The sequence below is a fragment of the Rhamphochromis longiceps genome, linkage group LG6 (assembly GCF_057381845.1).
Source record: "Rhamphochromis longiceps isolate RC_006_pf linkage group LG6, R_longiceps_female_GT1.1, whole genome shotgun sequence".
In the NCBI taxonomy this organism is placed as follows: Eukaryota; Metazoa; Chordata; class Actinopteri; order Cichliformes; family Cichlidae; genus Rhamphochromis; species Rhamphochromis longiceps.
Window position 1 is genome coordinate 10,994,949 of NC_140562.1, and position 106,290 is coordinate 11,101,238.

The 106,290-nt window shown below is 39.7% G+C and overlaps 3 protein-coding genes across 5 annotated transcripts; 1 reads left to right on the plus strand and 2 right to left on the minus strand.

The window, feature by feature from the left end:
• Positions 1 to 14,534: 14,534 nt before the first annotated feature.
• LOC146667531 (E3 ubiquitin/ISG15 ligase TRIM25-like) lies at positions 14,535 to 35,204 on the minus strand. Of its 3 annotated transcripts, none has more exons than XM_085409221.1 (9): positions 34,498 to 35,204; positions 33,205 to 33,300; positions 29,538 to 29,618; positions 29,255 to 29,407; positions 27,263 to 27,422; positions 26,164 to 26,202; positions 22,306 to 22,380; positions 20,229 to 20,303; positions 14,535 to 19,086 (listed from the first exon to the last, which is right to left on the minus strand). In XM_085409221.1, exons 1-9 carry the CDS (start codon positions 35,095 to 35,097, stop codon positions 18,548 to 18,550), a joined length of 1,818 nt encoding a protein of 605 aa, XP_085265347.1. In that variant the 5' UTR covers positions 35,098 to 35,204; the 3' UTR covers positions 14,535 to 18,547. The 3 variants fall into 3 exon arrangements, with proteins under 3 accessions (XP_085265347.1, XP_085265346.1, XP_085265348.1); XM_085409220.1 differs by having other exon boundaries at positions 20,229 to 20,306; XM_085409222.1 differs by lacking the exon at positions 22,306 to 22,380.
• A 10,079-nt stretch (positions 35,205 to 45,283) lies between these two features.
• On the plus strand, positions 45,284 to 71,872 carry mfng (MFNG O-fucosylpeptide 3-beta-N-acetylglucosaminyltransferase). The gene is made up of 8 exons (XM_085409223.1): positions 45,284 to 46,024; positions 51,415 to 51,460; positions 52,743 to 52,845; positions 58,910 to 59,063; positions 66,075 to 66,160; positions 67,944 to 68,109; positions 68,188 to 68,273; positions 71,705 to 71,872. The coding sequence occupies exons 1-8, from the start codon at positions 45,641 to 45,643 to the stop codon at positions 71,754 to 71,756; spliced, it is 1,077 nt and encodes a 358-aa protein (XP_085265349.1). The 5' UTR covers positions 45,284 to 45,640; the 3' UTR covers positions 71,757 to 71,872.
• A 3,073-nt stretch (positions 71,873 to 74,945) lies between these two features.
• On the minus strand, positions 74,946 to 78,857 carry LOC146667533 (uncharacterized). Its single transcript, XM_085408402.1, has 2 exons — positions 75,985 to 78,857; positions 74,946 to 75,449 (listed from the first exon to the last, which is right to left on the minus strand). The coding sequence occupies exon 1, from the start codon at positions 78,855 to 78,857 to the stop codon at positions 76,491 to 76,493; it is 2,367 nt and encodes a 788-aa protein (XP_085264528.1). The 3' UTR covers positions 74,946 to 75,449; positions 75,985 to 76,490.
• Positions 78,858 to 106,290: the final 27,433 nt, after the last annotated feature.

A 106,290-nucleotide genomic window follows, 5' to 3' on the forward strand; every position in this document is an offset into this window, starting at 1 on the left:
TGCAAATATCTTTGACTTGTTTTTATGTCTTATAATGTTTATGTGTGTATTTATGTCTTATATTGCTGGTAAGTAACTTTCTTGCACTGAGGTCTGTTTTTTGCAAATATCTTTGATCTGTTTTTTTGTCTTGTAGTGTTTATGTGTGTATTTATGTCTTATAATGTTTATATGTGCATGTATGTCTTCTGTTGCTGGTAAGTAACTTTCTTGCACTGAGGTCTGTTTATTGCAAATATCTTTGACTTGTTTTTATGTCTTATAATGTTTATGTGTGTATTTATGTCTTATAATGTTTATATGTGCATGTATGTCTTGTATTGCTGGTAAGTAACTTTCTTGCACTGAGGTCTGTTTATTGCAAATATCTTTGACCTGTTTTTTTGTCTTGTAATGTTTATGTGTGTATTTATGTCTTGTAATGTTTATGTGTGTATTTATGTCTTGTATTGCTGGTAAGTAACTTTTTTGCACTGAGGTCTGATTATTGCAAATATCTTTGACTTGTTTTTATGTCTTATAATGTTTATGTGTGTATTTATGTCTTGTATTGCTGATAAGTAACTTTCTTGCACTGAGGTCTTATTATTGCAAATATCTTTGACTTGTTTTTATTTCTTATAGTGTTTATGTGTGTATTCATGTCTTGTATTTCTGGTAAGTAACTTTCTTGCACTGAGGTCTGGTTGTTGCAAATATCTTTGACTTGTTTTTATGTCTTATAATGTTTATGTGTGTATGTATGTCTTGTAATGTTTATGTGTGTATTTATGTCTTGTATTGCTGGTAAGTAACTTTTTTGCACTGAGGTCTGATTATTGCAAATATCTTTGACTTGTTTTTATGTCTTATAATGTTTATGTGTGTATTTATGTCTTGTATTGCTGATAAGTAACTTTCTTGCACTGAGGTCTTATTATTGCAAATATCTTTGACTTGTTTTTATTTCTTATAGTGTTTATGTGTGTATTCATGTCTTGTATTTCTGGTAAGTAACTTTCTTGCACTGAGGTCTGGTTGTTGCAAATATCTTTGACTTGTTTTTATGTCTTATAATGTTTATGTGTGTATGTATGTCTTATAATGTTTATGTGTGTATTTATGTCTTGTATTGCTGGTAAGTAACTTTCTTGCACTGAGGTCTGATTATTGCAAATATCTTTGACTTGTTTTTATGTCTTATAATGTTTATGTGTGTATTTATGTCTTGTATTGCTGGTAAGTAACTTTCTTGAACTGAGGTCTGTTTATTGCAAATATCTTTGACTTTTTTTTATGTCTTATAATGTTTATGTGTGTATTTATGTCTTGTATTGCTGGTAAGTAACTTTCTTGAACTGAGGTCTGTTTATTGCAAATATCTTTGACTTTTTTTTATGTCTTATAATGTTTATGTGTGTATTTATGTCTTGTATTGCTGGTAAGTAACTTTCTTGCACTGAGGTCTGATTATTGCAAATATCTTTGACTTGTTTTTATGTCTTATAATGTTTATGTGTGTATTTATGTCTTGTATTGCTGGTAAGTAACTTTCTTGAACTGAGGTCTGTTTATTGCAAATATCTTTGACTTTTTTTTATGTCTTATAATGTTTATGTGTGTATTTATGTCTTGTATTGCTGGTAAGTAACTTTCTTGCACTGAGGTCTGATTATTGCAAATATCTTTGACTTGTTTTTATGTCTTATAAAGTTTATGTGTGTATTTATGTCTTGTATTTCTGGCAAGTAACTTTCTTGCACTGAGCCTGTTTGTTGCAAACATCTTTGACTTGTTTTTATGTCTTATAATGTTTATGTGTGTATTTATGTCTTGCATTGCTGTTAAGTAACTTTCTTTCACTGAGGTCTTTTTTTTGCAAATATCTTTGATCTGTTTTTTTGTCTTGTAGTGTTTATGTGTGTATTTATGTCTTATAATGTTTATATGTGCATGTATGTCTTGTATTGCTGGTAAGTAACTTTCTTGCACTGAGGTCTGTTTATTGCAAATATCTTTCACCTGTTTTTTTGTCTTGTAATGTTTATGTGTGTATTTATGTCTTGCAATGTTTATATGTGTGTTTATGTCTTGCATTGCTGGTAAGTAACTTTCTTGCACTGAGGTCTGTATATTGCAAATATCTTTGACTTTTTTTTATGTCTTATAATGTTAATGTGTGTATTTATGTCTTGTAATGTTTATGTGTGTATTTATGTCTTGTATTGCTGTTAAGTAACTTTCTTGCACTGAGGTCTGTTTATTGCAAATATCTTTGATCTGTTTTTTTGTCTTGTAATGTTTATGTGTGTATTTATGTCTTGTATTGCTGTTAAGTAACTTTCTTGCACTGAGGTCTGTTTATTGCAAGTATCTTTGATCTGTTTTTTTGTCTTGTAATGTTTATGTGTGTATTTATGTCTTGTATTGCTGGTAAGTAACTTTCTTGCACTGCGGTCTGATTATTGCAAATATCTTTGACTTGTTTTTATGTCTTATAATGTTTATGTGTGCATGTATGTCTTGTATTGCTGGTAAGTAACTTTCTTTCACTGAGGTCTGTTTTTTGCAAATATCTTTGATCTGTTTTTTTTGTCTTATAATGTTTATGTGTGTATTTATGTCTTGTAATGTTTATGTGTGTATTTATGTCTTGTATTGCTGGTAAGTAACTTTCTTGCACTGAGGTCTGATTATTGCAAATATCTTTGACTTGTTTTTATGTCTTATAATGTTTATGTGTGTATTTATGTCTTGTATTTCTGGTAAGTAACTTTCTTGCACTGAGGTCTGATTATTGCAAATATCTTTGACTTGTTTTTATGTCTTATAGTGTTTATGTGTGTATTTATGTCTTGTATTGCTGGTAAGTAACTTTCTTGCACTGAGGTCTGGTTGTTGCAAATATCTTTGACTTGTTTTTATGTCTTATAATGTTTATGTGTGCATGTATGTCTTGTATTGCTGATAAGTAACTTTCTTGCACTGAGGTCTGGTTGTTGCAAACATCTTTGACTTGTTTTTATGTCTTATAATGTTTATGTGTGTATTTATGTCTTATAATGTTTATATGTGCATGTATGTCTTGTATTGCTGGTAAGAAACTTCCTTGCACTGAGGTCTGATTATTGCAAATATCTTTGACTTGTTTTTATGTCTTACAGTGTTTATGTGTGTATTTATGTCTTGTATTGCTGGTAAGTAACTTTCTTGCACTGAGGTCTGATTATTGCAAATATCTTTGACTTGTTTTTATGTCTTATAATGTTTATGTGTGTATTTATGTCTTGCAATGCTGGTAAGTAACTTTCTTGCACTGAGGTCTGTATATTGCAAATATCTTTGACTTTTTTTTATGTCTTATAATGTTAATGTGTGTATTTATGTCTTGTAATGTTTATGTGTGTATTTATGTCTTGTATTGCTGTTAAGTAACTTTCTTGCACTGAGGTCTGTTTATTGCAAATATCTTTGATCTGTTTTTTTGTCTTGTAATGTTTATGTGTGTATTTATGTCTTGTATTGCTGTTAAGTAACTTTCTTGCACTGAGGTCTGTTTATTGCAAGTATCTTTGATCTGTTTTTTTGTCTTGTAATGTTTATGTGTGTATTTATGTCTTGTATTGCTGGTAAGTAACTTTCTTGCACTGCGGTCTGATTATTGCAAATATCTTTGACTTGTTTTTATGTCTTATAATGTTTATGTGTGCATGTATGTCTTGTATTGCTGGTAAGTAACTTTCTTTCACTGAGGTCTGTTTTTTGCAAATATCTTTGATCTGTTTTTTTTGTCTTATAATGTTTATGTGTGTATTTATGTCTTGTAATGTTTATGTGTGTATTTATGTCTTGTATTGCTGGTAAGTAACTTTCTTGCACTGAGGTCTGATTATTGCAAATATCTTTGACTTGTTTTTATGTCTTATAATGTTTATTTGTGTATTTATGTCTTGTATTTCTGGTAAGTAACTTTCTTGCACTGAGGTCTGATTATTGCAAATATCTTTGACTTGTTTTTATGTCTTATAGTGTTTATGTGTGTATTTATGTCTTGTATTGCTGGTAAGTAACTTTCTTGCACTGAGGTCTGGTTGTTGCAAATATCTTTGACTTGTTTTTATGTCTTATAATGTTTATGTGTGCATGTATGTCTTGTATTGCTGATAAGTAACTTTCTTGCACTGAGGTCTGGTTGTTGCAAACATCTTTGACTTGTTTTTATGTCTTATAATGTTTATGTGTGTATTTATGTCTTATAATGTTTATATGTGCATGTATGTCTTGTATTGCTGGTAAGAAACTTCCTTGCACTGAGGTCTGATTATTGCAAATATCTTTGACTTGTTTTTATGTCTTACAGTGTTTATGTGTGTATTTATGTCTTGTATTGCTGGTAAGTAACTTTCTTGCACTGAGGTCTGATTATTGCAAATATCTTTGACTTGTTTTTATGTCTTACAGTGTTTATGTGTGTATTTATGTCTTGTATTGCTGGTAAGTAACTTTCTTGCACTGAGGTCTGATTATTGCAAATATCTTTGACTTGTTTTTATGTCTTATAATGTTTATGTGTGCATGTATGTCTTGTATTGCTGGTAAGTAACTTTCTTTCACTGAGGTCTGTTTTTTGCAAATATCTTTGATCTGTTTTTTTTGTCTTATAATGTTTATGTGTGTATTTATGTCTTGTAATGTTTATGTGTGTATTTATGTCTTGTATTGCTGGTAAGTAACTTTCTTGCACTGAGGTCTGATTATTGCAAATATCTTTGACTTGTTTTTATGTCTTATAATGTTTATGTGTGTATTTATGTCTTGTATTTCTGGTAAGTAACTTTCTTGCACTGAGGTCTGATTATTGCAAATATCTTTGACTTGTTTTTATGTCTTATAGTGTTTATGTGTGTATTTATGTCTTGTATTGCTGGTAAGTAACTTTCTTGCACTGAGGTCTGGTTGTTGCAAATATCTTTGACTTGTTTTTATGTCTTATAATGTTTATGTGTGCATGTATGTCTTGTATTGCTGATAAGTAACTTTCTTGCACTGAGGTCTGGTTGTTGCAAACATCTTTGACTTGTTTTTATGTCTTATAATGTTTATGTGTGTATTTATGTCTTATAATGTTTATATGTGCATGTATGTCTTGTATTGCTGGTAAGAAACTTCCTTGCACTGAGGTCTGTTTGTTGCAAATATCTTTGATCTGTTTTCGTTTCTTATAATGTTTATGTGTGTATTTATGTCTTGTATTGCTGGTAAGTAACTTTCTTGCACTGAGGTCTGATTATTGCAAATATCTTTGACTTGTTTTTATGTCTTATAATGTTTATGTGTGTATTTATGTCTTGTATTGCTGGTAAGTAACTTTCTTGCACCGAGGTCTGTTTGTTGCAAATATCTTTGATCTGCTTTTTTTTGTCTTATAATGTTTATGTGTGTATTTATGTCTTGTATTGCTGTTAAGTAACTTTCTTACACTGAGGTCTGTTTATTGCAAGTATCTTTGATCTGTTTTTTTGTCTTGTAATGTTTATGTGTGTATTTATGTCTTGTATTGCTGGTAAGTAACTTTCTTACACTGAGGTCTGTTTATTGCAAATATCTTTGACCTGTTTTTATGTCTTGTAATGTTTATGTGTGTATTTATGTCTTGTATTGCTGGTAAGAAACTTTCTTGCACTGAGGTCTGTTTATTGCAAATATCTTTGACTTGTTTTTATGCCTTATAATGTTTATATGTGTATTTATGTCTTGTATTGCTGGTGAGTAACTTCCTTACACTAAGGTCTGATTATTGCAAATATCTTTGACTTGTTTTTATGTCTTATAATGTTTGTGTGTGTATTTATATCTTGTATTGCTGGTAAGTAACTTTCTTGCACTGAGGTCTGTTTGTTGCAAATATCTTTGATCTGTTTTCGTTTCTTATAATGTTTATGTGTGTATTTATGTCTTGTGTCGCTGGTAAGTAACTTTCTTGCACTGAGGTCTGGTTATTGCAAATATCTTTGACTTGTTGTTATGTCTTATAATGTTTATATGTGTATTTATGTCTTGTATTGCTGGTGAGTAACTTCCTTACACTAAGGTCTGATTATTGCAAATATCTTTGACTTGTTTTTATGTCTTATAATGTTTGTGTGTGTATTTATATCTTGTATTGCTGGTAAGTAACTTTCTTGCACTGAGGTCTGTTTGTTGCAAATATCTTTGATCTGTTTTCGTTTCTTATAATGTTTATGTGTGTATTTATGTCTTGTGTCGCTGGTAAGTAACTTTCTTGCACTGAGGTCTGATTATTGCAAATATCTTTGACTTGTTGTTATGTCTTATAATGTTTATATGTGTATTTATGTCTTGTATTGCTGGTAAGAAACTTCCTTGCACTGAGGTCTGATTATTGCAAATATCTTTGACTTGTTTTTATGTCTTACAGTGTTTATGTGTGTATTTATGTCTTGTATTGCTGGTAAGTAACTTTCTTGCACTGAGGTCTGTTTATTGCAAATATCTTTGACTTGTTTTTATGTCTTATAATGTTTATGTGTGTATTTATGTCTTGTATTGCCGGTAAGTAACTTTCTTGCACTGAGGTCTGATTATTGCAAATATCTTTGACTTGTTTTTATGTCTTATAATGTTTATGTGTGTATTTATGTCTTGTATTGCTGTTAAGTAACTTTCTTGCACTGGGGTCTGTTTGTTGCAAATATCTTTGATCTGTTTTTTTGTCTTGTAATGTTTATGTGTGTATTTATGTCTTGTATTGCTGGTAAGTAACTTTCTTGCACTGAGGTCTGATTATTGCAAATATCTTTGACTTGTTTTTATGTCTTATAATGTTTATGTGTGTATTTATGTCTTGTATTGCTGTTAAGTAACTTTCTTGCACTGGGGTCTGTTTGTTGCAAATATCTTTGATCTGTTTTTTTGTCTTGTAATGTTTATGTGTGTATTTATGTCTTGTATTGCTGGTAAGTAACTTTCTTGCACTGAGGTCTGATTATTGCAAATATCTTTGACTTGTTTTTATGTCTTACAGTGTTTATGTGTGTATTTATGTCTTGTATTGCTGGTAAGTAACTTTCTTGCACTGAGCCTGTTTGTTGCAAACATCTTTGACTTGTTTTTATGTCTTATAGTGTTTATCTCTGTATTTATGTCTTGTATTGCTGGTAAGTAACTTTCTTGCACTGAGGTCTTGTTGTTGCAAATATCTTTGACTTGTTTTTATGTCTTATAATGTTTATGTGTGTATTTATGTCTTATATTGCTGTTAAATGTGTAATTATGTCTTGTATTGCTGGTAAGTAACTTTCTTGCACTGAGGTCTGTTTATTGCAAATATCTTTCACTTGTTTTTATGTCTTGTAATGTTTATGTGTGCATGTATGTCTTGTATTGCTGGTAAGTAACTTTCTTGCACTGAGGTCTGTTTGTTGCAAATATCTTTGATCTGTTTTTTTTGTCTTATAATGTTTATGTGTGTATTTATGTCTTGTAATGTTTATGTGTGTATTTATGTCTTGTATTGCTGGTAAGTAACTTTCTTGAACTGAGGTCTGTTTATTGCAAATATCTTTGATCTGTTTTTTTGTCTTATAATGTTTATGTGTGTATTTATGTCTTGCATTGCTGGTAAGTAACTTCCTTGCACTAAAGTCTGGTTATTGCAAATACCTTTGACTTGTTTTTATGTCTTATAATATTTATGTATGTATTTATGTCTTTTATTGCTGGTAAGTAACTTTGTTGCACTGAGGTCTGTTTATTGCAAATATCTTTGATCTGTTTTTTTGTCTTATAATGTTTATGTGTGTATTTATGTCTTGCATTGCTGGTAAGTAACTTTCTTGAACTGAGGTCTGTTTGTTGCAAATATCTTTGACCTGTTTTTTTGTCTTGTAATGTTTATGTGTGTATTTATGTCTTGTAATGTTTATGTGTGTATTTATGTCTTCTATTGCTGGTAAGTAACTTCCTTGCACTAACGTCTGGTTATTGCAAATACCTTTGACTTGTTTTTATGTCTTATAATATTTATGTATGTATTTATGTCTTTTATTGCTGGTAAGTAACTTTCTTGCACTGAGGTCTGTTTGTTGCAAATATCTTTGATCTGTTTTTTTTTCCTTATAATGTTTATGTGTGTATTTATGTCTTGTATTTCTGGTAAGTAACTCTCTTGCACTGAGGTCTGTTTATTGCAAATGTCTTTGACTTGTTTTTATGTCCTGTAATGTTTATGTGTGTATGTATGTCTTGTAATGTTTATGTGTGTATTTATGTCTTGTATTTCTGGTAAGTAACTCTCTTGCACTGAGGTCTGTTTATTGCAAATATCTTTGATCTGTTTTTATGTCTTATAATGTTTATGTGTGTATGTATGTCTTGTAATGTTTATGTGTGTATTTATGTCTTGTATTGCTGGTAAGTAACTTTCTTGCACCGAGGTCTGTTTGTTGCAAATATCTTTGATCTGCTTTTTTTTGTCTTATAATGTTTATGTGTGTATTTATGCCTTATAATGTTTATGTGTGTATTTATGTCTTGTATTGCTGGTAAGTAACTTTCTTGCACTGAGGTCTGTTTATTGCAAATATCTTTGACCTGTTTTTATGTCTTATAATGTTTATGTGTGTATGTATGTCTTGTAATGTTTATGTGTGTATTTATGTCTTGTATTGCTGGTAAGTAACTTTCTTGCACTGAGGTCTGTTTATTGCAAATATCTTTGACCTGTTTTTATGTCCTGTAATGTTTATGTGTGTATGTATGTCTTGTAATGTTTATGTGTGTATTTATGTCTTGTATTGCTGGTAATTAACTTTGTTGCACTGAGGTCTGTTTATTGCAAATATCTTTGATCTGTTTTTTTTGTCTTATAATGTTTATGTGTGTATTTATGTCTTGTAATGTTTATGTGTGTATTTATGTCTTGTATTTCTGGTAAGTAACTTTCTTGCACTGAGGTCTGATTATTGCAAATATCTTTGACTTGTTTTTATGTCTTGTAATGTTTATGTGTGCACATATGTCTTGTAATGTTTACGTGTGTATTTATGTCTTGTAATGTTTATGTGTGTATTTATGTCTTGTAATGTTTATGTGTGTATTTATGTCTTGTATTGCTGGTAAGTAACTTTCTTGCACTGAGATCTGTTTATTGCAAATATCTTTGACTTCTTTTCATGTCTTTTAATGTTTATTTGTGCAATTATGTCTTGTCATGCTGGTAAGTAACTTTCTTGCACTTTATTTTGTTGTGGAAAATTTAACAATAACCTACAACACACCCAGTGAGCTTGATTTGAAGTGAGTTTAATAAACACATTGCAATGTGGAGAGAGCATCCCAGTGAAACACTAGGACCTTCTCTGAATTGTGGCCACCGCCCTTACATCTTATATACAGACACACAGACAAAGAACATTCCACAAACTCACATGTTGGCCCCTCTCACAGGGGGGCTATACTTTGTCCCTCACAGAGAGAATTATGACCTTGTTTTCTGCTTGGCCGTTATGTAAGGATTTACATCCCTGATAAGCAGAAGGAGTCCCACTATCTGTTTAACATTTCCCATTACAATGGCCTCACTGTGTTAACATTCCACATGCATGTAAACTAGTGACAGGAGTGAGAAAGTGATATTACTATAACTAATGTGATATGATTCAATATGTGATTAATACATGAGAAAAGAAATCTGCCACCACAATTTCAAATATTTGTTCAATCTGCAAAGGTGGTCTCTTGTTTTTACATAAGGTATAGCCTGTGGCTAAGGGATCAGAGGTAAGGTAAAAACACATAACAGATGAAAAGTAAATTGAAGAACTCTGTGATCTGTGAATTCATGCTTTTCTCTTTGTCTTTTTGTCTTCAGGTGCTTTACACTTGTCCTCTCCCAGCATTCAGCACTTCAGACACTCAACGTCCAAGACGGAGCTAACACAGAGAGATACTCCACCCAGAAGACAGCCTTACCCCAACCCGATGAGAAGGATGGATGACCAAATGACAAACTGGAGATTGGTGCTGTGTTCCAGCTATGTAAGTTATCACCTCACATTGGCTACAAACTGTCTTGAAGACTAAATCCTTCCAATAGCTGGTGTAAATCATCGTCCTACAGTACTGTAGGTTTAAGTTTATTTATAGTTATTGTGTGTATATGTTGAGTTTAAAATTGCATTTTAACAACATACTGCAGCTGCCAACAATGAAAATGCTGTATTGTGTTAAAATGACGTCTTTCTCGTGTTATTGCTTTGCAGAGCAGCTGAGAGTGGACAGAGCTGCACAGAGGACCAAAGATCCACTCTGAGCACTTCATACCTGACTGGCCACAGCACCACCCCTCCTCACCCAGGGTGCTGACCCCGTCTGCACAGAGGGAGTTGTGAACATGCACTTCTGTGTCGGTTGGTTTAGGATCTTCCTCACACTCACACTGATGAAGACTGTCACTGGAAGATGTCTCCATTGCATCAGCAGGAAGCATTTGTATTAGAGATGGACCGATCCGATATTACGTATCGGTATCGGTCCGATACTGACCTAAATTACTGGATCGGATATCGGAGAAAAATAAAAAATGTAATCCGACCCATTAAATATCACAAAAGCACCTCACAAAACTTGCAACACGCCGTAACTCACCTCAGAACGTTAGCACGTCGTAGCAGTATGCATCACGTGATAGAGCAGTTGTGGCATGCGGGACCTGTTGGTGGTCTGGATAGCATTTGGAGCTTCGCTAGCAACCTGGCATTTCATCTCTGACAAAGTTATCCCGAGAGAAGTAAAGCAAGTGTGTAAGTCCATCTCTGAATGTAAAGCATTCCTGCGTTAAGCTTAACAAGCGACTGCCTCTTCTTGCTGCTATTTCAATCATGAAACTGCTTAATGATCAGCTGATCGGCTTTTCTGTCGCGAGTCCGTCTCTCTTGTTTGTTTTTGGCCCAGTTTGCACCAGAAAGAGGAAACCAGCGGCTGAAGAACAGCAGCACGTTTAAGCTTGATAAGCTGTTGTTAGAATTTATTTATTATTACTTTCTACACCAGGATCTTTTTCTACGTAGCTGACGCTGGTAACTGTGCAGGGGCGGATCTAGCAAAGTTTAGCCAGGGGGGCCGATAGGGCATGAACAGGGAAAAGGGGGCACAAAGACATACTTTTCTTTCTTATTCTCATTTAAAATGTCTAGCTTTTAATAAATAATTATCTGAATCTTACACCCAAAGTTTTAATTTGATGTAAAAGGAATAGAAGTCAATTACTGTACATAGTGACTATTAAGTCTAATATATATACCCTAGTAAGCTATAGTACTTTTTACTTTGGGAAGGTACCATCTGTGCAGTCTGCAATTTTGTTGAAGAAAGATGTTGAATCTATTTAATATTTCTTGAAAAATAATTTCACACTGCATCAACTTAAGGTTGATTACGTCGATTAAGCATCATGAGGTGGAGCGTGAGGGGTGGTTCCCTATTTTTTATTCATTTATTTTTGTTGTTGCTGGGAGTTGGAACCCTATTAGTTAGGTTGCTTAATATTTACGCTAAGTACTCTTTAAAATACCAGAATAGGGAGGATGGTGTAGGTTTAAGTTGATTAGATTGATCAGTATTGCTCAACTATGAAATATTTTTTTTGCATACAGGTATAACAGAATAGCTTTAGTGTAGTTGTTGTTTTAAACTTGAGTATGAACTTATACAAAATGCAGCAAGATATTTTAAAAAAACAGTTTTGTTGATTAAAAAACACTATATCGGATTCATATCGGTATCGGCAGATATCCAAATTTATGATATCGGTATCGGTATCGGACATAAAAAAGTGGTATCGTGCCATCTCTAATTTGTATAATATTACAGTTTGTGATGTTTTATACATGTTTTTATTGCTTCACTTCAAAGTAGGAGATATAAAATAAACCAGTTTTCATAATATTTTCTGTGTATTTAGTTGTTTTCTTAATAAGTTATTTAATGGGACATTTTTAGCTAATAACCAGACCTTCTGATACGGATGATATGCGAGTGCTGAAATCTGATAGTGTTTGTAATGTTCCTTTGTTCTCAGGAATGTGGCTTGGGTGGACTTGCATACACACTGAAAATGGTTTCAAGTTTTATTGTCATGTACAGATAAACAGTGTAGCCACATTTACCCATAATGAAATTCTTTGGCTCGTGCTCCTCTGCTTTACATGAGCATATAGAAAGTGTTAAATTAAGAAGAAATTAACAGGAAATATCATTAATAATAATGATAAAGAGAAAAAAGAGAGAAAAATAGTATAAAATATTTAGAGTATTTCAGACAAGTTGGTATTTACAGTTTGTGCAGATCTTGTGCAACGAGCATTTAAGTGGCATTAGTTGAAGTGACAGTGTGTAGAGTCCTGTAATTGTAGTGAGTGTGTAATGGTGTGTATAGAATGTCAGCAGTTCAAAAGCCTGATGGCTTGTGGGTAAAAGCTGTCTCTATGTCTGGTAGTGCGGGTCTGAATGCTCCTGAACTTCCTGCCAGACAGCAGGAATGTGAAAAGTCTGTGGCTGGGGTGGCTAGGATCAGAGAGGATCCGCTGTGTCTTCTTCATGCAGCGCAGTCTGTAGAGATCCTGCATGGCTGGCAGTTCAGTCCTGGTGATGCGCTGTGCTGATCTCACCACCCTCTGCAGAGCTTTGCGGTCCAGAGCATTACAGCTGCCGTACCAGGTGGTGATGCAGCCAGTCAGAATACTCTAAGGTGCTATTGAAGGTGAAGGTGGTATTGTACAGAGAGAACAAAGAGCTCACCTGAAAGTGCACAGATTATTGGCAGTAAGAAGGAGTAACTATAAATTACCATAAATTAACTTTGCACTTCATTCGTACAGTTCTATCACATGCACTTAACCAAGGAGCAACCGAGAGTATATAAAGGCTGCAGAATGTTCCATTTGTCTCTTTATACTTGACCTGTTTCTTCTCACTGACTATGAACTTTCTTGAAGATCAAATCCATCCGTTGGTATGAATCATCATCCTGTGCCAGCAGCACTGTAGATTTAAGTTTATTTGTAGTTATGTGAATGTAAATATGTTGGGTTTAAAAGGGCATTTTAACAACATACTACAGCTACCAACAATGGAAATGCTGTTTTTGTATTAAAATGGCGACTTTCTTGTGTTATTGCTTTGCAGGGCAGTGTCTTTAGCAATCCTGGAACAGCTGAGAGTGGACAGAGCTGCACAGAGGACCAAAGATCCACTCTCAGCACTTGATATCTGACCAGCCCCTGCACCACCCTGCTTCAGCTAACTTCTCATCTTTTTAAGATTAGGCTTAAAACTTTCCTTTTTGCTAAAGCATATAGTTAGGGCTTGTTACGGTCGCTGACCTCTAGTGGCTCTCCCTCTGTGGAAGAGTTTTTTTTCTCCTTTTTCTTGTGTTGCAGGTCTGCCTCATGAGCCACAGCTGAGGTGTGTTCCAGCTCGTCAGCCACGGCATATAGTCTGCCATCCTAAACTGCCACACCGCTGCCACTTCCCCCATTTTTGCCAGAGCTGTGAGCTATAGTGTTTTGGGCAGCAGGCCTGAGTGAGTGAGTGAGTGAGTGAGTGAGTGAGTGAGTGAGTGAGTGAGTGAGTGAGTGAGAGCAAGAGAGAGAGAGAGACACCTTAAACTCTGTGAAACTTTGGTTTTCTTTCTTTTATTGTAAGCAAAGGTGTGCCCTTACTGTGTTAATTAGTTCATCGTTGTGGAAGCAGGTAGGGGTTCTCTGCCATTTTTGTTTCAACTGTTTTCTCCTGTTTTGGTTAGACAGGGAGCTCAGCCATTGTATTTTGTTTTGGTTAGAGAGTACTTGGTTTGATTTTTAGCTAAAGGGGGTGTTTTGTTTGTTGTTTTGGCCTTGGAGACCCTGAAGAAGAGAGCTTCCTTGTGTTTATTTTTACTGTAGTAGTTTCGGGCAATAAATCATGTTTAATGACATCTATTCTCCAGTAGTTCATGTTTTCTCTTTCACTTTGTGTTACCCCTCACTCCAGTCAACACTTCGTTTTTAAGTGGGGCGTAACAGGGCTGGACCAGGTGACGCTGAAGCCACCCTTAGTTATGCTGCAATAGACGTAGGCTGCCGGGGATTCCCATGATGCATTGAGTTTTTCCTTTCCAGTCACCAGTTTCTCACTCACTATGTGTTAATAAACCTCTCTGCATTGAATCATATCTGTTATTAATCTCTGTCTCTCTTCCACAGCATGTCTTTATCCTGTCTTCCTTCTCTCACCCCAACCGGTCGCAGCAGATGGCCCCGCCCCTCCCTGAGCCTGGTTCTGCTGGAGTTTTCTTCTTGTTCAAAGGGAGTTTTTCCTTCCCACTGTCGCCAAAGTGCTTGCTCATAGGGGGTCATATGATTGTTGAGTCTTTCTCGGTATCTATTATTGTATGATCTACTGTACAATACAAAGCGCCTTGAGGTGACTGCTGTTGTGATTTGGAGCTATATAAATAAAATTGAATTGAATTCTCAATATGTGAAAATTTGGTTTCAAGTAAAGGTCAAGCCATTTTATTAGGGAAGAAAATCATAAAATATAGAGTTTATTGCACATCAACAAGGGAAAAAAATACAAGAAACATCTGAAATAAATCATTTTAACAAGTACTATCAATCCTTTCACTATTAAGAAAAACTCACTGCATGTTTAGACCCTGATCGATCAGTTTTTTTGTGAGCTGAGTGAAAGGAATAAACTCATTTGGTAAGACAACATATATAATATAAGTAACATAAACAATAACAGTAACAGAAGCACAGCGGGTAGACAAACATACATAAGGATGCTCATTTTACAGACTTCATGATACAGGCCTACAGCTTGTGGAATAGTGCACTCCATGTTAAAAAAAATGTAAATATTTTCTAATAGCTCTGTGAATGATATATATACACATTTATTTATCTGTACATGTGAGGTTGTGTTGCATTCTGAGGTTCTTCCATAGTTTGGTTTGAAGGCCCTACACAGTGTCTGGTCAGGTGATCATAATCCTCTGCAAAAGTGCCTTTTAAAAAGAAAACAACCCTCTAAGTCAGGGGTGGGGAACTCCAGGCCTCAAGGGCCAGTGTCCTGTAGGTTTTAGATCTCACCCTGGGTCCACAAACCTGAATCAAATGATTATCATTAACAGGCCTCTGGAGAACTTCAAGACATGTTGAGGACATAATTTAGCCATTTAAATCAGCTGTTGGATCAAGAACACATCTAAAACCTACAGGACACCACCCATTGAAGCCTGGAGTTCCCCCACCCCTGCCAAGTCAAGAAAGGCAGTGGCTATAGTATGGTGTCCATTCAGATGGAAGACATGATCTTCTTTATGTCACCCCACAGTTTTAAAATCACAAAGTTTTTTTTTCACGGAATGGCTCTCTTCCACAGTTTTTTCTTTTTGTTCCGTCATCCTCCCCTCACCCCGAACCAACTCAAGGGTTTGCATGATGGATATTTCTTCCTGTTAAAAGGGAGTTTTTCCTTCTCACTGTCACCATTTGATTGTTGGGTTTTCTCTGTATTAACGTGGGGTGTTAACTTACAGTACAAAGTACCTTGAGCCGAATGTTGTTGTGATTTGGCGCTACATCAATAAAAATGAATGAGATCGGCATGTATGTGATTTGATAGAATCTGAGTTGCTTAGATAAAAGTTATAATCATAGACTTAGAAGCAATCAAAGTGCTGCAATGATAGCAAGTGTTGTTCTGTGCAAATGTTTGAGGCACTTGGATCTTTTGATTGTTTTCCATCGCACTGTACCACAAGGAAAGGCTCATGATTAGTCCCAGTTTTCCTCTGGAGCACATCACTGACCCTAAATATTTGACAAAAGTCATAAAGAGCTGTCTCCAGCAGCAAGATAAACAGCCAGTATGGTTTCCACAGAGTCTTAATGTCAACATAACAGAATCATTCAAGGATGATAAGACAGAACTCAGGCTAAACAAACAAGAAGTGGGACAACCTGCCCGTTGAGTACCTTAAGAAATTGTACGTCCATATTTATTGTGCTACAACTTTTCCCAACAGAATTCTGTAAGCATTTTTTTAACATATTAAACTATTCCTTCATTTAATTTAAGATTAATGCAAAACAACGTTTAATTTATCTGAAGCTGAGGTCACTTCTGCAGGTTTAAATGAAAAAATGCCCAGAGGTTTCCCATGTCACATTAGTATAACTGATAATGGAAAAAAATAACCTTTGACTCCTATAAATGTACAACCCTATGAAAATAACATCAAACACAAAGGGAGGAGAAACCAATGAATATTTCTCTGTTGCTGATTTAGAATCTGTGGGAAACACTGTCGCACATGTTTCCAGTCAAATGATTTCTACAAACACGCTGAAGTGTATGGTTCTTCTTTTTATACTCCATTGCTCAGTAAATCTGTGAATATGGCTTTTTCCCAGTAAACATCTGTCACAGAGGCAAAAACACAAAAAATGTTCAAAAAGATTACAAAATATGAGCATATTTATAATTGTATGTTAACTCATAGTAACTCATCCATGTCTTACTGGAACACAAATACCACCTGATATTACAACAAGGTCAGCACACTGTAAAAGTTATTTTAACCCCATATTTAAATTAAATTTTAAAAAAGTAAACATTCCTGTTACAACTAATAAATTTTTGTAATTAAAAGTAAAAAGAAAATGTAAAAAAAAATAGTCCTTTTAAATTTGATGCCAGCAACACAAAGTCAAGACTGAGGAATATTTATCACGGTTTTCCAGACCTGTTGCTCTATAATCAAATATTCTCTCATGTTCAACAGTGCTCATGTGGTCTGGCAGTGTCTTATTTAAAGGTAGAGTGTGTAAAATCTCACCACCAGATGTCAGTAAATTGCAGTCAACTGAGCTCTGATTACTTATCATCTCAATTCAAGTGTAATAATTCCAGCTACGGTGCCTGCTGGTGGACAAACACTTTTCACTTAGCAATAAATCGGGAATTAAACAATGAATATGTGTTTTGCAGTTTTGCAGTACTTTTTTTGACACACGAATCACCTCTGACCACAGCCGTTCGACATTTAGCTATCAATATGCTGTTTGCTCTGGTAGATGCTGTAAAATTTAGTGAAAGGACTACGATTCGAGCCGATAAGTCAGTGAAGCGAACCTCAGTGAGCTGCTGATAAGCACCGCTGTTTTTACCGTTGTTAGCTGCTGTTAGCTGGCATTATGTTGGACTTTGACACCTAGCAAGTAAACTCTGATACAATGGGATACTCTGAAACAAAGTGTTTATCACAGGGAAAGTGACAAACACTTTCCTAACATTAGCTGGCCTAATGTTAACTTGTAAATGGCAGTTGTTGTTTAGCTGGCTTGTTGGTAACAATAAGTAATTGTGACAATATCGTAAATTAGCATGATTATGCACATTAGAAGTTCTAATTTAGAACCCTAACTTCAGTTCAGGAGATGAGGTTAAGGTAAGAAGGAACAGGATAAGCTAGAAATGAGTGAGGAGAGGTAAAGAAAAAGACAAAATGATAAAAATGTACATGTTCAAATGTTAAATAGTCAGATATAGTTTGAAGGAACTGTAAAATACAAAGTTGTAAGGTGTATTATGTATTTGGCCGGTCTATAGTCATGTACATGAAACACAATTAGGTGGAACGGTGATGTCCAACTCAGCTACTGTACTGTAGATGGTGGGCAACATGGTGCCTTCCACAAACCCACGCATCCTCCTATGTATTTTTAATGGATTCATTTAAAGTTTATAAGAATGCATCAATTTGTTGGGTGGCATAATTACTGACTGATCTATGTATATTTTTGAGTACACTATTTTTCTAATAAATAACATTAAAAACCCACTTACTGTACCTTTAAATAAGCACAGACCTCCCTGAAAATACTGGCTTTGAAAGCATGTGTTGCCCCCAAACTTGCATGTATCAGCCAACAATAATGGTGCTTTCACAGATGTGGAAATCACCCATGATAATGGCTTATTATGGACCAGAAATAATTTCCCATTTCTGAGAAACTGTTTTCTTGTTTAAATATTTGCTCAAACAGTCTTTCACAATGTGATGAACCCCTGGTCTATGGCCTGTTACCAGTTAGTTAATTAGCTGTGGGAACCAAGTGATTTTCAGCACTACACAACTTTTGCAGTCTTTTAAAGCTAGCATAAAATCCAACTTGAGGGTATATTTTCAATTTGCTGAAAGCATCAGTTTATATATATGTATATGTGTATATTTATTAACCTGTGTGTATCTGGTTTAAATGATGACACATGGGCTTTTATGTAATAAAGTACACTGTAAAAAACATGCATGCTGTTAAAAAAATTATGCAATTCTGCCACTCAACCCGGCAGTTATCAAAGAGAATATTACAGTCAAAGAGAATTACACAGAAAAGTGCCATTTCCTCACCACTCACTCATATCGATTGGCAGAGCGAACAGCCCTTTCCTCCAGAAGATAAATGAGACGTCCTGGAAAAACATGGGGGCATAGTTAGCTTCCCTCATGAGGGCAGATGACAAGAGTTGAGTCCAGATCCAAACGGAAGGCGGGGTATAGCGGCTGAGAGAACGAATAATGGAAAGTGTGCAGGAGCACCATGGAGTCCGAGATGCTGTAAAAGGACAAAGCTCCTTTCTGGCGCTCCAGAAACACGCCGATCCTGGGGGAGGGCGGTGCAGCGACCGTGGTCTTGCGGTTATCGTGCCATGCAGCATATCCAGCATGACTACACCTCAGCCGCCAAGAGTGCTCGTTGCGCCCAAGCAGGCAGGGCTTCCCGCCACCTTTGCGCCCGATCCCACGGTAGGTGACGCCTATGTCAATCCACCCACCTCCTCTCCACTCAACCTCCCAGTAGCTGGCACCACCAAACTGGCCCTCCCTGCACAGGACTTGCGCCACTGAGTCAAAGCGCTGTGGATGAGGCTGGTAGGGCTGTGGCTCCTCGCCACAATGAGCACCCTGGGGCCCCTCCAGGAGAACCAAGGTAGGATGAGCTGTCTCGGGGTCAAAGGTCAGATGGCACGAAACTAGAGCAAGGAAACAGAAAGAAAAAAAAACTAACAGTTAAACACCAAAAAGGCTCTGAATGAAACAGTTGGATTGCAAATGACATTTAGCAATGTCATTTGCAATCCAGGATTTATGACTAAATCCTTAGTCATAAATCACTAAGGATTTATGACTGAAATGTTACAACTCGTCAGGTGGCCATAACACTACAGAACACTTTTCTGTTAAGCAGAGGAGTGGGTGTTTGAGGGTAACTGATGCATAAAACTTTAAATTCTGAAACGTGAAGACAATTTAAACGTTCTATAGAAGTCTGGAAGTAAAGGTGTCTCAGGTCTGACCTTTGTAAACAACTTCCTGATGAGCAATTCATTTCAGTTTCATCTTAAAAATTTTGGGCATTCTGTTTATTAGAAAGGGAGATATTTTCATTAGCTAACAACCTGTGATTGACAAGTCCCTAGCCAATGAGAACAGTTTCACTGTAAGATCCATTGCTTGCTGATCAAATGTGTTTTCAAAACTCCAAGATGGTCATGATGCCATACCAACCAGCTGCATTCTAATTCTCCCCACTCTCCATTTGATTTTCCTCCTCTTATAAAGTCAGAATAAAGTTGGCATCAGGAGAAAACTTGCTATTATCCTCCTAATTTAGCAGAGAACTGAACCAGCTGTTGTCTACTCTGTCAGGTTGTAGAGGTTTTCCCACTGACGTTTAAGCCTTGCAGTATTTCAGTTGACTTTTTGGCACAGTGGACACAAACGACACACAGACACTGACCAAATGAATTATTAAACCCTGACAAGGTGCTGGTAATGCTGTAATTGTGTCAGCAGGCTCAGTCGTGTTGGAACATGGTGCTGATCTTAATGATAGACCAGGAAGTCATAAATACAGTATGATGTCCATCCATCATTAATGAGCATCTAGACTGAGGTTTCAGATTTCCCAGCAGGATTCTTATTATCTGGTCAAGTAGGAGGACGCAGAACAAGCAAAGACTGAGGGAAAAGAGGTGACAAAGCAGAGAAAGATGGGTAATGACAATTAGGGTGCTTGCTCTCAATGGTTGTACCAGGGACTAAAAAAGGCACTAAAAAAGGAAAAAAGCATGCTTCTGAGTCACACTTAAGGGAAAAAAGATGATATACTTACACCTGAGGAAAGCTGCCCTCATCCTCTGATCAGGCGCCTGCAGAGACAGAGACGACAGCGGGAACGACACTGGTGCTGCTTGAACGAGACAAAAAAACAGAAAAGTGCCTGCTGAACAAAACTGTATCAATAAAACATTTTTTATCTTCTTTTGCTTAAGCTGTAGAGGGATGATGAGCAAAATGTTGAATGAATTTTGAATAGCACGTTGGGAACACCACAAAAGTTTTCAAGTTAACAAATGGAAACATTTCTTTGTATTTTAAACCAGCTTAAACAGAAATAGGAAACATGTTTACATGCAGTTTAGTAACTTAGAGGCAGCGTTTTCATGCTGTTGGCCCTTTATCATGATGGCTGACCGTCGCTGTCCAAGGTTCAGCAGTACCAAGAGTGGGTGGCTTGGTTGGAAGGTAGTTATTGAACACATAACTTAACCTTTACTGGCATTTATTAAATTTGTAACGTGTTAATAATGAACACACCATGATTAGGTTGACTCTGGGACTCGCATTTTTGATTTCTGAACAAACAGAATCAGACTGTAACCATGTTAGAGGTTCTGTAAGGCGGTACAATCTAAGAATTTAATGAAAATCGAATTAAGCGTTGCAGGACGGTCTGCACTGCTAAACTCTATACACTACCTTGTACTTATTTAAACTTATGTAATGTTGTGCACTTTAAAAGCCCCTTTAAAAGTACCTTTCTAGTTTTATTGATTCCAAAAGCACAACACATTCACACAGCACTTATTGTACCCTTCAAGCAGGGTTCAAACAGCGCAATCCAACCTATCACCATGCCACCTCGTAGCATGGTGGTGGAATGGTAAGTCATTAAAATCCCCACTGTGATACATTTTCTTTTGTTATGAATCTCATGCAGACCTTCTCTGTAATGCAGTGACACTGGAGATAAGACTTGTAATGTCGCTTTTCTTGAATCATGATCTGGTTACTTGTCGGTAACTTACTGTTGTTGTCATGAGAGTAAGCCTCTTATCACACGTCAGTTCACAGGTACCTGGGCTATAATTGTATTTCTCTGATGCACTGAGTAAAACAAGACAAGTCCCTTGATATTCAAGAGGAGGCAACAGAAATCTCCCAAACTGGGGAGCGCACACCAAAGCAGTGAATTTCAGTTCAGTATTATTCATATAGCACCAATTCACAGCAACAGTCTCCTCCCCACAGTATTACAGAGAGAACCCCCCAATTAAGGCGATCCCCTATGAGGAAACGCTTGGCAACAATGGGAAAGAAAAACTCACTTTTAACAGAAAGAGACGTCCAACAGAACCAGGATCCGGGAGAGGCAGGATCTCATGTCATTTGGATATATCATATTTATTATATTAAATTATAGTCATGTGAAAAGAAACATTTCATATGACACTATGCAGCCTGGTGAAAAACTAAGTGCATGCTTATTGTTTCTATAGGGATGGTGAGTAGCAGCCAGGCGCTGCTAATCAAATCACTTGATTTGCTGATCATCAGCAAATGTGAGCAGATTTTAAAGGCATAGTTAGCATGTTAAAAGTTTATGACAGCACAATTAGAAAAAGTACTGAACAAGACTTTTTATTTGAAAAGGTTTTTGAGAGAAAACCTCTTTTCTCTGAAAAACATGGCAGCACAGTAAAGCTGCATTTGAACAAACTACAAGACTTGTGGATAGATGAGACCACACAGTTTGGCCAAAATGCACAGCACCACATTTGGAGGAAAAAAGTCAGAGCATATGAGTACAAACACCCCACACTAACTGCCAGGCATGGGGGTGGAGGTGTGATGATTTGGGCTCATTTTGCAGCCACTGGACCCGAGCACCTCGCAGTCTCCACTTTATACCAAAGTAAACTGAAGTGATGTTCAGCAGCTTCAAAATAAAAGAATCAGGATGTTTTGATGGCCAAGTCGACCTGACTGAAATGCTGTGTAATGAACTGAAGCAACATTGTAAAGAAGAGTGAGCCAAAATTCCTCCAGAAAAATGTGAGAGACTGTTTTTGTACACGAAGTAAGTATTACTACATTACATTATATTACATTATCTTTTTGCCACTTACCCCGGGTTGCATGTTGCCCTGTAGACAGTTGCACTTGCTGAGGTTTGGAGTTCACCGCACTGTGAATTCGACCACCTCCCCAATACAACAGATATGAATGGTATGAATGATATTTGGTTTGAAATAATGTCACAACAAACAACATGCCACTCAGTCAAATTCACAAATTTGGAGAGTTTCCATTAAAAGAAAGAAAGAAAGAAAGAAAGAAAGAAAGAAAGAAAGAAAGAAAGAAAGAAAGAAAGAAAGAAAGAAAGAAAGAAAGAAAGAAAGAAAGAAAGATCCCCTCTGAGCACATACAGGGAGTGCAGAATTATTAGGCAAGTTGTATTTTTGAGGAATAATTTTATTATTGAACAACAACCATGTTCTCAATGAACCCAAAAAATTCATTAATATCAAAGCTGAATGTTTTTGGAAGTAGTTTTTAGTTTTAGCTATTTTAGGGGGATATCTGTGTGTGCAGGTGACTATTACTGTGCATAATAATTAGGCAACTTAACAAAAAACAAATATATACCCATTTCAATTATTTATTTTTACCAGTGAAACCAATATAACATCTCCACATTCACAAATATACATTTCTGACATTCAAAAACAAAACAAAAACAAATCAGCGACCAATATAGCCACCTTTCTTTGCAAGGACACTCAAAAGCCTGCCATCCATGGATTCTGTCAGTGTTTTGATCTGTTCACCATCAACATTGCGTGCAGCAGCAACCACAGCCTCCCAGACACTGTTCAGAGAGGTGTACTGTTTTCCCTCCTTGTAAATCTCACATTTGATGATGGACCACAGGTTCTCAATGGGGTTCAGATCAGGTGAACAAGGTGGCCATGTCATTAGTTTTTCTTCTTTTATACCCTTTCTTGCCAGCCACGCTGTGGAGTACTTGGACGCGTGTGATGGAGCATTGTCCTGCATGAAAATCATGTTTTTCTTGAAGGATGCAGACTTCTTCCTGCACCACTGCTTGAAGAAGGTGTCTTCCAGAAACTGGCAGTAGGACTGGGAGTTGAGCTTGACTCCATCCTCAACCCGAAAAGGCCCCACAAGCTCATCTTTGATGATACCAGCCCAAGCCAGTACTCCACCTCCACCTTGCTGGCATCTGAGTCGGACTGGAGCTCTCTGCCCTTTACCAATCCAGTCACGGGCCCATCCATCTGACCCATCAAGACTCACTCTCATTTCATCAGTCCATAAAACCTTAGAAAAACCAGTCTTGAGATATTTCTTGGCCCAGTCTTGACGTTTCAGCTTGTGTGTCTTGTTCAGTGGTGGTCGTCTTTCAGCCTTTCTTACCTTGGCCATGTCTCTGAGTATTGCACACCTTGTGCTTTTGGGCACTCCAGTGATGTTGCAGCTCTGAAATATGGCCAAACTGGTGGCAAGTGGCATCTTGGCAGCTGCACGCTTGACTTTTCTCAGTTCATGGGCAGTTATTTTGCGCCTTGGTTTTTCCACACGCTTCTTGCGACCCTGTTGACTATTTTGAATGAAACGCTTGATTGTTCGATGATCACGCTTCAGAAGCTTTGCAATTTTCAGACTGCTGCATCCCTCTGCAAGATATCTCACTATTTTTGACTTTTCTGAGCCTGTCAAGTCCTTCTTTTGACCCATTTTGCCAAAGGAAAGGACAAAGGAGCTTGGAAAGAAAAGCGTCTGGACTTCTTTAAGTTGCTTGAAGACGTTTCACCTCTCATCCGAGAAGCTTCTTCAGTTCTAAGGTCAAATGGTGGAGAGTCCCAGATATAAACCCAGTGGGAGTGACCCCCCACAGAGGGACAAAAGGACCCCCTGATGATCCTCTAATCGCCTGAGCCAAGGTGTGAAACTGGGCGTGGGTCCCAATCAGCCAGAGTTTCGGGTGTGTTCATTGTGAAACCTGGCCCCACCTTATCATGTGAATTCCTGAGGTCAGATGGCCCAGGATGTGAGTGGGCGTTAAGGCGTCTGGGAAGGGATCTCAAAACTGGATTATAGATGGCAGAGAGTTGGTGTCGTAAACCCCCGCCTCTGTTCAAAGATGGTCGCTCACAGTGGACATAGATGGCTTCTTTCACTCCTCTTTCGAACCATCTGTCCTCTCTGTCCAAAATGTGAACATTGGCATCCTCGAAAGAGTGTCCTTTATCCTTAAGATGCAGATGGACTGCTGAGTCTTGTCCTGTGGAGGTGGCTCTTCTGTGTTGTGCCATGCGCTTGTGAAGTGGCTGTTTGGTCTCTCCAATGTAGAGGTCTGAGCATTCCTCGCTGCACTGTACAGCATACACCACATTGTTAAGTCTGTGTTTTGGCGTTTTGTCTTTCGGGTGAACCAGTTTCTGTCTGAGCGTGTTGCTGGGTCTGAAATACACTGGGATGTCATGCTTGGAGAAAACTCTCCTGAGTTTCTCTGATACACCGGCTACATAGGGGATGACAATGTTGTTGCGTCTGTCCTTCTTATCCTCCCTCGCTGTCCTAAGAAGGACAGACGCAACAACATTGTCATCCCCATTGTCAAGCTCCTTTGACTACGATGACCTGGATGACTGAGAACCTTCACAGACAAAGGAAAGGACGTTGCCTAATAATTATGCACACCTGATATAGGGTGTTGATGTCATTAGACCACACCCCTTCTCATTACAGAGATGCACATCACCTAATATGCTTAATTGGTAGTAGGCTTTCGAGCCTATACAGCTTGGAGTAAGACATGCATGAAGAGGATGATTGTTTTTTTTGTACTTTTTATATTTTACATTTATATTTATTATTGAAACTTGCACCAAGGGAGTGGCACTCCAATTTCGTTGTACTCTGTACAATGACAATAAAGGCTATTCTATTCTATTCTATTCTATTCTATGTGGACAAAATACTCATTTGCCAAATAATTCTGCACTCCCTGTAAAACCCCCACAAAAAAACAATTTAACCTCCTAGGACCTGGCGTCCACATATGTTGACTACCCATTTTGGGTTGTCTAGACCAAAATACCAAATTTTGCTGCAGAAGGGCCTGATATCCACTGACAAGGACGTTACACTGCCACTGTTCTATCGAAATTTAATGTGAATGTCCTCATATGTGAATCTCATTTTTCTCAGAAACAAAAAGAAGGTAAAAAAAAAAAAAAAAAAAAAAATCACGTAATTCTTTGTTTTTACATTCATCAGGTCCTAATCAGCCCAAATAGCAAAGATAAATTAAAAATGCTGCCATGGAAGAGTTTGGGTCTTAGGAGGTTAAAAAAGCTCTTAGGAAAAAAATATAAAAAATGAATTAATAACAAATCTGCAGTTATGCCGGCAACTTTTTGAGGCTGCAGTTACAGCAGTGCTTTGAGAAAAATGCTATCAGCAACATGGTAACATGCAGTGTCCACTATCTCAGCGTGCTAACATGCTTATAAAAAAGTGAAAGGATGGGACGATAAAATGTCCGAAGTTTGTCCATAAACAGCTGCAACGTATTTAACACACTGAATTTTAATGTAATGGTTTTGCTGCAAGAAAACTGTTTCACACTTTTTACAGCAATGAAATATTTTCTATAATATGGAGACTACTGCAGAAAGTGCTCACACTGATGGATCCACACTACAATCCCTTAATCACATCATGTCTTAATTAGCTCCACTATCTTTGTGCTAACCCCCTAATATAATGTGGACGGTGCTGCTTCAAATGACACCAAAATGAACAGATTAGAATAGAGAGGAGCTCATCCTGGTCCTCTTCAGCATCAATGATTAACAATTCCACTCGGTGTTAAAGGTCATAGAAAACCTGGTAAAAACGGGTCACCCTGAGCTTTGACTGTGCATGTTTGTGTGTGTCGTGTTTGTTGTGCTTACTTTTTACATGCTCTCCACCAGATTTGTAGTTATCATTAACTGGAAGAGAAATAATAACAAAAATAATAATAATAATACAGTGCACATACAGCTCATATATGTATATGAATCCATAAATGGACTTGTGATATGATCCGAATATAGACCATGGGAAGGGATGGGAATCGAGAACCGGTTCTCTACAAAAACCGGTTCCCAGTAGGCCAGTTCCTTGGAATCTTCCTGCCTATCGATTCCTCTTGCACTCTTGCTACGACCAGCTGATTTCAGTTCGTGTGTCTTTGGCGTGGATATGGACATTACATTACAACTTTGGCTCTTAGCAAGCGCCTGCAAAGACAGAATGCCAACGCTAAGCTAACCAAGAGCCCAGATTGACGTTAAAGCTGAGTAAATGCTGACCAAGTCCAGCACTGTGCTAAAATGAGCCATCATTTGCTGTGAAGTCAGCCGCTGGTGAACTTCAACAGGTAACAAACTGATGAGCAGTCAGGCTGCAGCCCCTGTTTCTACCTGTCCACATTTCTAAAGTAGAACTCCTGTGTCGACCGCTCTAAAGTCTCTTTGTGTTGGTTTTCATCTTTGATTTGTGCTGTCAGCTCTGTGTTGACACCAAAATACTAAGAGTCACGTGTGTGCTCATCAGGACAGGGATCTGTGTTGGTGTGTGGGGCTGTAGGTTTATATTGTTGACAGTGTTTCAGGTCATTTTACAAAGTAACATGAAAGGAACGTAATGAGTAGTATAACAAATGTCTTTCTCCTGGGTGTAATTAAGTAACGTGCGTTGTTACTTTTTAGAAAATTGCTCTGTGTAATATCTGCAATAACTTTTTTTATTTACTTTTTTGAGTAATGACGCCAACACTGATCACAACAAAGAGGAGAAATACCTCCAACATGCACAAACATTTGACCACTCGGCATGCTATTAATTCCCATGAATGTAATGGTAATGTGATATTCTCATTGAGAGCCATTGAGAATTGATAAGTCATATTGATAATGAATTGCTAAATTCTTATCAATTCCCATCCCTAACTGTGAGTCGGTGTTAGCATCTTTGAAGCTCATCCTGAGTCCAGGTGGTGCTACCTACCTGCGGGGGTGATCTTGTCGACCTCCTCCCTGCAGACCTCCTCTATGTGGCTACGGAGGTGGCCCAGTGCTCTCCTGGCACCACTGAAGGCCTCCGTGGGCAGGCTGAGGGTGCCGGAGTGCCGACCAGTGGCGAAAGGCATGCAGAGCAGCTGGGTGGCCTGAGCCAATGAGAAAAGAGTGGAAACTATACTCCAGGCGCTGCAGATTTGGCCCGCCTTCCCCCCCACCCTCCACCCTCAATTCCTCGTACAATTAAATTTGAAAATAACACTTAGGCAGTTGCCGTCTTTTTCCACTAGCCACTGCTGACTCATTCTCTCCTTTCATCCGTTCTTTCTGCTCATAACTCGTTCACACACTGACTGGATCTTTCTAAGTACCCACTCAGGTGAGTTCTTATGTCCTCCAGGATGCATTAACAGTAATGGGTGAGTATCCAATACAAGAGCTGCTAACGATTTGATTTTTCTGAGTGAGAACAATCGAGAGTAAAAGTGGGCGATGTGCAGGCGTCCTTTAAAGCACATCAGCAACCAATTCTGTTGTAATTGATGAGCCAATAACAGATAATCAATCAGCAGCCGTTTGGATAATTGATGATTTTCTGGAAACAATTGAGAACATCTGATAGCCCCAGTGTCTCAAATGTGAGAATGAAGTCTTTTCTTTCTTTTACTCTGAAGTTAGTTCAATATTTTATCAGTTTGTAATTCCATGACGGGTGAGAACAAAGTTCTACAACTTCACCAATAAACCGAACACTTGCACCTGCACGTTCATGATGCACATGGGATTGTGTCCAGTGACCTACAACGTCTGTTTCAGTTTGCTGTGAAGGACAGGTGATAAGCAAGGACTGTATTGGAGTTGCCAAAAACATGCATACAAGCATGTGAGGGCCTAACAAACTACTGAGTACTACTTTGAGTTGCTGCAATTAAATTTTATCAAAATGGACTAACCTACCTCATTATTTGTTCATTTTGATTTTTGATGTGTCTTTTCATTTCCTTTAAATGATGTGGCATCTTCTAATTCCTAACACATTATTGAATCCACATCAGTAAGAATATCCATCATGAGTTGCTTGCTTCACTGAAATCTGATTTTTTTTTTTTTTAAATTTTGGGAGCAGTGTATGCATCTTATATTAGGCCTTGGTGCAGCTACCCAAATTCGTTTCTGTCTTGTCTGTTTAAGCTCCTTTCCCTGTGTGGCCACCTTCTTTTTAAGCTTTCTTCTTTTTGATTGGTTGAGACTCAGAAACAGAAGGTTTGGTAGGTAATGGGAGGGGCTTCTGTGCTCATAACCAGAGCTGTGTGCCTTAGATCAGCAGTCCCCAACCTTTTTTGCGCCACGGACCGGTTTATGCCCGACAATATTTTCACGGACCGGCCTTTAAGGTGTCGCGGATAAATACAACAAAATAAAACTAGTACCAGTACAGAAAAAAAGAAGATTTATTCATAACACACGTGAAAAGACCCAGGAAAACTGAGTTAATGAAAAAACGATAACAAAATAACGCTGAAAACCGATAAAAACCCTGAAAACCAGACATTTCACACCTGAGCCTCAACTCTCGCGGCCCGGTACCAAACGACTCACGGACCGGTACCGGTCCGAGGCCCGGGGGTTGGGGACCGCTGCCTTAGATGACTATGTTTGATCTCAGTGACATCATAGAGGACCACAAGTAAAGGAAAATATTTCGGGAACTGAACGTTTAGAGCAGTCTGAAATCTTTTTGCCTCACAAAGATCACATGTATTTATGTGTCCCTCATGATTGTCAAGTTTAGCCATGTTTAATGTCAGCATATGGCAGAAAATAAGGAAACATATAACAGGTCTCCTTTAAGTAAGTATATAAGTAAGTGATATTAAAGAATGACTTTTAAGCCGACCTAGTGTCTTTCCATGAACAAACTTATATAATAATGTAACAAACTTCCTTCCCTTTGTAACCAGCAAACTGCATTCATCCTCACCTGTAAGAAATGAGCATTATCCTCAGACTGCAGCAGCTGGCTGATCTCCTCGTCTCGCCTCCTCAGCTCCTCCAGGTCCTTCTCCATCAGCTCTATGTCACTTTCAGCTCTCGCCACGATTGCGCGCTCTTTCGCTTCCAGCCTCGCTCGGGCCTACAGCACACAAGCAGAAGATTTAATTCCCTTACAAAACTGTGAACGTTTCACATTATTCTCCTCAGAGCTGCTACTGTTGCAAATACTGGCAATATTAGAACTTATGCTTCTAGCTCCTGCTACTCACCTCCGCCTTGGTTTTCTCCAGGCATAGTGCCATATCAGCAAACAGAGCCTCACCATCCTCCAGAACAGCAGACGCCGACACCTAAAAGACGCACATTAGAGTAGAACAGAGCATGTATTTAAAGATGGCATAAAGCAGAGAATGCAATCTTCTGGAAAACTCTTTGATGGCATCCTCAACAGCCTTATGATATATTAACAGACATATCTTCATGACATACTTCAAAAAGAAACCCATGTCATTTCGAATGGCCTCACTCTCTACATTAGGAGTGAGAAAAATTCTTATTTCACAGTGTTTAAGACATGCTTATTGTAGTTTCATCCAGGCATACAAACTTTCTTACAATGAACACAATTATATGGGTAATTAACAAGCAGAAAACTTTGGTGACGAAAAATTACGCCAAAAAAACAAATGAGGCTTCGTCCAAGAGTGGATCCACTGAGACTCCCATGTTAAAATATCCACCTTTAGCAGTGACACTGACAGGTCTATGGCCTAGTGCAAACACTTTATTTAACATCTATATCAATTTCACCTTTACTATAACTGTACGGTAAGTGAATTTTTGTGTTACTCACTTGTTTGGAATTTTTTAGGGCGTACTAAGGCGAGGTAGCTTTGACTGATGGCACGCCCAGAAGAAGCTAGCAGCCATCAGTTAGGCGTCACCTTTGGTAATTTGAAAATAGACCTCGTCTATTTTAGTGTTGGTGTCTCCCTGAGTGCTTGGGCATGGTGAGTAAAATTAGTGTTTTATTAGTCTGTTATTTGGCATCAATTAGCATTTATTTGTGACTGTGCATGAAATATGCACGATTTACGGATGCAGTGTGCTAGCATTACTTAGTTCACCCATTATAGTAACTTTTATATCTAATGTTGAGGCTTCATAATGTGGAAATCACAAACCAACAGGTTTGTTATGGACATAAGGTTGCCATCATTGCCCAGCTGTGGTTAGGTCCATCTTTTATACACAGTCTGTAGTATGTAGCCACATATTACACTCGCAGAGCATTGTGGCACTGCACATCAACCCATAAACCACCAACAGTGAAGCCTGGTGGTAGGAACATCATGGTGCGGGGCTGTTTTTCAACATAAGACACTGGCAGACTTCATATAACTGAAGGAAGGATAAATGGAGCAATGTACAGAGACAAGAATCTGCTGCCATCAACCAGGATGCTGAAGATGAAATGATGGTGGACGTTTAAGATCAGAAGACAGCTTGTGTGGAAGAATGGACCAAAATCACATCGGAGCAGTGCAGTTTTTCTGTACCGGAGGTATCTTGAAGGTGTCATTAGCAACAAAGACTTTTTTAGCAAGTATAAAATACATTTCAGCTAGCATGTTCAATTCTTATTCCCTGTGTCATATCACTTTATTACACAGTACTCAATTTATGGACTCTTTTTTTCTTTATATATGGTGAAAATGTTATCCCAATATATTCACTGCAAAAAATGTTGACCAATTCAGCACTTTAAAGAGAATATTACACTTTATATTTGTTAAATTACAAAACTACATTGTGGATATGTGGGAAGTTCAGATTTCAACCTTTTGGGACAGAACGGAAAATTTTCCCATTTAGTTCTTTGTAGGTTTTATGAGTAAAAATACACTAAATATAAACATTTAACATCCTGCACGTTTAAGTAGATCCATTACCATTTAAATTATTATTTTTAAAAATTAAAATTAAAATTAAAAATATTTTTTAATTTGCTAATATAACAGGCAAACTAACCAGAATCACACGATTACAATTTCAACCTCCAGAGCAACAAGCCAAGATGGCAGGGTATCTGTCTGAGGTTACTGTGAGCGGATAGAGTGACTTCCCAAGAGTGGATGGAAGGAGACGATGCTCGGGGGAGGGAGGAGAAATAGCTTTCCTGGAAGTCTGAAAGGGTGTTAGAGAAACTAGAATACAAATTGGCACTGTACTTGGAACTAACACGATCCCCAGAGGGCAGGATGTTGGTGTGCAGGGGAAAAATTTGCGTGAGTCTTGCCTACATTGCATAATAACAATAACAACATGATGACCTGAGAGAAAATCAAAAACAATTAAAATAACATTTGACTAATTTAAAAGCGAGCGTATGCATGTATTTTTTTTTTTACAGCTGTAAATAACTTAACGTTAAAACAAAAGAGTTGGTCAGTCACAGTGAACTCAAAATATACAACTGATATATACAGTACATATATATATATATATATATATATATATATATCCTGTTTCTTTAAAAACAGGACACATTAAAAATACTGAATGTCAAACAAGTAGCTGGAATTGAAAAAAAAAGACATTAAATTATTATTAGTAATTTCAAAACCCACATAATTCTCAGTTAAAGCAGACTCAGTGTCATTATAGAACATATGAATCATTAGTTTACAGGATTTTGTAAAAACAAACAAACAAAAATTGTGGATTTTTATACAAAAGTCTGAACAGAAAGAAGTAAAGGAGAGCACCAAGTTATTTCACAGTGTCTGTTTCAGCATCTTTCCAATGGTTTCCTGTCTCCCTTTGAATTGATTGACTCTTAATGGCTTTCCAACTTTCTCTCTCTACACTCATTTCAAGGTCAGTTTCATGAAATATTACAGTGTTAAAAACACAAAGAGGACTGAGCAGGTTTCCATCTCACACTACGCTCTGCAACACGGTGGTGTGAAAAAAATGAGTCGAGCCAATGAAAACTGTAGCATTTTTGGGATGATTCACATCATGGATGTGCAGCCAACAGAGCAGCAGCTTTTCAAAACTATGCCATGGAGAACTAGAGCAGTTCTGAAGGTAAAAGTGGGTCCAGCCTGTTACAGGCAAGGTGTCCTTAATAAAGTGTCCAGTGAGTGTAAGTTGCATAGATTTCAAACAGATGTCAGCATTAATTTTATATTCGACTGGTTGCTCCAGCAAATTCAGCCCAGGAGCTGATGTGCCAGTGGAAGTCACACTTGCTGTGAAGCATGGTGATGGAAATGTCATGCTTTGGAGTTCATTGCCATGTCAACGGATGGAGAGCTAGAAAACTATCGGCATCATATCAAACTGCTTGAAGAAAGCTTGAAGGCATGTCTGAAATTTGAAATTGAGACTATAGTGGAACTTTCAACAATGGTAATGGTCCTAGGCATGTTAGATCATCCAAAGGTGGGAACAGGAGAGCTGAAGCCCACTAAAATGAAGACATTTATCACAGAAGAGTGGTCAAAAGTTTCAGCAAGCCCGTGTTAGAGGCTGATGGATTAGTTTGTTTCTGTTAATTAGTGCGATACACCACAAGTACTAGACATCTATGGACATTAGGTTACATCTGGTCGGCCAGTCATTAACTTTAAAAAGACGTCCTGTTACAATTACATTTACTACTTGAAAAGTCATCTTTTAAGGATATTAATAGCCCAATTACCATGATACATACATTTACCTATACCCAATGAGCAGTTTTCTACTGATCTGTGACACAGGTGTGTCTATGAGTTTGTCCTTTCTGTAAGAGAAGCTGAGGTATTGGGTGACAACAGCTAACATTTTCCAGGTAAGTTCCTGGTGTACCAGTTAATTTCCCAGTACCAAGAACTACCCACAGGCCACAGAATCATCAGGACATACTGGGTGTGTTTGTGTTTTTGTCACCTTGAGAGACTCCAAGTTTTGTTGAAACTCCTGCAGCTCTCTCTCTCCGGTCCGTATCCTCCCCTGGACCATCCTCTGAGACTCCTGGAGCTGGAGCTGACAGACAAACAGAGAAACAGATGGAGGCGGACAGACAAACAATTAGAGAATAAGACATCCATTCAGATATTTGGCATGAGCATTTTTACTGCATTCGGGGGAATTACTGTCCATGTGGTGAAAGCTCGTAAAATATCTCATATATAACACAGCTGTTATACAAGTGCCTTATCTTTTAAAAGACTGATAACTGTTCATAAGCAACATCATTAATAAGTGCTAAACTGAGAGGTAATTACTAACTAATTATTAGTTGGCTTGCAAACCACCATTGAAAATTATCTGGATGGTTACTGTAAATTGCAGCTTTGGAAATTGCTACTAAAATACTCCACAGTACACCCACAAACATCATATGGATGGCTATGATAAAGGTGAAACTGATATTAATAATGGTTGTTTTCAGTGCGGTTGGGTTGGGTTTGGGAACCAACAAACTATACTGTTAGGATTTTCCTAAACCTAACAAATCAAATTATTTGCAGACATAATGAAAGGACATGTATGCTCATTATGCTCAGGTTTAACTTTAAATTATGGATGCATTGATGCAGCTTATTTTAAAATGCAAAAAAAGAAGAAGAAGATTTTATTGTAGTTGCTATCCACAAAGTTGGAAAGCATTAAGAGAAGCTGTGAGCACCGTCTGCAAGCAAAGGTCTAACTTAATGATTAAATCTGAAGCCAGGACAAATAGTGCAGCTATTATTTCTGATGGTGTTTGGCACAGAACAGAGTGTGTTTTATCTTCTCTGTCCAGGTACTGAGACATAATTTTGCATGATTTAACTTCTGTGGCATCACCTCAGCCAACTGCTGCTGTAAGGCGTCCTTACAGTGCAATAGTTATAAATCTAAATCTATTTAGTTAATCGATTTCACTCTTGTTTGGACTCTTCCTACATACTAAAGTCGTACTTAGCAGCTTATTATCTGCAGTAAATTTTGTGGGGATTCTGTAAGTTCAGTTCAACACTACTAAGTTTATTTTTAAGAAAAGAGAAGAAGAAAGTATTTCCTGTTTGTTTGATGAACAATGTTTTTCTTTTTAGAAGTGAACAGAAATTTTATGTGGCTCTTTCCAACTGAGGGTCCCCCCCCACACACACACACTTTTCGGGGTATCCTGACTTAATGTGAGAGTCTTAACTCTGTGCTGTATTATACGATACTCAGAGTTTCTCTCAGCAGTACCTGTCTCCTAGCTCTCTGCGCTTCCACACTGGGCGCTTCCTCCTGGTCGGCCTGGCACAGCAGGCAGTACCCGCTCCACTCCACCGCAGCCCCTGCCTCGGAGCCGCTCCCCTCGGGCTCCAGCCCCAGGCGGTGCTGAGCGCACAGCTTCTCCGCCACACATTCTACCGCTGGCACCAACTTGTGGCGTCGCAAAGTACCGACCTCACGGTGCGGCAGGACGTGAAGCTTGCAGAAAGACGCCAGGCACACCAGGCACGACTTGTCCGCCCTCAGTTTACTCTCCGCCGTGCAGAAGTCGCAGGGAACTTCCCCGACTCCCCCCAGGTAGACCTCCGGCGCTGTGTCAATCTCATTCAGCTTGAGTTTGCCGAGAACCTCGGCGAGCACAGTGTTCCTCCGCAGCACCGGCCGAGGGCTGAACGTGTCCCGGCACTGAGGGCAGCTGAACTGACCCGAGTCCACCCGGTCCCAGTAGCTGTTGATGCATGCCATGCAGTAGGTGTGTCCACAGGGGATAGACACCGGGTCCTTCAAGATGTCCAGGCAGATGGGACACCTGAACTGGCTCTCCGTCACCGAGATATTCGCCTGAGCCATCTCAGCGGTCGGCTCCGTCCACTTCCCCGGATCGGCTCTGAGCTGCCCGATCACTCCGTTCCTGATATTAACACAAGCATTTCCTGACTTCCACGTTATTGTGAAGAGGCGTGGTAAGCAGACAGGAATAGCCTTCCGCAATGTCATACCTCCCATTAGTTTAAGCGCCACCCTCGTGCCCTGATTATTGTCTTACAGGCATGTATGCATTAAGGTGGACAGGAAACTCTACAGCTAACTTACACCAAGGAGCCCTACTCTAAAAAACTATCACAGATTTAACACCGTCTGTGAAGCTGTTTTAAGAAATAAGTGTGTTCAAAGTATATTTAGCACCATCTTGCTCCAGTACAGAACATGACTTCACTGTGCCGGTTGGTTGGTTTCTGCTGAAAGACTTAAATTGGTCTATGTTAACTCAGTGGAAAATACTCAGGATCTACTTTTACTGTTTGTTTCTTTAGCAGTAGGCCTATACTGGCTGCACTGAAATGGGAAAAATGCACCTGTTAGCCGTAATACTTCAGTTTGTCAACATTTTATAAATGAGGACAGTGTGGAGGAGAACCCGTTTGAGTCAGGGGAAGCTATGGTTCAAGAAAGTCCTCTACAAACCCTAACATTAGGGCTAACAGCTGGATTTTCCTATTACTGTGCAGCTATCCAGCTCTTAAAACAACAACAACATAAAACTAAAACAAAATGTACATGCTTAGACTTCCTTTTTGTTTTAGTTTCCTTCTTTTACACTGAGTTATCATTTGTTTCAGTAGTTTGCTAACATAAACTTATACAAGTCTATCAGCAGCAACCATGATGGTCTGTTCTGTGCTGGCACTGCTAACATGCTCTAAAAACCTTAAACACTTATTTTTGAAACCCAACTTCACAGTTAAATCTATGACAGTTTTTTGGAGTAGGGCTGTATGGTGTAAATTAGTATTAATACATGGAGTTTTTTATTGTCACTCAAAATCACACAGATGCAGAATAGCAAACTTTTACTGGGTAAAGTGCCATTTATCAAAGGATGCCAGAAACCTTTGAAATAAAATCAATGTCTTTACGTCACTTCCACAGTAGCAATAGACATTCGCTTTAAATATGGCCCCTATCAATACTGTTCTTGGGCTGTAATTAACCTAAACTGATGATTGTGATTCAGGATGACCTTCTTTTATGTTAAGGATCAGTTTGACCCATTCCAGTTTTTGTGTTGACCAAAGTACTGGTCATCCTTTCTTTTTCGTTTCTTGTTCTTTCAAATTGTACCTACGTCGGCTTTTCCTGGAAGAACTGGGCAAAAGTCTTGTCACTTCCAAGATCCAGAGGCGAGTCAGACTAGCTCGATCCCCAGTAGCTGCAGCTGTCATTGAAAAAGTCAAGTCTGCACCCTCTAACCAATCTGCGATGGATCCTGTGTGGTGGTAAGACTACACACCTTTGCCGCTGGGTTCACAAGTTCGATTCCCACCCGGTCCTGGCTAGACCCCCATGCTTAATACCAACTCCTGGAATGGCGAGGCTATGTCTGCGGCTCGGACACAAGAGTTTTGCTACATGTTGTACTCTGTATAATTGTGTATGTGACAAATAAAGGTTGTTTGTTGTTAGATACAGGTGTGGGCCACTTCTGATCTATGTAAGATTTGCCAGTGGTGTATTAATCAAGCTGTGTAAAGCCCAAAGTATCACAGACTAAGCAAAATGTGTTTGCCAACTTGGTTTGGTTTTTTTAAGCTTACCTTTGTAAACTCTAAAGTTAATAAATGTTACTCATTTCTAATTTTTCTGAAATATTATATATAAACAGTATAAACCTCTAAAATTTTAACATCTGTTAAAATATTTTTTAACTTGTAAAAAAGGTTATTTTTCTGTGAGGCCTTTTAAAAAGAGAAGCTTTAACTAAAATATAGATCAACAGCCATCAGTGAATTTCAGTTGTTCAGTCGTTGAATGTGGTGGCAGTGACATCTACTGGCAACACTCTGCACATCCACGAGGCTTATGCAAAGACAGAATAGTTTTATTAACACTACAGCTTGTGGCGGACATGGAGAAAAAAGGGACAAGCTAACACGTGAGGTTAGGAAGGGGTCTCTATAGACTATCATGTTCACACCGGATACTGCGGTCTACAGTGAAAGTGGGAAGCAGGTGAAAGAAAACCTGGGGATGTGGAGGTATGCTCTGGAGAGAAGAGAAATGAAATTCAATCGAAGCAACAGAGAATAAGTGTGTGAATGAGAGAGAGGGAGGTGTGATAGTGAAGGTATGTGAGGTTAAATACCTGGAGACAACCATCCAAAGCAACAGATAGTGCAGAGGAGAGGTGAGGAAGAGGCTGCAGGCAGGGTGGAGGTGGTGGAGATGAGTGTCAGGGGGGATTTGTGACAGAAGCATAACAGCACAAGGGAAGGTTTACAAACTGATAGTTGGGTCTGATGTGATGTATTGTTTGGAGATAGTGGCACTGACTAAAGGACAGGAAGCTGAGCGGGAGATGGGCAGAACTGGAATGACACCAATGGATTGCCTGCTCCTCTTTGACAACCCTCAGTATGCAGAAGTGCGCACAGCCCTGAAATGGTTATTAGAAGGTTTAGTAGCGCCCTCTGCTGACATAGTGCTATATCACAGACTCACTGCTTATTTTTCACAGAAATTCACTAAATCTTCTCTTTTTAAAAATATTTCTTAATACCTAAATATGGTAATGCAAATTACAAATGGTAATAGATGTGTGGCACTGATCTTACACATCTGTCAGGCACCATGTATTGAAGTCAGTGCCAGATAATAAAATGAACATATTTACTATCTGAGAGCATATTTATATCTGAGTGTGCATTTGAATAGAATAGAATAGAATTCAACTTTATTGTCATTGCACATGCACAGGTACAGGGCAACGAAATGCAGTTTGCAACCATCCAGAAGTGCTTTAGCCATAATTTAGATATATTACAAAATATATATTAGCAATAATATAGGTATATAGGTATATATTACAGAAATGGGTCTATTATGGGTATGTTTCAATGTACACGGTATGAAGGTATGTTATGAATATGCTATAACTATAAGTTATAACATATTTATTTGTTTCCATAAGTTACACAATAGATGGATAATACCTGAGTTATAGTGAAAGTGCACATGACTTTTACATGCTTCGTTATTGTAATGTATCATGATTAAATCCAGAAACAGTGTGGCTTTATTGTGTCATTATAAAAAAAAAAGAAGACGGTGGTAGTTAGTTGAATGTTGTCTGCAATGTGACTGTTTTTTAATTTTGAACTGAATGTCAGCAGCAGTTCAGCAGCAGACTGAAGGTTAAGAGAGAGGGTTTTTCAGGTACTTAAGCTCTGCACACGCACACACACACACACACACACACACACACACACACACACACACACACACACACACACACACACACACACACACACACACACACACACACACACACACACACAGAGGTCAGGTCATTTTACCTGCCTCTAGTGTTAAGTGGTTCCCTTTGCAGGGTTTTGTTTGTCAGTGGGACCTTAGATTAGCACTGTAAGCTAGTTAAAAGCACTGATATGTGGGGAACTTCTGGCTATCCACATTAGGACAGAAATAGCTGCCTTAGTAAAGCTTCCTCTTCAGTGATGTGCTGTCATTTTCCAATTTTTATTTATCCTTCATTTGTTTCAGTAGCTGTTAAACAACCATTAAAATCTTCGTATTTAAAAACCTGAATTTCGAATCTGATGTCCAGATTAATTAAAATGTAAAATTAATGCCTGGCCTCTAAAGACTCTTTCTTAGTTCTTTAAACTTTCTCATCTGCATGTTTGTGATTTTTTTTCTCCAATCTGAATTCTTGAGTTCAGTCCAAGTCAGTGTCTGACTCTGAGCTCAGAGCAGGCAGAGAGACAAAGCCCTGAAAGAGGGTCTGGTCCCTTGACTCCCCTGGCTCTTTGTTCAAAGTGGGGCCGCGATGTACTTACTTAGAAAGAGCACTTTTCAGCTAGGCCGTAAGGCGATCCTGGGTCTTTCCTGGCCAGGGTGTGCCTTGGGCGTCTCTGGTTTACCTGCGGGACCAGGAGGAGTGGGTTGGGGGGGTGGGCTGGTCCTCTCTGCGTCGGGTAGCAGTGGGGAAAAGGAAAACAGGTGGTCAGTAGAAGAGGGGAGCGAGAGAGAGAGGCTGAGAGAAGGGAGGGGGGTTGGAGGGATGGATGTAAGGTGAGAACGCTGAGAAAGGACAAATAAACAAAGGTGGCGATGAGGGTCTGAGGTGAATTAATTGTATCAACCTTTCCCTCTTTGGCGACAGTCTCCAGAGAGAGCAGCCCAGGAAACAGCACACTATCAGCTTAGACCCAGAGATTGATGGTTCCTCTCCAAAAACAAAAGTGAACATCTTGTTTTGTTTTGTTTCGATTCTGCTTCAGAAAAATATAGGACATGGCCCAAAAAAGATCAGGTGAAGAAGATTCACAACAGATAAAAAATTATTTCAAATAAAGCTTTATCCTTCAAATGTATCAAATGTTTGAATTAGATTAGATTAGTTGCAGCAAAAGCTTAGAGATACATGGACAGTAAATGAGATTCTTTGCAAATCTGCTTCTAGTTTCTGAAAATCTGTTTGTTTTTCATGCAGCTAAAACACAACCAAGCCCTAACCCTAAATAATAGTTGGAAATGAGGAATGCTAAGAGCTTTTTTTTGGTGTAATACTATTCCTGCCTTTTGAATCACACAGTTAAGTTAATATACTCTCTGATCTAAGGCAAACAAAATGGTCAAAAATGGCATCTTCATCCCTTTAAAAGGAAATCTACGACACAGTTAACTCTACAACCGGTGAGGAAAACTGATTACATCATGCGTCAGCTGTATACAGAGTGATATGACGAGTAAACATTTATTGTCAGCAGTGAACTGTCTTCACAGTTGGGATTGCCATAAAAACTGCTTCAGAAGTCCATAACACGCTCAGCATCAGCTGGGTTAATTCTTAAACCAGGTAACTTAAATTCATTTTACATCGTGGGGCCACATACAGCCTGTTTAGTGTGCTGGAGTAGTGAAACTGCTCTAGTGTGAAAGGAACTTCAACTACACATTTAGTTGAGATGCTTTAATATGAGAAAAAGATGTGATGGTATAACAGTATTTTGTTTTTTCACACACTAAATAAATGTAGTGATGTAGTAACTGAAAGAAATGTGTCAACATAAGACTTTAGGTGTAAACTGTAAAATATAAATGTGGAAAATTACAGAAAACATAGCTCTGTAGCTCATGGTCATAGTGTGCTTAAAGCAGAAAGTTTGAGTTAATTCACAGAAAATGTCCTTTTTTAAGAATAAAATCTTTTTTTTTAAATTTTGTTTTACCATGGACCAATCGTAAAAAACAAAAGCATTTTGTGGTGGAGATGGGGGATATAGGAGAGGTGGAGGAAGAACTCAGCCTGGATGTTTATTGTTTTGCGTAGTCTGAAGGATGAGTGGATGACGGGGTGGGTGCAGTTTTCTTTGTGGTGGGGTCGGGTGGGCTGTCCCGGGCTCTGTGGGGCCGGGCGGCGCTGCTGAACTGGGCCCCGGATGGGCATGGGCCCCCTTTCCCTGGTGGGTTGCAGAGTATGGGGGTGTCTACTGGGGTCAGCGGGGGAGCTGGCACAGCTTCTCTCCACCCCAGGAAAAAGGGTAACACTACCTGGGTCTGAGTGCATGTTTCCCCCTCCAGGAGCAAGGGTACCTAGACCTGGGGCTTAGAGTACGCTTGGGGAGTGTGATTGTCATGGATCGCTGTGTGGCAGGCAGGATGAGGACCCAAAGTGCAAAACTCACAGACTCAAGGGATGAACTCAGAAATCACAGCTTTAATGCTGGAGAGGCAGATCGCAGGAAATACAAAACCAAACTGGGAACAACAAACTAAGTACTCGCAGAGAGACACAGGGAGATCCACACAGCATGAGGGAGAACGCGACACAGAACTGAGGGAGACGCAGACATAAATACACAGAGGGTTAACGAGGGAAGTGGGAGCACATGGGGAACACAGGTGACACTGATAATCATAACGAGACAGGGCGGAGTGAACATAACATGACGTATACAGGCGCGGGAGTCACAAAGTAAAACAGGAAGTACACGGGGGTTCAGACAGGAGGGGAGAGAGAGAGCACAGGAAGAACATAGCCATAACGGGCAGGGGAAACATGGAATAAACACAAAGAGAGACGAGGGCTCATAAATACACAGAGGGGCACACAGGGGGTAAGAGTCACGAAGGGAAAACACTTAGGGAACAACACAACAGGACAACTTAGGAAACATGGCCTAAATAAGGAACGAAATACAAAAAATACAAGAAACTAAGAATACTGGACCCACATGGCCCAGGACCATGACAGTGATTGTGTGTACAGTGTCTCTTTATGTCTGTCTCCACGTTGGGTGACAGCTGAATAATTGCATATGAGAGCATGAGGGTGGGAATGGATGTTTGTATCTGTGTGTGCCTGTTTGTCTGTGTCTATATGTCAGGTCGGGTATCAGACGGCACCTCTCAGGCCCTCCATGGTATGGAGGCCTATCTCCCCCCACCACTCCCCTGCCAGTGGCAGACACCCTCAGACATGGGTGGTTCTTTGTGTCCGGGAATGGGCGTCCAGGTACGCACCGGCTCACTCCTGGTTGCTGCTTGTCAGGGCCTGGAGCCTGGGGCTCGCTCGGGCCCCTTCGGGGGTGGGGTACCCTCGGCCTGGGGCTTGGTCACTCAGGCACAGCTGGCTGCTGGCAGAGCTCACGGGCGCGTCACTGCAACCCCCCCTGGCTTCTGCTTCGCGGCTGCTGGGTGAACCCTCATCTGGGGCTCTCCTCAGCTCTTTCTGGGACAGTGGCACAGCTGCCCCTCTGTTGGTCTTCCTTGGTCTCTGGTGCTCTGAGGGCCTCTGGATGTCTGGAGTCTTGATCTCCTCCATACCTGCTTCATGCCCTGGAGGACGGGGCTGTGGCTCCCCACACCCTCTAGCAGATCATTACATGAAGGAACCTTTTAAATACAAGCGTGCTCATGCTCACAGGTGTACACACGGGTGCTCACACACACAAACTACACCCTTTTTGGCTCCTACCTCAAAGCACACTGTGCGCTGTCGATCTTACGTGCTGCACAATAATGTTTAACATTTAGTATTTACTGTTATATTCTCATAGATCATCGTGATGTTGTTTATTATGTTGCTCTTTTTTTTCTTTGCTCGTTTTCTCTTTTTTCTTTGTCAACAGGTGATCCAGGTGATTAATATATGTATTTTTTGTCTGTTTGTTTTGTTTGTTGTTTGGTTTTTTTGCCCTTTATCACTTTCTTATTCGCCGCTGTTTTCCTTTCCCTCTTTCTTTCTCCCTTTTCTTTTCCCCAGTCATGTCTGTCCCATATTTAGCAAGTGAAAATAAAATAAAATAAACAATAAAAGGTGAATCAAATAGACCAATACGGCAAGGCTGGGATGGTCCATTTGGTAAAGTAAATCCGTTGGGCATCTTTCTTTGCCTTTAGACAATAATTCTGATGACAAAAGAACCAAACGGGACAGGCGAACCCCCCCCCCCCCCAAAAACCCAAATATTTATAGCCAATTAAAAAGAAGAAAAGGGCACATTTGTTCGTTTTCTCTGTTGCTTCATTTCTTTGGTGTACTATGAATGGATGGAAAAGCTGTAAAAATGATTCTTATATATATATATATATATATATATATATATATATATATATATATATATATCCTATTCATGGAGGGTTTCACCCCAAGTCCAGCACCCTGAGGCTGTACGCTAAGCGGAAGGAAGGGGGCCGGGGACTGGTGAGTGTCAGCACCACAGTCCAGGATGAGACAACGAACATCCAAGAATACATTGGGAAGATGGCCCCAACTGACCGAGTGCTCAGTGAATACCTCAGGCAGCAGAAACCCAAGAAAGAGGAGGGAGACGAGGAACCATCATGGAAGGACAGGCCCCTGCACGGTATGTACCACCGGCAGATAGAGGAGGTGGCTGATATCCAGAAATCCTACCAGTGGCTGGACAAAGCTGGACTGAAAGACAGCACAGAGGCACTAATCATGGCAGCACAAGAACAAGCTCTGAGTACAAGATCCATAGAGGCTGGGGTCTATCACACCAGGCAAGACCCCAGGTGCAGGCTGTGTAAAGATGCCCCAGAGACAATCCAGCACATAACAGCAGGGTGCAAGATGCTAGCAGGCAAGGCATACATGGAACGCCATAACCAAGTGGCCGGCATAGTGTACAGGAACATCTGTGCCGAGTATAACCTGGAAGTCCCGAGGTCAAAATGGGAGATGCCCCCAAGGGTGGTGGAGAATGACCGAGCTAAGATCCTGTGGGACTTCCAGATACAGACGGACAAAATGGTGGTGGCTAACCAACCGGACATAGTGGTGGTAGACAAACAGAAGAAGACGGCCGTAGTGATCGATGTAGCGGTTCCGAATGACAGCAATATCAGGAAGAAGGAACACGAGAAGCTGGAGAAATACCAAGGGCTCAGAGAAGAGCTCGAGAGGATGTGGAGGGTGAAGGTAACGGTGGTCCCCGTGGTAATCGGAGCACTAGGTGCGGTGACTCCCAAGATAGGCGAGTGGCTCCAGCAGATCCCGGGAATAACATCGGAGATCTCTGTCCAGAAGAGCGCAGTCCTGGGAACAGCTAAGATACTGCGCAGGACCCTCAAGCTCCCAGGCCTCTGGTAGAGGACCCGAGCTTGAAGGATAAACCGCCCGCAGGGGCGTGCTGGGTGTTTTTTATATATATATATTTACTTATATATTTACTTATATATTTACTTATTACTTGCAGTTACTGAAATTACAAAAAAGAACAAAAAAACCCTGCTTACTATTTACCATTTAAAATAAAAACAGACAAGTATGAAATAGACAACAGAAATATCTGTCAGCATATGCAGGTCCAGTTTAGAACAGAGCATCTTCAAAGCTGCGCTGTTTTAAAGTGGACCTGTGATTTTAATAAAGCAGGATATTGTATACAGTGGATAAGAGACGGTGAAATAACGGCATTGTTAGCAGAAGAAAGAGTCCCATCTCCTCTGTGTTTGTTGTAATCCAGTCTTCTCTGTTTGGTGTTGTGGTTGCTTCTCAAACTATGTTTCCCTTCCTTTCAAACTGTTGGTCCTTCCTGCTTTTATGAAAATATGGCAGTAAATATGATTGAGTTGTGATTCCTCTGAAGGCTCCTTTTGGCCATGTATTGCCAGTTATTGTAGCGCACATCAGAGCTGTTTACTGCACGTTACAAAGCCATACTGATGTTTTGAGTTAGGAGGACTCAGTTAACACAATGTGGACATAGCTCTTTCAAAGTGGGTCTCCTCAATGTCAGAGGTAGTAGACCGGAATGGCTTGGTTGACCAGGAGTTGTTGTGGTTCAGGACGTTAGGCCATCTGATCAGCAGGTTGGTGGTTTGAGTCCTGGCTGCTTCAGTCTGCATGCTAAAATGATTTGTTGGAGAAGTTCCTTGGACTGGCAACGTTAGTTAGAAAGTACTTAGACAAAACATAACTTTTTCAAATTAGATATATTGTATAAAGTACTTTGAGTCCTCAAGGGGAGTAGAAAAGTGCTCTGTATTTTATTTTGAAAGACTCACCCCTGTTCTTGAAGCACAGCTTCCTGCTGTGTTCTATAATAGATGCAGATCATTGTTCTTTTGTGAATGTCAGTCCTGACAGTCTTGCCTACTGTTTGCTGACAGGAAGCTCATTTTCATACACATATAGAGACTTTCTGAAGAGTCTGAATGTTTGTAAATGACAAAAAGCTATGTTGTCATTTTAAGGAATTAAAAAAAAACCTTTAAACTTTCTTTTCCACTTTGCTGTTATTTGCGTTGCCTCAAAATATAAACTTTTTTTTTTGCATTTTGAAGTACACCTACAAGAGAAACAGGGGTTCAAAAAGCAAAGTAAATGTCAAGTATATATGTCGTGATATCCTGCTGTGTCTTGTACCCCTGATATGACGCATGTTTAAGCTGCTATGCAGATCCTCACCGGATGTGCTTTATTTTGACAGCGGCGGGAGGAAATATTATTACCTGGTTCCTTGTAGCTTGACAGTGGCGACAGCGCAGAGCTGCAAGTGGAAAGTCAAATACATCTTTGCGCTTCTGGCTTTTTGCACAAAATGAGAGGAAATGCGAGTTTTTGCCTATGTGATCACAGCAGACACGAGTTTAGACCCTGATCGTGTGTGTGACTGACACGACTCTGAAACTGAAGCTGCACTTGTGAGAATTATCAGTTAATTGGGCCATTGAGGAACTGTAAAAAAGGAGGAAGACGAAGAAGTGATGGAGGACCCGTTACGAAATTAACCCAGAACTTAAAAAAAATGACGTTGATTTTAAATAAGGCGGCTAAGAGCACGTTTTAAATGACCTACAACATTTAACTGAGATTCTTTTTTTTAATTTATTTTGCTTTACCATGCGTAACAGATGGATACGCCGGAGGTTGCTTGTCTTAATTTTCACCTTCTTCATCATTCTCTACGTGGATTTTCAGCTTCGAACCAGCAGCCTTCCCAAAGTTATAGTGGTTCACCATCCATCACCCGGTGCGATCCACCACCGGACCATCCAGCAGGCTACCTTCCTGGTCAGGGACGCGCAGAACCCGGCGAAAAGTACCAGAAGCAGCGGGGATACAGCATTGGCCGATGGAGGTCGCTCGGTGCCCGAGGACGCACATGTCAGCCAGCCCGAACTGAAGGTGGAGGACGTCTACATAGCTGTGAAAACCACCGGGAGGTTCCACAAGACGCGCCTCGCGCTTCTTTTGGAGACCTGGATCTCCAGAACCAAAGCGCACGTGAGTGTGATGTCTGTTTCCTGAAACATCTTACTCTTCTCATCACACAGCAGCTCCTGATTCAAGCAAACCACCAGATTTTTAAAAAAGATTTAAACTCTCTCCTATATTTAGTAGAACATTCGTTTAAAAATATTTACGCAATCACAGGAAGCTGTTGATTTAACCGAACCCGTGAACAAAACAGATAAAAGAGGAACTCCAATGCATTTATTAATCCTATAATGGTATGACAGAATGAAACTGATATAACACGTAAAGCTCAAGAGTTTAATTTCTTAGAAATATTTCAGGCAAAACAAAGAAGAAAAAAGTAAACATGTGATCTGTCAAACCATGTGCCATGACTCTAAAGATGAAGTGAAAACACTCACTTCCTTTCTGCTCTGGTGCTGCAGGTCTGATGGCTCATTAAAGTTAAATTTAGTTTCTTTTGTTGATCACTTCATGCTAGTCTTGTCCCACTAGCATGAAGAAAAACACCCCAAACAAACAGAGAGTAACATAAAGAAATCAGTTCTGTTTTGGTTTTACAGTCTGCACGTCTCACTTCACGACTATGTAAGGGTCTATTTTTAAATATTGGCATAGAGTGTCAAACCTGTTAGAAAGCCTGATCTGTGAGGTATTGGGTATTCAGCTTAAAAGTCTTTTGCTACAGCTCATCCAACATTTTGAACATACAACAGTGGTGGTACTTGTGGTGCAGAATTTCAAAGGGGTTTGGGACATTTTTTTTCACCCTTTTCCTTCATCTGGGTAATTTCTGTTACTATACTTAGAAAACTAGTTACTGGCATGTATACAATACAATATATTTATTTTTTCAGGAACATATCTATCTTATACTTCAGTGGCATCAGCCTAAAGATGTTTGAGTTGTCTTTACCTGACCTTTAAAATCAGACTTCCTTTAGGTTCTGGAAACAACCCAAGTTACTCTGAGTCGCTTGTATCGGCTTAGAGGTTTTCATTGACCACTGTGCCTGTTTGTGTGTCAGTGCTGTCAAATATGCAAGTCAGTGAGCAGTTTCACTATTTAAAATTTCAGGATTCTTCTATTTAAATACACACATACAGTGTACAGAGTGTACATACAGAGTTCATTTCCTTTTTGACACCAGATGAAAGAGCTGAGGAAGCACATTTCTGTTAGCTTCTTTTCTTTTCACATCTCAGAGCGCTGAAAGACATTTTTAAAGACGCCTTGGTTTATACTCTTCCTCTTTCTCTTTGCAAACACAAAACAAAATGTTGCTTTAGCGTTTGTCGATGGTAGTGCCTGCACACAGTCACACACACACACACACACACACACACACACACACACACACACACACACACACACACACACACACACACACACACACACAGGCCCTATATTTATTTATCTATCTCTCTCTATATATGTATATCTATAGCTACACAATGACACAAAGATGCAACTACACACCCAGTGGTAGATGAAAACATACAGACGCATACACAGGAAGCTGCGCAGGCAGGCTGTCTCAGCCGAGGGGAAGCAGCCGCCGTGTAGTGACTCTGTTAACAATACTAAAACGGAAGCTGGTCATAGAAAAGGAAGTGTAGGGCTGATTGCAGAACAGAATGAACCCCATACCCACATATGCTTACACACACACACACACACACACACACACACACACACACACACACACACACACACACACACACACACACACACACACACACCTGGGGTGAAAAGTCAACCAGCTTGGCAGCAGCTTCCACAAAATATTGAAGCTAATCTGCTTAGACCTGACAGCAGCTGGCAACAGCTTGTTGGAAGCTCTAAAACAGTAAATACATTGTGATAATCCCTAATATGATCTTGGCCTCAGTCTAGCTTCGGATCTTCAAAAAATTCTATCACATCTTTCAGCACCAACAACAGAAATGATCTCAGAGGTGGAAACAGATATAAGTGGATGGAGAAATGGCTAACATCTTTAATGACCAATTTAGACATTTGGAGTAAAGGTTTTATGCTAAAAGTTAGAATTTTGGCCTCACGGTGGCGCAAGAGGACAAGTGAGGAGGATTTCAATCATTAAAATGTTTTGTTCCTGTGTACTCTATGGCTATGTATCCAGTAGAAGCTGAGATATTTCACATTCAGAGTGGAAAGTTTGATCTGGAGTGATGCACAGAGAAGAATTATCTCATTAAAAATTTAAAGCAAACTGTCAAAAAAGTTTTCGAATAGTTGTTACACTGTAAAATGAGCAATCTAGAAAGGTGGAGTTTTTCAGGAGTATAAATGTTGAAGAAAATATATCATCAAAGCACAAGTGTTATGGTACTAAATTTCCAGCTTTTAATATATATCTCAGTATATGAAGGATTATGAAACAAGAATGCCCCTAACTACTGAGCAGCATGCATTGTAGTATAAACCAAAAACAGGAGAGCATCTCATTTTAAAAGCTACAACAAATCATCATCTCAAGTCCCAAACTTGGAGATTGTCAAAAGAAGAAGTGATGCAACACAGTGGTAAACATGCCCCTGTCTCTTTATTTTATAAATGTTTAAATCACATTTTAAACCATTTTAATCCAACAGAAATGAGGATTTTTAACATTTGATATGTTTGACTTCTGTTATTTCTATTAAACATTGAGTGCCTTTTTTGTAGCGCATTATTCAGACACACGGTCATAAAAAATAATTAACTATGCTGTAATAGATACAAAGTGCTACACTGTGTGTTGTTCCTTGACAGTTGCCATCTTATAGACTAGTTTTAGTAAATCATTGGTATTTCACCTTACAACTCTAAATTGTTAATGGAGATTCAGTGTTTTATACCTGAAACTAAGTTCACTGATAAAGCTATCAGATCTGTGGTTCAGGTTATATATTGTGCACTTTTTAACTGCAATTTATTCTTGGTTTTGTTATTTCGGTTAGTCAGCATGCGAGAATGTGTGACCCTGTGCCTGGTTTCACAATTTCAGATTTTTTCTTACTCCCCAAAAACTGCCATTGGTATCAGCGTCAGTTTGGCCATAACAATTATAGAATGATTTTGCCCCCTTCTACTCTCAACAAATTTCCCATTCAAGCTTCTCAGAGTGCCACAGTTGAACAGACTGAGCATCCAAATGTCCGATTCAGAAGCCAGATTATCATCATCATACTACAAAGGAATCACTGAAATATTGATCAGAGCCCTTATTAAGATATATTGCAGTCATTTTGTGTTATGGGGTGGTACAAATCTTACTTAATAGCCCTTTAAGAGTGTGAAAAACAAGTTCAGATTTATGCATTCCCACCTGACCTCAGTGAAACGTCCCTGCAAACTCTGTTTACGAGCCGCTCCAACTCCACGCTCTGTCGTTTTCGTTCCTCGTCCCAGGCTGACTGATTTCAGTGCAGGTGCTTTAGTTTGAGTTATGGCCAGAGGTGGAGAAACTAATTGTAATGGCAAAATTTTCTCTGGAGGATTTAGTGGCGTAGGTGGTGGTGGTTGTCGTGATGATAGCGGGGGGGAGGATTGATCCTGGTATCTCATTACTCCTCCTTCTCCTGCTTCAGTGATGGAGAGATGACAGGAAGGGATGAAAAAAGGTTAAAAAAGGCCTTTGGGAGAACTAGTGAGGGGGGGGATAGAGCTCCAGCTGTATTAAAATGACCAAAGTAATGATTTAGAGGCTGTTTGATGTCACTTCAAGGGAGAACGGGAGAGCGAGCGAGAGGAATAGAGAATATTATAATTTGATTGATGGACTGGGATGCTATAATAAAACAGTGTACTTAAGAATAGATGAAGCCTTTCTCTTTGAATGCAGCAGAGAGGATATTATGGAAACTCACTTTAATGTAAATACAGAGAAAAATACACATAATCACAGCTAGTAAAACGGTCAGACAGTGAGCCTGCCATTTTTAAACACATGAATTTGCACAGTTACCTCAAATTAACACTAGTATGGCATTTCCCTGGAAGCTTACACAATTTTATAGACTGAAAGTTAACTTACTGGATTAATTTTGGAGCTCTCGTTCACATTTTACACTTCCTTCACAACTCCCTGCCTTCACTAACTAGAAGTGGGACTTACCAGACATCATCCGATATGATCATAATACAATATTATTCCGATTTTGTAACATTTTTGCTAATTAATTACATTATAACAAGCAATTATTATTATTACAATGGTGTATGTTCATATTAACTGCTTCATACTGCTTGGTTTCACTGCTTTCTGCTATTGGCCATATACTGTGTGTACATGTATTAGTGCAACTGCAATCTACATAGTGCTGCACCTCCACGAGAGAGCGTGGTAGAGGAATGATGGAAGCAGTAACAGTGTTGAACAAGAGAAGCCTGCACACCCTAAGCAACAGAATAAATACTGAAGAGTGCAGTGTTTTCAGTGTCTGACGTCTTTCTGTAGGAGTGACAACGGTTAAAAGACAAAAAGGAAACAAAAAGGCAAATGAGGCTCCTGGTGAAATAATGGAGGTGCTGAATATAGTTTCCCCAGAGACACTCACTGTGGCTCAACCAAAAGCAGAGCAAAAGAAAAGTTGCAACTTTGCTTATATCTGAGCATTTCTGCATTGTGGTGTTTTGTAAAATTGTAAATAATGAGGAAAAGAAGGAAAGAAAAAACAGGTTACATATTGGTGCAGTGGGTGGCACCATCAATTACAATGAGAATGTCAGGCCCTTTCCAGCTGGGGCCTTTCTGGGTGGAGTTTTGCATGTTCTCCCCGTGCCTGTGTGGGTTCTCTGTAAGTACTCCAGCTTCCTCTCACAGTCCAAAGACATGCATGCTAGGCTAATAGCTGATTTTACATTGACTGTTAGTGTAACTGGTCAATCTCTATGTGACAGCCCTGAGACAGCCGAGCTGTGACAATAAAGCTGACATTTTCACACCACTAGATGTCAGTATTGCTCTTCTATCTATCTATCTATCTATCTATCTATCTATCTATCTATCTATCTATCTATCTATCTATCTATCTATCTATCTATCTATCTATCTATCTATCTATCTATCTATCTATATAGTGATATGGGGGTCTGCCAAAGAAGAAACTGACTCAGCCATATCGTGCTGCTCTGACCACTCTGGATCATGATGCTGTGTGTGTATGTGTGTGTACAATGACTCATTGTTTTAGCTCACAGCAGGGAACCTTGTTTTTGTCACGTCGCATTGCTCCATCACATTGATCCCATTGATCCTTGTGAGTATATGATGTGTTTGTGTTCTTGCTCTCTAATGAGAGTACTTTCAGGATGATGTGTTACAGATGTTGAGAAGAAGACAGATAACCAATCGAAGCTCCTGTTTTTAATTCCTTATCTTCTTTTATATTTCCTTTTTTCTTTTGTATAGACGTTCATTTTCACAGACACAGAGGATGTGGACCTAACTTCAGAAGGTAAGCAGCAATCTTGAATCTCATTCACACAAAAATTTAGATTTAAATCAGAATATTTATATATGTGGGCGCATGCAAATGTGTCTTCCATTCCTTATATGGGATGTTTCTCAGATAATGCTGGCGCACACAACCTTAAATATGTAAGCTCATTCTCTGTTTCAAGATGACAATGCCACAGTGTACAAATGCAACACCACAGACATCAGGAAGACTTCTAATACTGGCGTGCACACAGGAATGAGATGAAGTGACCCATAACTCTTACCCAAGGCTACAGGATAACTAGGCAGCTGCCTTAGGCATCCCCTGTTGAAATATTTTGTTATTGCTCCTGCGCTGCTCTTTAAAGTCTGCCACTAACACCCGCTATCAACACCACTGCTCATACTGCAGCAATAAACATGTGACACAAAGTGGAGACTGCAGGCAGGCAGTTAAAGGACTCTCCAACAATCTGCAACGAAAATTTACATTAAAATCAGACATTTTGATATTAATCGAGCAGCAATAAATCCAGATGTGCCCAGATGTTGTGAGAGTCACCAAAAATGAATGCAACATAACCTCACAGGAGCTGAAGTTGTGTTTTTGGAAGTCTTTTTTTCCCCTAAGAGTATTAGGAAGGATGAATATGAGCATGCCCATACAGAGAGAGGCGCATACATTTACTCATGTGGCACGACAGCAGTAACTTCATCAATTATTTAGTTACAAACACTAAAACCCCCAAACCATAGCCACAGCCCTGGCTTAACCAACTCTGTAAATGCTTGTTGTGACTGCAACAGTGCTTCGATTTCCAGCTGGCCTCTCATTTCTAGTCTGTTTTGCCGAGTAAAAATGACAACTGGGCAGACTGCAAGCCAGACCTCATCACCCTACATCAGTGACTGTTTTTTACAAATGCTCCTGTGGGTAAATTGAAGGGAATCCTTTCAATCTGGGTCCTAAATATCGTGGAGTGTCTTAAATAGATAAGTTAAGTGGAGGCTGAGCTGTCTACTCATGCTGTTAGCTTGTTAGTTTTTTCCTTCTTCTGTTCACCCCTGTTATATTGTTTCCTCACTCTCTATCACACACATCTCTATCTTTATATTTTCTCTCCATTTCTAATATCACTTGTCAATCACAAACAGGGTTGATCATGGCTGATGGTAAAATAATGTACCATGCAGAATGGTATAATCATCAATACACCCAACCATGTGCAACTGCTTTGAAACAGATGGCATCCAGTAGTATCTCTTTCTCATCTCTCTCTGTCTGTCTCTGTCACCAGGTTATAACATGGTGGTAACAGACTGCCAGTCTGATCACAGTCAGCAGGCTCTGTCCTGCAAGATGTCTGCAGAGTACGACGGTTTCATGGCCTCAAACAAGAGGTGAGCCCGATTACGGTCTGTCTAACACCCTCTCTGCACCGGCTTTAAAGATCAGATTAAGATTGCAAACTTTAATGATCACCGTGGGGAAATCAGACCGTTACAGCAGCACTTAGTGCGGCAAGAAATCAAAGAAGTAAATTATGTTCCAGGGTTACAGAGGCATAAACAGAGGTGAGGATTATTACAGTCACACTTATTACAACAGTAATCTTTGAGGAGTTTAAAAGACTGGAATTTATTTAAGCATAACCTGTGCATTAATCGATCATCTTAACTACCTTTTCTGTGCGGTGCTGTCCAACTTGTAAAGGTATGAAGAACAGCCTTTTATGTTTTTATTTTTTATGCATTTGTAATAAAATGAATATAATTAAAAATATTATTAATATTAGGTTCGGAGGACAGACTTGTTTAGAAATTCTTGGAATTCTTTGAAAGAGGAGGAATTTCTTTGCCTTTTTCTGGTTCCTTCATTTCCTCTTCCATCTGCTGTTTTAAATGAATGAGTCTGTCCATCCATTCATCTGTGGCTTTTTCCTCTGCACCAAAATTCTCCTTCAGGGTTCTAATTGATTGTAGGAGCCTGGAAGTTTCTCCTGCGCTCCTGGCTACTTTCATTTTCCATGTCCTTTTGTGCCTGAAGTACTGATGTGGTCTGTCTGTGCTCAGCCAGGAGACGGCACTGGTCCTCCTCTCAAATATCATCTTTGGTCCTGTAGCATTCTGTGAATGTGGGCCAGTACAGCCTTACACCTGCTGTGATAAGTCTGTCTGAGCCTTCCTCTTAGTGTTTTTAACACTAAGATTGTCTTTGAGTTGTTTAATTTATTTGGGACAAATCTGCATCTGTGGGAGTTCTGTGCAAACGATACTTTTTTTCTTCCCACTGTCACCAAGTTTTAGCTCCATATGGGATTGTCTGAATGTTGGGGCTGTATTATTGTAGGGTCTTTAGTTTACAATATAAAGCACCTGGGGTGATTGTTGTGACTTGACACTATGTAAACAAAAATTAACTGAATTGAACTGAATCAGTGACTTATGAAGAATGTGGAACAGGAGCATATAATAATATCAAGGACATAAGAGTATCTGCATAGGGAATGAAATGTCTGCCTTATTTAAGGAGACAGAACTGTTTAAAGAGCTTCTTGCAACACAAAATGATGAGGCAGAACAGGAGACTAGGACAAAGGACACACTTTGAAAATGCAGAGTGGCACATAAACACATAGACAGTGAAAGGAGTTACGTGAAGAAGAAATACACAGTGAGAAGCCCCCAGCAGCCCAGGCCTATTGTAGCATAACTAAGGGAGGGTTCAGGGTCACCTGATCCAACCCTAACTATATGCTTTATCAAAAAGGAAAGTTTAAAGCCTAATCTTAAGAGCACAGAGGGTTTCTGCCTCACAGAAGGTATCAAGCTAGATTCTCTAATCCAGGGGTAGGCAACTCCAGGCCTCGAGTGCCAGTGTCCTGCAGGTTTTAGATATCACCCTGGGTCAACACACCTGAATCAAATGATTAGTTTGTTACCAGGCCTCTGGAGAGCTTCAAGACATGTTGAGGAGGTAATTTAAACACATAAATCAGCTGTGTTGGATCAAGGACACATCTAAAACCTGAAGAACACCTGCTTTCGAGGCCTGGAGTTGTTTCATCTCCTCTGTTAAATACTCTACCAAGACATCAGGTGACATAGATTAGACAAACATAATAACTTTTTTTCTTCTTCACCGTATTGGTGAGAAAGGACAGCCGGTGCACTCTTGTAGTGTGTTATTTCACATTGATTTTCTCACAGTTTTGAAGTAGTTACTTTTAACTAGCACCCTGTTTGCCCAAATGGCATCTAGGTAATTGGGACTAAGTAGGTCTTGACATATCCTGACATACAGCAATTTATGTCTTGTGGTTTGATAATTGGAGGCTCTGGCTTGGGTACTGTAACAGTCAATTTACGCACAGTTGTTTGGCAGTATTCTAGCAACTGCAGTAGGTGGGAAGCCCAAACAGCATGCTGATGCTTGATGACGTGAAGACTCCAGCGACACTTAAAGTATTAGGAAACAGCTTTATTAAGTGACCAATGCGTTTCAGCCTTCATCAGGGTCATTGCAAAATGTCAAACAGTTAAATAAAAAACAGGAAACAGAAAAAAATCCAAGTGGACCAATCACACCTTCAGGAAATATACAAGCTGACCAGTTAACATTTAACAAGGTGGTATTGGCTGATTTGTTAATTGGTTAAGCCGCAGCCCAAATAGGTTCTGGGCTGAACCACTACAGATTAAAACGGGGAGAAAATAAATAAATAAATGAAAACATTCCCATCATGTCTTAATGTAAGACATACTCAAAATTACACAGAAAAATGCAAATAATCTGGTGACAGTTGCAGAGAAGAGGACATTAAAGAAACTGTTGGACATTATGAACAATGCTGGGCATCCTCTGCACACGGCCATAAACAACCAGAGGAGTCTGTTCAGTGACAGGTTGCTTCTCCCAAAGTCAAGGACCAACAGACTTAAAAACTCCTTTGTCCCACACGCCATCAGACTGTTTAACTCCTTGCTGAAGGGGAGAGGGAGGGGAAACCGGGGGACAAAGGAGGGGGGAACAACCAGTCAGATTCTACGTTTCTCTGACTCGTGTCCTTAGCAGTACACATGGCACAAGTTTGAAGGGGATGTTGAGATCGATGGAAAACCAGCAAACAGATATACAGAAATTGCTTAATTAGTTAGATAAATGTATGACTGCATTCTGTAATAGCTAACATCATTAGATGGATGTGCAGTCAATAGCTGCCAAACTAATTATTCACCCACTATCACTTCTCAGATAAATTAACCGTGCCCTGGTTGCTTCAGTTTGAGGCTTGAGTCTGACAGCGTTGAGCCTCCTCTGTGTTCACTGAGCTTATTTGAACCACACCTTTCAGTCACTGTCAGCTATCCATAACACCTTTCAACTGGGGCAAAACTAAAATAATGCAATCTGCTCTTAATGGGCCCAGAATGAAGATGATGTATGATCCCCTACACTCTTGTCTGCATCTTTTCCAATTTCATGCCTTGTCTCGAACACTGCATTAGCACACAGTGCAGGCTACCCTTGTGTCATTGTTGTATTTATTAGCTCTTTGTGCGTTATGTGATCACAGAAGAAGAAGAAGCAGGAAAAAAACAGGATTAAAATATTTCCAAGAAACTGAAAAGTTTGTTTATTAGGGACTTGAATATGCACGAGACAATGCTGCTTGATGCTGCTGTACAATATAAAGTATTGACAATCCTTTGATACTGATCTATGGAAAAATGAATGAAACTTAACAGCTTGTGTTTGGGGTGGGAGTGAATGGGGGGGCGTTCATTATTAGAATGGCAGTGAAAATGTTTTCAAATTGGTTCCAAGGCACACTTACAAACCTCCCCAGTTTCACTCAAGTCCCACTCAAGAGGGAAGTGAGGATGTTTGGTTTGGAAGTAAGCCTTTTCTGTTGTTGGGCAGCAATTAGGATGGCAGAGGAAACAAGGCAGCACTTCAGTTTGGTACCAGCAGCTTTGTAATTTGGACTCTGATGTTGCAGTGCAAGCCTGTTTGGTTTGGAATGAGGCTCTGACATCATGTCCAGTCATTAAGATGGCAGAGAAAAAAATCAAACAGCTCGATTACTCACAGAGCAATTCAAGCTGTGAGGACAAAAACAAATGTAGATGAAAAAAGCTTCAAAATGGGAGAAGATCTTAAATCTTCTCCCATTAAAATGCCCAAATTCAACATTTCTTTGCTAGCTTTTCCAGAGCTCTTGTGACAGTATCACATAGAATGATCTGCCAAGATAACCAAGAGTTATCATTACACATACAACCTTATCTCTTATCACGTGACCTTAACAACTACCATTAACTGAAGAAGTTAACTAGAAGTTGAAGTAAATTATTACAGATGTACCTCATCATGTTCTTCTTCCACAAAAAGATTAAGTTCCCTCTGAAAGGGACACGATATCTTGCTTCACAGGCGTTCTTGAGCCACAATGACATCCTTCTCATGAAGAACACTGTCTGAATGAGTGGGGATAGAGCCATAACTTTAATTCTAATACTAATTGGGACACAAAAATATTTCAAGTAAATCTGATGAAAAACATTCCTTAAATAAGTTTGTGACTCTGCCTAAAAGTAGGGATTGAAAAGCCCCCCCCCCCCCTATAAGTCCTACTTTATTAATGCCTCAGTTAAGACTGCAGACACAATCAGTGTCTCTGGTTTTCTACCAGAGCCCTGAACAAACTCCATGCTAAGCCATGTTATGGATATAATAAGCCAAGAAATGTGATAAGTACCCCTACCTACATCTTTGCTTCATTAAGAATGTGCCTGCGAGTGCATAGCCGTGAATGTCAACGACATGCAGGCATCAGCAAAGCAACGTGATTGGCTCTGAAAGATTGGATGCTGATTTGCTGTCTGGGGTCAATTTCTGTTTTTCCATGTCTGTCTCATATAATGTCTCTGTTTATGTACAGCATTTCAGTCAGGTTGAGGTCTGGACCTTGACATTTTCAGCCACTCTGCTGTGTATTTACTAGTGTGCTAGAGATCATTGTCCTGTTCTACGAACCAATTTTGTGTGTCTGTTGGATATAAGAACACATATGGGTCTAGAATACATTGGTGTAGAGAGGAATTCATGGTCGACTCCAAGGTCCTAGGTAATGTGGCTGCAAAACAAGCCTAAATCATCACCCCTCCACCATCGTGCTTGGCAACCCCTTGCAACCCTTCCAAACAAGCCATCGGTTGTTTGTGCTGTCGTGATCTTTAACATTGAACGTGGTACCTGAGGCCTGTGGCATCTGAGCTGTAGTGCTTGTTTTTTTTTTTTGCTATATTTCTGAGAATTGCACTTTTTGACCTTGGGATAAATTTACTGAAACATTGACTCCAGGGAAGACTGGCAGCTGTGCTGCATGTTTTCTGTTTGTGAATTATTTTTCTCACTGCACAAATGATGGACTTCAAATTGTTTGTATTGTCTGCTCCACACCAGCGAACTGCCAAACCTTCTGCTTCTATAGAGGTGCTCGTACTCGCTGAGGATCAATTAATCAAGTGCACTTGATCAGCAGCACCTGACTGCTGCTTACTGCTTTAATTCCTAAGTACTTACTACTTAGTTTCTCATTGCACAGCACAGAGTCCCATAAAAACTCTTTTTCACATGCTGTACCTTGTAAACTGTGATATGAATAGTTTACAGACTGCTGTGACTCCAGGTGTCTTTTCTCTCTGTTCTCTCACCTGATCTCATGAATTTAACAGTCACATTTACAAGTTGGTGAGACTGTTAAAAGACTACACGCTGAGTCAAGCTCTGGGTCTGTGTTTGTTGGTTACTCGAGGTAAAGCCTATCAGTGATGTCTATAAACACAAACAGCAGGATACGAGCACATACAAATGCTTTTCAGTCTCTGTTGTAAATCTTGTGGTTAAGTGGCTGTCAGTTCTCTATTTAGATGAAGTATCTGGCACTATGTGCCAACATAACCTTTTTCTTTTCAATGTCTGTAATGAAGATAGGCTTGCAAGGGCTTCAGGATATTTATATGACCAAAGGTCAACTATTTTTCACATGGAGTCCTAAAATATCAAACTTAAAAGAAAATCTCATATTTTTGCTGTGGCATCCAACCACAAGTAAATACATGCATATGGGTAACTAGATGACTTGGGGTTACAGCATTGATCACACTTGGTTTGAGGAATTTCATCCCGCTTCCGTTTCTCCTCTTCCAGTCAGTGTAAGGTATCGCCATTTCAAGTACAGATGCAAAATGCATTACTTAGGTAAGACTTTTTTCATTTCTCTGTTGCAAGAGTGGAAGCAACAAAGAAGAAAATTAGTCTTCAGATTTTTTTTCCGCCTGATTGCAAATGTCAACAGGAGAAATGGAGCGAAGCTGAGAAAACTATTATTATAAACCCAGCACCACGGTTACATTTTAAATGAATATTTTTCCTTTTCTTTCACCGATCGCTCCTCAGGTGGTTTTGTCATGTGGACGATGATAACTATGTCAACCCAGAAGCTCTCCTCTCGCTGCTGTCAGCCTTCCCCCAGGAAGGTGACATCTACGTGGGCAAGCCGAGCCTGGACAAGCCCATCACTGCTCATGAACTGCTGGAGGGCAACGCAACGGTACGATACCACTCATGAGTATTTTAGGTTTCTTGGCAGAGTCAACCTTAGCACTAGGACTTGGCTGAGCTTTGCAAAGTACATGCTGAAGTCGTGATTTAGTGAGGAGCATATAACTGCACCCTGAAGAAAAAAAATCTCTTAAATATGCAAAAAGGGACGAAAACATGAAGGTTTTGGTTACAGTTCCACGTTCAGTACATCTCATTTTAAAGACGGAAACTGACATCCACTCAAAAAATACTCTTTGTAGCACAGCATAATGCAACTCTAAACTCAATTTTATTAATGTGGAATGATCATTGATTAGAGCAGGATGGCCGTCCGCAGATTTAATTTTTCCAGTGAGCCTCCTGAGATTCTTTATCTTTCTCCATCTTGGTTTCCTTCTCTCCTCCTTTGTTTTCAATGTTTTCTTATTTGCTGTTATGTCACTTGCTTGTTGTTATTAAATCAACCCTACTGTTTCTCCGGTTTGTGCTCTCTCACTCCATGGATTCTTTTTTCGTTCCTTCTGTCCTTGTTTCACGGTGTCCCTTTTTCGCTCTGTTTTGCGGTGATAGTGAACAGCTTCTTTCTGGAAAGGTTAATTGCTTCGACTAATACCCACAGAGTGCTCGACTCTTTAATGCGTTCTCCACCAGAAATATTTTCACAGTTTTGATCCTTACTGGAAACGGTTACAGGACCAATTTCAAGAAATCACATGTTAACATGTTTAATTGGGTCAGGCTTATTGCTATTTGGATGTAACAAAGGGTTTCTGCTAGTGTGTAAAAGCCCAAACTGGGCCCCCTGCTAGTAATACCAGCAGCTTTCTCTTCATATTTATTTGTTGTACTTAAAAAAATCATTTTAGACACGAGCTATAACCATTAGTATAATTAATGATACCATCCTACTGTTTCCATTAACTGGCTTTACTCACATGGAAGAGTCTCACAAAAACTAAAGGAAAGTTAAAAAAGGGAGTAAAGAACCAGGAAAATGTTATGACCTTTTAGGGTTTTAGCTGTTCAGCTGGAATCTGTCCACTCATGAACACGAATGAAACAAAACAAAATCATTTATAGCTGTATGTGAACAAGGTCAGCTGTGATTCAGTGCTTTTCTGCTTGTGTTCACGTCTTACATCTGACGCCGTGTGCATATTGTCCCCCATGCTGGAAGTTACATATCTGCAAACACTCACAAACTAGTAGTGAGTGTGATGAACCCAGAAATAGAGAATGTTTGTATTCAGAGTAAAAGTGCACAGCGCTGAGGCTTTCAGACAAGCCGGCATCTTGCAGGCAATCTACTAGCAATCAAATCAATGGCATGGATGTTTTCATTGGGGGTGGCTGTAGCTCAGGAGGAGCTAACCCCAAGTTGCTCTCCAATGCATCCATCGGAGTGTGAATGTACTTAGATAGCACTGAGTATAGATAAAGTGCTTGTAAGAATGGGTGTGATTGGGTGAATGTGGCATGTTGTGTAGAGCGCTTTGGAGCTTTGGAGCGTCTGGGAGAGTAGAAAAGCGCTGTAGAAGAATCAGTCCATTTACCATTCATTGCAGCACCTCGTACCTCTGAAACCATTTTACCTTGCGGCTGCCAGCAACTGCCAGCAATCACTTACTAACCAGTTTAGGAATAGACATTTGTCCCAGTCTCTAAGCCTGTGTTACTGGAGCCTTATGGTGTTTTTGAATTTGAATTTATTTATTTAAAAGGGACAGTGCAGTTTAACATAGTCCAAGTACAAAAATACGAAACTGATGTAACGCACATAAGTTTATAGCTATTGCTAATTTTCAACAATTGTCCCTTGTTGGGTTTACAATCAAAATCGATACATTTTACAATAAAACATACATTTTCATAAAACCAAATTACATCATAAATACAATTATAATTAATAAACAATAAATTAAAATTAAATTAAAATTATCATCAATCCAATGACTACATCTCGGATTTCCCTTTAACCAGATTTGAACCTTTAATGTAAAAGATCTGATGTCTGTAATCAATTTGATTTCGGCTGGAAGTGTGTTCCAAAGATGGCAAGCCTTTATGGAAAAAGCTGACTGACCAAATGTAGATCTGCAATATGATATCTTGCAGTTGCTTGCCACGTCCCTGGAGCTGGACAGAAGAGACAAGTGTACGACGGTATCTTCTGTGTGGTGACACCTATTGTTCAGGGGAGTGCTGCGGCGGCTTCCTGCGCCTTAACGGCGGGCTTAGATAGATGCGACTGCCTGCTGATGTTACAGCGCTGCATGAAATGACTGCTGTAACTGGCGCTTCGCTTACAGTTCAATTCAATTCAATTTTATTTATATAGCGCCAAATCACAACAAAAGTCGCCTCAAGGCGCTTCATAGATACAGAGAAAAACCCAACAATCATATGACCCCCTATGAGCAAGCACTTTCCTTCCTGTATGCCTTCCTTCATACAGGAAGGATGATCTGATGTCACATTAATTTTCACGTGGTTAGTGAAAACACGAGTGTAAAACCTGAATATATATACACATATATGTTTCTCTTCATGCTGGTGTCTTCGCTCTGTATTCCTCCACATAAGCTGTCCCACTGTTCCCTTAGAGCCAACACACAATTAGCAATTAATGCTATAGCAGGTAGTTAGCACTACAGGAACCAAGTACGACATTCAGTCCTCAAATTTCAGCTGAATTAATGACTAATTCAGTTCAGTTATTAGACTCAATGTCAAAAGGTGACAGAGTTCAGATCACTGTGATGCATCAGCACATTAAACATAAGTTTGTCCTGTGTGCTCAGTGAGGGGAACTTAGAGAAGACATCTAGAAAGGTCATCGTGACATATCTCTTACCATGATCATTACCATGGCAACATTTTATTTTTATGGTACATAAAGCTGCTGCTCCACATCGAAAGGAGCCAGCTGAGGTGGTTCGGGCATCTGACAAGGATGCCCCCTGGGCGCCTCCTGGGTGAGGTGTTCCAGGCATGTCCCACCGGGAGGAGGCCCCGGGGCAGACCCAGGACACGCTGGAGAGATTATATCTCTCGGCTGGCCTGGGAACGCCTTGGTATTCCCTCGGACAAGCTGGAGGAGGTGGCTGGGGAGAGGGAGGTCTGGGCCTCTTTGCTTAGGCTGCTGCCCCCGCGACCCGACCCCGGACAAAGCGGATGACGATGGATGGATGGATGGATGGATGGATGGATGGATGGATGGATGGTACATAAAGTAAGTTGTTAGCATTATGCATGTCAGTGGTGCTGATTATAGAATGAGTAACAAATCCTAGAGATGAGATGAAAAAATATTGCTGCTGTAAAGGTAAGAGGATGGGTCACCACAGAGTGAAGATTTCCAATATCAAGAGGGAAAACTAAAAATGAGATGAATGAAAGCAGCCAGGGTTTTCCCTCCTGCTCACACAGCAGAGAGAGCAGCTGATGTCAGAGGACACCGTCCCTGTCAAGAACTGCTGGAGTCTGTCGATCACATGTAATTTACACAAGGAGCTTATGGAAAAAAACTCTTTTCTGATGGTCATTTTCCTTTTTCCCTCCTTTCCTTCGTTTGTCTATCCATCATGCTTCTCTTCTTTCTCTTCTTTTTGATCTTTGGCTTTGCTGGTCTTCTGCAGGCACCATTAAACAGTAAAACAAAGCTGAAGCTGCTCCTATCGGTTTTATGTCAAGTTTCACCCAAGTCAGGTTAACTGCTGCCATTCAAAATCCATACCATCCATTCTGTTTTCTTCATTTTCACTCTCCACTGCTGCAGGGGCTCCCCCTGAGGTCAGCAGCATCTTCTTCTGAATACACATGTCCTCGTGTGTGTGCATGAGTGTGTGCGGCGCACGTGCGCCTACATTGGTATGCATGTGTGTTATTGAGTTTACAGAATTAATGCTGCTATTGAGTTAAAGAGCATCCTGACTCCAGCATGCTCTCTGAATAGGGTGTCGTGCTCTGTCTCTCTCTGCTTCCCTCTTGCACTTTACAGTCTCTCTCATTCGTTTCTTGAAATGACTCTCTCCGTCTCCCTCGTGTCACATTCTCTGCTCTGATTGCAGCCATTTGCAGGGAAGAATAGATCTTTATTAATCTTTGCTTTGCTTTTTCTCTCTCTTCCCTTCTTCCTTCCTTCTTTCTGTTCCCTTTAGTGAAAACAAAAAAAAAGGCGATGTCAGGCTCCTCTCTGTCTCCTCATCTCATTTTCTTACATCTTGCTGCCTAGTTTTTTTCCGATTTCCTGTCACTATAGTGAAACGGGAAGGATAATGATCGGAGGAAGGAGGAAAAGAAAGGAATGGAGTGGGAAGGAATGGGAAGTAAAAAGGAAGGGGAAGAGATAAAAAAAAACAGAGGAATAGTAAAAAGGAAGAGAAGTTTATTTGAAGAGATGTACAGGAAAGAGGAAATTAAAGTAAAGTAAAGGAAGGAAGGACAAGTACATTTTTCACATGTTAAATTTTACAAGAAAATTAGTGAACAGGAGGTAAAAAGAGAAGAATGAAGAACAGAAAGGGAAAGAAATCTTCCAAGCTCCCGATTAGTTGTGCAATTACAGCTCGCTCTATGAGTTAAATTCTTTATCTGCCTGCTGTGACAAACAGGAAAACAAGGCAGCACATTTACCCCGGCAAAATATCAACTGAGCAATTTAAGCAACAGGAGAAGGAAAAACACAATAGTTGCTTGAGAAATGGCTCAAAGTTAGAAGATAAAGATGTACTATTCATAACAGACTGGAAACCAGAGCAGTTAATACGCGCCTGAAAGAGAAACCGTGAACACTTAGGTTCAGTCATAGAGGCCCTTTTCCTCTTCTGATTTCCTCTGATATAGCAGAGGTATTGTGTGTCTGTGAAATGGTGGCAAATATTTATAACATTCAGTGTGAGCTTGTGTTGTATTTTTTGTGTTCTGTATTCCCAGATGAGTATATGTGTGTATGTCTGTTGGTGTGAGTCTCTATATGTGTGTAACAAAAGTAAACACAATTTAAAAGAGTTAATACAACCAAAGCTTTTAAAGGCTTTAGCTCTTTATTGGGCCATAAATAATATTTGGTACCTTAAATGGACGTCAAAATCCCCCCCCCCCCCATAAATCACTGAGAGGTGGTACAACTACTGTACATGGATTTCTTCCAGCCAATCAGCAAATATCAGGTGTGTGACAGATAGTGGCAACAGTGTGTCTAATCAATCAGTGATGATCTGGAGAATTGTAATTTTCAGTGTTCTTCCAGAATTCATGAAATCGGGTCCTTCGCACTTACCTGCTCCTACAGTTGGGCTCATAATGCCCAAACTGATAAGTCGATAAGAGCGAAGGATTATATAGTTCAAAAGTTGCTTTAGATGTTGAGTTAGATGTTGTTTGTGTTGGATTTCTAGAAAGTATAGATTAGTGAAATTTGTGGCATAATAATGATGTCACCATATTTACTTTTCACAACGTTCACCTAAAAAACGTTCACTACTGATGGTTACTTTGTAGTTTTTAGCACCAGGTGAGCCACATTGTGTTCTAAAACACACCCTATTATAAACATAGGACAGTAGTATTCATAGTAAAATGGATTTTGTCAAAGCTTCATACAGACAGTTATCCAATGATAAAAATTTAACCCACTTTTACACATTTCACCTTTTTTTTCTGGCTAGAAACTGTGAGATATTCGATTTTGTTTGCTTTATGACATCATAGCAGGTTTATAATAAATAAATGGCATTTATTGGGGTTTATTGTCAGTCTTACTACTGCTAAAATTAAGATAGTAATTCAGTATTGTAATTTATTTACCCATACGGAAAAGAAATAGTAAAAACTTATATGTGATTACTCATGAAAGTGGCCACTTTCATGAGTAAATCATATAAGGCTTACATGATTTACTCATGAAAGTGGCCACTTTCGCATTACTTTCATACATTGTTTTAGTAAGTATCCAAAACATACAAGTTTCATTATATAATTTTTCAAGGGATCTTATATCTGTTTTCACACTTATATGCTTTTCATACAAGTTTCACACAAGACAGATACAAACTTTATAAGATTTATATATATCTTTTCCATATGGGTAGTTTCGATTGAATTACCTACATGCAATTATAAGGGGCACCCACACCAGGTGCAATGCTATTTTTTATATATATATATTTTTTTTATTTCTATGCCAATATATGTTTTTTCAGTAGATCTACACTTCACTGTTTTCCTTCAGAGTTGGCTGGATAATGACTAAAATGACAATGACCAGCATTATCTTAGTGGACATCATTACTATGTTACAGCAGCTTTACCAAGTACAGTGAAGCAGGTTCCTGTGACAGCGCTGCGCTTTCATTTTGTGTTATATTTGTGAAAACTGACAATGTGTGTTTTTTCCCTATAGTCTATGTATACACACTGTTTAGAAAAATGCGAACCCCAAGCAGTGAGTGTTGATCTTAAAAAAAGTTTGAAAAAAGTCACACAAGTAAAAAGAAAAGTTCTGCAACATGCTCAAATAACACTCGGTAACAACGACTGCCATATAAAGGGTTAAGTCGGTAGATGTCTAATGGAAATGTATCTGTATATTTTTAAATAGTTCATTCAAAGCACAGAAAATGTGTTTTAAACAGCTTTTTGAGGAAACAGCATCTACTGTGAGTCTGAAGCGGCTAAAAGGAGTTTTTCCTTGGAAACATTTGAGTGACATTTCACAGCCAGAGTTGCACCCTCTGCAGAGCACTAATATTTCACATAGTACTTTACAATGGTTAATAAGCACATTTTACCACAGCAGGAATAGTGCAGCGCTTCAGTGACTGTTCTGTCTACTGTACTGTCACAACATGTTGCAGCAAAAGTCGAGGTGGAGTTTTTGTTTCCTTTATGGTTTGAAACTGTGGTATATCTCCACTGGAACCGCATTTTTACTCATACGACACCCAGTCCAGTCTTTGTTAGTTTGTGATTATTTTTATACGGTATCTCTTAATAATTTCTGTGTGTTGTCTATCAGAGGGAGGTGCAGTTCTGGTTTGCAACAGGTGGAGCAGGCTTCTGCCTGAGTCGAAGACTGGCAGAGAAGATGGCTCCGTGGGCCAGGTATTTACAATTTGTGTGTGTGTGTGTGTGTGTGTGCTTTATAGGGACGATGATGATAAGACAGTGAGGAAAAAAAACACAAGCACACAGACAATTGCATCTATGTAATGCTGATATGAATTCAAACCAAACATGTTTGGGGCTTTTACACATTTTTTCACTGGTTTTAAACATTTGTTTGTAAAAATGGCTTCTTGTTTAATAAGTGTGCAGATTTTCTAGTTTTAGACGACCTCCTGTTCTTTACATTGTTGTAGGGAACTTGCATTAATGCTCAATGATATAAACTTGTTTTAACATATCTCATCAGTTTTAATGGAAAAAGCACCAAACGTTAAACTAATTAAATCATAAATGCTAACACAAGTAAACCTCTGGTTTGAAAAAGCAAAGCAGATTCTAAAATGCCTTAAATGTGCACTCTTTTTAACGGTCAGCAGGGGGCGACTTCTCTGGTTGTGCGTCCCTTTATAGACAAATATAGAAAAATGACCCCACCTGCCAAGAGACAATCAATTTAGAGCAGGGTCGCACATTAACAGATGATGTTCAGTAACTGACAGACTCCGATGTAAGACTGTAAACATCGTGATCTGTAGCATTCTTGCATTAAAATAAACTACATCCCTTCAAGAGACAGAACAACTGGAAATGACAAAGGTTTATTTCTATACTCTCAGACTGGTGGTGTCAACAGGTCAACAGTACCAGCACAATTTTACTCTGATTTGTTTAGTTAAAAAAAGAAAGAAAAGGATTTGCAGATCTCATGTGGGAATCTTTTATGTGTGTATCTGTGATCTATATCTCACATATTGTGATGCACCTGTGGTTATGTTTTAGAGCACAGCTCAGACGAGCTCATGAAAAATGGATGCGCTGTCCATGGTCCTGAATTTGTAACGGTTTCATTGGAGTATAGTGAAAATTTATTGGAGAAAACATTGTTTTTGAAGTTTATTAATGGAAATGCATCGATCAGAATAAAAGCAATCAGCACCGTGATCAAAAAACAAACAAACATCAAAATACACTTCCTTTGCCTGATGTCCATCTAAGACCTGATTTTTTTTTTTAGCTCCAAAGCCAACTTCATCGCTCCGTTTGCTCTGTTCTTGTGTCATTTTGCTCTGTACACCACGGGGTCAACTGAAATTCCTACACACGCTCTTAAACCTCTGCATTGCCTCATCAGTTCACTTAATGCTGTCAAATCAAACACAAAGCACAAGAGATACTTTTTCATTGCTACATCAGCAGAGTTAGAGTAAATTGCTTGTTGCGAATCTTAATAAATCTCCTCTTACTTTTTACTGCTCCAAATACCAACAGGACTGGTTTTCCACCAAAATTATTTATTGCTGTGTTTATGGTCTCAGTGGCTAATTTGATTACGACAACTACAACATGATTTTCATTCTGTAAATTATCTTGTAGCAATTTGTTAATCTTTTGACTGACAAAATTGGTGCTGTATCTGTTTTGACTTTTTGGTTTCTCAGTCTGTCTCTGAAACTTTGTATTTGTACTTCTCTCAAAGAGCTGGAACTAATAGCTGCCCAGGGCTACAGGTAGAGCTAGAGAACCAATCTAAAATAGTTCTTTGGAAAAGGTCAGCAGTAAAATATGCACAGTAAACAGTCAATGGGCCCAACCACATGTTTTCAGATAAAGGTTGGACAGTTTATGGTGCTAAATTTCTCCCACAGTAAATGTGGATGTATTGCACACTCTGTTATGTGAGAAAATATTGAGAAAGGCTCTTTTTCCCTGTGTATGTCAGTGGCTCCCAGTTCATGAGAACTTCAGCTAAGATCCGTCTTCCTGATGACTGCACTGTGGGCTTTATTGTGGAAAAGCGACTGGGAATCTCCATGGTCCACTGTCCTTTATTCCACTCACACCTGGAAAACCTGCTGCTCATCAGCCAGAGAAGCATACCACAGCAGGTAGTAGCAGGCGGTTTTATACACAGGTGTCCAAGCAAATGCACTTCTTCCTACTCTCATGTGTTTTCTAATCTGCAGGTGACACTGAGCTATGGGATATTCGAGAATAAGATGAACAGCATCGAGGTAAAAGGGAGCTTCTCGAAGGAGGACGATCCCTCCAGGTTTGTTTCTCGCAATATTCATTCGTAAATGAGGGGTACTAAGAAATGTGTCCTTGCTGACATTATTGTGTTTAGTGTTCCACTGGCTCCCTTTGCACATAAATGACATAACATTAAAAAAACATATGTCGCTTTTAAAGACTAATGGATCAAACTCTAATTATTGTAGGATTTTCATGCGGCTTGGTTTTAAAGGCTTATTGGATGCCAAAACCACTACACGACAGGTTATAATACTCACATAGTCTAAAATGATCATGAGTGCAACTGCGATACTACATAATGACCAAAAACTGAGCATAAAAATCCAGGTCGAGGCACTGGAGATAGAGTGGATCATGTAAGAAGAGCTCTGTATCTCTGTGTGCTTGTGCTTTTTTCTCAGCGTGAATACAGTGTCTCTAGGCATTTTATTGCTTTTTCAAAGTACCTGAGTTCTCTTCTTTCATTTTTTGGTTGCATTTCCCCCCCCGTATTTAGTAGAAGTAATTTTTAACTACACAAAGCAATTTTGAATATGTGTTTGGCCAATTTAGCAGGGTTGTGTCACAGTAATGTTAAGGTTTGTTTTGCAGGACAATGCCTCACTCCTTGAGCAGAGCATTACATTTTAACCTCTGTCCTATGAATGCCAAGTACGTGTTTTACAAACAGCGCTCCCCTCAGAGTCTGCAAAAGTTACTGCACCCCACAATATGACCCTACTGATGTGTGAAAACAGCATAAAACATGAGCGTTACTAAGACCATTCAACAGATGAATGCTGTATGATTATGCAGTGTAGTGCTGCATAATGTCTAGCAGCTTCTCCCCGTGCATTCTTTTTGCTCTTGGACTCACTAAAAGTTCAGTATCTTGCCCGAGGAGGCAATCAGGGATCAACTTGCCGGCCTTCCTGAGCCACTGGATGCGTCACTTATTCAGACACATGGGAACAGGTTAAACGGAAGCAGATGGGGGTTTGATGTGAAGGTCACAAAAGAATCACAGGTCAAGGACACGCGTTATGAATTATGGTTCCCAGGGACAACTACAAACCCTGTGGTCCAGCAATGTTTCGTTACAGAAAGAGCAGCCCAGATAAGTGCCTCTAATCTAAAAGCACAGGAGCACTAGTATCAGGGAAGACTCGACTCTGTGCTGCAGTTGCCTTAAAATCTGACTGAAGTGTATCAAAGCAGTAATGGGCCTCATTTTGACCTGATGGCGATATCTAGCAGAGGGAATCATGAAAAGCTCCAGGATTTAGGACATCAAATGCACATAACAAATGACACGTCATTTGTTTAGCCTTCAGTTTATTATTTACCTTATCATACCAAATTGTCAAGGGGAGACATAATGTCTGTCTACAAAATGCTCACAATTAAATATACCAAAAAATATCGATATTGTGTGATATTGGACAATATCGATATTGTTACTGAGAATGGAAAAACGACTTTCTCCACCGCAAAAAACCCCTAAACAATTAATAAAATAAGATAAATATGTAAAAAATACTGTAAGTGTTTTATAATTATTATAATTTTAGGCTTATGCATTTATTGTGCGTCTTCAGTGATAAAGCTCTTGTTTACTAAAGGTATTTGCTGTAGAAATCTCCAGCTCCAATCTCCAGTTTTCAGTTTTGTCTCTCATGATCTTACGTTAAGGCATGACAGCCCTCTGGCTCCAGTTGATCTTGTTCTATCTTCACTCCCAGATAAAAGCAATTTGATGTAACACAATGGAACAACAGATGTGTTTGTCTTTTCCGGTTTCCTTCATCCTCAGCTGTAAGAACATATCACCACAAATGCTTCACAGTGGCATTTCCATTTGCTCCCATCCTCTGGTTTAGTGCACGGTTGTGTTTGCCCTCCCTTCAGCCTGAGAGGAGTAGGTCACAGGTTCATCTGTCTGTACAAAGGCTTGAACTGTATATAATGGAAAAATGGTGTTTTTCCTGCCAACTGTTAACAGACAAACTAATGGTTCATTCACACAAGTTTGAACTTGTATGTTAGGTAATTTATATATATAATATCAATATATTCTGGCAATGTTTCCTTGCAACTAAGAAACATTTCAATTCTGCTGGTTACCATGGCTTTATTTTGGTTATTGGTTATTTATTTAGCTTATATTCCAATATAAAAGCAGGGTTGCTGATCTCCTAAGTCATTTTGCGGTTAACTCACTTCTCTCTGTGTTGGAATTTCTTTTGTTTCAAATCTTTGAGGTTCAGGCTGCACTCTGAATATAAGCAGCTAATGCAATTTTCTGTTTAATATGAATTTCTTTGTATGCACATGGCAACAGATCTGCAGGTCTTGCTGATTCGTTGCCGTTAATTGCCATATTATCACAAACAGATTGCATGTAATTTCCAGCTTAACAATATTCAGTTGCAGACTGATAAATAAACTGACTCCATCTTACTTCTGTTTTATCGCCGTCCTGACACACCAGAATTGTTCTGCAGACTTGGTCCCTGCTTCGGAGCAACCATTTCAAAGACATGCAGGGTCATTGCAAACAGTCACAATAATTTTGGTCCTGCTGTCCAGCTGTGGTCTCCAAACCCTGTTCTCCCTTGTGCGACTCTAGCTCAAAGGGGCCAGAACATAATCTCTTTTCTGGAAGTAAAAATAAATAATAGGAAAATATGAAATTATTAATGGATAATTGCACAAGATATTCATCAGATGCCCTCTAGTTGACATTCTGCAGTTGCTGTTAGATGAAAGTACAGAGCCACAGATAAGTGTTTACACATGCAAATCAACAGACGACCCAGCGCACCGTGCATACTATAAATACCCAGTTTTCACCTTTATAACATTAATGAGCAGCACTGTAGATTTAACTTTGTCAAGTGGGGCTGACTTTCATGAGCCTGCTTTTTCTTAAAAATGTTTATATACATCTTAGCCAGAATACAGTTTTGACTTTCAATAAGGAATTAACTATGTTAGTGTAATATTTATTTATTAATTTTATTTATTAATCTCAGCACTTTAGGACCCACTGCTTTATCACACTGTGAATGAGGAGCATAACATTCAAGAAACACAGATGCTCTGCTGTAATCTTTGCTGCTGTAGATATTTGTGCAGGCCATTTTTGGTATTTAATAGATAGATTTCAGAAGTTCCCATTCCCAGAAAAGAATGATAAAAGTAAGGATAATAATTCACACACGTTCTTTTCCAGGTGATTTGTTTATTGTCACCAGTGGTGAGTTGATACCTATTAAATCATTCAGCTTTGTGCACACACAGGGAAATGTGTGGAAGGAGCCAATAAGATTCAGTGCCTTACTAAAAATAATAATTCCAATAGGTGTCACCCAGTCCTTTAGAGAAAAAGCCTTCCCCCCCCCACCATCATTAACAATAGCTGTTAACCACCTCTGAGTTATTAATCATGACTTATGTGTTCTGCAGGTTTAAGACTGTCCACTGCATCCTGTATCCCCTCACCAGCTGGTGTCCATGAGTACCCCCTAAAGACGACCACATCCAAGCACCTGAGACAAAGCTGGTATCCAGCTGAATGTAATATTTTACCTTTACCTGCAGAAAAATGGACCGATTCATTTTGGTGGAGCAATTCTGGATGCAGAAGGAATAACGGTGACTCAGACTTATCTGTGTTCCACAACGCCTCACCTACCACTGATCAACACAGACTGTAAAAGAGGGATCTAGACATCATCTGTTTTTGGACTTCCATTCCGAAGACATGATTTAATGTTTGGCCATTGTTGTGTTCGTCTTTTAGAGCCACAAGAGAAGAGGGTGAAATTCAGAAATTAGGCGCTAATGTAGCAAGCTTAGTTAGCAAGGCTGGTCCACTGAGTCTATAGGAATTTCTTTTACTTATGTATTAATCACATTATTTTATTGTATGATGCCTTGGTGCCACTGGATTTTTAAACATGTTTCACACTCATACTATAAGACAAATGGTGGGGGTCTAGTAAGGAAGTTGAGGGAAGCAGACAACTCCACAGGAAGAATCTTTTGTAAACATTGGGAGGGAGCAAGGGAGTGTGAACCTTAAAGTGTGAAACAGCTGTGTACTGCCTTTTGATCTTGAAGAAGGTATTTAACTGAGAGCCATGTTAGGCTCAGGAGACTCTGCTGACCGTCTGCCCCGCGATCATGCAGGCTCGCCACAAGCTTGGGTTTTTATGTTCTTTGAGTTTTTGATTAAAGAATGTTAGCTACCGCTCACCGCTCATCTGCAGGCTTTATTTAATGGAAAACTTCCACAACAGAGTCTATAGCTGAGCTGCATAGACGCAGATACTGGTTATCTAGTGTTAAGTAACATACAGATGAAATACTAAATTTTCCCTCAGCAAAAATGTCTTGGATTTATTGAACCACAAAGCATCTTACATCTAAGATAACTGCAATTAAAATGCTACAAGAGGCACTATTGCCACAAATACAGGTGAAGGGTCTAGGTCATCGAATCAAATTAGCTGATGTGAAGTCTTGGAGACAGCTAGTTGCATAGCTGTCAGTTATTAATGAGTGGATGCTCCTGATAGGACAAATGTTAAGCCTTAAAAAAATTTAAATGATGAGCTAGATAAAAATTCCACTGCAAAGCAGTTTTTATAAATGGGAAAAGAAACTCTAGGCACAAAAACTGCCCTTGTTCAAGGCTGTAAACCTGTTTATGTGGTATTTTAACACGGGAGTCTGCACGATTTTCGAGCCAGTTTTTCAGCTTCTTTTTGCACAGCGCAGTGGTTTCATTTTCAGATGTCATCTGCTGACAGCACCAGCTGTTATGCACTCAAAACATTGGCTTTAGAAAAATGTATGAAATACGAAATTTATTTTTCTACTTTAAATCTGTGTTATGTTCAAATGAAATTGTTACAAGAAATGAAAGGAATTTTATGTGACAAATGAGCACTTAAGATTATTGTGGATTTTGGTTGTTGTGTGTGCTGAGATCTTTTGTCATTTTGCTGGCAAGTGGGAAAAATTAAAATGTTAAAGACTCACTGTGCAAAGTTGAAATTGTGTTTACCTGTTTTTCTAATTTCTTTGTTATCACTGGAGGTTAACGATGATTAAAATGGCAAACTTTACCTGGAAGACCTAAACTAACCTCAGGTGCTGCTGATGCTCTGTGACTTCATGAAGGAGGCTCTGTCCTTGTTCCTGTGAAGTCTGCACAGAATGAACCATCTTGACCCACATCTTCCTACTCTTACTTCCCCCCCCCCCACCCCCACCCCTCCATCTGTCCCTTCCCTCTATGTGTTTGCTCAGTCTTCTCCACAGTTGTTTTTCTCCTTGAAAACTGTAAGAAAAATGAGTAAAATAACTTCCTACCCAATCGGTCTGGGTCACTTTTCTCTGCTTTAGATTTACAAAACAACAAGAAACTGCTTGAAGTATGAAAAAGATCACAACTGACACGGCTGCCAAGAAAGAGAAGCTCACATTTGCAAGCAAATCTCTTCAAGCTGGACAGATCAGGGGTTGAATGCAAATGTCGCTATGATATACACACAACCAAATGTTGTTGGAATAAAAGCCAGAGGCCATACATGCAGTACCTGCAGAGAGATGACACCGCGCCGCTGGCTGCCCGCGGGTTGCTTGTTTGCTGTGAATGGAGATGTGATGAATACAGATATGCCGTTGAAAGTGTCTGGGACTGACCTTCTGTGAAGTGGATGGAAAAGTGTGACTGTGTGACGTTAACACATCTCCAGGAGAACGCTGAGACCAATCTGTTTCAAGTAAACAACCTGAGCATTTCAATGCAGACTGAAAGTTCTCTCCGAATGTAAAATCAATTTCCCACAGTGGCTACAGAATGAGGGATTTTTCTTTTTATGCACTTCAGAGCGGTTGTGGTTTATTAAATGAGAACAAAGATGATGAATAGTTTTTAGAATATGTGTGACCAGTAACCCTTGACTGAGTTAGTGGTATAGTCATGCGGTGAAGGTGATCTGAATGGTTGGTTGGGGAGACATAGGTCACAACCCAATGAGACAGCTGGTTCTCTCTGTATTTGAAAAACCTACAGCATCACGAGAGAGTCCATCCTGCGAAGATTAAAGCAGTGCACTTGTGGCCAAACTACTGTGGCTTTGCTATTAGGTGTGAAAGCTACATTTAACTTAAAATGCTGGTATGAATTAGTTATGACACAATACAAATACACGCTCATTACATATACTGTTTGATTGTTAGCAAAGGTTGCAGCTGTTCCATTCTATAGCTCACTGACCAGAATGACTGAATTTAGTCAGTGATTGATGGTGAGAGGACCAATGCTAGAGGAGTACATCTGCATGTCTGTGCCTTTAATTACACAGCATTGTTATCACTATGGTATAATACATAAAATCATATATAATCATATTTGATTCACAAAGTATTTTTATTGTAATAAAAAATGAATAAGAAAGTTTATTTGAAAATAATGAAGTTTAGAATCGGTCATTTCATATTAGAGCATAGCATGCATACCATAGCATAGCATATCATAGAATAGTATACCATTCCATTGCGTATCATAGAATAGTATACCATAATATAGCATAGCATAGCATAGCATCGCATCGCACAGCATCGCACAGCATCGCACAACATGCATATCATAGCATAGAATAGTATACTATAGCATAGTGTAACACTGGTGGTGCAATACTAGACCTGTTAGTGCTACTTCTTGCCTTCTTTGCATGTAGTGCGGGCAGTATAGTTACCTTTAACCACAGTACGCGGACAGAAGGGAAATATGGACCAGATCAGACAGGTTCTAGATTCGTAGGAGCCAAGGGTGTATGACAACAGAGGACTTGTACACAGTAGGTGTAGAAAACACAATTGCATTTATTAGCAATTATTAAAGTTGTGCACATTTAACAAAAGTAGAGCGCGCTTCTTAAAAACAAAATAAAATAAACCCCACAAATGGTCGACCTAAGGATATATTGTCTTTTGTGTCTTTTTTTTTTAAAAGTCAATTTCAGTCTTTCAATGTTCAGTAGTCACTCAGTGTGTGTGTAACCAGTCGGGTTACAATCTACCAGTTCATCCGGCTCTTTGGGCTGGGCTCGCCATCCAGTACTGGAAAAGGGATCCTCGATTCTTCTCAGGTCCTCAAAACCAATCCAATCCAAATAAGCAAAGGAAAAAACCTGACCTGGGGACCAGGCCAGAACACAGTAGTTCAACATTTAAGCTATCATGCCTGTAACTTATTACTACTGGTTGCTTGTAGTGCTTCTAAATTTCTATGTTGTACAACAAATTATTCTCATTTCAAAGGGAAAAAGTGCATAGGAAACACACATTTAAAACAATACAAAATAGCTCAGCAGTGCATTAAAAATACACATTGGCTTGAGACTTATCAAGTTTCAGCTAAGTACAGTGCAGGTGAAGGCACTTAATTTCACGTTGCTAATACTTAATTGTGCAGAACTATAATTAGCACCATGAGAAAAGTGAACATGTGCTAACATAACGTTGCACAAAACCATACATTATACATCAATACCACAGTAATGTGACATAAACCTTTAAAGAACATCTCATATAAAGTGCAGCAGACTCAGTGCTAATTGCTTTAGCCTCGGAAAAGGCACTTTCATTGCAAAATGGCTAACGGAAGTTAGCATCAGAGCTAGCGGCAAGTAGCATGCTATGCTAGCGCACGTGTGCTGCCTGGGACTTACCATGCGAAGCAACAAATGCTACACGGGGCTTCACAGTGCTCACGTTGGCTCACGGCCTCTGGAATACAGTATCACTCTTATTATTCTTGCCGAAAAAAGGACTTTCTCCTTCCAGCTAGCTTCTTCGCCGCACGGGTAAACTGATCTTTCACCGTCTGTGTCTCTGGCGTATCTTACTGGCACACGAAGGCACGCACAGGTGTCTCAGCAGCGCACAGACTGGGGGGAGGGTCAGACCGGCCAATGATTGGTCGCTCAGTGGATCTGACAAACACACTCTAAAGGACTAAGTCCTGCCCCCACACCATCTATATACCACATATACATATGTACATATTAAACTTATGTTTACATGCTTTTTATCAGTATTTATTATAATTAATTTTGTTTTTATCAATATTTATTCCCATCGTGAGAGTATGAATATTTATACTTTTAATCCCGTTTTTAACACTGGGTTACACTATCCCCTCTTAGAATCATGCAAGTCCCTTTGCATGGGATAGCTAAACGGTAATGACAGGGGAACCAGCCTTCATGGGGATGACCACAGAATCTTGTTCTGTCAAGGCACTGGTAAAAGCCAGGCTTAGACCTTGAAACAGGGACTGGGCAATGGAAACGAGAGGATTTCCCAACCGACTATATTGCAGTCGTTCTGGTTGGGTTCTTGTTCTCTCTGAGCGCCTTACAGTCGCTGTGGCTTCACTCTCAGTATTTGACTGACTTGAGTTTGCTTGATTATCATTTGAGTTGTCTTCTTCCACTGGCCCATCACAGGTAGATCCATCGGGTAAGTTGGCATCACTCTCGCTTTCATTGTCAGTGGTTGAGTGTTCCACCATGGTTTCACTCTCCTCTAGGCTTCCATATCCAAGTGGATTTCCACATTCAGGTAAGTTGTCACATCCGGTTAAATTGTCAGCTCCAATCAAGTTGTCATGTTCATGTAAGTTGTCTCCTCCAGGCAGGTTGTCATGTTCATGTAAGTTGTCTCCTCCAGGCAAATGAGTTTCAGTATGATCGTGATCATTAGGGTGTGTCTTTGGCTGGGGAATCTCATAGACTCGAGTGACCTTTATGGGCTCTTGAAGAGGTTCCTCTCTGAACCAACAGATATCCTCATCTTCCAGTTCTGAATGATCACATTCCTCATGTTGTTTAGGTGATTGCCTTGTTTTTGGTTTGCGTACATGAGTTGGTTGGACAGGTTTCTCTTCAACAGGGGCAAGAAAACCACAAGGGAGCAAGAGATCGCGGTGGACTGTGCGGACTGGGCCCTCTTTTGTTAGGGGTTTTATACTGTAGACGGGCAAGTCACCTGCTTGGTTCACCACAACGTGAATATCAGTCTCCCACTTGTCGGCTAGCTTGTGCTTGCCTCTGAGACGGACTGCACGCACCAAAACTCTGTCACCTGGCTCTAGTTTTGAGGGTTTCACTCGCATATCAAATCTTGTTTTGTTTCTTTCTGCCATTTTGTTAGCATGGTCTGTTGCTAGTTTGTAGGTCTCTTGTAGAGTTGCCTTTAGTTTTGTTATGTACTGAGAATGCGACTTGAAACTTTTGTTGTTAAAGGGCAGCCCAAATGCTAGATCGACTGGCAATCTTGGCTGACGGCCAAACATTAACTCATATGGGGCAAAACCGGTTGTATCATTTTTCGTACAATTGTACGCATGAACGAGTGGTTTGACATAGTTGTGCCACTGAGTTTTGTCCTTTTCCTCAAGAGTACCTAGCATACTTAGTAACGTCCTATTGAAACGTTCTACCGGGTTTCCTCTGGGGTGATAGGGTGTTGTCCGGATTTTGCGAATGCCCATGATCTTGCAAAGCTCTTGGATAATGTGGGACTCAAAGTCGGGACCTTGATCGCTATGCAATCGTTCGGGTATCCCGTAGTGGACTATGAAGTTGTCCCAAAGGGCTTTTGCAACGGTCTGAGCTTTCTGATTGCTGGTAGGGATGGCTAATGAATATTTCGTGAAATGATCGGTTAATACAAGCACATCCTTTACATTACTTTGATCAGGCTCAATGGACAGGAAGTCCATGCAGACTAATTCGAGGGGTCTGGTGGATTTGATATTCACAAGTGGAGCTGCTTTTTCTGGAGGAGTTTTACGTCTTACACAGCGGTTGCATGTTTTGATCTTATGTTCTATATATGCTGCCATGCGAGGCCAATAGAACCTTGTTCGGGCAAGATCTAAGGTACGTTCAGTGCCTAAGTGGCCCATGTCACAGTGGAGGCTTTGGAAGACTGAGTCACGGAGCTGTTCAGGTAAGACAAGCTGGTAGGTAACATCTCCTCCATCTTGGCGAGTTCGATACAGGATGTTATTGTGCATCTCCAATCGATTGAGCTCTCGGAGTAGAAGGTTGATGTCAGGAAGTTCAGCTCGCACAGTTGGTGGGACCTTTTCTCCAGTTTCAATTTGTGCAATAACTTCCCTCAGACAAGGGTCTGTTCTTTGTTCGTTTGTGATCTGTTCAGGGGACATATGGGGCATAACAGGAAGACCACCACAGTCATTTTCATTGACAAAGTCACCTGGAATGGCAGCTGCAGAAATGGCTAGCGAGTGAACCAAAGGGATGGTGTCATTTTGAGAGCTGCATACAAGGTGTTTCTCACAAATAGCAGACACTACTTCAGGACTTAAACTGCTGTCAGGTAGGGACAGGTGAGTCTGTGTGAACTGCTGTATGCGGTCGAGCTCTTTTTGGGACACTGCGTCGTTAAGCAACTCGCCATGTGGCCGTCTAGAAAGGCCATCTGCATCTGAGTTAAGCTTGCCTGCTCTGTACTGGAGCTTAAAGCTAAACGTTGACAGGGCAGCTAGCCATCTGTAACTCATGGCATCCATCTTAGCAGTAGTTAATATGTACGTCAGAGGATTATTGTCTGTTACGACAGTAAACTGATTTCCATATAAGTAATCTGCAAACTTTTCCGTTACTGCCCACTTCAAAGCTAAGAACTCTAACTTATGGGCGGGATAACGAGATTCACTCCTAGACAACCCACGGCTTGCATAAGCTATCACCCTAGTCTGGCCATTCTGCTCTTGATAGAGCGCTGCGCCAAGCCCTGTAGTGCTGGCGTCCGTATGGAGCGTATATGGCAGTTTAGGGTCAGCAAAACCCAATACAGGCGCAGTACTGAGCTTTTCAATGATGGTTTTGAAAGCAAAATCACAAGAGGGAGTCCATCGCTCGCCGAAAGGTGTCTTGGGGTCATGGTACTGGACAGACTTAGCTTTAGGCTTTGTGCTTTTGCGCAAAGGAGGGTAGCCTGATGTTAAGTCAGTGAGGGGCTTAACGATACTCGAAAAGTTCTTAATGAACCGCCTGTAGTACCCTGAAAAGCCTAAGAATGAGCGGAGCTGTTTAAGATCACGGGGCACAGGCCAGGTACTTAAGGCTTCCACCTTTTCAGGGTCAGTCTCCACTCCCTTGCTGGACACAATATGCCCAAGATATCTGACAGAAGTTTGGAAAAATTTGCATTTTTCGGGTGAGAGTTTGAGCCCATATTCTTTCAGGCGATCAAGAACTTTCATTAAGCGAGCCTCATGTTCTTCAAGTGTCTTGGAGAATACAATGATGTCATCGAGAAACACGATCACTTCGCGCAGGTTCATGTCGCCCATACATTTCTCCATGAGCCGCTGGAATGTGCTGGGGGCATTTGTAATGCCTTGGGGCATTCTATTAAATTCCCAAAAGCCGATGGGACATACGAACGCCGTCTTTGGTTTGTCCAGCTCCTCCATCTCAATTTGGTAGTACCCAGATTTTAAATCCAGGACAGAGAACCATTGCGACCCGATCAAGGTGGAAAACGTTTCCTCCAAATTGGGGAGAGCGTAAGCATCTTTTATAGTCTGCGCGTTAAGCTTTCTGTAGTCGATACAGAGGCGGACTTCACCATTTTTCTTCCGCACGACTACAATGGGTGAAGAGAAAGGGGAGGTAGATTCCCTGATCACGCCAGCTTCTTGCAGTTCTTTGAGGTGCTTACGGACTGCCTCCAGGTCGTTCGGATGTATGGGACGCGCTCTATGCTTGAACGGTGTTTCATCTGACAATCTGATTGTGTGTTTCACTTGATCCGTCTTTCCAAAGTCAAGATCATTCTGTGCAAACACTTCGGGCATTTGGCTTAGCTTTTCGGTTATGCGTTCCTTCCATTCAGCACTAATAGGGGAAGAGTCAAAGTTATATGTTACATTTGACTTCTGCTCAGTTCGGGATCTTGGAGTTCTCACTGAGTGTTCGTGAGATAGAACTCTTTGATATGCACTGACTTCTCCGATGACACAATTTAGAGGGATTGTCACATCATGTTCGGATTCATTGGTAAGTATAACTGGAACAAGGTAAGGTGCTCGTTCAGGTAGGTCTATGAGACAAGGTTTCACAAGGATGTCACCAGGTAAGGCTGACATTCGTGGATACTCTAACAAGACAGACTTTTCACCGTTACCGGCTGACACAGCTACAGCACCATCTAGAACAACAGTTTGGCCTGCTGGAATCAACTGTGGCTCTTTGTTGTGCATCGTCACTAAACCAAGACTACTGTCTTTGGACTGTTTGTGTCGTGACTCAAGAACTTTTAGAACTGCCCTATAGCCATATGGCAGGTTCAGCTGCAGTTCATGGCATGTGTTAGAGTACAGCTCATAAAGTACATCTAATGTGTTTGTCCCAATTAGCACTAAGGACTGAGAAGCTGTGCGCACATCGGGGACAACTAAGGCAAGTGTCGGCACTTCAGCTTCAATGCCAAGGAAGTCCTTTGGGAAAGTGACATGCAGTTCAATGTAGCCTAAGTAAGGCACAGACTGACCGTTGGCACCCTCAACTTCTAAAAGTTCAAACAATGGCTTAATCTCATGAGAGGACAAATGCTGACGATAGTAGGACTCGGGGACTGTAGTCACCTGGGAACCAGTATCTAGCAAACAACTCACTGTGTGACCATTAACTTTCACTTGTGCAGTACTCTTCGTACCAATTAGACCTTTAGGAAAGTCGAAGGAATCTGATCTTGTGTGTGACTTTAGGCTGGCACGCTTTTTAGGTGAAGCTTTTTGTTTAACCTGGGTGGGACGGGTTAACAAAGCATCAGCCTCCATTTGTCCCGCAACGGAGGCAGAATTTAGTTTAAAGAAAGCTGGTCATTCTGCCTGTCCCATATCTGCCTTCTCACTCTTAATTCCTTTCGTTTTGCAACTACAAGGGCAGGATTGGGCTCTGACTCACAAGTGGCTACTATATGTCCATCTTCCCCACAGCGGAAGCAATACCAGGGCTTGGGCCTAGTACTGCGGCGGCTGGGTGGAGGTGAGTCTTCAGGTTTGGCATGGTCAGGTTTTTTATTTTCAGGTTTCCTTGTTCGAACTGTCTTCAGTGTTGCTTGTTTCTTTGGCTTCACAACGGCAGCTAATTGGCTTTTTAGATCGGCAACTTGTTTTTTCAGCTCTTCTAGACTATCTGACTGTGCTTGGCGAACATCTGCATTTGTTTCAGTGACCGTCTGTTCATGAGACACTGCTTTTGGTTTCGTGGCGCTAAAGTGTTTCTTCATTCGCGTGTTTTTAACTTCTTGTCGGTTTTCTGCAGTACGCAGGAGAAGCAATAGCTCTGCATAAGTGGGCGGCTCCTTATGCTTTAGCTCCAATTGCAACTCCGTTAGCAAGTTATCATCCCAGCAGCCTCTGTAAAACTGTTTAAAAAGCTGCTTATTTACTTCATGTGGTTCAAGCCCACCTCTGCGCACGGTGTGATTGACTGCCACCTGCAAACGAAGCAGATAAGCAGAGGGCTTTTCACCATGATCTTGGAGGGTGTTCATGAAGCGTACAAACAGTTCCTCACCATCTTCGACGGTGCCAAAAGCTGAATCCAGAAGTTTAAGATAGTCTCCAGGAGTGGCTTCTGGCCCAAGAGGGCGGATGACATCAGAAGCGGGAGCAAGGAGACTTTCAAGAATCTTACGAGTTTTTCCCAACTCGGACAAAGAAGCATCTTCCATCAACAAGTCAACATGAGAACGCCATGTTTCATAGTCAGCTTCGCTGTAAGGTCTGGGCATCTTGCCAGAGAAAGCTCTGAGTCTTAATGTAGAGTGAGCATGTGATGTCTTTTCAACACTCTTGACAACATGCTCGACTACTACTTTCTGAACCTCTGGTGGGTTGAGGTCAGTTGGACTCAACATTTGAGGTGTCAAGTTTGGTCTCATGGGGCGTTGGAATGTGCCCTGAATGGGTTCAGGAGGGTGAGGCAGTTCAGTTAAGACTGAAGGTGAGGCTCCAAGTTGTGTGGATCCTACCACAGGGCAAGTCTGATCAGCAGCATCATTTTCAGGGTTTCTCTCAGCTGTCTCAGCAGCTTCAATGGTGTTCCCTATTGTGGATAGGGCCTCCCGCAACACTTCTTCGAAATCCTTCCCACTTAGCTTGGCTAAACCCTTCAGGTTGCTAATGTAAGCCTCAGTAACACTGCCCCCTACGGTCTTAGTATAGACGTCAGTTAAGGCTCGAATGCGGTAACTGACATCTGGATTGTCAGTGGACTGTAAGAGGTAAGGCAGCTTAGGTGCTAATATTTCAACGGCTGCACCGGACTCGAACTCTACAATCTGGCTTTTGTGGAATGCAGAAGAGTCATCATCGACAGCGAGTACTCTACGAATAGTACCATGTTGCTCCAGAAACTCAAATACCTCTTTGTCTTTCTCTCTATCTGTAACACCGCTAACAATAATGGCATTTGGTACTTTAACGGCATACTTCTCGACAAAATCCATTTTCACAGTATGTGAGCATTTGATCAAAGGTCAAAGAGGATTCCAATGTTGTCACACAACACTCTAGGCTCCTGGCTGGCTCGCCACTTTTACTTATGTAACACTGGTGGTGCAATACTAGACCTGTTAGTGCTACTTCTTGCCTTCTTTGCATGTAGTGCGGGCAGTATAGTTACCTTTAACCACAGTACGCGGACAGAAGGGAAATATGGACCAGATCAGACAGGTTCTAGATTCGTAGGAGCCAAGGGTGTATGACAACAGAGGACTTGTACACAGTAGGTGTAGAAAACACAATTGCATTTATTAGCAATTATTAAAGTTGTGCACATTTAACAAAAGTAGAGCGCGCTTCTTAAAAACAAAATAAAATAAACCCCACAAATGGTCGACCTAAGGATATATTGTCTTTTGTGTCTTTTTTTTTTAAAAGTCAATTTCAGTCTTTCAATGTTCAGTAGTCACTCAGTGTGTGTGTAACCAGTCGGGTTACAATCTACCAGTTCATCCGGCTCTTTGGGCTGGGCTCGCCATCCAGTACTGGAAAAGGGATCCTCGATTCTTCTCAGGTCCTCAAAACCAATCCAATCCAAATAAGCAAAGGAAAAAACCTGACCTGGGGACCAGGCCAGAACACAGTAGTTCAACATTTAAGCTATCATGCCTGTAACTTATTACTACTGGTTGCTTGTAGTGCTTCTAAATTTCTATGTTGTACAACAAATTATTCTCATTTCAAAGGGAAAAAGTGCATAGGAAACACACATTTAAAACAATACAAAATAGCTCAGCAGTGCATTAAAAATACACATTGGCTTGAGACTTATCAAGTTTCAGCTAAGTACAGTGCAGGTGAAGGCACTTAATTTCACGTTGCTAATACTTAATTGTGCAGAACTATAATTAGCACCATGAGAAAAGTGAACATGTGCTAACATAACGTTGCACAAAACCATACATTATACATCAATACCACAGTAATGTGACATAAACCTTTAAAGAACATCTCATATAAAGTGCAGCAGACTCAGTGCTAATTGCTTTAGCCTCGGAAAAGGCACTTTCATTGCAAAATGGCTAACGGAAGTTAGCATCAGAGCTAGCGGCAAGTAGCATGCTATGCTAGCGCACGTGTGCTGCCTGGGACTTACCATGCGAAGCAACAAATGCTACACGGGGCTTCACAGTGCTCACGTTGGCTCACGGCCTCTGGAATACAGTATCACTCTTATTATTCTTGCCGAAAAAAGGACTTTCTCCTTCCAGCTAGCTTCTTCGCCGCACGGGTAAACTGATCTTTCACCGTCTGTGTCTCTGGCGTATCTTACTGGCACACGAAGGCACGCACAGGTGTCTCAGCAGCGCACAGACTGGGGGGAGGGTCAGACCGGCCAATGATTGGTCGCTCAGTGGATCTGACAAACACACTCTAAAGGACTAAGTCCTGCCCCCACACCATCTATATACCACATATACATATGTACATATTAAACTTATGTTTACATGCTTTTTATCAGTATTTATTATAATTAATTTTGTTTTTATCAATATTTATTCCCATCGTGAGAGTATGAATATTTATACTTTTAATCCCGTTTTTAACACTGGGTTACACTAGCACAGCATATCAGTTAAAATATGCTTCTATGGTGAATCCACAGTAAAGAATAAATCAAAACAAAAACAATTTATAAGGAATAAAATGGAGGCAAGATCAGCATGTCACAGATATGCAGCCTATAATAACATTTATAGCAGTATATAAGTAAGTCTTTAGTGATCAATACAATGATCAATAAGAAGAAGATACTGCGAGTCAGAATTCTCCACTACTTGGATCATTCCACTACAGAGTAGCCCCTAATAGCACATGCTCCGCCATCTTTTGTCTTTAACTATGAGGTGTGACCTGTTAGCAAGTTCCTGTCAGAGGATCTCACACTGAGCCCCAGTTGGCAGAGGTGTGGACTCGAGTCACATGACTTGGACTCGAGTCAGACTCGAGTCATTAATTTCATGACTTTAGACTTGACTTGAAAAAATGTTCTAAGACTTGTGACTTGACTTGGACTTTTACACCAATGACTTGGGACTTGAATTGGACTTGAACCGGTTTACTTGAAAAGACTTGATATTTTACCCCAAATATAAAATTTAACATGCATATTATATAGAGATTGAAAATGTGACGTCATTCACGGGTAGAACCGCAAAGGATTCTGGGAACTCGTGGCAAGCGGTACCAGGCTTTCAATTAAAATCAGTTATACAGCGATAAAAAGAAACACAAAAATGTCAAGAAGCTGTTGTATTATTAACTGCAATAGCCGGTCGCATGACAGCCACGGGAAGCCGACGGGTAAAGAGATCGGTTGTTATCGGATTACGTCGTTGAAGAGAAATTGTTCGAGCCATGTTTCCGAAGTAACAAAGAGGCGACGGGTGTCCTGGATTGCAGCCATTCTAAGACCAAATATAACGTCCCAGAACACTCCAGCTCACAGGTTAGTCTGCTCCAAGCATTTACACAAAGGTCAGTCTGCTGTTGTAGTTAATGCGTCATTTTTCTTAACATAATTGGTGATATAGGTTACAAGCAAGTCTGGCGCTGAACAGAAATTGTCGCGCTATGCTCCTTTATTTATTGTGCATAAATAGTGAATTGTCCTGACACAATATTGCGTTTCGCTTCTGTTATTATGGTACATTGACAAAAACTTCTATATTGTGTATTGTGTATTTTGTTGTACAGTTATTTTATTTTCAACTTTAATTTATATATTTTATCTTATTCTTCCCAGTTAAATTTACCCTTCATTCTAATTTGTGTTGTACAGTTATTTCATTTTTAACCTTAATTTATATTTTATTCCTTCCTAGTTAAATTTACCCTTTTTAATTTTTCATATTTATTTCCTATCTTATTCATAGCCTTTCCTTTTTTGTTTTCTTTAGGTCACGAGCAGTTGTCCAAGCATTTCACTACATATCGTACTGTGTATGACTGTGTACGTGACAAATAAAATTTGAATTTGAATTTGAATTTGAAAAACACATACTTTTATTCACAGGGTAAAACAGTTGTTTTGTATCACTAATTGCCCAGTACGATTACAGCATACAATATTATTGTCACTGCTACATTTCTGTGATGCTACCAGAAATTATTTCCACTACTAATTAATTACCGTTGAGCTCAAAGGTCCTATTAATAAACGGTTAACGAATGTGTATTTATGACGACAATTTGTGAGACTGGTAAACTTATGATATGTACGATGGTCTTTCGTTCTACACGGTGCATTTCAAGGTCCTGCACCCATCCATAGGTAAACTGTACCTGGGCTTGTTGCAGTGACCTGAAGTTACTAAACTTCATGAGTGTATGCACTCACTCCAAGAACCGTATGATTATAAATATGCATATAAATATGCTACGATGAGATAGCTGACTTCATCTAACTAGCAAATGTTGTCCAGGCTACGTTGGTGATGCAGTTTTTTTTAATATGTATGATATTTTTGTCATGCGATTTTAAAGCTGGTCCTACAACCGCATCCAAGAATAACATGCAGCTTATCTCAGAACCGTCGGTGAAAATTATTCTTGGAGCTAGGTTTAATTGAGCTGCATTTTAAAGAGGTGCAATTTTACAATTTGTGTATATTTTCTAAGTTCACTATTTTGTCATGTGTTGAGAAAAACACAGATTTTAAAATTACATGGTCTAATATTTACATTTAGCATAACTGCAACATGCTTTTTTTTTTTTTTTTTTAAAGACTCGAAAGGACTTGAAATTCAAAGTTTCAGACTTGAGACTTGACTCGGACTTTTACACCAGTGACTTGAGACTCGACTCTGACTTGCCTGACATTACTTGAGACTTGACTTGAGACTTGAGGATAAAGACTTGAGACTTACTTGAGACTTGCAAAACAATGACTTGGTCCCACCTCTGCCAGTTGGTACATGGATAACAGTTCCAGTATGTCTTCTGAAACCAGGCCATTAGGGACTTTAAAAGTAATTATCAAAGATGATTTCTTAAACAAATCGAGAGCATGGGCAGAGTCATTACAAGTGACTTAATATGTTCACTTTTCTAGGTTCTTCTGAAAAGTCTTGCTGCTGCATTTTGAACAATTTGAACACTATTCACTGACTTCTGATAGATATCTCTTATAAGATCAGTACAGTAACTCAGCAAAAATAAAAGCATGAATCACAGTCTGAATTCATTCAGTATAATAGCAACATCAGGGAAACTTTACATTTTTTAAAACATTTTTTTATTAACAGTAAATCAGTAAATAAACTCTGGTTTTCATGAAGTGTAAACATGGGCTACTGCAGTATAGTATATGGACATTACTGCCAATAATTCATGTCTTTCCTAACAATAAGAACACGATCTCTTCATCAGCCTGTTTATTTCTTAGGATTTGAAGCATGTATTTACATTAAATGTCATCTGAGGCCAGAAGACTCCACAAAGTACAAATCGGAGTGTTACGTCATTATGAAATGAGCCCTTCAAAAATAACTTTGTGAAAGGATGTCACCTTTCTTTGCATAAACCCTCTTTAGATGAGCTCCCACTTTTAATTGATGTGGTTATAATTACATCAATTGATACACTTGAAAGGTAATTACATTTGTTTATGCTTCACAATACGATTAGCTTAGACTTAACACAGTTACAACCCCCAGTAATGAGTGGTACAGCCATATGTGCACCAATATGTTTTAAGGCTCCACTTTTAATACACTGACTAAACAGCCTGATTCTCTATTCAATACAGAGACTATAGAGTCAAATACACCAGCTGAGGCACAAAGGACTAAAGGAATAAAATAGTTAACAATCGAGCAATTTACCGTAGTATTTGTAGCAGTCTTAGATCAGGCCAAGATTATTATCTTCCTTATTTTAATGTATAGGTTGGGACTATCAGAGGTGACAAAGTCAGGAAGTGGGATTTGGAAACCTGAGTGTAGCCTTCATGCTCCTTCTCTTTGACTGTGCTCTGACTCTGTCCACTTGTACCATAGATTTATGGCTTCCACTGTCCATAAACGGGACTAACTGTGGTAGTATGGGGACCAGGTCAATTGGAGGCAGAGTGTTGGAGCTGTCACAAGAACACTGTGTTTCATCCACTCTGTCCATCACATTAAAACAGAGGGGCCTTGTAAAAGACACCGAGGCAGACAGGATTCATGGGAATAATGAAATGATGGAGGCGGCGGTGGGTCGATAAGAGGAGTGACAGGCGGGCAGATTTCAGCTGAAAACACAGGCACTAATATAGAGAATGCAGAAATGATTAATTAAATGAACAAGACTGAATATTTTATTGTTTCACTGCATTAATTGTTTCCAGACAAATATCCCACTTGCGGGCTAATAGAGCTGTGCAGAATTTGGCTGACAGGTTACAACTTAAAAAGTTCATGAAAAGTATGTCCTACAGGACAAATGGTCCAGCTTCTGACTACTAAAAACTAAATCATTCTCCAACGATTATTAAAGGCTGAAGTTCTTGCTGGGGACATGTGCATGTGTGCACAAAAGGAGATTTTGTGACTACAGAAGTAAATCATACTATATAGGCTATATAAACAACAGAGAGAATGAACTGTCTCTTCACTCAGTTCCTTGGATGGGCTCACTCACTGATACTCAGTTCCATTGTCTTTTACTGTAGTTTACAGTGGCAGTCCTTGTTCTGTCCTGAAGCCTGAGTGAATTCACTGTAGTGACACAGAAATCAGCTCACAGGGGAAAAGCTGCAAACCAAGACAGTGAAGTTATGGCTTTGTCCCACCACAGCATGACAACACTGACAGGATCAGAGAAAACAGGTTGGCGGTTGAACCTCGGCTTTGGCGGCTGCAAGCTTGTTAAAATAAGGGTGTGAGGACTGTCTGCTAGTAAATCAATCAGGTCCTTGTCTTAGGGGAAACACTGCATACACTGCTCGCAATGACAATGACAATTTTAATCATATAGCAGAATTCATTATATGTAAACTCAATGTGCTCAACACGGAAATTAAAAACATAAAAACCTATGTAAGTTTACAGTATATGTGGAATATATGCACAGATGTAACTGATCTCAGGTCAGCAGGCAGCTTGTTCATAAGAACAGGACCAGAGTAAGTGAAAAAATCCTGAGCAATACTCAGATCTGATTCTAGGAACATTTAAAAGATCTCCACCTGATGACCTCAGAGACCAGGAAATAGGAAATATTAGTTATTTAAATTACACGTACAAGAACACAGGTCACAACAGAGCAGAACATTATTTGCATTATTCTACATTTATGCTCATTATTTTTTATCTTTGAGTGTTTACATTTTATTTATCAGTTTATGCATGCATGTATAACAAATATAGCAAATATAAAGCATATAAATTGTACACCATATTGGTGTATGGTTGTTTCTAACTGCGTTAGAGCCCTTAACACCAATTAACAGAAATGGCATGCTGTACAATGATGCTTTGGACAATAATGTTTTGAACCCCACTGATGCTATCATGGTTGTAAGTGTGGTGGAAAGCTTTCTGGAAAGATCCAGTCAGATAATTCTGACACTTTTGGGCATCCAGTATCAACATCAATATTAACACTTACTTAAGAAGCCATCTATGTCCACTGTGAGCGACCATCTTTGAACAGAGGCGGTGGTTTACGACAGCAACTGTCTGCCATCTATAATCCAGTTTTGAGTTCCCTCCCCAGACGCCTTAACGCCCACTCACATCCTGGGCCTCAGGATGTGAGCTCAGGAATTCGCATGATAAGGTGGGGCCAGGTTTCACAATGAGCTCACCCAAAACCCTAGCTGATTGGGACCCACACCCAGTTTCACACCTTGGCTCAGGTGATTAGAGGATCATCAGGGGGTCCTTTTGTCCCTCTGTGGGGGGGATACTCCCACTAGGTTTAAATCTGGGACTCTCCACCATTTGACCTTAGAACTGAAGAAGCTTCTCGGATGAGAGGTGAAACGTCTTCAAGCAACTAAAGAAGTCCAGACGCTTTTCTTTGCAAGCTCCTTTGACTACGATGAGAACCTTCACAGTCATATTAACACTTACTATATACACAAACAGTCTAGACTTATCTGTCTGGTAAATTTCCTAAAAATTCTCTGTTGAAAATGATCATGACATATTTTAAAATATAGAAAAACATTGTCTTAACACTTGAATGCAAATGTCTAACGATAAAGATGCTGCCATGTTTAAGAGTTTAGGGGCAAATTGAGGCGACCGTGGCGCTGGGGGTTGGGACGCGCATCTGTAACCGGAAGGTCGCCGGTTTTATCCCCGGGCTCTCTGCCCTGGTCGTTGTGTCCGTGGGCAAGACACTTTACCCTGCCGCCTACTGGTGTTGGCCGATGGCGTGATATGGCAGCCTCGCTTCTGTCAGTCTGCCCCACGGCAGCTGTGGCTACAACTGTAGCTGCCTCCACCAGTGTGTGAATGAATAATGGAATTGTAAAGCGCTTTGGGTGCCTTGAAAAGCGCTATATAAATCCAATCCATTATTATTATAAATTAGATGAAGTGAATTCTTGCCTCTTCCAAAAAAAACAACAAGAAAAAAACCAAACTTAAAATAGAGAGTCAGCTCTGCTTTTATTGATGGCAATATCAGATATTAGTAATTTTGCAAATTTGCCGTCTGTGTGCTGCCTCTGCCTTTCAACTGCTTGAATTTCTCGCTCCGTCTGTCATTTATTTATTCGTGTTTATCTTGTGTCCCCAGCCTCCCCTCTCTAGTGATTTCTCGACATTACTCTTTTTATTTCTCCATTTTGTCGCTTCAATTTTTGTTTCATCTATTTCCACCTCTGCTTTTCAGCATCAGCTGTTTTGTCACTCACCATTTTGCTGCCTCAATCTTTTCATATTTCTGCTTTAGTGTTTCTCCTATCCTGCATGAGTGGAATTTAATGGAAAGACATCAGGCATAGCGGGTATGACTGCCACCGCTTCTGTTTGTTTTGTGCGACAGAGGACAGATGCACCGAAGTGGACAAAGTTGACGGACTTGACGGACTGACAAGGGCCGTGACAGTTTTCACTATAGTATGGTGCAAAAGTCTAGAGTCACCCCTCATTTGTTTTTGTTGTTGGGAAATACAATATAGAAAGCAAAAACAGAGTTTATAGATCTAACGAGCTTGAAAGTTAATATTTGGTGTGAACATCTTTATTCGTCAACACAGCCTGAGCATTTCCTTAAGTAGCTTTAGGAATAGTTCTCAAGGGATGTTGGCTGCTTTTACTTTGTTCCCTGTCAAAATGATCCCACATTACTTTGATAATGTTGAGGCTCTGTGGAGGCCAATCCATGACTGATAGTGTTAAACCTTTCTATCCAGGTATGCTTTGACTGCACTGGCATTTGATCCATGTATTTCATGGTGAATAAAAATCTCAGGGTGCTTTACTGCATTCATAAGCTTCTTTGACACCACTGGTTGAAAAATGAAACCTCAAACCACGACAAAGCCTCCACTGTGTTTTACAGATGTCCGTTTACAGTTTTTGTACCTCTCTCGTGACCTACATACATAATGGCAATAATTCAAACGAAAAACTCAAATATGGATTCATCACTGCATCAGACCTAAACGGCAAACCTGAGCCTTTTCTCCCCGTTTCCTTCTTTAGCAAATATTTCTTAACAGGTAGATTGACTGGATGTATCAGATGCATTTCTACTAGTGGTGTCAGCGTTAATCTTGTTAAAATGACTGTTAATGCGGTTATGGCTTTAGGTCATTTTAACGAGATTAACGCTGACGGCACGAATTTCTATATATCCTATGTCAGTTCTTTGTTGGATTTCTTTTGGTTTCTTAGGGCAGGACCTACATTTACTGTTGCAGTAGATGTTTGATTTAGCTAGCTTTTTTTTCATTCTGCAATTGTCCACTTGTTTTTTAGGGACACCCAGCACACAATGCCAAGAAAAGTTTTTTGGTGATGGGTCTGTGGGAATCAACCTGCTGTAAAATGTTCATTTTCATAGCTACTAAAGTGTGCTATCTTTGGAACGTTTCACAGATTCAACCAAAGAAATGTAAAAAAATGAGAATGTAATATGGCAGCCCAGAACCCCCCCCCCCCCCCCCCCCAAAGCAAAACAAAGTAAGAAATAAAGAATAAATGAGACAAAAGAACCCCCGCAACACTTTTAAAACTTTAATCTCAATTGCTAACGTAAATGCTAATGCTGCACCCTCAAAGAGACATGACTGCATTCTTGTTTTGACAACTTTATTACCCTCACATCAGTTTTAGAGTTTACATGAAGCACAGCTAACATATGTTCTCTCTTCTTACTCGTGAGTTTCTACTAATCACGTTCTCGCACGTACTCGCTGATGACATCATGACCCAGTCTTAACTCTAACTTTTTGGCAATAGTAAAACTAGAATAAGTCACAGCAAATGCCCCAAATAAAAATAAATTAAATTAGTATAATCCTTGCTAAAACCTTAGATCTTTTCCAGAGATGAATGAAATAAAAAATATTCTAAACACTTTTAGATCGCAACACTAACTTGACATTCACTAAGCTAATTAATCCAGTGCTGTATACATAATACTAAATACTACCCAGCTCCATAACTTGAACTTGTTTAAGCTGTCCAGCATTCCCATATAAGTGGAATGATTATTGTAATTTAATTTACTGATTCTTCAGAATATGCATTATAGTACCAGATCAACAGCAAATCAAGTTCCCACATGTTCCCACACACCCACTGTCAAAGTCATTCTTAAACAAATGACATTACTTCCAGTTTTTCAATTTAAATGAGCAGATTTTACCCATGAAAATAATCTTCTCTAGTCATTAATGTTGATAATGTGTTTTCTAAATGTGAAATATTGCTATTGCATCAGTAGCTTGTAAGACAGATGTTCAAACTAGATATGGAAAACATCTTGTGTGTGTAATGATGTCATTTGAAATGTTGCATCTGAAACCTCCCCCATCTCCAACCCTGAGCCATGTTCTTTCAGGGTGTTCTTCCTGTTAAAGATTTTTTTTCCTTCCCACTGTTGCCAAGTGCCTGCTTGTGTGACTGTTGAGTTTTCTCTGTATTACTGTAGGGTCTTTGCCTTACAAAATAAAGCACCTTGAAGCTGCTGTTGCTTTGATTTGGTGCTATATAAATAAAATTGAGTTGAACCGAACTGAAAATACTTGCAAAATATAATTCTGGTTACACTCTCTCTACATATGCTCAGCACTAAGCCTCAGTACAGCAGCTTTATTGACATGTGCATGCATTAACATAACAGTCTTGTGAAAGAAAAAGGGATGTGTGTTCTACTTTGAAGTGCAGCTTCACGTCACTTTCTGATGAGTGAATATCTCCATGGCCTCAGCAAAAAGGAAACAAAGGGTGCAGCATGTGAAATCTTGACTTTATTATGTATGAACCTCCCAATTAATCAATGGTGGCAGATATTCCAGGCCGCTGATCCCTGGTCATGTGACTTCCCAGTAAAGATTAGAATAATTTCTTTAGTGTCAGCAACAAACACTTCACTTTTATTGAGCTACAACGCAGATAAATCTTCCCATATATGTTAAAAGAAGAAAAAGATATGATTCAACTGACCAGTAAACTGGGCTTTTACCAACTAGGGAAACAATTCCACATTACTTTTACACACTTTGAATTACAGGTCTATAATTCTCACAGCACATTTGGTTTTGAAAAATGGTCACGGCAGGAAGCTGAAGGGGCAACTTACAGTAAACCACTTTCCAAAGCAGGGACATTTCAAGCATCTGCAGTACAACACGCATCAAAATAAAAACTCCATGTTCTTTTTATGTGATCAACACAAAAGGACACTTCTTTGACAGGAACATAAAAGGGATTATGGGAAGATGTAGGAGGACACAGTGAGAGATTAAAAGGCAGATAGCTGCTGTGACCCACTTCCAAACCAGACAAACAGGGATAAAGATGAACCCTTTTGCACACTCTCTAGTGTTGTAATCAAGAAAAAGTGACACAAATAGTATCTAAAATTGACATATGGAATTGCTGTACTGGATTGCCAATTTTAGGAAGTTACTAGATTTGTTGGACACAGGACTCCTCATGCTGACAATGGAAAGGAGCTGAGGGAGGGAGTTTCAGACACTGCTGCCTGAAATACTTTTAAGCCATACTGACAAATTTCTGAGGTCAGACTGACCCATTTTGGGGTAGGCCTGCTTTCAGATCCTCTGAGAGGATCTTTGTGGGTCACGTCTTTTGGCAGTTCCTAGCTTTGAATTGGGGCACAACTTCTGCACAACTTACTAACGGTGAGTTTAACAGTAATCGTCCTCCATTTGGACAAAACTCTCATGTTAATGTAGCAAAAGTTTTCAACATTGCTGCTTTGCCTTGGCTTACAGATAGAGAAGACTTTGAAGGCCTTTTACAAAGCACTGATTAGAGATAAGAAGGAACACCTGCACGGAAGTTGAAAAGACAGAAGATGAAGGTAAAGGTGGAGGCAGGGACGGTGGTGGGTTGTCTCTGAGACAGATGGTGAGGGGTGCCAGGAGAATTCTTCTCCCATTATGAAAACCCCACGAAGCAACAAAACTCCAGCTGTGAACGGCACCAAGCCTACCTCAAGCAGCCACCAAGAGGCAGCAGCCTGCCAACAAACCTCCTCTAATGAATAAAGAAAAAGAGGGCTTGATTCAGAGGCACAGGGAATGTAAATGGTAGCACACGTGGCCTCTTTCTGGTGCCTGAAAGAGGCTCATACGTGCTTGTCAGCATTACCAAATGGTCACGGTGAGTTCCTGTGTGATCGGTGGATTGGATAGATTTAGAGCCTGATTGCCAGTGACAGGTGGGAAATAGAGGGAGTAGATTTCTAGAGATTTCTCAGGCTGCTCTGAATGAAATGAGGGAGCGGAGGGGTGGCGAGGTGGAGAGTGGCAGACAGAGCCATGCAGAAACATGGAAAATGGATACAAAGGCAGCAATTATAAGTCACAGCAATGTAAAGCAGGAAAAAGAGAAACATGATAAAAAGAGAGTTCAGAGAATAAAGATAAATGTCTACAAAGAAAGACACATTCTGGGTTTTCAAAGTACTTTGGAATCTGACAGTAGAATTACTCTTTACCCCACAAGATGTCAGGCTGCCTAGTCCATTTGGTAAAACCTGAACTGTCATGCTGTATTTTTATTGTGTGTATTTATACTGTATGTGTCCTCTTCGGAACCCATTTGCCACTGAGAGACAGGCAAGTATTCAGCGAGTCAATTTCAGATTTCATTTCAGCTCAAATTAATCCGGGAACAGGAGAGTCGAATACAAAACACTCAGATTCTGCTGGATTTTCGAGGATTAGCCTCTCTGCTTGTGTTTTGCTCCAGCAGGTGCTACCTGAGTGGTGCAGTAAATTGGAATTGAAGTTCTTTTGTACTGCGGGCAGCTCAAAATTAGACTGACAAAAACTTCCTTAAAAATCATTTAGCTTGAGCACTTACAGTCAGTTCTTTCTGTGTTTAAGAATATATTGATGTAGATGTTCCAAAGAGTCTGAAAATACTAAATGTGTTAATGTTTGCTAAGTTTGTAGAATAACAAAGAAAGTAGACACTCTTTATTCTAACCTTTTTTGACATTTGAACTTTTCTGATCTTTTTTTTTTTAAATGTTTATTTATAACATTTTAAGTTCAATGTTACATAACATCACACCAGACAAAGGACATAAGATTCAAAAATAATAACATTTAAGCACAGAAAAAAAGAAAACAAAAACCAAACACACAAAAAAAGACCCAAACAGGAAAACAGGAAAGAAAAGAAAAAATACACCAGTTAGCCAGTACAAATCAAAAGTTCAAAAGAAACACCAGTGTCCAAAGAAGATGATCTTTTGTGTGAGGTCAGACAGGGCAACAGAGAGTTCCCCAAGTCCAAAAGATGGGGGGAACAAGACCAGGAAGGAATCAGGGTCCGGCAGAAGTGCAGACACAAACACAAAGTGCAGTCAAATGGGTTAAATTTTATGTTGAATCCCCGTTAATATGATTGAGAAAGTCGAGCCCATCTGCCAGTGGCATAAACATGGACTTGTCCCAATTAATTGTGAAACCAGAGAGTTTTCCAAATTTGTTAATGAGATGAAGGCAAAGAGAGCCTGGCATCAGACAGTGTTAGAGCCACATCATCTGCATATAGAGGTATAGTAGATTTGACAGGACCACAGGATATAACCAGAATATCAGAGCTGCTTCTAACTGCAATAGCCAGAGGCTCCATAGCTAAAGCAAAGAGCAGTGGAGATAAACAGCAACCCTGCCTAGTCCCCCGGTGAACTAGAAATGGATGTGATCTATTAAAATTTGTCAGTACCGATGATCTTGGCCGTGCATAAAGCATACGTTCCAAATTTGTAAAATTACTACCAAAGCCAAATTTCTCAAGCGTAGCAAACAGGTTTTTCCACTCAATTTGATCAAAAGCTTGTTGTGCATCTAATGAAATAACAGCTGAATTTGGAGAGTTTGTTCCATACAGTACATTCAACAGACGACGGGTATTAGAGAAAGCAAATCTGTCTGGGATAAACCCAGTTTGATCTTGTTGAATTAAAGTGCCCAAAAATTTATTAAGGCGTGAAGACAAGACTTTTGCAATGATTTTTTGATCACAGTTTAATAAACTAAGTGGGCGATATGAAGTCACATTGGTGGGGTCTCTGTCCTTCTTAGGGAGAAGACAAACGTGGGCATCATATATGCTATCAGGGAAAGAGCCCCGTGCAATAGAGCAGTTCACCATTCTGAGTAAAAGTGGAGTGATTATATCAATATGGGCTTTATAAAATTCTATGTTGAACCCATCCGGTCTGCAGGCTTTACCGCTAGGGAAAGAAAGGATAGCAGCTTTGACTTCTGTGATACTAAAGTCGGCTTCAAGCGCTTGGGTGGCAGATTCTGTGAGGGTTGGGATGCTCAGAGAGTTAAAAAAGCTAAAAAGCTCAGAGTCAGTGGCATTTGATTTAGAAGAGTACAGTTGGCTAAAAAATTCAATGAATCTGTCATTAATCAGCTTAGGATCAGTAATTAATTCAGAGGAGGCAGAGGAGGCAATTTTATGTATGGTCCGATGGCCTTGCAAATCTTTAATTGTCTGGCAATTGTCTGGCAAGTAATTTATCTCCAAACTCAAAGTGTCTTTGTTTCAATTTAATAATATCGCTTCCGACTTGGGTTCCCAAAATATGATTGTATTCAAGTTTTAGTTTTAGAATAGCATTAGATATGTCCTCTGTGTTAGATTGGTGAAGTCCTCTAATGTTGATCATTCAGACTCAATTTGGGACAGACAATTTAATCTAGTTTTTTTTCGAAAATGTTTGAAAGGAGATGATCTTGCCACGCAATACTGCCTTAAATGATTCCCAAAGAGTGGAATCAGAGACCTCACCGTTGTCGTTGTGTTTTAAGAAATCTGAAATCTCAGTGGAAACATAAGTGGAAAAAGTTTTGTCTGACAGAAGGGTAGAATTGAATTTCCAATTGAAACTTCGAGGCTGTAAATTAAAATCTATTTTCATGGTAAGTGGGGCATGGTCAGAAATCAAGATTTGATGATAAGCAGAGCTGACAATAGTAGGTAATAGTCTAGAATCTGTAACAAAGTAATCTATTCTGGTAAAGCTACAATGTACAGGTGAAAAAAAGGAATATTGCCTATCGTTTGGATGCTGAATCCTCCAAACGTCTACCATGTGTGATTTTACCAAGTTGTTCAAAACTGTCATGGATCTAGTAGCGGGGGCTATTTTTGTAGATGATCTATCCAAAACAGGATCAAAATGGCAGTTAAAATTGCCACCAATTATTATATTAGACATATTATAATCAGAAATTAGGTCAAATAATTTGGAAAAGAAGTCAGGACAGTCAAAATTAGGGGCATAGATATTTAGCAAAACCAGTGGAAAAGAGTTAATGGACCCAGAGACCAAAACAAAACTCCCACCTGGATCAGTAACGACGGATCCAAATATAAATGGAGTGGTATAAGTATAGCAACACCTCTGGCCTTAGATGTGAAAGTGGACTAGTAGACCTGCGACACCCAATTTACTCTTAAACATCTCTGTTTATTGGAGTGAATATGAGTTTCCTGAAGAAAAATTATATCAGAAGATAAATGCTTCAAATGTGACATAACCTTCCCACGTTTCAAAGTGCTGCCTAAGCCCTTGCAATTCCATGATGTAAGAGTCAAAGGACATGTTCCTAAACCAGCAGCACTGTTACCCCGCATCTAAATGAGAGGTGGTATGACAAATGGACTGGTGAAAAATTATACAAAGGACTGGCATAAAAACAGTTAAAACAAAATTAACAACAAGAACACTGAACCCCACTGCCAAAAAGAAAAAGGCCACAAAAAAAAGCAAGAAGAACAAAAAAAAGAACAAAAAGAACAAGAACCACTGCAGCGGCTTAATAAAGTTGTCTTTCCCCAACACATCCAGCAGCAAAGATGAAACAAAGTCCGCTGGCTTACCACCTTCAGCACCTTCCTTCACTCAACAATCCTGATGTTGGCCCGACGCGAGTGCGCCTCCATCTGGCCTAGCTGGTATAACGCAGGTTATCGGTGGCCGCCATTAGTTCCTTGCATGTAGCTTCAAGCATACAAACACGGCTGTCCATTGTAGTAAGCGACTCATCGATAACATCTAGACGCTGTTCGGGTGACCGGATATCTGCCTGGAGCTTAGACAGAGTTGACTCAATTGTGTCAAGGCGGCTCTCCATAGAGTTTTTAGGCTAGCGATAGCTGCTGAATATGGCGTTGGTGCTCGCAGAGATTTCAGCTACTGCTTTCTGGCAGTGTGTTGGGTCTTTTTTAGGCGGCATGTGGTCTAGTCTTTATCGTAGTCAATGCAGAGCAGTAGTGCTGTTGACCAGTTAATTAAAGAAGCAGGGTGTCGTGTTAATTGTTGGAAAATAAGAAGAAACGTGCGGAGCTGAACTTGAAGTTTTTCCAGTTGCATTGAAGGTGTTTTAGTCTGGCACTTGATAGGCTCCTTTTCCTTAGTTCTGCTGTCATGCTCATCTCAAAGCAGCTACAGTGGGCTTAGGACACAAGATAACAGAAGATGCAGAACTCTGTCACTCTCGCACTGATTCAAAGAGCCCTCACAGGGCTTGGAGGTTTGTTCTGTCTTGTTGTCAAGAAAATATTTTTCCCACTTCACCATATGCTATGGTGTAGTTACCTTTGTCTCAAACTCCATATATGGCCCACAGCAAAGCTCCCTAACCATCACACCCCCATCTTTATGTCTCGCAGATGGAAAACACACATGCAAATAAAATCTGTTCTCTTCTCAGTATTTCACACACATCAAGACATTTCGATAAGAACCAGTAGTGTTTTTTGTTCTGTTACTTCTAACGTGAAAGCTTAATTTGTGGTCTCCTTCAAACAGCTGATGCTGAGATGTGCATTCAGTCTATTTTCATTCAGAGGGTGTCAAATATTGCTGTTGTATCAAAGCCTCTGGCGTCACATACACACCAGGTGTTCTTTGATGTTGTTGCCATGACTCAGTCGTTGCTGCAATAACGAGACCGGCCAGACTCCCACCTTGTCATATATGGATGCCTATTCTGGACCCAAAGGTAGTCTGCAAAGCACAGAACTTTCAACAGGAACATGAACAGCAATTATTTGGTTGACAGGGATGTGGTTTAAGCCACGTCCTCAACTCCTAGGTCATTGTTTTAACCATTTCAAAGATCTGAACATTGGATTGCTAGACAACTTCTCCTGAGTGGTAGAAAGAAATCTTTTTCTTCCTTTTCAGGAATGGGATGGTGTTCATACTTTGATTTAAAAATACATACATCTTATGACCTATTTCTGTATAAAGACTTCATAGATCTTCTGACCACGTTTGGACATCAGCAACACTGATAAGCTTGCCGTGCACCTGGTCTAACATCATTTAGTAATTTTAGTGGGAAACTGTGTTTCAGCCATATGTTGAACAAAAAATATGGATATAGCTACACCTTCAATTTAATGGGTTTTCTTTATTTTCATAACTATTTACACTGTAGATTCTCACTGAAGGCATCAAAACTATCAATGAACTCATATGGAATTATGTAGTGTGAAATATCTCACAACACGTTTTACACAGATTCTTCAAAATTCTGTCAATGAGCTTCATGAGGCAGTAAATGGACTGATTCTTATATAGCGCTTTTCTACTCTCCCAGAGTACTCAAAGCGCTGTATACAACATGCATCATCCACACCAACTCATACAAGCACTTTAAACTCAAGAGCAAACTAACCAACATTCACACTCCGATGAACGCATCGGAGGGCAACTTGAGGTTAGCATCTATATATATATATACTATTATGCAGCCAAGGATCGAACCACCAACCTTCCAATCAGTAGCTGATCTGCTCTACCTCCTTCCATAGCCACCCCAGCAGTGGCAGTCACATGAAATGGTTTTCCAACAGTCTTGAAAGAGTTCTTAGAGATGCTGAGCACTTGTTGGCTTTTTTGCCTTCACTCTGCGGTCCATCTCATCCCAAACCATCTCCACTGGGTTTAGTTCAGGAGACTGTGGAGGCCAGGCTATCTGGCGCAGCACTCCATCACTCTCCTTGTTAGTCAAATAGTCCTTACACAGCCTGGAGGTGTGTTTGTCCTGTTGAAAAATAAATGATGGTCCAACTAAATGCAAACTGGATGGGATGGATATCGCTGCAGGATGCTGTAGTAGCCATGCTGGTTCAGTGTGCCTTCAATTTTGAATAACTCCCCAACAGTGTCACCAGCAAAGCACCCCCACACCATCACACCTCCTCTGCCATGCTTCACAGTGACAACCATGCATGTAGAGACCATCCATTCACCTTTTCTGCATCGCACAAAGACACAGGTGGAACCAAAGATTTCAAATTTGGACTCATCAGACCAAAGCACAGATTTCCACTGGTCTAATGTCCACTCCTTGTGTTTCTTGGCCCAGACAAATCTCTTCTGTTTGTTGCTTTTCCTTAGATTTCCTAGCAGCTATTTGACCATAACATAAGCAGAGGTGACTCTTGGTCTTCCTTTCCTGGGGAGGTCCTCATGTGATCCAGTTTCGTTGTACTGCTTGATGGTTTTTGCAACTGCAGTTGGGGATCCATTTAAAGTTTTAGCAATTTTCCAGACTGACTGACCTTCAATTCTCAAAGTAATGATGGATTGTTGTTTCTGCTACTTGCTGTAGTAGCCTATTAGTAGACAACAGGCTAAATTATCATTTAATGTTAGTAAGCTTGGTCAGTAAGCTCACATTCACAAACTGTATGGGTGCAAGACACTTCAATGTTCTAAATAGAGCTAAGATTATTTACTGTTACAGCAGCCAAAACATAAAAAACAACTTAGCTTAATAAATCAAATCTAATATCATGAAGTAAACATGCTTAGAAAGGTAATAATTACATTAGAGAAGGAGCTCAGTTAAAAAGAAAATACAAATAAAGTGAAGGGCACAATAGAACTAAATCTAAATATGACACAATGAAGAATGCATGCTTCTTGTATCAGTGTACTGTATCCCTGTGGCTGTGGGCCTGAAACAGATGTTAGAGAAAGTGTACAGCTGCATGTCCATTAAGTGGTGCAGAGGGCAGTGAGGATCTGTTATTAATCCACAGCCATTCACCATAGTGACCAGGATGACTGCTGCATCAGCTGATGGAGGAATCCAAACGGATCCAAATAGGAATGATGAATCTTCTTGGAAAGTAATATGGAAACCTTCCAACTGTTAGTGCTTCATTATTCAGCCCTGAGAAATGATTTTTCACAGTAACATGTCTGGGATTACAACACTCAATCCCTACACCTTTCTTCTTACCGCTCAGATTAAGTCTCTGTCAGTCCAAAAAATCCTGAAGTCAGGTAGAGTCAAACTGTAGTTCAGCAAAGTGTGAGTGTGTTAAAGTCCCACTGCAACACTCCATGAAGCAGATCAGCCTACACTCACCGTGTTCCCGCTGGTGTTAATGAGCTCACTGAACTCATCTACATCATTGTAGAAACACCTCAGATTTCTGTGATGATCGCTGGAACAGCTCCTTTGCTGAAACCCCATCACCTGGCTCTACATAGCAGAGCGGACAGCAGAATCAGCTGGTAAAGATTCCCTGTTACCAACATGTCACGTAAAGTAAAAACACTAGTAGACTTTTTCTATATGACTCAATAGTATAAAAAATAATGCTTACTGTAACGTAATGGGTACTATATCACATAGTAAACCCTAGACCCCAGCAGCCTAACCATGGTGGAAAAGTCCAGTTCAAGTTAAAGGAAGTGAGACCCTGTTTATGTGTTGGCAGCTGTTTTGATATCTTTTAATCTTACCAGACTTTAAAAAAACAAGGGGGAAATAGGGTCATTAAAAAAATGTTGCCATTTAATTAAGCTTCGATAATTTTTCATTGACCACTGAGGTTTGAAATCTACGTTATTTTTTTAAGGCCGAAATTTGCTTAGACATTTCCCAGATGTGAAGACCTGAGAGTCGCTAGTTGTCTCAGCAGTAGTAGTAATTTACTGCTGGCTGTTATGTCCATATTTGACACGAGAGAAATCCAATTAAAACACACAATTTGTTTTTGGAGTTATCTGAGAGTTGTGTCTGTGGATCTGTGTGGTCCTATACTGTTATCACTGCACAAAAGAAATCACAAATAAACAGACGCTGTTTTGTCCATATTAAATAGATGTTAAAAAGGTGCATTCACTCTGAATTATGTATTGAATTACATGTATATCTTTGTTTGAGAGTAGATATCATATAGACCGCTGTGCCTATAATACTGAAATACTACCTAAAGAGAACTATTGGGCTGCTTTAGTTCCTCTCACTGGCTTTCATGCAAGGCTTGCAAACTATAGTGACATTATTTAATGATTGCTGAGCTCATAGAATATTTATTATCCTGAAATTATAGCATGCTGGGGGAGTGCAGAGTTAGTGCTGGGGAAGTTCATTAACACCTGTAGTGTTAATTTAGAAAATAAACTCAATAGCTTCCTAAATACTGGTCTGATAATACTGTTTTTCTTATCTGTGTCCTTTGTTGTTAATTTGCAGCTGCTATAAAACATAACAGTTATTATTAGTGTACTGGCTTTAAATTTGTAGGACCTAGTAAAGGTTCTGTACTCATTTGTATTAGTTTTCTTTTCTTATGTACAATTACATTGTGGGAATTAAATAAAAAGCATGCTATTTTGGAAGAAATTGCATTGTTGTTAAGTGAAGGTACCTTTTAAAAAAGGGCGACTTAAAATTAGAATGCTCGCTGTGATACTATTCATTCTAGCTGATCTTCTTGAAATATCCTATTAATGTTTATACACTGGTTATGTGGGTGTTTTTTATTGATAGTGGCACTCTTTTCAGTTGATTTTATTTCTTTAGTGCCCAATCACAAGTAGGGATGGGTATCGTTTAGGTTTTATCCGATACCAGTACCAAACCGGTACTTTTGAAATGGTGCCGGTGCTTAAACTGTGCTCGAACCGATGCTTAAAGAATGGAGAACACACACTTTGTCCAAAAACCTCTCATGTTCAGCTGTTTTTTTGTAAAAAGATAACAATGTTAGCCTTTTCTGCAGCTATAGGGCATATATGGTATCACTCTTGGCTGGAAGCAGTGCTTAATCAATGGAAAAAAACACAAACTTTGTCCAAAAACCTCTCATGTTTAGCTGTTTTCCACTTTTTCTTTGGTCATTTTAGCTTTTTGGCCAGGGTGAAGGGAGTATCTGCCATCAAACAAGAAGACAGCTGCATGTAACTACAACGGTGTTTGCTAGTTCACCTTACATGCATTAATGTAATAACGTGGTTAGCCTACTCAACGTAAATTACACACGAACAACATTAAGATACTCACGCAGGAAAGAACGGCTGCTGCTGCCATCATCATCCGTCATCATTTCTGCTACACTGGCAGGGCTAGGGGCCAGGACTCTCCTCTTCCGGTTCTTGGGGGATGTTGCTAACTCCGGGTCGATAACAGGCACCACTCCCGCAGTAGATGTGCTCGGTGTGAGGTCTCGCAGCAAGCTATTAAATACGGCGCATTTCTCAGCTTTTAACAAAATGCTATACATTGCTAGGTGTTTGCACAGTATCACAGTATCATCTTAAAGCACTTGTTGCAGGCTGCTGAGTTTGCATCTTTTGCTGTGAAGCACAACCAAACTTTGACTGCTTCGCCTTGGGCATTTTTAATCTGTAGCTCTGCTCTAAAAGAACGTACGTACCTACGCTTGCAAAGGTAAAAATGATTGGCTAGAATCCAAAGTGTATGACATCTCCGGGAAAAAAAAGCACCGAAATAAAGCACCGAAATGTGTGCTGCTTTTCGGTCTGGTTACTACCATTTATGTCAGAACCGATACCAGTACCCATCCCTAATCACAAGAGCAGTCTCAATGCACTCTATATTATAAGATAAAGACTCTATAAAGATAGAGAAAACCTTAACGATTAATCATGAGCAAGCACTTGGCAATAGTGGAATGGAAAAACTCCCTTTTAACAGGAAGAAACCTCCAGCAGAACAAGGCTGAGTGAAGGGCAGCCATGACACAGAATCCAAGCTGCCTTCATAAGTATAGGGGATGTTTATAAAAACAAACAAACAAAAAATACTGGGAGCAGTCAGTGGCACCCCTAAGTGTCTTGGCAAATTCACCTATGGTATGAATTTCACAATGCTAAATTACCTTGTTCTCAAGAAAACTCGACCTCTTAACTCTAACAGTGCGTTCATGGTCACTGAGATTCAAACCCATGACACACCCATGGTATGAATTTCAAAGTCGGTTACTTCCTTTGGCTTTTAAATATTGTCTTTTATTTTGAAGAGTGTAATCCATATTTGAAAATTCCATTTGTACGTTTGTTGTACTTTTGGAAACATTAACATTAAACAGGCATTACATGGACAAAAGGACCACAAAATACAAGAAACACACACATATTACACTGCCTCTATTTTCTTACAGTGTTATGTTGGAAAGTTCTGTAGAAAAGGCATTTGAAACCTGAAAAGGTAATACTGTCTGTACACCTGTCTGTACCTGATACATCACTGATGACTGCTCACCATTCCCTCTCACCTGGGACTGACAAAGCTGGACATGTTCTCAATCTTTTCAAGTTTTTCTGTGTTAATGACAGACAGTAAAAAACAAACAAACAAACAAACAAAAAACAAAAAACAAAAAAAACAGGCAATAAAGCAGAAAGAAAGTTAAAATGTTCTCCACAAATGAAAGATAGAAACGAAACTGTTGTAGAAAGATGTGAATATATTAATGAATACTAATATTAACATTACAACTTCAGCACATTCTGGTCTGATAGTGATAAGAAGTGCAGATGAAAAGTCCCAAGCACCTGCAGTTCCACTGTACAGTATCGCTAAACCCTCAGTTGTTCTGGGAGAGGTAGCCTGATCCACAGACGTGTACAGTCCATCACACCAGTGCACTCTGACCTCTCTGTTTTCTTACTGCAGGCACATTTGCTCCTCTCCTGCACTCCAGCAGACCCTGGGACTCATTGTTACAGTCTCATACTGCCTCAGCTGCCAAAGTTCTTTCTGACTGTAGCAAGAAATGTAGTGAACACCTTCAGTCCAATTTATTTCAGGCATCAGTTAATCCATAACAATAGATTTCACACTTTGATTACAAACAACTAAATAGTAAGAGAACACATTCAATGTACTAAAACAAACACATATATGACATGCCACAGATATCCACCATTAAATTGCGATGGTGAAAGTTCCATTAATTAAGGCTCATTGTTTACTGGGACTCTGAAAGCTTTAGAAGAGCTGTGATACTGCTTATGCAAGCTGAACAGTCTTAACTGCTTCAAAATAAAAACCACACTCCACTGCCAACAGACAGCGTGTGCTGCAGTGGCAAAGGGGGGGCTTACTGGGTTTAAGCCCGGGTTGTTTTTTCAGAAGCCCGGGGTCTTTTGGAGTGTAATTTTTTCATAGTTAGATGCCTGGCTGACAACTGTATAAAACAAAACCTACACACAATATTCGAAGCACATAGCGCACACTGTGGGAATTTACGTCTTAGCTTATGTGTGTTTATTTCATATTTTCAGTTGTTACCCTCCACGACTAAATAAATTGGTTTCAGTAATGTACTGATATACAAGAATGGACATAAGGGGCTTTCAAAGAAAAAACTCAAGTAGATGTTATTTTATATATTATGCTTTGTATGTTGTTCAGTATATTTCTATGCAAAACACGAGGAATTTCCTTACACAGCAGTATATTCACAGTTTAAACCAGAT

Bases quoted from the DNA above. Each gene is read 5' to 3' on its own strand.
- mfng (XM_085409223.1), top strand. From the start codon at position 45,641: ATGCGTAACAGATGGATACGCCGGAGGTTGCTTGTCTTAATTTTCACC. The intron at 46,025-51,414 runs GTGAGTGTGATG...TCTTTTGTATAG, and splicing joins TCTCCAGAACCAAAGCGCAC to ACGTTCATTTTCACAGACAC. The intron at 51,461-52,742 runs GTAAGCAGCAAT...CTCTGTCACCAG, and splicing joins TGTGGACCTAACTTCAGAAG to GTTATAACATGGTGGTAACA.
- LOC146667531 (XM_085409220.1), bottom strand. From the start codon at position 35,097: ATGGCTCAGGCGAATATCTCGGTGACGGAGAGCCAGTTCAGGTGTCCC. The intron at 33,301-34,497 runs GTACTGCTGAGA...TTTGTCTGTCAG, and splicing joins CGCAGAGAGCTAGGAGACAG to CTCCAGCTCCAGGAGTCTCA. The intron at 26,203-27,262 runs GTAGGTAGCACC...TTTCTCTTCCAG, and splicing joins CGACAAGATCACCCCCGCAG to TTAATGATAACTACAAATCT.
- LOC146667533 (XM_085408402.1), bottom strand. From the start codon at position 78,857: ATGGATGCCATGAGTTACAGATGGCTAGCTGCCCTGTCAACGTTTAGC.